The 121,110-nt window shown below is 39.5% G+C and overlaps 5 protein-coding genes across 10 annotated transcripts in view; 3 read left to right on the forward strand and 2 right to left on the reverse strand.

Moving 5' to 3' along the window:
* Positions 1-1,490, forward strand: part of ptges3l.L (prostaglandin E synthase 3 like L homeolog) — a 9,454-nt gene extending 7,964 nt beyond the window's left edge. Inside the window, 1 exon segment of the mRNA NM_001095024.1 lies at positions 783-1,490. The gene's annotated coding sequence lies outside the window, so the exon portion shown is untranslated.
* A 1,963-nt stretch (positions 1,491-3,453) lies between these two features.
* Positions 3,454-10,349, reverse strand: rpl27.L (ribosomal protein L27 L homeolog). 4 transcript variants are annotated; one of them, XM_018235155.2, is made up of 5 exons: positions 10,225-10,349; positions 7,322-7,404; positions 6,686-6,855; positions 5,337-5,447; positions 3,454-3,545 (listed from the first exon to the last, which is right to left on the reverse strand). In XM_018235155.2, the coding sequence occupies exons 2-5, from the start codon at positions 7,400-7,402 to the stop codon at positions 3,497-3,499; spliced, it is 411 nt and encodes a 136-aa protein (XP_018090644.1). In that variant the 5' UTR covers positions 7,403-7,404; positions 10,225-10,349; the 3' UTR covers positions 3,454-3,496. The 4 variants fall into 4 exon arrangements, with proteins under 4 accessions (XP_018090644.1, XP_018090645.1, XP_018090647.1 ...); XM_018235156.2 differs by having other exon boundaries at positions 10,221-10,329; XM_018235158.2 differs by having other exon boundaries at positions 10,278-10,296.
* A 14,936-nt stretch (positions 10,350-25,285) lies between these two features.
* Positions 25,286-34,625, reverse strand: rundc1.L (RUN domain containing 1 L homeolog). 2 transcript variants are annotated; one of them, XM_018235159.2, is made up of 6 exons: positions 34,143-34,625; positions 30,620-30,625; positions 28,918-29,076; positions 28,106-28,304; positions 27,286-27,369; positions 25,286-26,571 (listed from the first exon to the last, which is right to left on the reverse strand). In XM_018235159.2, the coding sequence occupies exons 1-6, from the start codon at positions 34,536-34,538 to the stop codon at positions 25,715-25,717; spliced, it is 1,701 nt and encodes a 566-aa protein (XP_018090648.1). In that variant the 5' UTR covers positions 34,539-34,625; the 3' UTR covers positions 25,286-25,714. The 2 variants fall into 2 exon arrangements, with proteins under 2 accessions (XP_018090648.1, XP_018090649.1); XM_018235160.2 differs by lacking the exon at positions 30,620-30,625 and having other exon boundaries at positions 34,143-34,624.
* A 7,146-nt stretch (positions 34,626-41,771) lies between these two features.
* On the forward strand, positions 41,772-65,865 carry ifi35.L (interferon induced protein 35 L homeolog). Of its 2 annotated transcripts, XM_041576260.1 has the most exons (11): positions 41,772-41,920; positions 47,144-47,172; positions 47,304-47,324; positions 49,254-49,340; positions 53,519-53,677; positions 55,290-55,397; positions 57,086-57,230; positions 57,982-58,088; positions 60,681-60,867; positions 63,052-63,158; positions 64,603-65,865. In XM_041576260.1, the coding sequence occupies exons 2-11, from the start codon at positions 47,161-47,163 to the stop codon at positions 64,795-64,797; spliced, it is 1,128 nt and encodes a 375-aa protein (XP_041432194.1). In that variant the 5' UTR covers positions 41,772-41,920; positions 47,144-47,160; the 3' UTR covers positions 64,798-65,865. The 2 variants fall into 2 exon arrangements, with proteins under 2 accessions (XP_041432194.1, XP_018090650.1); XM_018235161.2 differs by lacking the exon at positions 47,304-47,324 and having other exon boundaries at positions 41,773-41,920.
* A 12,231-nt stretch (positions 65,866-78,096) lies between these two features.
* On the forward strand, positions 78,097-109,971 carry LOC108701030. The gene is made up of 6 exons (XM_018235163.2): positions 78,097-78,241; positions 82,064-82,263; positions 86,055-86,158; positions 96,848-99,496; positions 101,228-101,436; positions 109,372-109,971. Exons 2-6 carry the CDS (start codon positions 82,086-82,088, stop codon positions 109,439-109,441), a joined length of 3,210 nt encoding a protein of 1,069 aa, XP_018090652.1. The 5' UTR covers positions 78,097-78,241; positions 82,064-82,085; the 3' UTR covers positions 109,442-109,971.
* Positions 109,972-121,110: the final 11,139 nt, after the last annotated feature.

The following is a 121,110-nucleotide window of genomic DNA, read 5'->3' on the forward strand; positions in this document are numbered from 1 at the left end:
CCTTGAACTGTAAGATAGTGTCTGTCTTGTTATGAGCTGGGGGGGGCGCTCAACCAAATATTTTTCTGCAAATGAGCCTGAACCCCGAAAGTCTGCTATAACTGATACAGAACAGTGTAAACGGCCCAGGCTTACATTTAGTTTAAACCATACGCAATAATTTATGGGGGCACTTACCGGCAATCTAATCTGTGCTACACGTGGGCTGCGATCCCAAGCAATAATGTCAAGTGCCTTCTCCCAATTTAAGATGGTCAGTTATTCATGGACCGAGTCATGGATGGACCCATACATGGGGTCCTCTGGAAGCCCTGCACAATCAATATTTGGCCAACAGGACAGATATGGATTAGTCAAGTTTGAAAATCGTGGTCAGGTTCACATTGGCTTGTTTATACAGTCCTCTCCAGACAAGATCTCTGTATGTATTTACTATGATCCAAGCATGGACCCAGGACAACTGCATCAAGTTTTTAATAAGGTCCTCTCCTTATTGTGTCTCTGTAAACCTTCGTTGATTGTTGACCCAGGCCAACTACATCAGTTTGTTAATATGGTCCCCTCCTGAGGGACAGGGTCTCTGTAAGCCTCCATTACAATTCAATCATTGGCCCAGGCTGATAATCAGATCATAGTAAGGGGGCGAGGCTACAGAGGGATCCAATTATTATGCATTAGGAGGAAAAATCTAAGATTAACATGTATGCTCAGCTTTAAAATGTTTGCCCTGTATCACGTTAAAATAAAGTGGATTCATTTTCCTATTTAAATATATTTTACAGATCTGCACTAAACAGAGAAGATATGATGGCAGCAGGAATGGCTGGACATCCTACTCGGTTTCATGTTCTGCTCTCTTTTGTTAGACGTATTTGTATGTGATTTTTGTATGGAAACATGATTAATCTTAAGTCGCCTTCAGATCCCTCTTGGGGTCTTGGCACAAGAACCAACTCTGTTGGGAAAAAAAAACCTATACTGTAGAGGGGGGCAATCCATAGGGTATAAAGAATATATTATAAAAAGTGAGGTGACAATAGGCAGATCATTTTCAGTTAGGATATAGGTTTAAGGTGGTCTTAAGACGTAGTAATAATAATAAACCAGAGATATCTCCCAACAATAGACTGAAGGGCTAAGAATACATACAATATTCCAAGAAACATTTTGAACTCAAATGTGTATAATAAAAAGGAAATGGCGGGATGTTTGTGCTGTGCCGAGACATTTTCAACACTCAGATGCCTATTTATAAATCTATGTAAAATATTTTCTGCCTCAAATATAAAATTGTGTTATAGAACTGGTTTATATTTCTTTAGTGCTTGTAGACATATTTTATAAATACTGGCATTAAAAAGAAAATACTGGGAATTTTAAGCTGTGCTCTGCTGGAGCGTAACACTTAGGGGTATGTTTATAAAGCCGTGTAATAAAGTTTTATGCTTAAAAATGTGTTCAATTGCTTTTAAAATAAACATTGAATAAGCTCCAGTTAAGCTTGCATTAATGCAGTGCACTCGGATTGCAGAAAATAAATCTATTGCAGAATTTATAAAGGGGTCTTACCTGTAATTTCCAAGGATTGCCAAATATTAAGCTGTTTTACACCAATACAGACCTGCAGTAACCTTTTGAAATCGATGGGGCAAGTCCAGAACAGAATGAGATTAAAGGAGAACTAAACCTTAAACACAAATAGGGCTAAAAATGGCATATTTTATAAACTGAATTTATTGCACCAGTGAAACGTTTCAGCTTCTCGATAGCAGCAATGATCCAGGACTTCAAACTTGTCACAGGGGGTCACCATCTTGGAAAGTATCTGTGACACTCACATGCTCAGTGGGCTCTGAGCAGCTGTTGAGAAGCTAAGCTTAGGGGTCGTCACAAATCATCGAGCAGAAAATGGTTTGTCCTGTAATAAGCTGATGCTAAAGGGCTGATTATTGAATGGGATATGTAGTAATTATCTGTACTAATCAGACTTATACTGTGACATTTCTATTCTATGTGTACTGTATATTGTGAGTGGGTCCCTAAGCTCAGTAAGTGACAGCAGCACAGAGCATGTGCAGTGAATCAGCAGAAAAGAAGCTGGGGAGCTACTGGGGCATCTTTTGAGACACAGATCTTCCCTGCTAAAGGGTTGTGGTTGCCTTGGGCTGGAACGGAAAGCCAAAACATAATGTACAACATTTCTACCCTACTTTAAAGTAGAACCAAACCCTTGCTAATAACCCCCCCTCCTTGCTTCCTCCCAGCCTAGGTGGTACCTTTGGTAAATGCCCCTAACTCTTTATTTACCCCCTCAGTGCAGATCCATTGCATCGGGAGCTCACGGACGCTATCTGAGTGGCGTGTCGGCACATGCTCAGTTGGAGCAAATTTCTGTTTCGCGACAACTGTGCATTTGCAGAAAGTCACGGAAATAGCCGAAGCGCCAGCAGACCCGAATGTTACCGAAGATGGCGCCCATGAACTCAGATGCCCTGAATCTGCAACGAGGGCTAAGTAAAGCGTTAGGGGCATTTAAGCTTTAGTTCTTTATGGGAGGTATTAAAAAGTAATGCTCCTCAATTGCAGGGCTCTTTTGACATAACATCTATACAGAATTTAACATTCACTCCTATATTATTACGTATATATTACTGGAGTGAGGGCAATATACCCCAAAGTGCATAAAAAGTGGAGTTTTGCTGGTGGTTTCAAAGGTGCAAATGTTAGCATTTCTGGTGTGATGATACACACAGCACCATCAATTACATAAGTGTTCAATTGACTAAACAGGTGCAGCTTTGTACAAGAACCCTGGACCCCTTCCCTTGTTCAACATTCATAAAAGGAGTCCTATGGTATAATGTCTTTACAGACTTAATATTATACCACCATTATGATCTCACTACCAAGCTTCTCTCTGTATGTGGACTATTTAATCCAGTAGGTAAGAAATCACTGGCACTCAAAGGGCAGGTGCAAGCAGGGATATAGGGGTCTGACCCCAAAACGTTGCATTTTCTGCTAATAAACACAAGGGATTGTCCCTGCTTGCGCCTGCCCTTTGAATGCCAGTAATTTCTTACCTACTTGCTGTTGGAGGGTGCCGACCCCATCATCACCGTGCACTGGGCAATCAACACGTAGGCCAGGGAGTGCGAGAGGAGCTTCTATCTGAATCTATTTAATCCAGTGCCATACAATGAGTATTTTAGGTAATTACTTGATTGAGCTTTTCATAGATTTTGGTTTTACAATATTGCATGAATATTGATGAATACCACCAGCTAATTTCTGCCCTGCGGGAATATGAATGGTAACAAGCGGCACCGGTAGAAAGAACACCATTACTAATGCAGATTAAACACTGTTCCATGTGCTTACACAACTGTACCAACCAACTATATAAATATCCCATACCTTATCTAATAAAAAAAAAAAAAAAAAACACAAAACTTATTTTGAGAAACTTTATTTGAGCACTATATTGACATGTTATTTAGAACCGCAGCTTCTGGAAAAACCACTTGTTTTTGCCGGTTTTGTACCTGTAATACAAAAGCAGAATGGTGTCAATGAAGATTTGTTCCTGTAGGAAAAACGTTTAAAACTTTAAAAGACATTTGTGACATTTTGCACACACTTACGATCTACAACTATTTTATGAGCTTTTTTCCCCTTATTTTAGTACAAACAGTAGCTGTGTTGCAGTCCTGCCTGATAGAGGGGACTCACATCAAGAAAACCAATACCATAATCAGTTTTATTAGAGAAGTCCTGATCACTAAAACTACACAGAATTCACTAAAATGGATAATGTGGAATATATACACAATATATAATGGAAATACAAAATTTAGATGTTGGGAAAGGTTATTTAAAGGCAGAGAACATTATGGTAACAATTTGTACCAACCACCATTATTATAATGGAGGTATCTGAAGAAACAAGCAACTGAATGTAAGGTTTTTTGGGCAAGGCCCTCTTGTATGGTTGCAAGTTTTTTGTATGTAAATCTGTAGGTTCAATGTATGCACAGACATTCACTTTACAGCACTGTGGAATGTGTCAGTCATGCAATCATGCTTTACATGTTAATAATAGAACATCTTTCTGCAGCATAAATAAAGCTGCATGGTACACACACACACACTTCTGTGCTCATTATACCTGGACAGAGTGAGAAAGTGATCTACTGCAGTTATAGAAGCCTGGATTTCCATGGCACCACTATAAATGTACTGCATAGAAGGATAAGATACTATGTACCTAAGGTTGTGGAAGCTCAGTCTTCCATCTTGTTAGGTCTGATGGTCACACGTAAAGGAGAAGTAAAGCTTAGCTAAAAAAATAGGCTAGAAATGTTGCATATTATGTTTTGGGCTTCTATACCAGCCCAAGGCAACCACAGCCGTTTAGCAGTAAAGATCTGGGTCTCCAAAGATGCCCCAGTAGCTCCCCAGCTTCTTTTCTGCTGATTCACTGCACATGCTCTGTGCTGCTGTCACTTACTGAGCTTAGGGACCCACTCACAATATACAGTACACATAGAATAGAAATATCACAATATAAGGCTGATTAGTAATTAATACAGATAAATACTACATGGCAGCACATAAACCAGTGCAATTAGCATCAGAATTAAATAATCAGCCCTGTAGCATCAGTTTATAATACAGACAAACCTAATTTGTTTGATAATTTGCGACTGCCCCTAAGCTTAGCTTCTCAACAGCTGCTCAGAGCCCACTGAGCATGTGAGTGTCACAGAGACTTTCCAAGACGGTGACCCCCTGTGACAAGTTTGAAGTCCTGGATCATTGCTGCTATTGACAAGCTGAAACTTTTTGTCTGGTACAAGTGCAGTATATAAAATGGCATTTTTAGCAATATTCATTTTTAGGGTTTCTTTCTTTAAGGCATTGCAGTAAGCAGCAGCCTTTTTTGAAAGGAAAAAATCAGGACAGCCATTAAACCTTAGAAAAGCAACTGAAAATGCTCTTGTGTACAATCTGAAAACTACAGAACTGGGGAAAAAATATTTTTTTTTACGATCAAACCTGTTTAATACAGTCAAAAACACAGGATGCTTAACTACAAATGTCAGTAGCAACTGTTTTCATTTTGCAGCATGTGGTAGAGTTTTAAAACACTGCTCAGTAGTTATGGGCAAATGCACTTATGTAATAAAGGACCTATGTCAATCCCACTGACTTTAAATACACCAATGTAGGGATTTTGTGATTTTAAAACCAGCACAACTTACTGGGTTAATGATAATATATGCAAATTAAACCTTTAATGGACCAGATCACAAGTGATATTGCACTGTACATACCTCTCCTCAAATTTAACCTTTGTTTCGCGTCTGGCTTTACGTTTCAGAGCTGGGTCTCTGAAAACATCCTTGTTCACCACAGCCTTGTCGAGAGGGATATCAACAGAGTATCTAGAAACACAACATAAAAGTAATTTACTTTATATTGGAAAGTTACTTATAATTGCATTTCCTTTAATAGTGTGGAGGACCCATTTATGGAATTGTACAACAATGATAGTCTAATTGTAGAAACAAAACTGACCCTAGTGCAAAGAGAAATGTTAGGCTTTGCTCAGGTAAGAATACAAGATTAGACCTAAATGTGTAATGTTAGAGACCTATAGGATAAATAAAAAAACGCCATTTTTTAGGCAATGATGTATACTACATGGTACTTTTGGCTGTAAATGAATAGTCTTCAAATGAGCTCCATTATTGGAGCTTCTCATAGATGTTCTCTGGTCCCTGTTTTAAATGAAGAGTGGGCGTGTCCTTATGGTCCCCTGCTAGACGCACAGTAGGAGGGAGGCAGTCAATCACAGGTAAATGTTGCAGTCACACAAGCACAGACAGGCTTCAGTTCCCTATCAGCTCCTACTAGCCTATTAGTTACTGTCCTACAGTGCAGTTTGCGGAGTTCTGCCAGCACCCCTGACAATTCAGTGGGCAGGACGTGGAACAGATGGGTGGGGTTAGTAGGATTTATGCAGAAATTTTCAATAAAGTTACCTTTATTAAAAAGGCCCTTATAAAGGCCCTGACAGGCGTTTGAAGCTGCGCTCCGGTTTTATGCGTTCAGCTGCCGGAGAGTGCAGGAGTAGACACGAATTCTTTTCAATGCAGCTGTACTAACACAGACGCAACATGCATTTTTCCTGCATTTGGCTCTTATATGCGTCTGTGTGAGTACAGCTGCATTGAAAAGAATTCATTGTGTCTACTCCTGCGCTCCCCTGCGGCTGAACGCATAAAACAAGAACGCAGAGGAGCGCAGCTTCAAACGCCCGTGAGTAAGGGCCCTTAAGCTTATTCCTTTTATATCTTAATAATTTAATGTACTGGCATATTCTTTCTCATAATAGGTCTCCTTTGCTGATACAAGGACTGATCCAATTGCCCTTTTGGAGTCAGAAAGGAATTTATTTTCCCCATCTAAGGCAAGATAAAGAAGGCTTCAGTTCCTCCTCTTAACAAAAGGTGAAGCAAGTTTTGCTTTCTTTAGTAACTTTTACAATAATGAAAGCAATATACAGCAGAGCATCTGAATTAGCTGTGTTTACAACAAACCAATTTGCTTGCTCAAGTAGCCAACAGCAGCTAACATTATACAACTATTTAAAACATTATAAAAAACATTTAGCATTTACCTGGTTGGCATAAGGTGATTGTAATTGTATACTTTCACGAAAGACTTGATTTTGGACCTCTTGGCAATCCTTTTCTTGCCCATGGTGGCTGTCACCTTACGAGGGTAACGGTCAATGCCAGCAACAAGTGCGTGACTGTACTGACGGTCTGAGGTTCCATCATCAACGTTCTAACGAGAGAAATGTATGTAAAATTGGACACTGGTCACACAACTTTGATAATATATGAAAAATAAATATGCATGTAAAGGAACACAAGCATTAAATATCAAGGGACCTGCACATGGGCCAATAAGCTGCCATAGCACAAACAAAACACTGTCTAACAAACAGGCAAGAGCAGAAAAGTTGTAGTTTTAAAAGTCCATTTAAACACTACAGCAAGGTGCTTGACAGAGACAAAGAAGAAGTTATTGCACCATCTAGCCTAAACATCATATGCTAATCATTCATACAAACATTTACTACTTCCTGAGAGGGATCAAGATCTGATCTAAGGTTCAGTGGATACAACCTTGCCAGCATCTTCATCAATGTCTGTGTGATCAGTTACAAACTGTAAGTGCACTGTGTCATACAGTATAGCATCTTTGTACTAGTATTTAAAAGGTTTTTAAAAGGTTATTTTAAAGGTACCTTCACAATGACAGCTTTGCGGCCTGCGTAACGTCCAGCTAGGACAAGGACAACCTTCCCAGGTTTCATAAACTTGCCCATTTCTGCAAAGAAAAAAAAATATTTTATTCCTCCACAAATGAAAAAAAAAAACTAGCACATTCTTAATTTCTAATTGAAATGACACACATTTCTAATACATCCATCTTCTGCTAAAAAATCACAATTGGTGCGAGGAGAAACTGGCTCACACTTGCTATACAGTCATCCACCTGTGTTAAGCTAGAAGTAAACATGAAAAAAAAAAAAAAAAAGTGTAACAGAACAAACCCAGAGATTGCTCATGCCCCACTGGAAGCTTGCACCTGGTGTGGGAAGTAGTTTTCTAGGAGCATTTTCTGGCCCAAAAGAATCACATGCATTATTAGCCCTTACCTCTGGTAGGAAGAACATATTTTACTATAACAAGTGCCCTTTGAAGACTGCAAGCTCTAAGGTACAGGGACCTTGAAGGAACAGTAGCACCAAAAAATGAAAAGCGGTTTATAGTAATGAAAATATAAAATCTGCAATAGTTTATAAAACAGCTGCTGTGTAGCCATGGGGGCAGCCATTCAAAGCTGAAAAAGGAGAACAGGCACAGGATACACAGGAGATATCAGATAAGCTCTGTAGTATACAATAGGATTCTTCAGAACGTATCTATAATCTAATGTGTACCCTGTGCTTAAATGGCTGTCCCCATGGCTACACATCAGCTTGTTAATATAAACCAGGGGTCCCCAACCTTTTATCCGTGAGCCACATTCAAATGTAAAAAGTTGGGGAGCAACACAAGCATTCCTGGAGATGCTAAAAAAGGGGTATGATTGGTCATTTGATAGTCCGTGTGCACTGGCAGCCCACAGGAGTCTGTTTGGCAGTACACCTGGTTTTTATACAGCCAAAACTTGCCTCTAAAGCTGGCCATAGATGCAAAGATCCGATCGTTCGAATCCTCAAATGATCAGACTTCCCCATCTCCCGAACTGCCACTAACCTTTCAGTTTAAATAAAGTAGTAAAAGAACAGATCAGCCGATGTTCTGCCCATAAACCAATCATACGAAAGTTATGTCCGACAAAAGCCAGTGACAGTCTCCCGCTGATGATCATCAGGTCGGCAATACATGCAGAGAGATTATCGGCAGCAGACAGAAATTTTCCAACCTGTCCGAACATCTGAAAGACCGATCGGCATGGCCCGACAGATTCCGGGACACTCCTCGAGGATTCGTAAGATCAGATCATTGCGTCTATGGCCAGCTTAAAGGGGTTGTTCACCTTTAAACTAACTTTTAATATGTTGTAGAGCGTGATATTCTGAAACAATTTTAATTGGCTCTCATTTTTTTTTTTTTTTTATTAGTGGTTTTTGAGCTATTTAGCTTTTAATCAGCAGCTCTCCAAACTGGTTGCAAGGGTCCAAATTACCCTAGCAACTATGCACGGATATAAATAAGAGACTCAAATATGAATTGGAGAGGACCTGTAAATAAAGATAAGTAATACGTAGCAATAACAATAAATGTGTAGCCTTACAGAGCAATTGTTTTTAGATGGGGTCAGTGACCCCCTTTTGAAAGCTGGAAAGAGTCAGAAGGCGGCAAATAATTAAAAATGAAGACCAGTTGAAATGGTTTTTACAATTTGCCATTCTAGGACATATTAAAAGTTAGGAATTCAAAAACAAGCACCTGCTTTGAGACCACTGGGAGCAACATCCAAGGGGTCGGAGCGCAACATATTACTCAGGAATCACTGATATAAACTATAGATGTGCTTCTATAGCAAACACTCCAGTTTTATAAGTGGAGGGCAACAGTACACTAGTCATTCCTTTAAAACACATTTTTTGGTTTTACGGTTCCTTTAAAGGGGTGGTTCACCTTTCTGTTAACGTTAAGTATGTTATAGAATGGCCCATTCTAAACTTTTCAATTGGTTGTCATTACTTATTTTTTATTGTTTCTTTTAATCACTTGTCTTTTTCTTCTGACGCTTTCCAGCTTTCAAAGGAGGATCACTGACCCCTTCTAATAACAAATGCTCTGCAAGGCTACATATTTAATGTTACTGCTACTTTTAGCTACTTGTCTTTCTACTTAAGCTCCTATTCATTTTCCAGTCTCGTATTCAAATCAGTGCATGGTTGCTAGGATAATTGGCACCCTAGAAACCCAATTGCTGAAAAAGTAAACTGGAGAGCTTCTGGATAAAAAGTGAAACAGCTCAAAAACTACAAATAAAAAATAAAAACCAATTGTCTCAGAATATCACGCTCTATATCATTAAAAGTTAATTTGAAGGTGAACCAACCCTTTTACAAGCAGCACTAAAAGCCACTAATAAGGGGGATCTGTACATTAAATGACAGCTTCAAATGTTTCCCCAATCCAGAAAAAAAACCTCAAGGAAGTAGAAATGATTCCCCTATAATAAATATAGCTGCTGCCAATATAACAGCAATGAATAATACACTGAACAGCCACAATCCCCTTATAAGAGAAGGAAGAAGCATGGGTTATACAGCTCTATGGCATTATGAATATCTGTAGTTAACTTCCCACAATGCAATTCAGAATATTTTATTGATACAGGGGCCCTGAAATCTTAAACACACAACTCTCAGCAAACCCCTAACAGGGAACACTACAGTGGAAGAGTTAACAAGAAAAGCTCCCTGACAAGCTGTAGGTCCTGAGGCCGCAACTAAGAGTTTGAAACGCCTTAAACCCCCTCCAGCTCAACCGCTTTTCTGAAATAACACGACGGATAGAAACATTCACGTCACCATGTGCTGAATTTAGACGTAGCTCTGGGATACATCAAGGCTACACCAAGGATGGATGAAGATGTTAAACAAGAGCACAACTACTCACTCACTCCAACTCAATGGCCGCCCTGACAGGAAAGGAAGTACTTTCGGCTTCTCTCACCTTTCACGCAGCGCTTGCATGTGACGTACTTCCGTTCCGTGGACTAAATCCGCTCTTGCCGTGCTTGCGTTTTTCTCAATGGTTCCTGGAGGCTAGTGTGGGATTGCTAGATTACAGCGTTGTTAAACGTGTCTGCAGTGTAGTAACTCTGTAACAGAAAATATAAACTCTTTTTTTCCCGTTGTTGTCAGACGTGTCTTACTTTTGGCAACAAGGGAGCGAGTCATTTTTATTTAATAAAGGGGTGGTGCACCTTCAGGTTCACTTTTAGTATGTTATAGACTGGCCAGTTCTAATCAACTTTTCTATTGGTCTTCATGATTTATATTTTATAGTTTTTTTAATTATTTGCCTTTTTCTACTGACTTCCCAGCTTTCAAATGGGGGGGGGGGGGGGCACTGACCCCATCGAAAACATGCTCTTTATAGGGGTTGTTCGCCTTTGAGATAACTTTTAGTCTACTAACTTTTAGTCTACTAACTTTTAGTAGGATGTAGAGAGGGATATTCTGAGACAATTTGCAATTGGTTTTCATTTTTTATTATTTGTGGATTTTGAGTTTTTTTAGCTTTTTATTCAGCAGCTCTCCCGTTTGTAGTTTTAGCAATCTGGTTGCTAGGGTCCGAGTTATTTCGCTTTTTATTCAGCAGCTCCTTAATTAGCATTTTAAGCAATCTGGTAACTAGGGCCCAAATTCTCCTAGCAACCATGCATTGATTTAAGACTGGGATATGAATAGGAGAGGCCTGAATAGAAGGATCAGTAATAAAAAGTAACAATAACAATATATTTGTAGCCTTACAGAGCATTTGTTTTTTTAGAAGGGGTCAGCAACGCCCATTTGAAAGCTGCAAAGAGTCAGAAGAAAAACACAAATAACTGTAAAACTATAAAATATAAATAATGAAAACCAATTAAAAAGATGCTTAGAATTGGCCGTTCTATAACATAATAAAGGTTACTTTAAAGGTGAACCTCCCATTTAAGACTACCAGTTTATTGTTACTGCTACTTTTTATTGCTCATCTTTCTATCCAGGCCCTCCCCTATTCGTATTCCAGGCTCTTATTCAAATCAATGCATAGTTGCTAGGGGAATTTGGACCCTAGCAACCAGTTATTGCAATCTCGAGAGCTGCTGAATAAACAACTAAATAACTCAAAAAATACAAATAATAAAAAACGAAGACCAATTGTAAATTGCCTCAGAATATCACTCCCTACATCACACTAAAATTTAACTCAAAGGTGAACAAACCCCTTTAAGTAATATGCTCTAAAGGCCAATGAAAATAAATAAATAAATAAAACAAAGATGCTGTTCACCTTTGCATTAACTTTCAGTATGATGTAGAGAGTGATATTCTGAGACAATTTGCAATTGGTTTTCATTTTTTATTATTTGTGGTTTTTGAGTTTTTTTAGCTTTTTATTCAGCAGCTCTCCAGTTTGTAGTTTTAGCAATCTGGTTGCTAGGGTCCTAATTGAAATTCCCCTAGCAACCATGCACTGATTTGAATAAGAGACTGGAATATAAATAGGAGAGGCCTGAATAGAAAGATGAGTAACAAAAAGTAGCAATAACAATACATTTGTAGCTTTACAGAGCATTTATTTGTAGAAGGGGTCAGTGACCCTCATTTGAAAGCTGAAAAAGGTTAGAAAAAAAGGCAAATAATTAAAAACCTATAAATAATGAAGATCCATTGAAAAGCTGCTTAGAATTGGCCATTCTATAACATAGTAAAAGTTAACTTAAAGGTGAACCACCCCTTTAAGATCACCATTCCCCCACCCGCCATGACCCCCAGTGACCATCACATTCTTGGTGCCCATCTCCTTTAAATAATGAAACACACCAGCGGTACTTTGTTGCCTCCTCATCCTTCATATATTGAATCCACATCCTATCATGGCTAGTTAGCAATTCATTTCTGCTGTGGGGCTGCACACAAGAGCTAAACTCCACAAGCGTTTTCCAGCGGATCGTGTCGGAAAGACAAAACGCAGGCGACAAATCAGAAGTAGTGGCACGCGTCAAAATATAATGGGACTGAACAAAAAATTGCAGGTATAAACTACTTACATGATAAGACTGTTGGATGAAGACGCAGCTTGCTGCATTCACATCCGACAGTCGTGTTGTTCCATGATGGAATGTAGTTCATACCTGCGATTTTTCGTTCAGTCCGCATGCCACTACATCCGATTTGTCACCTGTGTTTTGTTGTTCCTACACGAATCATCGGAAAATGCTTGTGGAGTTCAACGGAGAACTTAACCCCCCCGCGATGTTAAAGGAAAACTATACCCCCAAAAATAAATACTTAAGCAACATGGCTACTTTGACCTTCGACTACGACTACGACTTCGAATCAAAGGATTCGAACTAAAAATCGTTCGACTATTCGACCATTCGATAGTCGAAGTACTGTCTCTTTAAAAAAAACTTTGACCCCCTAGTTCGCCATCTAAAAGCAACCGAAGTCAATGTTAGCCTATGGGGAAGTTCCCCATAGGCTTGCCTAACTTTTTTTGATCGAAGGATATTCCTTCGATCGTTGGATTGAAATCCTTCGAATCGTTCGATTCAAAGGATTTAATCCTTTGATCGAAGGAATAATCCTTCGATCGTACGATAGCAGTATTTGCGCTAAATCCTTCGACTTCGATATTCGAAGTCGAAGGATTTCAATTCCTAGTCGAATATCGAGGGTTAATTAACCCTCGATATTCGACCCTTAGTGAATCAGCCCCTAACTGTAACAGGAAGACGTGTGGGAGCAAAAGACAGAACTCTGTTAATTGGCTCATGTGACCTAACAAGTATGGTTTGTTTGGTATGTTTGTGTGCACTGTGAGTCCTAGGATCCCAGGGGGCGGGCCTTATTTTTTAAAATGGCAATTTTCTATTTATGATTACTACTAAAAAAGTTTATTATTATGAAAATGATTTATTTACATGAAGCAGGGATTTACACATGAGCTGTTTTATGCAATATCTTTATAGCGACCTACATTGATCAGGGGGTATAGTTTTCCTTTAAGTCCCCACTGACCCCCCCCCCCGCAAAGTCTTGTCCCAGAATTCTGTCCCCTCTTGAAATAGTGAAATAGTGACCACACATGCAGAGTGAGCGCAGCAGAGTTTACAGGCGCCATCTTCTCTTAAGTAATCTTTGTGTCTTCTTCCTCCACAATTTCAGTCTGTCGGAGCATGCGCAGTTGTCGCGAACCGGAAGATTGCTTCAACTTTGCATGAGTCATTATGCTGCTCACTTCACGAAGATTACCGAAGAGAAGAAGATGGCGCTCCGCTGCACTCACTCCGCATGTGCGTTCACTATTTCAAGAGGGGACAGAATTCTGGGGTAGGACAGAGGGGAGGCAGGGAGGGGAGCCACGGAAGGCGGCTAGTGGGGACTAAACATCGTTAAATCAGTTCAGTCTGCAGCATGCATCAATATTAATTGTTAATTAGCCATGCAGGATGTGGATTCAATATGTAGCTGGTATGATAGGGGTGATGTGGTAACCCATTGTTGAGTGGGGCCATTTGTCCTGTGGTTTCAGATGTTCTCTTTGCCATGTTGGGTGCAATTTATGTGCAGTGATTTTCGGAAGATATTCTGAACTGTTCATATACCTGCCACCAATCTGCCACAAGAGACACCTATGCGCTCAGGAAAAAACAGTGCTGTCATGTTCTGCAGCAAAGAAACTCGGGTTACTCAGATCAGCTCGTATTGTAATGGAGGTGTACCAGGCCACGAAAAAGGGTTATTGATCATTGGGGGATTTTTAAACTCCTTAAAAATAAAAACTATGCTTTTCATCTCAGTTTCACCTCAGTTTACAGCAACATTTCTGCTCACATTCTTATAGATCAGGGGAGGCAGAGCCTGTTGCTGCACCTACTGCCCGTGTGTTTTCCTCTGCCAGGCCATAGGTAGGACTGCATACTAATTAACTGTGCCCTACGGAGATTAAGGTGCTTTGTTTTTACCTAATAATCTTTTAAACACGTATGGCCATTTTAATGTATTTAAAGAGGTTGTTCACCTATGAGATAACTTTTAGTATGATATAGTGACTGATATTTGAACACAATTTGCAATTTGTTTTCATTTTTTTATTATTGAAAGTTTTTGAGTTATTTAGATTTATAATTCAGCAGCTCTTCAATTTGCAATCTGGTAACTAGGGTCCAAATTCCCCTAGCAACCATGCATTGATTTGAATAAGAGAATGGAATATGAATAGGAGAGGCATGAATATAAGGATCAGTAATAAAAAGTAGCAATAACAATACATGTGTAGCCTTACAGAGCATTTGTTCTTTAGAAGGGAGTCAGTGATGCCCATTTGAAAGCTGCAAAGAGTCAAAAGAAAAAGGCAAGTAACTATAAAACTATACAAAATAAATAATGGAAACCAATTGAAAAGTTGCTTAGAATTGGCCATTCTATAACATAATAAAAGTTACCATAAAGGTGAACCACCCCTTTAAGGCCTATTGTGAATAGGGTGTAATTTCCAAGATATTTCAAATTTTTCAGAGATGCCTGTGGATTTAGTTAAATGGAGTTTCAAGCGGTGACAGGCAGATTCCATTTAACTAAATTACATGCTGTACAGGTCCATTTGGCTGCTTCTCAGTTGGCTGATAAACACTACAGGGGGGTTTACCATTTGCTGATTTCTCAGTATCTCTTGAATTAAAGACCTATTGGCATTAAATAAACTGTTTTTTATAAGAAATTGTTCATATAAAGTTTACTGAAAGCTGAGCTAATTAAAGGAGACATATTGCCTAACTAAAAACTCCTCCAATCTTGTAAGCCAAAAATTAAAATTATCTTTAAAAAGGGGCCCATTATTGGAGCTCCCCATAGATCTGCTACAATCCTGTCCATGTTTCAAATAATCATGGGAGTGTTAATAGGAGTAGGAGGGGGGATAGCCAATCACAGCCCTGCAGTCACACAAGCGTGAAAGGCTTTAGTTCCCTATCAGGTCAGCCTATCTGCTGATTGGTTCCTATCGTACAGTGCAATGTGCTCAGTGCTGCTGACTCTCAGTAAACACATTCCTTCTATATTTAAAAGAGTATAATGCATTGGCACAGTCTTGTTTTTCACACAATATGTCTTCTTTTAAAATGAAATCCATAATCTAAAGACAGGATAAAACAATGCATTTTCAAACCACAGGATAAACAGCAGCACCCCTTACTGGTTTATTAAACTAGTTCTTGTATTATTTGTACCTACAGTCATATTTATGTAATATTTATCTGATTATTCATGTTAGTCATTTATTTTCACTCCAGTCCCTTTATAGGAATAAGTAGCAGCCTTATTTCGTCTGATGAGTTCCACTGCACTAGTATTTTATGGGTAATTTTGATTTATCGAATTAGTTTCTATTAGTGGGAGGTAATTCACTAATTACTTTTTTAATAGATTATTGATTGATATTTTCATTAACCCATGTATTTATTGAGATGTTTTTCATGCACTTATGTTAATTGAGTCATAGGTATAGGTTAACTGATGTCATAGGTATGTACGGCCACTATTTTTATTTGTAAATTCGATTTGGCTATTTAACTTGTTGCTAGTATCAGTTGGTATCGCGTTTTGATGTAAATGGATTTGTGCAGAAAGGAACTGTACCTGACAAACTGCGGAGTTATCCTAAAGTCAGGTGTACCAGCTTTTATTCAGATTTCATATAAAACATATACTAATCGATGGGGTTTATAGTTGGTTAAAAAGGATGTACATATTTACTGACATAGATGTAAAACTACACTACCCTACAACAGTCAATGATTTGCTATTCAATCTATCTAGTACTGATACAGCATGAGTTAAGGGATGAATTGTGTTGTGTTGTTTTATTTACCCCTCTGTAACAAAAATAATGATGGCAGCAGGAAGGGAAGAGTGATTAAAACTATATATATATATAACTATATATATATATATATAAATATAAGTATTTGACAGATGGAAGGAAGCATAATTGCAAATTCCCCAAATAATGTTACCAATAGCAATCGACCAGTCATTTCTGATTATTCATGGATACAGTATATTTTGGGTTCTATTTAGTATCTTACACTCTAGAAGCAGAACAGTAGCTCTTGTTTTAAAACAAACACTGCTTTAAATACATCTTTTTTTTTTCCTAAGGTGTTAATAAAACAAGTCATGGAGCAAATACTCATATAACTGCCCATACAGGAAGTCAATTTGTCATTGATCGCTACTACCAAAAAGGGCAATGGACAGCAATGGCATCATCTGGGGCATGGCTAGACTTAATACACTTGAAAAAGGGCCTTTTGCTGCCCGAAACATGTCGTGTGGACGCACAATAAAGCACTGATTAGCAGGTATTCTGCTGTTTGCCTTTGATTTACATATCCCATGATTGAAGTAGACTTAATACATCCTGCTTTATAGTGTAATTTTCTATACAGGGACATTTATGCCCTTTCGAACTTTGTATTCATGTGGTTCCTGTTAAAACAAAGGTTATAAAAGGGAAAATAATGATTATTAATAGCAAAGAAAACTCCTCTAACGTACTTTGTTGGCCATGCACATCAGTTGCTGAACAAGCACATTTATATGAGGATAATAGCATTTCCATTGACAGACTTTTTCAACTTGGTCTTTCAAAGGGATTGCGATGGGTACAATGAATCATATTTGTATATTTAAATAGTTATAGAGTCAGACTTAAGGTTATTATTTTAAATACAATGTTATTTATCAAATATATGATTTTTCAGATCCCTGGGCAAAGACATACTAATTAATAAAAGCCAAATAGAACATAGAATTGCAGGGTGAATTGAGAAGCTTTTAAATGTAACTTCCAATCAGAAGACACTATCCAGGGTGAAGAAAGAAATGAAGTGGTCAGAGAATAGACTGAAACATCTCTATTCCACCCTTCAAGAGCTGAATGAAACCCTTGAGCTGGTAGAGATTGAGAAGCATCCAGATGAGCTATTTCTGAAACCCCTGTCCTGGTTTATCCAGAACATTGAACATATAGGGAGTCAGAAGCAAAATCATGTTGCAGACTCACTATATTAGATGCAAACAATGCAAATCTCCATGCAGACATTTCATTATGATTTTCCTATATTTTGTGTGCTGTTTCTATTATTCTCTTGGATTATTGCAGCTTCCCTCACAATAGCAGCCTCTAATCCAGTGATCCCCAACCAGTAGCTGGTAAGCAACATGTTGCTCGCTAACCCCTTGGATGTTGCTCCCAGTGGCCTAAGCAGGTGCTTATTTTCGGATTCCAGGCTTGGAGGCAAGTTTTGGTTGTATAAAAACCAGGTGCACTGCCAAACAGAGCCTCAATGTAGGTTAACAATCCACATAGGGGCTACCAAATGGCCAATCACAGCCCTTATTTGACACCCCAAGAACATTTTTCATGCTAGTATTTTTCCCCAACTCTTTTTACTTCTGAATGTTGCTCATGGGTTCAAAAGGTTGGAAATCCCTGCTCTAATCAAACAAGTGATCCTGAAGGTCCTATAGAAGAGGTCACACCAACTAAAGCCAAGCAGAAATCTTAAGATCAGATGGAATTAGTGAAATTAATTAATTGATTCATATAATCTCTCCTTGTTATTCTAAACTCAATTAACATTTCCCCTTTGATTATTTGCAGATTCAGGCACCTTTGTCACCATAACCTGAGGTTGTTATTGTGGAATCAGAAAGTCCATCCAATAGGTAAGTGGGTGTGTGGGGATTCACTCAGTATTATTCTGTCAAGCTAATATCTGGCCAAGCCGTCACAATTTATTCAAACTTGACCCTAGTTAACTTATGCCATTCCAATGAAGTCTACAATGTTTGGTGTTAAAAGGAGTGAACTGCTGGCCATGTTTCCATATGGTGAATGTTGGCACAAAAGGACCCCACTCAATTAATACTATCAGTATCCCTATATAAAAGCAGAGTTATCACAAATTAAGCTATATGGGACATTGCTGCAAGAGGTTGGGTGCCCAATCCCTAGAACACTACATAATTTATTCTAATTTATTATGTGAATAAATAAATGTATTCAAATTAATCACAATAACCATGAATATTGTTACACACTTACACGGAAGTGTGTAAATATGACGGATTGTGAGGAAGAGGAGAATATTGAAGAATAATCTCATTGTTCCACTGGTGGCCCCATTCTCACTGTATCTCCATGAGTGCCAATAAAGCTGCTGCCAATATTACTGAATGTATCATGAGTAATTACAGAGTAATACAGAAGTGTAAATGCAATAAAATCACAGAGATGATAGTTTTGTTTTTAGCGAGATTTGTTTTGTTGCTATTCACACTGGGCGACAGTGTAGAAGAGAGAAACATTTTACTTGTGTAACTGTGTACGCTTGTCAAACTGTGTGCTTCCTACAAGTTTAATAAAGCCACTAATAAGTGGAAAAGTACTGTAAGTGTGTGTCTGTACCATACATCTGAGTCAGGTAGTCAGGGGACAATGGAGAAGTGCAGGAGAAGGATTAGCACTGATAGCAGGGGAGGCTGGAGCTGACTTTTCAGGATATAGTGACATGGTTTCTTTGTGTCTCCTTTTGTCTGCAGCTGCTATCACTCATTATCCCTCAGCAGTAGTGGAGACAAGTGCTCAGACTAGGGGTAAGTGACAAAAGAGTTATGTGCCAGCTTCTGCCTACTAGTGATATGTGGGCCAGTCTGATGCCCACGGCACTCACGGGTTGAGCGGGTTTAGACCGTCCTCACTGCAACTTTTGCAACCTTAGACTGTTTCAGACTTCCGGTTTTATAGGTACACACCTGCCCTGTCACTTTTGCATACCTCCCAACTGTACCGTTTTTCGCAGGACAGTCCTGATTTTGACAGCTCAACCGGCAGTCCTGGATTGTTACTGCAATGTCCCGACTTTTTCTTTGATCTCCTGCACTGAACAGCCGGAAAAAGATACAAAGTTTCTAAAACGTAATTGGCTTTTGGCAGAGAGCCCTGAATATACCTTCATTAGCAAAACTGTAAAACCACAGAAATGTGTTCAAACGTTCATAACCTGCCAAGTTTTGTAAAATAAACATGGTATTTAGGGGTGTGGCCACAAAAACAGGCGTGGTCAAAAACATTTCACCGCGCTTCATGCACCAAATATTTTTGGCCCTCTTTCTGTTTCAAAAATGTTGGGAGGCATGCTTTTGTGATGTCATAGGTGTGGGGGGGGGGGGGGTTGGCTAATGTCCATAAATGGATGGGGAAGCCGGGCAGGTTCGTTATTGAGCTTTTCTCGACTCACACATTACTACTGCCTACCTCTAGTTCCGGCCCTGGTAGAGGTTGACTTAATTCTTTATTGGTCCCCAGACTGAGCCCTGTCACCTCCTCCCCATCCCCCACGCATGACTTACGGCACTTGGCTTTCTTGGAGTTTGAGGTTGGTCTCTGCCAATGGGGACAGAACATGCAGGGGGTGAAGGAATAGCTCTAAAAGCTATGATCTGCAGTTGGTTATTTATATCCACAGATAAAGGGGCTCCATGATATTTAATGGATTAATAAAGTGAAATGTCGGTAACAGTAGAAAATTCTGCACAATAAATTCTAAATCACTCTTTGGGTTGCCAAGCTAATTCCCAGAAGTGGCCCACTGAGGTCTACAAACAAGCTAAACCTGATATTGGGGAAAGGTATCAGATTTTATTTTGTGTGAAAACAATTCTAAGATTCTATTTGCTTTGTACTATATGGTTACTCTTGCGTGCACTGGATCTGCAGTACTAGATTAGGAGTTATTATGTTTCATTGGATGAATTGGTGATGCGATTAGTACATTTGTTTTGGGACACAGTAGGGGTCATTTATGAATTCAGGCACAATACTGTATGTGTAAAGTTCAATTTTGGATGCATTTCACTAGGTTTTTTTACCCATAATCTCTAACGCAGTTGCAACCAATGCATCAAAATTGCTCATAAAACCCCTGGCACCCACCCCACCCACATCTGTGGCCTAACACGCCTTGCCTCCCCCAGTGCAGCAGCAATTCATGTGTGGAGCATTGTATGCTGTATTATTATCCCCAGTTCCTCATTGATCATCTGCTTAGTTTTAAAAACATGGGGGAGAAATCAATACTGGATACTGTAAGTATGTCAAATCAAGAGAAGTGATCTCCACTAGAGGTGCTAAGGAAAAAAATCAAGAAGTGGATAAAATGGAACCATGCAAGTCATATTACAATGTATAATACTATAAGTCAATCTCATATCGGATGGTTTCTTTCAAACAGTAGATCAATTTACCTGACCCATTATTAGTTTTGCACATTACATTGCTATTAGGAAGACTACTTCTAAGAGACAGAAGACAGAAGACTTCTGCCTATAGCAAGCCTCAAGTCTGGCTCTCGGCCACCAGGTCATAGTATTGTTGAGTAAACACATTCAGGAACTAGCATCCATCTGGCAGATGCTTTCTACCAACCAAGAGTCTCTTCTCCTACAGTATTTTAAATGTTGGTTCCTTGGTGATAGGCGTCCTTCAACTCCTAGTACCAGCATACAAGTTGCAGTTGTGCACTCAAAATAAAATTGACACAACCTTTTTATCACTCAAGTTCACTTTATTCCCTGGGCTTTAGTGCCTCCCGTGTGTGTTTTAAAATTACTTCTGCCAACTCCTTAATAAACTAGTACTGTAGTTCAAAGGGGCTCTATATAGTATTCATAGTATCCTGATTTGCAAGTACTGTGCTACAAACATGTGCGGCTAAATTCAATATTCACAAACCATTTTTTGCACTTATCAGCATTTCTGACACTTGGTTTGGGCAAACAAACGAATTAAAGGAATGGATGTGATACTATATATGTGATACTATACAGTTCCAACATAAAGCTAATGCCCTGTGGGGCCAATTTCCCTGCTGCTTGCATCAGCCTCTTCATATGTTTGCATTTTGATGTTGAAATCTGCCTGCACCCAGACCAACACAATGGTTTGGGGTGCAGCCAAATGAGAAGGCTGATGCACAGCCTAAGGAAATTTTAAGATTAACTTTTCTTCTCTAGTACTAGTGTGTAACAAGAGAACTATTAATACACCCGGAGAAAGTCAATATATGTATGGGATACATTATCCAAATAGCTCCGAACGACAGGAAGGCGTCTCCATTTTATCCAAATAATCCAGATTCAAAAAAATGATTTCCTTTTTCTCTGTAATAATGAAACAGTAGCTTGTACTTGATCCCAACTAAGATATAATTAATCCTTATTGGAAGCAAAACCAGCCTATTGGGTTTATTTAATGTTTAAATGATTTTCTAGTAGACTTAAGGTATAAAGATCAAAATTACAGAAAGATCCGCTATCTGGAAACCCCCCAGGTCCCAAGCATTCTGGATAACAGGTCCCATACCCGTATCACCATAGGCTAAGGTAGGGTTTCTTTACTGTAAGAGAAGTAGAAAAGAATTGTTTCAGAGGGGAGGAAATATTTCATTATAATTAGTAATGGAGACAGCAATAGAGAATCCAGGGAGCAGTCCCTGCTTGTCAGATTTAGGAGTGATATTAGGAGTGAACCCCCCACAGAATGAGTGTTGGATCATGTTACTTGCATTTTTCTCACCAGCAGATAAATCCCTTAATCCATTTACTTTCAGAAATAATCAACTAGCAGCATTTTTCTTTCTAAGACATTTTACTTGTGCATCACATATACACACGCATTAGTGGCAAAATTCCATCACAGGAAACAGATTAAAGGAGAAACAAATCTAATATTCTTCTATGTACAGAGAAAACATGACCATTAGTAATCATACAGCTAATGTATTAACCACATATCAAACTGACATTTTTTGGAATTTCCTCAGTCCAAACAAGGAGATAACCTATTATTATTTGCCTGACAAATCACCTGAAGAAGGCTTGAGTGTTAGTGCAAACAAAGTGGTTTTATTCCGACGTTTGGCTCTAACAAAAGTCCTGTGTGTGCGTTTTTTTGTTTTTGGTTTATATCATTATATAACCAGCACCCAGGCAGTCGACATTTTTGTAATGTGAGTGCTTCAGAAACTATGCTCCAACAAACTCAGTTCTGTAACTAATGTATAAACCAGTAGGACATCAGACCAGCCCTACTTCATGGTTGGAAACAGACCAGCATGTGGCGCTGTTGTAACAAAATCCATTCATATTAACAGTGCATGTATCCTTTAATATCTTGGAATTTAAAAAAAAAAAATTAATTAACTTCAAATTTCAAAATTGTTTAGACTAGCGCTCAATTTTACATTCATTTATTTATTTTAAAGGTTTACTTATCCTTTAAGGATTTAATGAAGTTGATTAACATTAAAGGGGTTGCTCACCTTTGAGTTAACTTTTAGTAGGATGAATAGAGTGATAGTCTGAGACGATTTGCAATTGGTTTTCATTATTTATAGTTTTTGAGTTATTTATCTTTTTATTCAGCAGCTCTCTAGTTTGTAATTTCAGCAATCTGATTGCTAGGGACCAAATTACCCTAGCAACCAAACATGGAACATGGATATGAATAAGAGACAGGAATATGAAAGAGGAGTAATACAAAGTAGCAATAACAATACATGTGTAGCCTTACAGAGCTTTGTTTTTTAAGATGGGGTCAGTGACCTCCATTTGAAAGATGAAAAGAGTCAGAAGAAGGCAAATAATTGAAAAACTATATAAAAAAAAATAGTGAAGACCATTGGTAAAGTTGCTTAGAATTGGCCATTCTATAACATACTAATTGTTAACTTAAAGGTGAACCACCCCTTTAATAGACCAGTGCAACATGGGATTACATATTTACTATGTAAAACTATGAATACTGGGTTATTGGTTATTTTATCAAATAAGAATATTGGGGAAGATTCACCAGTGGCATTACCCGGGTTATGTGCTGTTGCATCAAAGAGGATCTTGGTCTACAATATTCTAAAAAATGAAACAACTTTAGAGAGTTGCAAATAAATGTCCAGTGTATGGCTAGAAGCATGTGACCAAATGGGGATTTTTTACTTGGCACAATGTATTCTATAGTCAAAATTGCTGTTGCCTTCCCATTGAATATCAAAGGAATTGCCTCAAGTAGTCACTGCCCACATTCCACATAGAAAGAATAGTGAACCGTTTCACACAACTCCTTGGAAATATACCCTGCAAACGACTGACAAAAGGGAATTTAAGCATATAAGGTGCAGTTTATGTAACTTTCTTATTTAGCAGCTTTTTATACCATCCACATGAGGGACACTAATATACTGGGGATTTTACCTACAACAGGCATTTTACACCCAGTTTATCTTGAAATGATTCACTGATTTATGTTGTATCATACCTTTTATCCCTTTCATTGGCATGGATTCTACATTTCCAGTTGCCTCATTTTGATCTGCCCATCATATGTTCCCATGGGAAGCTGCCGGAACTAAAGAGGGTTAAAAAAAAGTGTCCAGAAATGAAAGTAGCAGTAGCAGCGCGGGTGAACTGCAAACACAACCAAAACCTAGGGAGTAACCTATAATGTATCTGTTCATTTATACAACATAATTCTCTCGCATGTAATGAAATCGCATTAATAAATAATTTACATTAATTTATACATTAAAAATCAAGTAATAATGGTCTTTGGACAATATATGTCAATTAAAGAGATTGTGGGTGGGTGGGTGAAGTGCACGAATATCACTGATGCACAAAGGGTCAAGACTGGCGCTTAGCTCTCCCTGTGATATTTTTTAAATTGGGTCAGCACCACTTAAAGGAAAACTATACCCCTCAAACAATGTAGGTCTCTATAAAAATATATTGCATACAACAGCTCATGTGTAAAACCCTGCTTCATGTAAATAAACCATGTAAATTACATAATAATGTACTTTTTTAGTAGTATGTGCCATTGGGTAATCATAGAAAATAGCCATTTTAAAAAATAAGGGCAGCCCTCTGGGATCGTATAATTCACTGTGCACACAAACATACCAAACAAACTATACTTGTTAGGGCACGTGAGCCAATTAACAGACAGAGTTCTGTCTTTTGCTTCCACACTTCTTCCTGTTACAGTTAGTGTTGAAGTATTTCTGGTCAGGTGATCTCTGAGGCAGCACACAGACCATAACAAAATGGTGGTTCAAGGCAAGAGATGTAAAAGGGTAATATTCACGTAAATATATATTCCAGTTTGATAAGATTCTTTAATATGCCACTAAACCATCTGTTGCTTAAATATTCTTTTTGGGGGTATAGTTTTCCTTTAACACTCTTTCGGCCCTCTGTAAGCATGTACATGCCATCTTCTAGTACAGACACAAAAGTGTTACGTGCTCTGCTGTAAAGAGAAACCTTTGCCACTAATCTACACAGTAGTAGTAGTAGCAGCAGCTGTACTGCATATTTGGGATGAATAGCCTGTGCCCACTTTGTAATTGTGTATAATATTGTGCATACCCCCCACCAATTGCATTCAAGGTAGTACTATCTATATACATTACTTTGTTGTAATTATGTCCCTTTCTTGAAACTCAAATAATAATAGAATTCTATACTCACCTGTATTGTGCCCATGAGCCCAGTAAAAAGAAATGGTGTCAAAACTGCATTCTGCCTACTCTTCTAGTTAAATTTTCTTTTGTTTTATAAAACAAAATGTGATTCCACCACCCTGATCCTTTACAGCAGCTGTGGTACAGCAGCATTCTAGTTAACCACCTAATATAACTAGCTCCTTATCCTCACAGCCAAAACACAGGCAGCAATTGGGGGAATGGATGAGCTCCTTTCACATTGATCATTATCTTTTGTTAAACTAATTCCCCTGATTCCACAGGGTGGAAAGGGTTATAAAAGGAAAAACAAAACAGGAATTTATTAGTACTTTATAATTATAAAATATGTAAATTTTCAATTAAAAGAACAGGCAGAATATATATTAAGACCTATTTATTTGGCTCATGCTGAACATAGGCACACACAGGTACCCTTTAATAAGGTCAGTACATATCTACTTATAATAGCTAATGTTTTGACAATTTACTTTCAATTTTATATCAAAATTAGAATTCATATTTGGTTTGAATCCTGATCATTTATTTTGTGAAAGATTGTAAATTTAGCTGAATCCAAAAACCAACTATTTGCTGCCTTCTTAGTGTCTACACTCTGATCTTTTATCTATTTCATATCCTTAGACGATTTATTGGAGACTAAATCTGAATTAGTGTTAAAAATGAAGGTGTGCTAGTTGTGCTATAAGATCACCCCAAAACTAAACCAGGTTCTGAATCAGCAGCACTTTTAAGAAAAGTACAAGAATTTTACAGTAATGAAAGAAGATACGTTTAGAATGTGGCAGGTTCAAAACGCATCTTTAATGTTCTTGAGCTGACGAACAGCAAGGTCAACCGGGAGACTAAACTTCAAGGTACTGAGACGGCTGAGGATGTTCAGTGCACTTTCAAAGCCACTGCTAGCCATGTAACTCCAGGGTTGGTAATGTGTTTGAATCAACACTCCTGATTTGCACAGAAGATTAAGCCAGGAGACCAATCGTTGCTCGTTTAGCGCCATGCACATCAGTGCCTTGAACTCTGAGTCAGCACCCCGCTTGAAAGGGTCGTGTTCTGTTAGGACTGTGTGAATAGCGGAAAGGAGGCTTTGCTTGGGTGTAACCTTGCGGTTTCCAGATACCGGCAAAGAGAAGGACTGAGAAAGTTTTCTAGCTGGTGACTCCACAAAGGCTTTCCCATTCTGCTCTTTGTAGTATTTCACAAAGAGTTCCCAAGGGTGCATTGTGGGTGGTGAGGTGCTGAAGACTGGGATTAGGCAGGCAATTGGTGCCAACACCAGGCTCATTCCCTGAGATGTAGCATAAAGGCCATGGGATAACAAATCTCTAATAGCAACTGCCAACTCTTTCCTTACTGTTATTGTCAGTTCATCTTTCCCACCCACTGCAAGCTCCTTCACGCTGACGACATGTTCATGAGTTTGATTCCTTTGTGCCAGTTGCCTCACTTTCTCCACTGATTCCTGAAGCTTCTTTATCAGTGGAGAGAAGTCTCTGTTGCTCTCATCTTGTTGCCATAAACTAGTCGGTACAGCACCTGTGCCGCACCCAAACTGACTGACAGCAAACATCTGAAGGACAGCCAATGCACGGCGCAAAAGGTGCAGTCTTGTTTCCCTCATCTTATGCGCTTGCTCTGGTGTCACTGATGGAGAGAAGTAAAAAAAAATCATAAGCAAATGTAAAAAATGCCTAAAGGGTTAAATGAAGTGTAAAAATAAAACTGTTCAAAATAAAAAAAATTCAATATAGTTTGCCAAAGATATTATCTATAAAGGGTGGGGTGAATGGATACTACTAATAGTAGTAGATAGCCAGAATACTACTTCCTCCTCTACAGCTCTCTAACCTGTCAATTAATCAGTGACTTAACGAAGGACTTTGTGGGACATAACTGTTCAGTTAGTTTGCTTTTGATCCTAACTAGCGTTCTCATGATTAAATGCAAATTAACTGAATAGTTACATGCTTACTGCCTACACATTAGGGATCACTGTTCTAGGAGGACTAGCTTGATCTACTACAGCCATAACTATGCACTCATCAGTCAGTATTTGTGATGCCACAGGGATATGGAGCATGTTCCGCAGGTGTGATAGCCACAAACTGATTAGTATGTACTGGGAGTGACTGCAATAGATCAGTCTGCTTGTACTAAGAACAATGCAAATAGGCTACATATTGTACCCAAAACAAACAGGTACACGGGAGATAGAGGCAGGGTGATTGCACCGTTAAATAAATGTAGGTAGGCTGCCATTTTCATAAAGCTTCTGTGGTCTATAATGTGGGGTCCCATTTTCCCCACAGTTAAATGCAGTGTTGCTTCACATAAAAAAAAAAAAAAAAACTTCCATACTTTTATTCCGATGATTAGTCTTGGTATTTGGAGAATATCCTTCTGTTCCACTCGCTGAACAATCCACAGGGCTGCCAACTTCATCTGCAAAGAGCAAATAAATCACATACAGTATATGTTTCCCAAAACCAGCCTTCCAGTAATAGTGCAGGATACAAAATGGGGCAGTGCTAGTGAATGTGCTTTTTATATTAACATTAACATTAATGGGCAAAAGTCACACAGTTATTTTATTGCTACCGGTAGGATCTATAGCTGCATTCAACTATACATCTGGGTGCCAGAACAATCATATGTATCGCAAGCCGTGGACAGACTTCCCCTGCTGATTTAAAAGAATCTTGTGGAAATTATACATTCTGCAAATGGTACAAATAACTATGAACAGAACGCAGTTTAAATAATAATACATACATTGTACAACATTACCCCTATAGCTAGTAAATAAAGCACTATCTCTGACTTTATCTGACCTGTTTTTTAAGATGAGCCAGAAACATCAAAGGATTTGTGGCTATTATAAGGTTATGCAAATGTTTTCCATTAAGGTGGTAGTTTAAATTTGAATCAATTTTTAGTATGAGGTAGACATATTCTAAGACAATTTGCAATTGGTCTTTATGTTTTTATATATTTGTGATATTTTTCCTTTTATTTTTCAACAGCCCCCAAAGATTTTAGGAACTATCTTGCTGTTTTCTTGCAGGATCTGATTCACTTGGCAAAAAAACATTTTTATTTCAGTCCTGCTGAGAGTATCCCTTTAACTGGCTGAACTATAAAAGTATGCGGCCATGATACATATATTAGCTTTTCAAACCTTGAATAAATTGTATAAACATCTCCAAGTCTCGTATCTGAGTTTTAAGCTGTTCCACCAGCTGTTCCTTCACCCGAGCTGGATTAACTATCTGGGCAATAGCAGCGTCCACCCTCTGCCGTAGCTCTTCTGGAGACAGACAGCTAATGTCCTCTTGGAAGTTAACATCCAGTTTCTTAATTAACTCATCTATTATCACCTACAACACCAAACAGACAGAGACACAGGGTCCATTTGTAATAGAAAAACTATTAAAATGAGCTAAATGATAATTTAATTCCTCTTTAAAGGGCAACGATCAACGAAAAATAGTTTCTTATACTGGAGGTGCAGTCTAATAGGGCCCACACTCTGGCTGGGGGAAACAATATGTTTGCAAGAAAATGCCCATTATAAAATGCCATGCCACCCACCATGGTCCACAGAAGCTGCATACATCTAAATTAGATCAGCACTCTGTGTACTACTGTTACCCTTAATTGCCCTAAAGGTTGTTAAAAACTATTCTGTGAGAAACATATTTCCCAAAACTTAAAATATCAACAGAGTAAAGAAAATTCCCTCTTAATGATGTAGAGATTGCCATTTACAACTGAACATTCAAAGATCATAACCAAGCAGGGCTGAGTAACAGTAGTATCCAGAATACTGAAGTAATTTAGATTTAGTCAGCTATTCGGGCCTGCCCTCCACTGCTTTACAGAAAATTTCTTTATTCCTATGGTGTTAGAAATGAATGCTCAGGGTTTAAGATATTTTAAAGTCAATACCAAGGATACCAAACAATATGTCTTTAACAAATGATTTCTTACCCTCTGTTTCTCCATGACCATGGACTGTGGAAGAGAATCATAGTTGCCTTCCTGGTATGCAAATGTCTCCAAATCATCCAGCTGAGTCTTTAACTGCACAATTAGCTCTCGTTGCTTTTGCCTTTGGGCCTCAATTCGTTCTCTCTTCTCCCACTCACTCTGAGATATTAATCATAAAGAAAGGGAAAAAAATAAATTATATATTACAGTTGGCATTTTGGAAAATAAACAATGTTCAGTTAAATATGAAAATTGCACTTTTAGTAGTATAAACTTAACCTTGGCTACTCATAATCAAACTATCCCAGTTTGTACCATGAGTACCATCACTCCCAATCCATAGACAGGGCATGATTCTCTTCAGATGTCTAAACAAGAGATCTGACCATTATAGGACACCCAAACAACCCATAATAATGCAAACAACTGACTTAACTGAACTTAATCCATTTGTTTCTGTTATATTGAGTTTTAATATAAATTACAAACGAGCAGAAACTGTTAGATTTAGTTCATATAGTTCTTTATAAGTTATTTGAAAGAAACACATAATATAATCAGACCTAAATCCAAAGTACCAAAGAAAAACAAACTAAAGGCGTCTTGTTACTCTCTAAGGGTTAGTTCACTCGAGGAGATTCCGGGAGATTTTGTCGCCTGGCGACTAATCGCCTCGTCTTCTGAGCGACAATCTCCCAGCTCAGAAGACAAGGTGATTAGTCGCCAGGTGACAAAATCTCCCGGAATCTCCTCGTGTGAACTGACCCTTATGAGAACTGGTCTGACAGAAAGCAATAAGAAATAACCATGACATATACATTATATTGTATACCTGTGTAATGGCTTGCTGAATTAAGAAGTGTTTACAAGCATCACACCCTAAACACAGGCTCCAGGAAACCCCTCTCAATTGGGCCTACAGACCTCTCCTAACTGGACCCATGTGCTTCCCTAAATACTGAACTTGCAGCTTTAGGTAAGTCCTGGTAAAAAGCTCTAGACAGGATTGAGAATGCCTACTCCAAAAGCAAGCAGGACAACTGGAGAGGAAGAGTAGGGACTTTTAAAGGAACAGTTCAGTGTAAAAAATAAAAACTGTGTAAATAGACAGGCTGTGCAAAGTAAAACATGTTTTCAATATAGTTTGTTTGCCAAAAATGTAATGTATAAAGGCTGGAGTGACTGGATGTGTAACATAATAGCCAGAACACTACTTCCTGCTTTTCAGCTCTCTTGGTTTCCACTGATTGATTACCAGGCAGTAACTAATCAGTGACTTGAGGGGGCCACATGGGCCATAGCTGTTTGCTTTTGAATCTGAGCTGCATGCTGAGTAAAAGCAAACTCACTGAACAGTTACGTCCCATGTGCCCCCCCCCCCTTTAAAATCACTGACTAACTAAGAGTTAGAGAGCTGAAAGCAGGAAGCTGGGTTCTGTTCTGTTATGTTAGACATCTAGTCACTCCAGCCTTTATACATTACTAACTATTTCTAACTATATTAGAAACATTTTTTTTTACACAGCCTATCTATTTACCCAGTTTTTATTTTTACACTGAACTGTTCCTTTAAGTTTTGCCCTGTTTCTGTGCTAGAAGTGACATTAAACCCATGCTGAATATTGAAATGGAGGTAAAAATAATGTATTTTGTCCTATTTGTGTGAAACATAAAAATCCAAGTTAACTAAGGAAATACTCACCAATTTCTGCTAGGGGAAAAAGCATGCAGAGAAGAGAAAGAAAAAACTGTTTAACAAGGGTTTGTCAGTAGTAGTAGTGATAGTACGGACACATTGGCAGTGATTCTATAACAGGTTTTGCAGGTAAATGTTAAAAGATCGGGTGTGTCTGCTGTTTGACTTTCCATGCTGCAGAAAAAAAAAGACCTTTGTAATGCCAGAACTAAGCTTTTCTGCACTCTCACATTTATCTACAAAAAGATGCAAGAACCAATCTATACTGTTAGAATATTAACACATCAAAAACAGCAATATCTCATTTGATAAACTGTATTGAAGGTAACGTTTCATTTAGGATGAACATATTCCTACGTCATTTATCTTCCTAGTGGAGCCCAACTTTGGGTTCTGATCCGTAAGGGCTAAACTCCAAGTGTACTTGTGTCAGATGGAGTCGGATTGACAAAATGCATGCGACAAGTTGGATGCAGTCACATGGTTCAAAATACAGGGGGACTGATACAAAAAACTGATGTGTAAACTACATGGAAAATTTTCCATCCAAGGCATGGGAATGCTGGATAGCTGACCCGAACCCGTCCGACTCTCTGGTAAACCTGCGGCCCCAACATCACTACCATGGTCTCTATGTGAAGTATTTCACACTGGGCCACTCAAATGAAAGCAGAGGGACACATACTTTGGATGCTTTTTTGAGCAGCTGGAAAGTAGTTCAATCATGCTCCCCAACATATCCTTCCCTTTAGTTTGCTACTGTCTCCCACATCCCCCCACTAGCACAGCCTCCTGCTTCTTTCGTCCCTCAGAAACTATTCCCCAAACCACAAGCATTAAGCCAAATGCCACTCTGTGCCAAATACACCCAATCACTAAATCACCCTGATGCATCTCTCATGCCAAAATGCCACAGATATATTCCTCTTCCTGAGAAGCTCTTTGTATTTCACTGCCCACCAAAGCCATGACTTCCCTGCCTTTCTTTGTCTCCAAATACAACTTCTGCTCCATGAAATTTCTCTTGTCCTCAGTATAATCTATACCTCTACATAACCCAAAGATTCATGTCTGCTAATCTGTCCCCAATATATGTGCCTGTGCCCTCATTTTACCTCCAACACAACCTCTCTGCTTTCACTTGGTGCAGATTTTTCTACCAATTACAAACATCTTTTGCCAAAACCTGCACTTTTCCTTTTGTGCAGCTGAATATTTGCCTGTCCCCTGTCCTGTCTGCAAAGCTTCTAAGTACACAATCAATGTCACCTTTCTGTAATATACATTGCACAGATTAGCACTAGCAAATAAGGATTAGTTGGGAGTGTTGATACAATGCCTCTCTTCAATTCTACATGACTTCCAACCCAAATAATAAATAATCCTATCAAGGAATATGATATAGTGAAATGCAGAGCCATATTTATTTTGTGTTTGTTGAAGCCTAGGCAATTGCCATGTATGCACAAATTTACATTACATACATCTGGTTGTCAGCTCTTCTTCATCCATTGTCAGCTCTTTTCCACGCTCTCAGTTATCACTCCTCATCCCTCATCTCTCCTCTATAGGTGCTCAGCCCTCTAAATAATCAATGGAGGATAAAGGAGCACTGACAATAAAATAGTTGTTGACGAAGAAGACAGCAGAGCAGAGAGCGGATTACAGATGTAGTATATGGGGAGATGGTGGAATGAATAATGAGTTATGAGGAGGGCACATGTAAAAGTGTTGGCATTAATGAGAAATGACTATGCAAATAGCACATGCAGGACACTGATTTGTGCCGATTTCTCCTGTTTTAGTGGCCTTTGTGCCATTTGCATAAAGGTGGACTAATTGCAGCAGGCTCTGTGGTTGCCCTGGATCCCATTCTCGCATATTCTCTGGTTTTACGTGCCACCAAAAACAGCAGGAATCAAAATGCCTATTGCTGCTGCTGCTACTTTGTGTGTGAAGCATACAAATTGGTAACAACAGATGGGCTTGCAATATTTTTAAAAAAACAAAACAAAACAGCTTTTGTCTACTGGAAAACAATTCGCTGTTAAAATAACCATGTGCCATAGACCTTAAACGGGTGCCAAATTTTAGATACCCCCAGTGATTATAACCACTTACCCGAGATCCCTGGCTGGTGCTCCTGTTTGCCAAAAACTGCACCAGCCTGGGGTACTTGGGTAGGAGCCTCACTATTTGGCCCAGGGCAGTGTGCATGTGCAGCACAGTGAAAATTGGGCTTTTTGCTTCTAAGTAAGAGAAGAAAGAAATGGGCGACAAATGTGACGACTAATGAGCTAGTACAGAATTGCTCCGAGCCAGTGAATTTTTGAGCAAACTGGAGCATTGGTTAAGAGTCTGAAGTAAGCAATTAATATCACTGGGGGGAGGAATTGACATATTTTGCACCCCCCAAATTATTATTGCTCTCCACAGTGAGGATCTCCACCGCAACTAGGATCAAAATCTATCATCAGCTGCTTTTATTACAATAACTTAATCATGTAAAATCATGGATGAATCTGAATTCTCTTCAACCAATTCTGGGTTACAGGGATTGTGTACCAATGCAAGCAGTTCAGCCCTGATAATTGCATGTATTAGTACTCCCATGCTATTTCAAATGTTCTGGCCACCTTAAATTATAAGTTTCTCTGTCCTTTTAAATAGGGACATTGATGTTGTTCCATCACTGAGCATGCCACATAAGTGACTGCCTTAAAAACACTGCTATACAGGTATAGGATTTGTTATCCGGAAACCCATAATCCAGAAAGCTCTACATTACGGGAAGGCCATCTCCCATAGACTCCCCATTTTAATAAAATAATTCAAAATGTAAAAGATTATTTACTTTCTCAACTACCTGAAACTCAAGCAGAAATTAAATTAAGAAGTAACCAGGAGCTGGAGTGGCTGGGGTGTCCTCAATTATTTACTTTTTCTCTTTATGGGCTCTTACTCACGAGTGGTTGTAGCTGCGCTCTCCTGCGTTCCATTTTTCTGCGTTCAGCCGCAGGGGAGCGCAGGAATAGACGCATTACATTTTTTCCAGTGATTGACATTGTTGCCGGTGGGAAGGCATTTCAAGGAGATTAGTCGCCCGCAGAAGCGAAGATTTCTTGCAGGCGACTAAATAAATCTCCATCACCCTTAGCAGCACTTATTGCTAATTATTTTGCTTTGATGTGTAAAGTACCAAAGTGCCAATGCTGTTTCTAGTACTGAATCCTACAGGTGAATTGTGAAGCGCCACACTCCTCTTGGGCAACACTTAAAGGGTTACACTTGTTTTCCCACACAGGTATTCAGCTAGAGACCCCACCTGGAGAGCTAAGGAGACCCCATCCAGGGAAGCTGTAATTAGCTTTACATTGGGATCTGGTTCCTGTGCAGGGAAGGGATCCATAACATATGGAGTCAGGAAGTAGACCCTGGGAATGCTGGGAGATATGAGGGGCCCTGTGACTAATAAGGCCTGGAGTTCTGCGCTCAATTATCCCCAGTCCTACGTGCAAATGTTACTTACAGAGTCGTCCAGCACCTGCTCCTCCAGCATCCGTGTCCCCAGTACGTGCGGGCTGCCTTTAAAGGCGAAATCCTCCAGCTCCGCCAGCAGCTTCTCCTTCTCCCCTCCCTCAGCGCGAACGATCTGCTTCAGCCTGAACTGCACCTGAGCGAAGTGCGACGTTAGCGCCAGCAGCGACGAATTCAGCAGCTCCTGCTCATCCTCCAGCCTCCTCAGCTTCTCCACCAGCTCCCCCGACACCGAGCCGGAGCGGAGACGGACCGAACAGCTGGCTTGCCCTTCCTCCGTTTGCTTGGAGTCCTTTTCGTTTGTTTCCTCAGCCACTGCCCCCACGGGAGCCCAGCGCTCCCCAGTGAATGGCTCCCCATCAGACAGGGACATTTCGTCGGCAGACATGGCTGATCCCTACAGCACGGCCAGCGCCACCATACTGCAATCCGTAGGCAGCTGATGACGTCAGCAGAAAACCAGGAACTAGTGACAGGTGGCTATTGCCATGACAACAATGCGAGTGCGACATCTTCCGGGGCTACGCCCCTTTTTTCTGGAATATTTTGCTTCATCATTTTGGGAACAAAAACAAGTTATAACTCCAATTCACATATGTGCAAGTGTTACCCTACCACCTTTACTGGTAAAAAAAAAAATAAAAAAATACACGTCAGCAATTGCCACCACCATTTTACTAATATTATTGACGACAATAAAGTGTTTTAGAAGATGATTCTTCATCACTAGCAACAGGACTGCCCTCATTTATGGAAATGTATCAGCAGTAGCATTCCTATGCCTGATATTTGTCTTTCCTATTAAATTTCATTAAGGGCCCGATTCATCAAGCTCGAGTGAAGGATTCGAAGTAAAAAAACTTCGAATTTCGAAGTGTTTTTTGGGCTACTTCGACCATCGAATGGGCTACTTCGACCTTCGACTACGACTTCGAATCGAAGGATTCGAACAAAAAATCGTTCGACTATTCGACCATTCGATAGTCAAAGTACTGCCTCTTTAAAAAAAACTTCGACCCCCTACTTCGGCAGCTAAAAGCTACCGAAGTCAATGTTAGCCTATGGGGAAGGTCCCCATAGGCTTGCCTAAGTTTTTTTGATCGAAGGATATTCCTTCGATCGTTGGATTAAAATCCTTCGAATCGTTCGATTCGAAGGATTTAATCGTTCGATCGAAGGAATAATCCTTCGATCGTTCGATCGCAGCATTTGCGCTAAATCCTTCAACTTCGATTTTCGAAGTCAAAGGATTTTAGTTCCTAGTCGAATATCGAGGGTTAATTAACCCTCGATATTCGACCCTTGATGAATCGGCCCCTAAGGGTTGCCACCTTTTCTAGAAAAAAATACTGGTCTTCCTATATATTTATCTTTTTTCTCTATTAATAACATTGGGATCAATTCTTTTTACTGGGCAGTAAAATACCAGCCAGGTGGCAACCCTACTTTAATACCTTGTCATTTTTTTTATACTATATTTTTTTTCCAGCATTACACTATACACAGGGTCGGACTGGGCCTGCAGGTAGGATTGACACTAGTCGGTATTTTACCGGCCTGGCCGGTAAAAATGATGGCTGATCCCAATGTTATTATTAATGAAAAAAGTTAAATATATAATTTTTTTTCTAAGAAAAGGTGGCAACCCTACCTGCAGGACACCGTGGTCTTGTGGGTAGGGTTGTCACTTGTCTGGTTTTGACCCGGACAGCCCGGTATTTTGAAGGGCTGCCCGGGTCAAAACCAATAATGAAAACCCCATGGTTTACACAGAGATCCAGCAATTGCCGCTTGCCACATCATAGCCCTGCCCCTTGATGTCACAGCCCCGCCCCTTCACATCATGCCCACACCCCTATACGTCACGGCAACACCGCGTCACGGCCCCACCCCCTGCGCAGTCTTTTCTAGGGGAAAAGGTTTAAACACTACTTGTGGGCCCTGCCGGCCCAGATCCTCTTCCTGTGTCTCTGCCTCTCTTCCTGCCAAGAGACCTGCTTATCTTAAATAATTACAATTGTATCCTTGCTTATCTTAAATTGTTACAAATGTATCTAAATGCAGCTGCCACGTTTTCTGGGCTGTTTTTTTTTTTCTTTTTCTGGCTGTTTTTTTTACTCCATTTTTATTTCCCCTTCTTCCACTTTTGTCTTTCTGTTTCTCTTACACTATTTTCCTTTACATTCTACACCTTTTAGTCTACTCGTCTCTTTACTACTCCCTCTATACTCCATCTATATTTTATGCCCTGTTCTCCCCGCACCCCATTCCTCTTCTGCGGTATTTCTGTTCATCGGGCCACTGTTCCCCCATCTTTACTAAGAACTTCTATCATTTGTCGTATACTTCTTTTCCTGTTGTCCCTGCTTTTTCTTGGCAACAGTTGGGAACATTGTTACAAAGGATTGGTCAGAGGAGGGGGGGATACCCCATATGAGTTGCTGGCATGACGTTTACAGTCCCAACATGGTACTCTGCACTTTAGAGAGATTTATCATCAGTCCGTGTTCTGGTGGAGTGTATAGTCTTAAGCTGGTCATGCACCAGAAGAATGTCTGTCAGTGTTTCCAAACAGGCAAATCGTTACCTGATTTTTGCCACTTGTACTGGCCCAAGCTGGGCTGATCTGAAGACTAATGACTGGATCATAATAGGACCCTATGGAGATCCCTCAGAAGGGGACTGTATCAACAGGCCTGTGTAGTACTCATGTGATAGGATTTTTACTCAGCCTGGGGAGGCAGCAGCTAATATTGGCCAGTTTCTAGTTGCAACCATGAGCACACAATTCTATCGATAACCAATTACTCTGCCTGTACGTTTTTGGAGTGTGGGAGAAAGACTACCTGGAGGAAACCCATGCAAGCACAGGGTGGGCATACAAATTCCATGCAGATGTTACTTTGGCAGAAATGTTATCCATTGACCCACCATGCATAGTATCTGCTTTTCTCTTCTTTTTAAAGGGGAAACAAACCCCCCTACTTATAAAAATCGCTACCCCCTACCCTACATAGCCCCCCTCCCTGCTCCCCACCAGCCTAGATGTTAACTCCTGTAATTGCCACTAATTCTTCAATGGCAGACACAATATCTTTGAAGTGTCAGAGAAAACCCAAGGGTGAAGGCAGAATGCAGGTGGGACACAACTAGCGGCATTCTACCTGTGTTTACTATCTGTTTGTACTTTCTGTGCAGACACAAGCACCAAAGTATGGGCTGTTAAATTATGAGCCACGGCATCACCTGTGGATAGGGCAGTTGGGAGATCAGCAAATGCTTCTGCATCTGCTGCAGTTATATTACTTTATATAATCTTATGGTTGATTTTTCTTTTTCTGTCCAGTTTATGTTAGCAATACTTGCCATGCCATGCAACATTAGAACAATTGTTGGAACGTATTAGGTCTAAAGTAAATATAATTTTACTGGAAAAGTAAATATTTGATACTTTTATATAATCTCCCGGAAACAAAACAATTCTTAGTAAAGTTTGTTCACCTTTAAACTAATTTTTAGTATGATGTAGAGAGTGATATTCTGAGACTATTTGCAATTGGTTTTCATTCTTTTATTATTTGTGGTTTTTGAGTTATTTAGCTTTTTATTCAGCAGCTCTCCAGTTTGTAATTACAGCAATCCGGTTGCTAGGGTCTGAATTACCCAAGTAACCATGCATTGATTTGAATAAGAGACTTGAATATGCAAATTAATTTGGGGCAATAAGAGACATATGCTTTCCAAGACGGTATTATTGGCAGGTAAAACACAAAGAGGCCTTGGAGCCCCGTCCATACATGTATCACGATTCAGCACGTTTGTGATGAATAATAACATGGTCTAAGTTTTATACCTTACCATTATGGGCAAGAATAGAGAACTCCTTTATAGCCCCAATACATATGGGAGCCCTCCTTTGGAATCCTGATCCACATTTAACACCCCCTAAGACCATATTGGAAACTACCAAGTCTATTCTCACCATCTGCTACCGAGTGAAAGACGGACTGAATTTAATTTCATCCTTCTCTTTATAGAAATTGGGACGCGAAGGGTCTGTTCAAAATATATGATATACTTACCGACAATGCTTCCCAGATGACAGTGGCATAACTAGATGTTACTGGGCCCCACAGCAAATTTATTTTAGGGCCCCCAACATAACCAGAGGTTGTCCTTTTTTACAAATTTTTGTAAAAATTGCTCATTATTCAGGGCTTCATGGGGCCCCTATACCTCCTGGGCCCCCCCTGCAGCCGCAGGGTCTGCTTCCTCTGTAGTTACACCCCTGCCCGATGATCCAATTCAGAGACTTACAAGCTAAAATACGTGAAATTCCAATAAGGTTCTACGAATATCTCAAAGTAAGACATTTCATTTCACCCTTTATCACACTTAAGTGTAGTGCGATTCTCTCCCCCTTTGATTACATCATGAGGGTCGATTGGCCACAAAAAGCCCTTTTATCAAATATATATAAGATCTTAATTTCTCTACCAGCCAAAAATTTTCCAAAACATAAATACATGCTATACTGGGGACTGGTAGGTCCCTTGGAATTGGAGGACTGGGAAGCTATATTGCGGAATGCCAAACAGGGGTGACTTATGTAAACAGAAAGAAAATGTATATAAGGCATGATGCATTTGTATAGTACCCCTAAAAAACTGGATAAAATAAATTCATCAATTCCAGAAAACTGCTGGAGAGGATGCTCCAATACAGGCCCACTGTACCACTTGCTATGGGTTTGTCCAGTGATCAATGGTTATTGGGAGGAGGTACATAGACTAATAAAAGTTACTTGTAAAGATGTAGAAAAAAAAACAGTAACCCATTTGCTGGGAAAACCCATGGAGCAAATTTCTAGAGCCTCCCAGAAATTAGTGAACCATATCTTAAGGTATAACAATGGTGGACAAATGGAAATCACCAACTATTCAACAAATGGTCCACTCATCACAAACATGTACTTTGAGAGCACTATTGCTCATATCCAAAACAGAACTCCCAAATTTTTGGCTATATGGGCCCCATACAAACTTTTGTTACATGTGTAGCCTTACATTTGTTTTTTTAGATGGGGCCAGTGACCCTCATTTGAAAGCTGGAAAGAGTTTTAAGCAGAATGCAAATCATTTAAAAACGATAAATAAATAATGAATGCCAATTTAAAAGTTGCTTAGAATAAGATATTCTACACACTAAGGGGCAGATTTACAAAATTCGAGTGAAGAATTCGAATGTAAAAAACTTCGAATTTCGAAGTATTTTTTGGGTACTTCGACCATCGAATTGGTTAAATTCGTTCGAATTCGAACGATTCGAAGTAAAAATCGTTCGACTATTCGACCATTCGATAATCGAAGTACTGTCTCTTTAAAAAATACTTCGACCACCTACTTCGGTAGATAAAACCTACCGAAGTCAATGTTAGCCTATGGGGAAGGTCCCCATAGGCTTGCCTGTGATTTTTTGATCGAAGGATTTTCCTTCGATCGTTGGATTAAAATCCTATTGATGAATCGGCCCCTAAAAGTTAACCTTAAGGTGAACCACCCCTTTAAAGGACCAGTCTTAAATTGAAATTGATATTTGTTACATTTAAAGTTTATATCTAGTATCTACAAATGAACTATTTCTTGACAACAAATATCCTATATTATATGACTCTATCTATAGTTACGTAGAGTCAGTTGATCTTCATTTGTATTTTTTACAGTTTTTAAATTGTATCTTCTTACTCTTTACAGCTTTTAAATGGGGTCACTGACCCCATCTAAAAAGCAAATGCACATTTATTTCTAATGCTACTTTTTATTACTCATCTTTCTATTCAGACCTTCTTACATTCATATTACAGTATGTTTCAACGACTGCAACGTGAGGCTACAATTTTATTGTTATTGAAAAAAAAGTTAAATGATTCAAACACCACAATTAATCATAAATGAAGACCAATTGCAAATTGTCTCAAGATATAATTCTCTACATCATACACAAGTACCCCAGGCCAATGCGTATTTTTAAAGAAGAGGAGGACTGACCCAGTGTAGAAAGAAAACAATCTTAGTCACTGGGGATGCCTGACAAAGTTTGCATTTCTAACTATTATTTACAAATGTCAATTGTCAGAGGTGCTCTCATATAACTGAAATAGGGTTCGCTGAAACAATGCAAAATCATGGAGCTTGATAATGGCAGATAACTAGGGTGCAGTAGTATGGGATGTTCACAACTGATCCTTGACTTTATGGGTATTAAAGGAAAGGTGATGCCCGGAGTCAAGACAAAAGGAATTGGTGCCCAAGGCACCACTCCACTACCACCTGCCTGCAATGCCCCCTGCTCTCTCCAAGTGATCTGACCTCCCACCAATAGTGTCGCCCAACCTAACCCCTAGTTCCAGCCCTGGTGGTGGCAAGTTGTTAAGCACCACCCAATTATTCTAGTCAATTTCCTCTTACCAAAGGCTGGTGCTCCTGTTGTTTAAAAAATGCAGTTGGCCGTGGTACTTTACCTGCAAGACCAGCCATTTTGTTCTGTGCAAGTGACACACAGATTTCAACTAGAAGTTCTCTATTGTGCGTGCCCTTGCACAGGGTGATACTGGTCCAGGAGATGCCTGGGACATGGAACAAAATGGCACCACAGTGCTTGCAAGTACCACAGGACGGTGCATTTTTTGATGAAGAGAAGCACTGGCCCAGAGAGTAAGCACAATACACTTAGGGGGTATTTACTTAACCTCAAATTTATCTGGTTGAGCTTTTTGGGGCAAAAACTCATTTTTTTTGTTTCTGGGCGATTTGTATTTTCTCTTGATTTTATCAGATTTTTTCCCAATCTGATTAGGTCAACTTTTTTTATTAATAAATAAGGTCAATTCAGGCACGGAAGTTTGGTCATAGTTTTTTTTAATAAAATAATGAGCTAAATTCGGAGTCGAGTAAGTAACCCCCTTTATCATACACCACCAGGGTTGGACTCGGCCGTCGGGACACTGGGAAAAAACCAGGTGGGCCCCGGCTCTTTTGGGCCCACCAGGTTTTTTCCCGGTGTCCCGCCGGCCGAGTCCAACCCTGGTGGTGTATGATAAAGGGGGTTCTGCACTACACGTTTAGTGCAGAACGCTGTATACTGCAAATCTGGTGCTTAAACGAACAGTAACATCAAAAAATTTAATGGTTCTAAAGTAATAAAAATATAATGCAATGTTGCCCTGCACTGGTAAAACTGATGTGTTTGCTTCAGAAACACTATTATTGTTTATATAAATAAGCTGCTGTGTAGCAATGGTGGCAGCCGTTCAAAGGAGAAAAGGCTAAAGTTACACAGCAGATAACTGATGAACTCCGTAAAACATAATGTTATCTGTTATCCACTATTTATCCTGTGCCATATAGCCTTTTTTCAATTTCCACCATTGATATTCAGCAGCTTTTTTTATATGACCTATAGTAGTGTTTCTGAAGCAAACAGATAATTTTTTACCAGTGTAGGGCAACATTACATGACCTTTTCATTACTTTAAAACGCTTTCATTTTTTTGTGTTACTGTTCCTTTAAGGCTTTAAAAATGGGAGTGGCACTTGGCAGTAGTGAGTCAGTAAGCTGTGCACAATATTTGCTCCAGCAGCTCCTCTAGCTGTAACCTGAACTCTAGCATGACTGTCACTTTACAAGCATTTCCTAACTCAGAAATGAAAGTGAAAGCTGGGGCTGTGAAGGGAGGTGCACAGAAGGCACTGAAAACAGCTTGCGAGAAAGGTAAGACAATTATTTGAATGCTTATTTAATGGACATATGCCCCCCTTTGTAATGCTCATGGTGTATAATTCCTCCTCTTGTCATGTTCATGGGTTATCAGTTGTGTGGGCTGCTTCGTCCCACCGCCCTTTGAGCTCAGTGTTTGTATAGACAGACAAGCAAATACAATGTTTCTTTTTCCGAATTGCCACTATTGCATCTATACAGCCCATCTGGGTGAAAAGCAGTAGTCAGTTGGATTATTTTGATCACATTAAGAGAGAGACAAACTTAATTGCCCTCCTTCAGCCCCTTTCGCTGCTCCCTTCTTGTACAGTCTACTACATAGAAAAGTGTCCCTGTTTGTATACCTCAGATAAAAATGGAGAGCAGTGCTCCATGGGGCAGATTCCCTAGGGCAAAGTGATTAACGCTAGCAAAAATTTGACAGCGTGACGTCATTTTGGAACTTTCCCGATTCCCATACAGGTGCGGGCGTGACTTCGCTAGCAAAGGAGATAGGTGATAGCGTTGCTTCGCACTCTAACGCCAGGTGAATGGAGGGCTCCCCCATACATTTTCTAACATATGGAACATAAACTATACACTGGGCTCATGTGTAGGGCATTAGAACAACTCTATTTTATTTATTTTTATACATTTATATATTTATTATTCCCTGGACTTGTGTAATGTAATGTATTTGCTGCAACATATACGTCCATGTAACTTTATCATTTCCCACCGAATGCAAATTAGGCAACGCTAGCGCATTTTCACTTTGATTGCCGAAGTAAAATTCACTAGCGTTCGGCACCCTGGATGCAACTTTGCACTTTAGGGAATTAGCGTTGTCCTAGTGAATTTACGCCTGGCGAAGTGTTGCGATGGCTGCAAAGCCGTTGCTGGCGAATTTTCGCCTCTTAGGGAATTTGCCCCCCTGTCTTTGCCGACTTAGGGGTATATTTATCAAAGCAGTTAGAGGTCGCCACAGTCCTCTAGGGGCAGATTTGCTAAAGGGCGAATTGTCGCCAGCGACTGCTTCACACACATCGCACCACTTTGCCAGTCACAAATTTGCTACCACTGCGCTAATTCACTAATATGCGAAGTTGCGCCCTGGGCGCCGAACGCTGGCGACTTTTCGCTAGCGTTACTTTGGCAGTGCGAGCATTTCATATCCAAGATGCGCTACCGTTCATTTGTGCCTAGCTAAAATTCACAAGTAATCTTGCACATAGGTCAATTTGCATACGGCGGGTAATTTAAAGTTTTATGGAGGTCTTTATTATAAATGTTACCATTTTTTATTACAAATGTCCAGGGAACCTTAATAAAGACAAAATAATTTATATAATCCCCAACACTTGAGCCCACTGTAAAGTGAATGTTCCATATCCCGATTAAAAAAAGGAAAAGACGCCAGCGTTTTTTGAACTTTAATGCATTTTCGGCTCACAGGATATGATGTAAGTGACAGAAGATTGAGGAAGATCTAGCTGCTTTATAGTACTTCGCCTGGTCTGAGCTGGCAAAGGCAACTCTGGCAAAAGAGGTAATGTTATGTTAAATCCACATTTTAGTGAATTTGCTGAGTAGTGTCCTTTCGCCACAGCAAAAAGTCGCCTGATGATAGAATGACCGATATCGACGGTCCCGTTCTCTAGCGAATTGGCGCCTGCACCTGTTAGTAAATTGGCAATGTCCCTGCGGGTGTCAACGCTGGCGAAAAGTGGCTAGCGTTTGCCACTTCGCTCTTTAGTAAATCTGCCCCCTAGAGTGAAATTCCGCCACTCTCCATTCATTTCTATGGGATTGTGGGATATGAAAGTGAAAGTTCATCCTTTGATAAAAACGTCTTTCAAAATCCCATAGAAATGAATGTAGAGTGGCGGAATTTCACTCTAGCGGATGTGGCCAACTCTAACTTCACTCTTTAATAAATATACCCCATGGAGCCTACTGAAGTAAGCGCAGTCAAAGCTTAACTAGGATGAGCCTCAACTGCACATGCTCTCGAAGGCTCTGTGTAAAGGACTGTGCAGGAAGGGGGCAGTAGGGGACTTTTGTATGTTGGGGGGGGTTAGTTTTCCTTTAAGCAGAAGTCCAATCTGTTCCTGGGCAGCAAATCAGAGCTGCGCAATATGTTGGCGCTCTATAAATACCTGTTAATAAAATAAGCTCTCACCCTCCCTTAGTTCATAACAAGGTTACAAATATACAGTATAGCATCTTTGTTGTAATAATTAACCTTCTATAGTTTCAAGGGCAGCAAATAAGCCCTCTCCATACCTCCCAACTGTTCCGTTTTTCACGGCAGTCCCAATTTTGACAGCTCGTCCCGGATTTGTTACTGAAATGTCCCGACTTTCTCTTTGATCTCCTGCACTGAACAGCCAGAAAAAGATACAACGTTTCTAAAACTTAATTTGCTTTTGTCATATAGGTCAGAATAGGTGGCAGGCGCACTTGGATACGTTTGAAACAATTTAAGATAAGCAAAGAAACATTTGTAACTATAAAGATAAGCAGGTCTCTTGGGGAAACTGTAGCTTGCAGCTTAAAGGGCAATTCACCATAGTTAGCAAAACTGTAATAACACATAAAACTAGGGATACACCAAATCCACTATTTTGGATTCGGCCGAACCCCCGAATCCTTCGCGAAAGATTTGGCCGAATACCGAACAGAATTACATGGTAATTATGGGGTATGGTGAACATCAATATGTTCACTGAGGAAGGGCCATGCGGTCCCGAAACGTTTGATCGTTTGTTAAGTGTTATGAAGCACCATTGAATAAATTTGGGAGCACCCCGTTTTCTGCAAGCACAGGTATTGCCAATTTTTTCATTTGGATTTACTACTGGCGAGTGGCTAGGCCAGTGCCATATATACCTGTATCCCCTGCATTGACTTTGCATGAATATTTCACACCTGACAAATGGCTGCTGCACAAACAAATGTATTAAGATCTACTGTATATTAGGAGCATTTTTGAACATATTGATGGCCACCTGTAAAGCAATAAATCATTTGGGCAATAAAACACTCAGAACTCCTATGAGGGTCATTGGCTTTAAGGCAATTATTCTAAACCGGTGATCTTCATCAGCCTGTCAGCAGGATTTCAGAGCAAAATGTATATTTCCATCTTCACAGCAAAGTCTCACCCATGTGTATGCTGACAGGCTGATTCTGTGCCTGGGAATGACAGGTGCATTTTGTCTTATTCTCCTCTGACATATCTATGCCGGCAGATAAAACTCCAGGGGGTATATTTATAAAAGCGTGAAATTAGAGATCACCACAGTCCGCTAGAATGAAATACCGCCTCTCTCCATTAATTTCGATGGGATTTTTAAAGGCATATTTATCAAAGGGTGAAAGTCAAAGTTCAATATTTGATAAACACGCCGTTAAAAATGAAAAGAGAGAGGCGGTATTTCATTCTAGCGGACTGTGGTGATCTCTAACTTCACTCTTTGATAAAAATACCCCCAGGTGTGACACTGACTTAAAAGTCAAGGAGGGTTTGGAACCTCCAGTGAATTCACTCGGTGCTCCTTTTAGCCTGGGGAAAAGTAGTGCAGTGCTGCCATCATATTTACTTTTCCCGGGCATCCAGCGTCAGACTTAGACTCACCTATGCAGTTGAGTGAAATTTTCAGATTTTACTCTACTGGGAGAGATTTAGAGCCACATTTTTAATTTTTCAAGTGCAGTACTGAGCACATACATAGTAGTAACATAGTAAGTTAGGTTGAAAAAAGACACACGTCCTTCAAGTTTAACCTTTTAACTTTTTTTTTTAACCTGGATCAACTTGTACTATGAGCTATCTCCCATAACCCTGTATTCCCTCACTTGCTAAAAAGTCATCAACCCCTTCTTAAAACTCTCTGATGTATCAGCCAGTACCACTGATTCAGGGAGAGAATTCCACATCTTCACAGCTCTCACTGTAAAAAAAACCCCTTCCGAATATTTATTTTGTTTTTTTAAAATTGACCCATGGTACTTAAATCATCTAACACGGAGGTTGCACCTAGAAAGCTTGTGTTGGCACACAGAAGGCATAGCGTGCAATATTTTCTCTGGCCAATTCCCATTACTGTCAGCAAGTGCAAGCTGATCTTCTGTAAAGCTTCATGTAAAAGCATATGTTGCCTCTGAAATGAAAGTGAAAGCTGAAACTTGAAGGGAGAAGCACATTTTTAGTGCCACACAGAAAACAACAAGCAAGTACGGTAGGACAATTTTGTTATCTATATATTCTTATTTTAAGAAAATATGTTCACCTTTATAAGGTTAAGATATCATCCAAGCCCCTCAACGCCATTTATTGAATCTGCCATAACAACCTCACTGTGAAGAACCACCTATGTTGCTTTAAATGAAAGTTCTGTTGCTCTAGTCTAAAGGGAAGGCCTCTGGTGTGGTGATGCTTTATATACCCAGCTATCTGTCTGAAATAGAGTCGTGCACGGGTCCATTTTTTGGAACCCGTACCCGACCCATACCCGCAATCCGCAACCCGCAACCCGCGGGTTTACCCGCTTGGACACGACCCGCAAGTACTTTATCCACAACCCGCGACCCGCTGACCATCAAAAATCAGGAAGTGCTATCATTGTAAACCGGAAGTGACATCATCGGAAGTAGGTGTGACCAGAAATAAAGGAGTAAAACAGGAAGCGCTGTCATTGTAAACCGGAAGTGACATCATCGGAAGTAGGCGTGATCAGAAAAAAGGAGTAAAAATCGCTAATGAGAAGATCCGCAGCCCGACCCACAAACCCGCAGAACCGCGTCTATACCCGGAACATCTACCTGCAACCCGTAGAGTCCTGCAGGTTTTTGCGGGTAACATGCGGGTACCAGACCCGCTGCAGGACTCTAGTCTGAAATGCTCTCTTAATCTACTTGTAAAGTGTAATCACGCAACTTGTGTAACACAAATGCACGCAAGCTTTTTCTTTCTATTTTAAAAATGCAATTTAAACATTAAAAAATGACTGTGGGGGAAAAAAGCAATTGATGCAAGAAAAATGAAGCAAGATTAAGATCTATATTGTATTTTTGAACATCGATATTCCTAGACAAGAGCAGAGCTATGACTGATAATAAAGCTGCCCTTTAATATATGTTACGATCATTTGCATTGTTTCATCATCATTCTTAAAGTTAATCATATTATTACAAATTTGTGCTAATTCTCTTTTTTTTTTTGCTTGCTTACAGATTTCTAGACCAAAAAAATGGAGGGTGAGGTAGGTAAAATGTGATATTCTTTTATATTTTTTAGCTATACAAACATCTTCTTTCATGATCACCTTCATCACATAGGCCATAATAAATTATATAGTGGCTGATTTCATTTTTTTTTTTTTTAAATTTCTAGACCAAAAAAATGGAGGGTGAGGTAGGTAAAATGTGATATGCTTTTATATTTTTTAGCTATACAAACATCTTCTTTCATGATCACCGTCATCACATAGGCCATAATAAATTATATAGTGGCTGATTTAAATTTGGGCTAAAAAGGGCTTTCATGTCTCAAAAATACAAGTAAAAATAACAAATGAATGATGAGTTTATCCCCCTAGAAGCACAGTAGAATGCTGTTAGCCAATCACAACTCTGCCCTCACAGAGCAAAAGACAATACTACAGTTTCCTCTCAGGTCTGTGCAGGATACCCAACATGAAAACAACTGTACCGTTCACTTTCAGTCTACAATATTTCAAATTCGTCTCAAATACGAATTGGAAAATAGCTTGGAAACTTGAAAAGACAGCAACCATTGATGTCAACATGAACTCTCCAGCTGCTGAATTTATGTATTTAAAAATACCAAATACTTAATGATTTCAGAATATCCAAGTTTTTTTAAGCTCTATTTGCAGTTGGTGAACTCAAATCATGTTACAAATTTGAATTCAAAAGTTCAGAAATGTGTAAGGGATACTGACTGTGCTGTATTTAGGTCCATTGCCACCCTAGGGCAACACACTACAATGTGACTTGTACCCCTCCAGCTCTGACGCTGAATTTACACATATTGGGGGTTATTTATTAAAGTCCCAATGCCAAAAACATTTAGTTTTTTTTTTTACTATGAATCCGGATTTTTAGTGGAAAAAAACCCTAAATTTTTTTCGAGATTTATTATACCCAGAGGATGGAAAAAGTCTGAATCCAAAAATCCAGCATCTCAGACCTGCCGAGGTTGTATATAAGTCTTTGGGGGAGGTCCCTATCCTATTTCAAAGTTTCTGTGGATTTCCCTTGGAATTAGCCCGAAAATCCGACTATTTTGCACTTTTTGGGCAAAAATATGGAAAATTCGTGCTTTCAGGAAAAAGCCCCAAAAAAACATACAATTCTGGAAAAAGCTCTGAAAAAATTGTACAATTTGTGTTTCTGCTCGATTATTGAGATTATCCCTGGTCCAATTAAATTGTATTTTTTTAATAATAAATAATGTCACGTGTATTCTGGTCGGACTTTTTATTTGAAAAAATTGGAAAAATCGGATTTTCATAAATAACACCTAGCAGCAGCTTGGGAGATTTCTAATTTTTATTAAAAAAAAATCTATTATAAATGCATCCAAGGGCCACCCCCTTAAAACTGCTGCCCTTGGGTACACATATATATATACAAATATAGCCCTGGATTTTTACATCTGTTTAAACATGATTTTGAATGAAGTATCTAAAAGCTATCATGCACCTGTGTATGATAACTAAGCAATGTCCTTAACTAATCACTATTAGGCTGGATTCCTTCAAGAATATTCAGGGGTGCAATAAATAAGACTTACCCACCATCGTTGTATGGTATGGCATACATTGTACATTACTGCTTATGAATGAAAGTAGTTTTTCTATTTTAGCAAGTTGGTATGTTATACTATTATAATATAACTATATAGGTTAATTATTATATAGGTATTTATTATTATTATTATTATTATTATTATTATTATTATTATTATTATTATTATTATATTGGTATATTATATTAACTATATAGGTATAGTATAATTATTATAGGTATATTTACCAAGACAAGAGTGGGTAGTCACTTGTCCATGATCCTTTCTATTCTGTTTACTTTTTGCCGTTTAAAACATAGGGCCCTAGGCAAGGACTCTAAGGGAAAACTGGGAGATGTAATACAAGTAAAGGTGCTTTTACAGTGTTATATAGTGAGGTGCATTTATGTTGAAGAAGTTAGTGAATATTACAGTCGTGCTAATGTCCTGGGAATATTGATTTGTTCAAAACTGTAAGCTCCATACATTTACTTTTCATTCAACTTCATTCATTGTTAACTTTTCCTACAGGCAAGTTTTGTGCATGTTCCGGACACCGAAAACATACTAATGGACAGTAATGAAGATCATCTAAGGACTGAGATAAAGAAGATGAAGGTATGACTCAATGGGCACCCATGTTTGTACCTAGTCTAGAAGCCATCCTGGGTAATGATGATGATGACTCGCCTTTAGTAGATGCACATCTGTTTAGCTCTGTGGAGAGATAGACATAGCTCTATGTGGAATTTACTTACTCTGACTACTTGCCATTACATTTGGTTGCAGAATTGACAGAGAAGGGGGGTACCAGCAATCCCAGCAATTGGTCCATGAGCAGGACAAATGTCGCAGCCATGGGAGAAGGGGGCAGGCAGAGTTCTGGTTCCTAGGGCAGCACCATGCTGTGTAGCTTTAGTTTTAGTGAGGGAAAAAATGTGCACAGACTTTTGCAGAATAGAACAACAAGGCAGCAAAACAAGCCCAGATACAGGCCAAAAGTCAAGGGCAGGCAGCAAACAAACAGATGAGGGACAGGCCAAAGGTCGGGACGGGCAGTGTGCATGTAAGGTCAAAATCCAAAGATGAGAGGGAGCAGATAAGAACAGAGCAGGAAACATGACAAGATTGCAGGAACAGGAGAAGAAACAGGAGCAGGAACAGGGACAGGAACCAAATCAAGATCATGAGGTCACGAGGCTTGGAGTTAGCAGGAAAGCCACTAATCCAGCACAGGGGTGTCTGGGAATCAAATGGGCAATTGCGCTCAGCTGGATAGAGGGCATGTACTTGTGGAAACTGACACAGAGGCAGCAAAGCATAAAGCTCCCATCAGAGCCAGGCTGCCACCACACTGCCTCCTGCGGCTCAAGTACGAGGAGCAGTGCCTGGAATGTAACAGGTCCCTGGTTTGAAACCAGGGAATTCCTAACAATAAGTGGCAAATTTGCACTTGAGCAGACATCCAGTTGTCTGCCTGGTTCTTCAAAATAAAATCACAAAAAAAAAGTACAGTATGAACATATTATATATAAAGGTGTCTTGTACAAGTGTGCTAGGTGTGTCATTTCCTTGTCTGTCTTTCCCTTTCTCTTTTTTTAGGCACCGTTAAAGCTTTTTTTTTTGTTATTGTTCTATATATAAACTGTGATCATTTGCTTAACAAACAAACCAAGATATGGTATTTTGTAACATTTGTATTTGACTCTGTGTCTCTAACTTTTATTTCTGGCCAGAAATACTCAAAGAGCAATCCTCCAGGCAATTGCAGTTAAAAAAGTATTTATTGAAGTACAAGCATGGATTACACGTTTCATGTTCTCACAATCACAGGCTGATTAATAGAGACTGTTCATCCTTCACATTATTCTCTGTGCCAGTGAAGCTTACAGTCTAATGTCCCTATCCCTTTCACACAGATAAGGTAATTTTCCTAAAGGGGTGGTTCACCTTTAAATTAACTTTTACTATGTTGAAATATGGCCTATTCCTAGCAACTTTGTAATTGGTCTTCATTTATTATTTCGATTGCTCTGTGAGCTTACAATTTTAATATTGTTGTTACTTTTTATACCTTATCGTTCTATTCAAGCCCTCTTCAATTTATATTACAGTCTCTCTTATAGACCACTGCCTGGTTGCTAAGGTAAACAAGACCCTAGCAACCGGATAGCTGTTGAAATTCCAAACTGGAGAGCTGCTGAATAAAAAGCTAAATAACTGACAAACCACAAATAATTAAATGTTAAAAACCAGTTGCAAATTGTCTCAGTATGTCTACGTCATACTAAAAGTTAATTTAAAGGTGAAAAACCCCTTTAAAAGGGGCGGTTCGCCTTTAAATTAACTTTTAGTATCTTGTAGAAAGGCCAATTCAAAGCAACTTTTCAATTAGTTTTCATTATTTTATTTTTTTTATAGTTTTTGAATTATTTCCCTTTTTTTTCTGAATCTTTGCAGCTGACCTCCTTCTAAAAAGCAAAAGCTCCGTAAGGCTACAAATGTATTGTTATTGCTAAATTTTTAATGCTCATCTTTCTATTCAGGCCTCTCCTATTTATATTCCAGTCACTTATTCAGATCAGTGCATAGTTGCTAGGGTAATCTGGGCCCTAGCAACCAGATTACTTAAAATGCAAATGGAAGAGCTGCTGAATAAAAAGTGAAATAACTTAAAAACCTTAAATAATAAAAAAATGAAAACCAATTGCAAATTGTCTCAGAATATCACTCTCTACATCATACTAAAAGTTATCTCAAAGGGGAACAACCCCTTTAATATTTCTGTATGTTTTTGGAGGAATGTTTGGGAGGAAACAGACTCATAAACTGGGAAAACTCTGAATAACCAGTGCTAATCTCTGCCACCCAGTGGAACAGGAAAAGGTAAACAACCTAACATATACAATCACATTGGAAAAACCTGTTCTGCCGCATTACTGTGCCATATAGTGTTCTGCCCTTTAGGAAATATTTCAGGGTAATATGATATTTCACTGAAGAGCTGTGAAAGCAAAACAAAAAATGTAATATGTTTTGGGGTTGGGAAACACGGGGTTATTTATAAACACTGAGCAAATTTGCACCTGGTCAGTAACCCATGGCAACCAATCAGATGATTGCTTTCAGTTCAACCTACAGCGGCTGAAAAAAGCTAATCACTGATTGGTTGCTATGGGTTAATGCCCAGGTGCAAATTTGCCCAGTGTTTATAAATAACCCACAGAGTGCTGAGGTCACAATCTTTTGCTTTAGAAGCCTACTTAGGGTAAGGGAAGGGGCACACAGACAGATTCGGGAAGATTTAGTCAATTGGTGACTAATCGCCGCTTCTGCGGGGCGACAATCTCCCCGAACTGCCTTACGGCTGCTATAATGAGAAAACGCCTGCGCCAATGCACTCAGACTTCGGAAAACGAAGCGCTGCGAGTGCATTGGCCCCTGATTCTGCCCATGTGGCCCTGCCCTAAGGGCACACCTGGAGATTCGGGGAGATTTAGTCTCCCGGCGCTTCGATTTCCGAAGTCGCCCGAAGTTTACTCGTGAGGAAACTTCGGATGACTTCGGAAATCGAAGCGCCGCGAGTGCATTGGCGCAGGCATTTTTTCCTTGAAGCAGGCGGAAGATACGGGGAAGCAGTTCGGGGAGATTAGTCACCCCAAAGAAGAGCCGATTAGTCGACAGGCGACTAAATCTCCCCGAATCTCCAGGTGTGCCCTTACCCTTATATTCTAAATGATCTGCAAAAAAAATCAGATCATTGGTGTGGTCTATTTTGACAACCATTTTGTTCCCTTTTGGATCCCATTTTACTTAGCTGGGAGTACCCATCCCTCAGCAGAGCAGACAGGCAGTGGGACACAAATCCAGGCTGAAGTCCCTGCTAACTTATTAGCATGGGGTCCAATGAATTGTGAAGGTGGGCCTGAATCCTATCCTTAGGGTAGTCTATAGCTAGCTTATTCCCTTGATGAATTTAATTTCTTATGATTTATGAATAATATAATGATAAATACAATCCTGTATTAATCAAATTGGTCTAGGAAAAAAAAAAATATTAAGCATCTATACACTTTATATTCTCCTAGTACCTAATATCGCCATACTAACATTAAACCTATTGTTATATATGGTTAAATATATATGTGTGTGTGTGTTTGCAGCAGTTTAATGAACAGACAAACATTACTTTCCCTTGGGCAAATGTGTTTAATTTAAACACATTTAATAAACTAGTGTTATTGGCAAGTCCTGTCAACTGCAGTACAGGTATGGGACCTGTTTTCCAGAATGCTCGGGACCTGAGGTTTTCCAGATAATGGATCTTTCCGTAATTTGGATCTTCATACCTTACGTCTACTAGAACGTCATGTAAACATTTAATAAACCCAATAAGATGATTTTGCTTCCAAAAAGGATTAATTATATGTTAGTTTGGATCAAGTACAAGCTACTGTTTTTATTATTACAGAGAAAAAGGAAATCTGGATTTTTAAAAATGTGGATTATTTGGATAAAATAAATGGCCTTTCCAGAATTCGCAGCTTTCTGGATACGGGTTTCCAGATAACGGATCCCATACCTGTACTTTCTACACAAACATATATATATATATATATATATATATATATATATATATATATATATATATATAAATATGTATTTGTTTTAACTATACAGAACAATACAAGGTTTTATTGGATGGTTTTGGTCAGTACTTGTTCTTTGAACACCTTGTGCACATTTTCGTGTCTGTCAGAAAGGATATAACACATAGTATTCTATTCCTTTGGTAGGACCAGTGCACATCCCTTAACCATGATGCAGATAAATATGAAAAAGAAAAGAATGATTCATTGGCGTTTGCAAAGAAACTGCAAGACAAGGTGGACAAACTGCAGAGATCAATCACAGAAGAGGAAGCACATTTCAAAGACAAGGATGATTCATACGAGGTCTGATTCTAAAAGCCCCAAAATGAAGCAATGTCTTATTATTATATTATTATATACGTTTTTACTATATTAAATCAATGGGTGCTTTTGTAAACTAGCTTGTCTTCTGTTTTCTTAACCTAGCACACAACTCTCCTAACATGCTACTGTATGCTACTCTACCACAGGTCACCATACATTTAAGGGCTTGATGCAGAGCAAATACTGTATAAAAATTACCATTTTGGGTAACATTTTATTGTAGATACTACTAGGACCATTGCAACTAACAGATTACTAAAGGTGGCCATAGACGTTACAATAAGATATTTAGATATGAAAAAGATATTTCCAGGAAAGATCGTTCATTTCAATATACGTGTAGAGCTGAATCGTCAGATATACAGATAGAAACAATAGAATTCCACTGATTCAGCACTAACAATGGCTGATGTTCAAGAGCCCTTCAAAGACGCCCGATCAAAATTTTGTGGCCAGCCCAATTGACAAGCCGACCGATATCCAAGTCTTCTGCCGATATTGGTCGGCTCATCCCCCACCATACACGCACTAAATATCTTATGAAAATTTGTTTCGTACAATATTATCGGTGAGCCTATGACCACTGTAAGGGTCACTATATAAACTGTTTATAAAACAGAACTAATGTGATGACCTGAAACCCCTTATCTTTGCTAGTGAGCCACTGATACTGTTACACAAAACACATGGAGGCACTTGGGTATTATCCTAACCAAATACAAGAAAGGAACCATTTGAACTGTCTCCTGAATATTTACAGAAGGGACATTTTCTGAAAAAATGTACAATACAAAATAACACTCCAACTAGTTACTAACTAATAAATGTGTAATAAACTGTCTTGTCCCCAAAGGATGACATTAAAGGGGTTGTTCACCTTTGAGTTAACTTTTAGTATGATGTAGAGTGTGATATTAGTTTTCATTTTGTATTATTTGTGGTTTTTGAGTTATTTAGCTTTTTATCCAGCAGCTCTCCAGTTTACCCTAGCAACATGCCAGAGAACTAAAATATGAATAGAAAGACGAGTAATAAAAAGTAGCAAGAACAATACATGTGTAGCCGTACAGAGCATTTTGTTTTTAGATCGGGACAGTGACCCCCATTTGACAGCTGGAGAGTCAGAAGAAGGCCAATATTTTAAAAACTATAAAAAATAAATTATGAAGTCCAATTTAAATATTGCTTAGAATTGGCTGTTAATTCACCCCTTTAAATAAGGTCTGTCCTTTGCAGACATTTAAGTGAACCAAAGCTGTTGTGAGAGGGTTAACACTTCTCTAATAAGGATTTCTAGTTGTTGTTTTTTTTTAATTTTCTCATCAGTGTCTAGCAGCCAGCACAACTAACCATTTTCCTCACACGTGTTAATCACAGTATTCTAGGTACACGTGAAAACTGAATTAATGAGCATATTATTTCTAGACACTCCATTCCTTATATATTTTATTATTTATATGTTTTTTATGGAACCTTTACCTACCTTTGTCAATATGCAGTTTTGAAATCTTTTTCTAGAATAACAGTCAGACACATACATTGATTGGAATAGACAAGTTTCTTAAACGCTTACATTCTTGTGCCTTTGCAGAAAAACATTAAAGCCATATGGGAAGAGAACCAGGGTCTGAAAAAGCAAAAAGAAGAATTAGAACAGACAATAGACAAGGTTAAAGAAAACATTGAAAAGTTGGAAAAGGTGAGTATCCTGTTACTGTATAGCCTGTCAAATGGAAATGTGGAAATGTCAGTGTGATACTCTGCTGCATGGGCATTTTGCTGGCACATTTGTAGACTTATATGTGACTAATCACACACTGGGGCATCAGGAGTGGGCTAGAAACAGTGATACCTGGACTGCACTGCTATTGAATACTCCATTTCATTAAAAAGGTAGACATTGTGAATGCTTCCATGCTTGAATGGGCAACTGATGGGAGACAAGGAAACCCACAGATCCCTTTATTGTGTCCACATTGCAAGTAGAAATTTGCAGCCCACTTCTGCATGGAACAAAACAAGTTTCTTAAAATAGATTTAACTTGTCTATTTCAAAGGCCAAAAGCCAGATTAATTATTATATCATTTATTATGCCATTAGTGGGGGACCTTACTTAATATTTATTTAGATAAACTATATAACATATTGAATTACTTGGTAATCTATCTATCTACTTTATACTGTATCTGTCTGTCTAGCCAGGGTCAGACTGGGCTGGCAGGACACCGGGAAAAAACCTGGTGGGCCTTGCCAGCCCAGACCCTCTCCCCACAGCTGCCTGAGATTGTACGTCACCATAAGAAGGTACTCGCTGGCGGGGGAGGGGCTGTGTGGGCCCCTAATGCAGCAGCCCTGGTGGGCCCCCTCCAGTCCAACACTGTGTCTAGCTATGATCTTTTTATCCATCTATCATCTGTCTATCTGTCATAACATAAAGGAAAAGGCTTGACAAAGGGCCCAGTGGGGTCTGAAACGTTGCCCTTACCTTGTATGTATGTGGGCTAAATAAACAATTTATCACTTATCACACCATAATCAGTGTGCTACTGGAATATTCTCTACATTGTATGCTGGACCTGTTGGGCAGGAAAGGGTCAACCAAATCAAGCACCTGATACCCTGAAGGGTTGAGCACTCCGAACATTGTAAATATAACATAAAGGAAAATCCCTTGTATGTAACCAAGAACAGTTCCTATTATCCGAAGTGACCTATGGAAAGATTTCTGGGAATTTATGTCAACTTATCCCTGAACTGACAAGACCTAAATTAATATTTATTTCATTTATTCCAGATTTTACTATGCATTTATATTAAGGCTAATTTGCTTTACTCAAGTAAAAAATCCACCGACCCTCTGGTTGCCCTATTTATTGGTCACGATCAAAATACATATATTTATATAAACTCCCTAAACTTTTATATATCAACTTACCAGGGTGCTGGTAAATAAAGTAACATAGAATATTTGTGAAAAATCCAGATTTTTTTCAATAAAAAAATGAACATTTTTTTTCAATAAATCTTGATTTTTCACAAGTATACCCGTTGAATATAATTAATATAATAACATAACTAATCATTATTGGAAGTAAAACAGTCCTATTGGGTTTATTTAACATGTAAATGATTTTGTAGTAGACTTAAGGTAGGGAGATCCAAATTACGGAAAGATCCCTTATCTGGAATACCCCAGGTTCTGAGCAAGGAACTTATATATGGATAATGATCAAGGTAACATTTGACTGCAATCTGAGAAATAGGGATACAAAATTCAATTACATTGCCGTGATGGGGAGTATGATACAGGGATGTTTTTTTTTATTTGGTTTAAAAAATCAGTCAGTTTCATTATACCTATTTTCTATGATTTCTATTTCCTTTAGGTCTCTTCCGCTGGTACAGAGAGGAAAATGGTTTTTAAGGGCAAATCTCTTAACAAGATACCAGAAAACGGGTTGGTGGTCAAACACCGGATTGTCTATCCTGTACGAGGGGGAACCGCACTCATTACCTTTGAGAAACCAGAAGGTGAGAAACTAGAAGGTGGACGTGGAACTGTTTAAAGGACAAGGAAGCTATAATTCACATGTGGCCAAGGGAATATAATCATTAACTTTTGACTCAGGGCCACTGCTTCCCTTGGCTGAAACTGTTTTAAAGAGGGGTGAGGCAGCTGTTTCACACAAATATCCCTACATTCTTTGCTATATATACTATAATCTTTGAATAATTTCCTAGATGGTAAATGTTTATCAGTAGATAGATGTGGTGTCTGGTATATACTGGTGAATATTTGCATGTAAGTATCCTTCCACCAGAGCAAACATTGTTCCAATGCAGGTATGGGATCAGTTATACCGAAAGCTCTGAATTTACCGGAAGGCCATCTCCTATGGACTACATTTTAATCAAATTAATGATTTTCTTTTTTGCTGTAATAAAACAGTACCTTGTACTTGATACAAGCTAAGATATAGTTGATCCCTACTGGAGACAAAACAATCCTAATAGGTTTAATTAATATTTTAATAGTTTTTTAGTACTTGAGAAGGAAAGTCGTCTTGCACTTGGGGGTGCCAAATGTTAGGCCCCCAAGTGATTGTATTTACTTACCTCAAACCTGATCGGGTAGGTAAATGACCCCATAGGAGTACTATTAGACTTGAGAGCCAGAATACCCCCATGGCCTATCTTTGAAAACTGAATAAAATAAAGTACTCAAACTTTTAATGTTTTTAGCTGATTTTCTAACCTTAAAAAATCATATGTTTCTCATCAGATGCCAGCAATATAATTCAGAAGGAACGAATTGAGGTGACAATTGAGGAATGTCGGGTGTTTGTGCAAGCTAAGCCTGTGGAACTTATGTTACTGGATAGCCTCAATGTAAGTTATGGCAGAGTCCTCGAGGATAAGGTTCCCAGTCTCTTTGCCAAAGTGCGGAATCTGCCATTTTTGTTTTTTTCACCAAATTGCCTTTATAACATTAAAGAAATTGTTCAGTGTAAAAATAAAAGCTGGGTAAATAGATAGGCTGTGCAAAATAAAAAATGTTTGTAGTATAGTAAGTTAGCCAAAAATGTAATGTATAAAGGCTGGAGTGACTGGATGTCTAACATCCAGAACACTACTTCCTGCTTAGCAGCTCTCTTGGTTTCCACTGATTGGTTACCAGTCAGTAACCAATCAGTGAACGGGGGGGGCACATGGGTCTTAATTGTTGCTTTTGAATCTGAGCTGCATGGTAGCACAAGGATCAATTGCAAACGCACTGAAAAGTTATGTCCCATGTGCACCCCCTTATAGTTGCTGACTAACTCAGAGTTAGAGAGCTGAAAATCAGGAATATGTATTTTGTTCAATTATGTTAAACAACCAGTCACTCCAGCCTTTATACATTACATTTTTGGCTAACCAACTATACTAGAAACATTTTTTATTTTGCACATGCTATCTATTTACCCAGTTTTACAGTGAACGTTTTTTTTTAAATCTGTTAATCCGTTAATCTCTTAATGTGAATTAATAAGTATTTCTACATCTCACTCACAATATGTGCATATATTAGATATGTAGGGCCACAAACAAGCCAACGGGAAAAGGTCCAGGATCTGTGTGTTATTTAGTTTAGTTAGGAGCCTATTGTGACGCATTGAATCCAGGATGAGGATTCAGGTTTTAGTTTGGTGGCTTGGTTAATGGATTCAGGTCCGGACTGAGACTTAAAATAGGCCCTGGCATTTCAAGTACACAGAGGCCCAATCAGCCCCCACCAGTCCACTAAATACTGACTTTCTATGGCACCTTATAGCAGCCCCTCTGGCATTTGCCAGAACCAACAGATTGCCAGTCCGGGCCTGAATGGATTTACAAAACTACAAGGCTCTTTTACAAATGCGTTGCAAAGCACTCAAATGGAAACTAGAGTGTGCACTGATGCTATTCACAAAAGTACTTGTGTCCATAGAAACCACTTAGCAATTATGGTGAGCACCAAGGTGTCTGCCAAAAATGCCATGGTTCTCTTGAGAACATCCGAGAAATCTAAACAATCTGCTGGTAATACCAGAGTTCCCTTAGTATCCTGTGTCCATTGATGCCGCTGACAATGGCAAGTGATTGTCTGAATGTATTTTTAAATTTAGTAATTTAACTGCTCCTCATTGGAATTGCAGATGTGCAGCATAAAGGGAGGAAGAGAAGAACAATAAGGGAGTATATTAGGCTATTTTCCTCCCTGGGCCCAGACCTGCACCTCTCGCACACTTTTGGGACATTGTGTCTCAGAAACGTTTTTTGCAGGTGGTCCAAGTTACTCTCTTGCTTAAACAAACATAACCCCAGTATGTTTAGAGCTGTATCTAAAGGACCTGCTTGGCTTTTTCCATTCAGATGCATAGAGTCTAGGGTTGCATATATATATAAATATAGCCTATATCTGCTAAAATAGAATAAGGCTAGAAATGCTGTATTTTGTATACTAAACATAAACATGAACTTACTGCACCAGAAGCCTAATCAAACAAATGATTTATGCTTTCAAAGTTGGCCACAGGGGGTCACCATCTTGTAACTTTGTTAAACATCTTTGCAAGACCAAGACTGTGCACATGCTTAGTGTGGTCTGGGCTGCTTAGGGATCGTCATAAATGATCAAAACAGCACAAGTCAAATAATATCTGCCAGAAACCAATACAACAAGACTGATTAATAAACAGAATATGCAGACTGCACTGGGTCCTGTGTTGTCATGTAATCTAATGTGGATTTTATTTTTTGTATTGTTTAATACAAACTTTCTCCAATTCTGCAGAACCAGTGGCTGCAGCAAAATAATCCTCCAAATAGAATCTCCGTTTATCTGTTTAAATCTGGCCCCATAATCTTTGTCCCTGCAGCTGGAGTTGAAAACAGTAAAGGGGAAAATAAAATCCAATACAAATCGCCGACTCCACTAGAGAAAAACAAACAAAGCTGCTTGAGTTCTGCATGGCTGGGAAGGTGGGGCTCACCCTGCTGTTCATAAGTATGATTGTTTCCCTGCAGAGCATTTAGGGGCGTCTGCCAATTCCTATCCACAGCAGTAAATGAAGGGAGAATTTCACTGCATAAGTCAAGTTTATTATAAAAACGGTCCACCTTTTTTAATTAAAGTATATTGGTTTTTTTAATTAAATAAAGTAAAAATGGGATTTTGTTTGTTTGCCTTTACATGCCCTTTAATATTCACATAATCTACTGTTTCACTCCTTAAAGCTACTATCCTAGTCCCGCTTGGACAGCTAAGAGTCAATAACGCTAAAATGGCTCTTTTAAATCCACAGTGCTACTTAGGAAGAATTACATTGTATTAAACGTACCCGTTTTTTCGGGGTCGAGAGGTATGTAAGCACAGAACCCCACTGACATCAATTGTAGCCTCTTTTTATTAGGCTATTAACTTTTTTTGTTGATACTCCCCCTATCATATCTTTTCAGGTGGATATGAGCCTTAGCAGGAAGAAAATTCTGATATCTAATCTTCCACCTTCCTTATCTGAAGACATCCTATTGGACAAATTGGAAATCTTCTTCTGTAAATCCAAGAATGATGGTGGGGAAGTGGAAAATAGAGAGTTTCTGCCCGACTCCAGGAATGTAATCCTGACATTTTGCAATGAGAAAGGTACAGCTGTCTAAAGCTATGTGTCACTATAAAGCGGAAAGCGTGTGCCCTGATCTATAATGATATGCTGGGAACCCTACCTTAGAAGGTTATCTTATTTGCTCACATAAATGTAATTAAATTGTCAAAACAGGATTAGCTACACTGCCCTTAGCATTCCTGACCCTTTGAAACTGCTGCCTTATTGCTACATTATTTCTATTTTCACATCCCTATCTGTGAATATGAAGGGGATGAAAGTGGACATTTCATATTAAGCCCTCTTGGGAGCGCAACATTTACTATTCCATTAGTATTCCATTACCTTTAATGTTACAGATATAAGAGGAGATTGTTCGTTTTCTATCATCTGAATATAAGGCACAGCCGCCTGGCCGGTATTTTACTGGCCTGGCCGGTAAAAATGATGGCTGATCCCAATGTTATTAATAGGGAAAAAAGATAAATATATAGGAAGGCTGGTATTTTTTTTCAAAAAAGTTGGCAACCCTAGGCACAGCAAATGAGCTGAAGCCAATCTGATCCTAAAAGGCCTTATTATAGAACATATAATAATCCTCACCAATTTTATTTTCACTTCTTGGACTCAGAACCACTGCTTTGAGATCCAAAGTGGGGAACAGTTTGTAAAACCTCTGGCCCTAAATGTTCCTTCGTTAGGAATAGGTCGAGAAGAATATTTTGGTCACCCTAAAGCAATCCCTTGCTTAGTAAGGCATGTCTTAAACTGTGCTCTTTTGTCTCTGAGAAGGGGCTCAGAAATAGACAAAAGCATGTAGAGAAGGGTAAATAAAAGTGGCACTGCGCTGTTGTGCTCACAAAGTTTAATCTTCAGGATCTATTAAAAAGAAATGAGTCAGCGGATGAAACGCTGTACAAGATAGCAACAAAGCACAGAGAAAACATGAACATTAGAATATCCTGACAATAGCAGAAATATAACCTGCATGTCATAGAGGTTTCATCACAGAGTTCTGTAGAGTAGAACTTCAAGAAAAGGTAAACTTAAAGGAACAGCAACAATCGAACGATTCGAAGGATTTTAATCCATGGATTGAACGATTTTCCTTTCGATCAGAAATTGCCTAGAAAGCTTATGAGGAAGGTCCCCATAGGCTAACATTGGTGAAAAAATTCGAATTTCAAGCTATTTTTGTGTACTTCAACTAGGGAATAGTCCAAATTCGATTTGAATTTTAAAAAAAATGCGAATATTGAAATTTATCATGAACGGTCTCTTTAAAAATTCGACTTCGACCATCTAAAACTGAATTGCTGTTTTAGCCTATGGGGGAACCTTCTAGAACCTTCTAGAATTTGGAGATGGTTAGGAGTTCAAAAAAACTCCCATTACTTCGAAATTCTGCCCTTGATAAATCTGCCCCCTAGAGTCAATAAAAAAGAATTTTTGAAACATACCATTAACCTATTTAGAAAGATATAAGCATGCTTAAAGCTACCATAGACGCACCCATAATATCGTACAAAAATTAATGTTTGTATTAGGGATGCACTGAATCCACTTTTTTGGATTCGGCCGATCCTTTGTGAAAGATTAGGCCGAATACCAAACCGAATCTGAACCCTAATTTGCATAGGCAAATTAGGGGTGGGAAGGGGAAACTTTTTTTTTCTTCCTTATTTTGTGAAAAGAACCAACGTGATTTCCCTCCCTGACCCTAATTTACATATGCAGGTTCGGTTCGGCCAGGCAGAAGGATTTGTCCGAATCCGAATCCTGCTTAAAAAGGCCGAATCCTGACCGAATCCTGGATTCGGTGCATCCCTAGTTTGTATGATATTTGGTGCGTGCATGCATGGTGGGAGGCGAGCCGACAGATATCGGCAGAAGAAATCGATCGGTTTGTCGATCGGGCTGGCCGGAAAATTTTGAACGGCCACCTATGAAAGCGCCTGAACATCGGCCATTGTTAGTGCTGAATCGTCAGATACAAGTAGAATTCTATTGTTTCTACCTTTATATCTGACCATTCAGCTCTACACGTGTGTATTGAAGCGAACAATCTTTTGCAGGAAAGATCGTTATTGTAACGTCTTTGGCCACCTTTACTTATGCTTAAATAGCAATGTCTATCATTTACAGAACAGTGAAAGATTACTTCTATGTAGTAGTATTAAGGGGTTATAATCAGTTCTATTAATGTGTGCATTATGTCACTACAGTTGTTCCACAGCTGCTAGAGAAAAAGAAATTCAAGGTACATTTTGGGAATTCTACCCAAGAAGTCCATGTCACTCCTTCTCTTGACGGCGACATCAAACAGTTTCAGGTGAGATCTGCTGTCAACTGTTAATGTCAGATCAAAGAATACTAACCTCATGTAGTATAGCGTCTCTTTGCCTGTTGCTGCTCTTGCGGGAATCAGGCAACCTCGGTCCGGAACTCACTACAATCTCAGAATTACCCACAATTCGGCACTGACAAAGGCATCCATGGACTCGCTGCTGTATTGGTTGAACGGCTTTTATTACACAACACTCTGGACATTGGCAGTGGGTGAGTGATAGAACTAACACGTTTCATGCCTACAGAGCACGTTTCGTGCCTACAGAACCAGCACTTCTTCTAAAGGAGTGCCGGTTCTGTAGGCACGAAACCCGTTAGTTCTATCACTCACCCACTACCAATGTCACAGAGTGTTGCTTAATAAAAGCCGTTCAACCAATACAGCAGCAACTCCGTGGATGCCTTTGTCAGTGCCGAATTGCGGTTAATTCTGAGATTGACCTGAATTCCAATGCCAAGGGTAGCAGCTGCAGAGTGCATATATAGAATATATTTTTGTTTACATTTTGCACTTTTGTAACTCACAGCCTGCTACTGGAGCTGAGGGTACAGGGAGCACCCCTCTCTAACCCAATCAGTACTTCCACATTAACTCTATAGCACACTCACACACGCTCGGTAGGGGATGTAATCCACTATGACTCATTTGCAAATTCGGGACTAAAGTTCTCTTGCCAGAACCTTCCTTATCTACTTCCAAAGACTTCCTTTAGTGGGGAAGGGGGTCTCTCCAATTACTAAGCTTTATCCACCAGGCTTGACCAGTCATTGGGTATGTTAGTTGGTACAAGTTAGTACAAGTTGATCCAGGGACTAGTCCGATTGCCATTTTGGAGTCAGGAAGGAATTTTCCCCCTCTGAGGCAAATTGGAGAGGCTTCAGATGGGTTTTTTTTGCCTTCCTCTGGATCAACTGGCAGATAGGTAGTTAATAAAAAGAAAGAAAAAAAAGGTTGAACTCGATGGACATGTGTCTTTTTTCAACCTTACTTACTATGTTACTATGTAGAGTACAGGCAAAAGGTTCACAAAATTTGCAGTACTGTTGGGGGAATATAATATGTTTCGTTAGCTCACAAATTTGCGAATGTTAGCAACCATGTTTGCAGCCTTTTTGACCGATTCCAGACCTCAACGACTTCCTCCCTGAGTTTGCGACCAAATGGTTTTCGTGTATTTTTTGTAGTCACAAAGCGTTGTGACAAAATATTTAACGAAACTCCACAGTAGGTGTTAACCCTAACCTCTGCTTAGCGATGTAATATTCGCCAGTGAATGATTTTTTTCCAGCAGGTGAAATCTAGATCTTTATCCAGTTTATATTATGTTGGGGCTTAGGAACTCAAGATGTGCATTCCTAATCTAGACTATAAATTCATATCACCAGAAGAACTCATTCTCTCCCTCTTGCTAACCTGTCTTTTACAGATGAAGTATGTGGAGTGTAACAGAACTGTCCTGATCACAGGGATCCCAGACATAAAGGATACGGATGACCTCCGAGATCTGCTAGAGATCTACTTTCAGAAACCAAGCAACGGAGGTGGCGAAGTGGAGGCCCTAATTTATTGTCCAGAAGGACAGCAAGCTCTGGCTATATTTGAAGATGATAATGAAGAATAGAAATGGAGATGTTTAGCAAAATCCAAGGAACTTTCCTCTATTCCTACAGAAGAAATTATAAGAAAAAGAAATTCTAAACCAAAGCGTACATTATTCACATTTATTATAATTATACTGTATCTTGTGCCAGTTGTCTCTGAAATTGTTGTTTAACATTTCTATAGGCTTCTGCATGTTCCTACTAACCCAGCTTAAGAATTATTGTTTAGTGATATAATCTTCCATAAAAGAGATAATGACAGTAACGGAACTAGGTGGGGGCGGGCCCTGGTGTGGGCTGTGCAGCTGGGCCCCGCCCACCCGGGCCCTGCCCACCCCCCTCCATAATGATTGTTTTCTGTGGCTGCAGCAGAGTGCAGCCGAAATCAGTGGTGCACGATCTGCCGGGGGGGGGGGGGTGCGGGCCCTGGTCCAATTGCACCCCCTGCTCCCCCTGTAGTTACAGCAAAGGAATTCCAACAGCACACAGGACTGTGAGAAATCTTCAAAAATGTATTTCAATGCGGAGTGCCCCTGTAGTTACGCCACTGGATAATGACGTGCCTTATTAGATCGAATTTTGAGTTAGACCACTGATATAATTTTTCCATAAATTAGCATTCCTACAGAAATTAATGTTATTTTGGGACTTCTTCATTTTCAGCTATGGCTCATTAAATAAATTTTACTATAAATAATGAATAAATGCAGTTAACTAAGCTTATGTATAATAATAATGAAGGTGTTAGAATAAAAAGACCACTGAATAAATGTGCCTGCAAATCTTCAGAGAAAATATATTTAACTGGTAGATGAATCAAACTTTTATTGATAATGACTTTGTAGTTTATAAATCATACTCATACATATACCATAGTCTTACAAATATATTGTAGCTCTTCCAGTGAAGAAATAAATAATAAAAAGTTATTGCCTATTTATAAAGCTTCAAATATGTTAAAATGTCCAGGAAGTGAATGAATTGTGAAGCAGTTTCAGATCAGACAGTAAATAGTCATTGAAATCCTATTTTTTTGACATGCCATTCCAACTTACAGTTTGGGAATAAAATACAAAAGGCTTCTTTGCTCAGTTTGTCAAACAGAAGTTATTGTTTTATATAAAAAAATCAATGAAAACTACAAACCTTTTTAAGATTTCTCCATATTATAAATGAGGCCCAGTAATGTAACTTGGGAACTGCAGCCCCCCCATCACCAGCAGCAGATGTAAGTGCAGAGAAGTCAGGAACAAGAGGGTCATGGGATGTGAATGTGAGGGGGTCATGGGTGGTTGTGGGGTTTACTGCTCCCTAGTTTTGCCCCTTATGTGTATAAAAAGTAAAATGCAATGAAATGATACAAACCCATATGTGATTATTTAAGCAGTGGATTGAAAGAGTCATTGCAGGTGGAATGCTTATGAGATGGATGAGCACAAGGGAGGTTTTCAGAAAGAAATGAAGTGACAATTGCCACATGGGAGCCCTAACCAGAAGTGTACAATTAGGCTATGGTCCCACTGACCATACAATTTGCATGTGCTTATAGTGCGTGTTTATACATCCCACCAAGCGGCAAAACAAATATTCACTTTCATTCTGCCCTGCAGGGCTGTACCAATAAGAATGGGCACCAAAATTAGCATAGAAAAAGCCTAATGTAAACCTTTAGCTTAATAGGCTAGAATGAAACACTAACACGAGCATTATGATGGTATATACATAAATGTGAGATGATAAGAGGTCCGAGTATGAACACATTTAGAAAAGGCCATAAACCTGGGCTCAGGCCTGGACTGGCAATGTATGGATTCTGGCAAATGCCAGATGGGCTGCTGTAAGATGCCATAGACAGTCACTATTGATTGGGCCGGTGGGGGCTGTTCAGGCCTCTGTGTACTTGAAATGCCATGGCCTATTTTTAATCTTAGTCCAGACATGCCAGGGCTTTTGTACATTGGGTCTATGTTGACCGTTGTTTACCAGGGCCTATTTTCTTTCACAGTCACGTCATTACAGCTTGCTGGGAATACCCGCATAACAGTTTTCTAAATGTGCGTGTAATGTGCACATTAAATTGTGTTCCACACGGTAATTGCAGGAAAAGCAGGCAGGCATACAATTCTTTAGCTCCTCCCTGTGTTTCCCATGTCACTCCCTTGTGTACATCACCCCAATACATTAATATCTCCATTATGTACCCCATATCAATCCATCAGCATCTTTTTATTTACTCCACCATAATTCATCATCCCTATATGCTCCACTGAGTTCATCAGCATCTCCCAATATACCCCACCCAAATTCAAAAGCTTTGCCCCTGTGCACCCACACCAAACCATCAACATTTCCCCTAGATACTCCACCACAATCCATCACAATCTCTTTATTTATTCACCACAGTCCACCACCTTGTGCACCCTCACCTCAATCAGTGAGCATCTCCCATGTGCACCCCACCCCAATACGTCATCTCACACTGCCACTGACTTCATGCTACTCTTTAGTCCCACCCAAATTCAGCAACAACTCCCCCACCCTTCACAAGAACCCTGGTAGCTGACGCACGTGTGTAGTAGGGATACCACAGCCCTGCTCACTGACAAGCCATAGCGATATTTGCTCCTTCCCATTATATTAAACATTCACCCTTTGCTTCTCCCATTTTCTGGATATGTCAGCCTGTTCCCTTTTTTGAGCATGATAACACCTGGGTTGGTATTGGGACGCGGGGGACAGAGTGGAGGTGGGCGAAGATTTTGATGAATCCGGGGAAGGGATAGAACAGAGTTGCTAGTGGAGTTGAGTTGTGAAGGAATATAGAAATGAGGAAGATAGGGGTGGGGTAAAGAAGGGAGATGCTGGAGCCGGTTTGGAAAAGGGGATGGCAGGGTGTTTACGGGTTGATGTGTGGGGGCAGAAGGAATATGGAGAGATACAGCAGATGGATGCTTAGAGTGCACTAAAGAGACATTTATACACAATAATAGTTCAGTTAAAGTGGTGGGTTGTTCTGTTACTCAAGATATGAAAATGACATTTAAAAACTCTATTTGTTATCGACCTGCATCCGTTAGGTTGGCCAATTCAGAAAACTATCAGTTCATGTTCAGATATGATAATGTGGCAGCTGTTTTCACAGAATAATCACCCGGCCAGTCTGCTCACCCTTATCCCCACACACCCATACCCCACACATTTCTGCCTTCCAAGAAGTCTGCAATGGTTTAAATAAAATCTTCCTGATTGAAATCTGTGGCTGCATGCATTTATTGAATATTTTCACTAGTTACGGTATTTATAAATATAATTGCTGTTGGCAGCAGAAACAAACCAGCAGCTCTCTGAAGATCATGCTGAAGGGTGATTTGTTTATTACTAATACATTTTCCAAGAAAGAGCATTGAGTGAAAGGGTGTCACACACGTTCATTAGAGGGCCCAGGTGCATTGCCACGAGTCTACAGCATTGGGAGGCAGATTAATCAAGAAGGATTTTGCAGGCCCTCAAGGGAACGCTCCAAAAACAGGCATGTAAAAATAAAAAACATTGTAAGTGTTTAGAGCTGTACTTCGCACTTAATAATAGCCCTATGATTATATGCTAAGTGAAGCATAAAAATGCGTAAGGCTGAACTTTTCAGTAAAAATACTTGCCTCAATTTTTACAGGCCTGTTTTGGTGTGTCCCCTTGGGTGCCTGCCATATCCTTCATGATTCATTTCCAACTTTTTGATGTAAAAAACATTTTGGAGTACAGTAAAAAAAAAAAAAAACTGGCATTCAGAGGATTGTGAATTTGTTGTTTAACAATTTTATGGCATAAAATATATAATTTTACACAAAATCTGTCTTAATCAGGGGCGTAACTATAGAGGAAGCAGACCCTGCGGCTGCAGGGGGCCCAGGAGGTATAGGGGCCCCATGATACCCTAACTCATATACAATTTCATTAAATATTGATAAAACAAGCCAACTTCTAGAAATTTTGGGGGCCTGAAAAATGATTTGCTGTGGGGCCCAGTAATATCTAGTTAAGCCACTGGTCTTAATGCCTCTTTTGTGCATTGCGCCCTCATTTTGATTTCTGATACAATGAAGCAGAAGTCAGCTGATCATACTATGTGTACGTATTTGAGTAGTGTTTTAGAGAAGGGCTAAACCCTGATAACAAATATGCAGACGTGTCAGTGCAGACGTTGTGGGTATTGTTATCATTAACTGTTGACTCTTGGCCCCTCGTACTGCCTATATGGTCTGGCTCCACCTTTTCCCCTCAGTTCTTTGCCCTGCCTCAGGAGGTTAAGGACAGTCTTCTTTTATCAGTAAAATTTGTATTTTTTCTTTCAGATCCCTTTAGGAATATACCATCAGCTATAGGACACACAGAGCTGTCCATCAGGTGCAACAATGCCAAACTAAGCTTAAAGGGCTGTGGTGAGTGCACACTGTGTGACGAAGTTGCAGAGGTGGCACACACAGAGGATCCAGGACTTACTTTGGTTTTCAAGCTCTGACTGTGGGTTACCTGATAGTAGAGCAGAAACCTCCACTAGCGATATCACCCAGTTACCTAGCAACCAGGCCCGGACTGGCAATCTGTGGGTTCTGGCAAATGCCAGAGGGGCTGCTATAAGGTCCCATAGAAAGTCACTATTTAGTGGGCTGGTAGGGGCTGTGTTGGGCCTCTGTGTGGGCTTATTGGGCCTCTGTGTACCTGAAATGCCAGGGCCTATTTTAATACTTTTTTGCCCCTTCTCATACGGTGCACTGACATCATGCACTAGATCACAGGCAAAGTAAACGGTGCCAGTTATAGTCATGGCTGCAAGTTTCTGAAGGCTCTCCCGGGAATTTTAAACATATCGGAGCTCCAGGGGAACCACAGACAGTTATACAGCACGGCAACTTTAGAGAGACTCTTTATTCTAATTCCCAGGCTGGGGGTGAGTGCACAACGCTGTTTATTACTGACACTATCCATCTAGATTTGGAAAAATCAGACTCTCTCACTGATCTGAGGGCAGATATTCAGGCCACAAAGAAAGTCAAGAAACCTGACAAATTGCCAAAGTGTAAAAACTGCAAACATTCATTGAAAAAATCTGAGAGAAATTATTGCTCAGACTGTAAGGTCAGCACAAAAAAAGCAGAGGTACAAGGGCCAATTATATTGTCTCCACAATATACCTTATCACATCCATCAGCAGAGCCAATCTCAACTCCCAATACCAAGGACTGGAGGCAGGGCCGGACTGGGAGTAAAAAGCAGCCCAGGCAAAAAAATTAAAGCAGCCCACATGTAAATGCATGCTGGTGTTTTACACATACACACATATATTTTATATATGTATATATAAAATATGGAGATAATTTATTGATTGTGCACCCAGGCAAATGAACACTTTATTCGAGAGTGCCGGCTCTACGTTGGTTGAATATATATATATATATATATATATATATATATATATCCTTATTTACAGTAGGGGGTTCATGATCCCTTATAATACATAAGTGTATTTTTGTACCCTTGCCCAAATGCTTTATATTTCCTTATATATTGTTGCTTGTTCTGCTAAGATCTTAATCTCCACCCCAACCCTACCAAGCCCACAGAGCAATACAGCAGGTAAGAAGACAAGTAGAAGGCAGCACCAGTGGTTTGCCAGCTTGAAATGATTGTTTCCTAAGTCAGCACCTCACAGTCAATAAGGAAGGTTTTTTGCCTTCCTCTGGGTCAACTAGCAGTTAGGTAGGTTAGGCTACTGTTCAGCAATACTAATGAAAGAAAACATATAAATACTCACTAGGTCAAATACCATTCTTCGTTTAATCTCTGCATTTGTCATTATTCTTGATTTGCCTCCCACTCACCTCCCTTTTTTTCGTCCCTTCTCACCTGTCTGCCCCACATTGATTACGTTTATGATTTCCCTGCTCTGTCTGTAAACTAAACACTGCATTCTGTTTGGCAGCCTCTCCTATTTTCCTTTTCAATCTCTTTTATTTCTATTATTTTGCTTGCAAATGGTTAAAAGCTATTTTAAAAAAAATCATTTTTAAAACTGATATTTATTAGCACTGGCACCTTAATTGTTTGATGATCTAAAATGAATTCATAGTTAATTGATTGTATATTGATGCACAGGCACTTTAATTAATGAACTACAAATTGATTAAATGAATTCATAAATTAATTGAAGGTTTTTATCGATAAATTAATTGGTCGCTAAGTTAGTATTGAATCGATTACACTAAACACGAAACACTGATTGATGCACCTCAAGGGTACTGTATAATTTTAAATTCATTTTAGAATAAAAGAATCCGATAATGTGGGGTTACTACTGTTTGCTCTTTGTTAGCCTCTACTTTTCTGTAAATATAATTCCAAAATCATAAACTCCCCCTCATCATAAACATAAAGTTTACAGCCGGCTCTTACAATAATTTATAACTCAGCTTCAGTGCAGCATGGATGTTCAGTCAGTGGGGGGCTTCAAATTCTTCTGTCACCGCTGATCACTTCCTCCTAGGTCACGGGGTCAGACTTCTGCTGCGTGCCTGCTTGCGTCTATCTTTCACATGATAACAGAAGTCAGCAGCATGAATAGATCAGCAATGACAGGGAGTTCCTAAACGTTCACAGGCACTGGTAGGACTGCAAACGGGAGGGGGGGAAGAAAGTAAAAGCTCCTACCGTCCGTGGTGCGGGGCTGAAAGATAAGTTAATTAGCTGGTCCCACCGTGCCGTGTACGTTGGTGTGAGTGATTACTAGCTGACAAGTGCAGCGAGCACCGCATCTAATTAGGCAGCGGGCAGCCCACTAGAATGGAGGGTAGAGCGGCCCCTCGGGCATTTGCCCGAACTGATACATTATCAGTCCGGGCCTGACTGGAGGTCATCTCCTGGGCCCATCCTACCAGCATCACCTACACCAGCCACTCCACAGCAGGGCACAGGGGAAGCTTCCACAATTGCACCCTGGAATCAGCCATCAACAAACTCCTCAAATCAGGTGCCACCACAGTTTGGGGACTTCCTAAAATGGATAATGAAATCTGTTCAACCTTTTACCGCAACAAAGGTGGAAAATGTGCAGTCAGGTAGACAAACAAAGAAGCGTAAAGTCGCACTAACATTAGACTCCCACATTCAGACTCAGAGCAGGAAGACTTTCCCTGCCTGCGTAGAGACACATCTGATCAGTTACAATCCACTACTGATACAGATTCAGAGGACGAACAAATACTAACTACTAATCCAGAAGTGTCTAAGAGACTACTTAGGGAAATGATGCAAACACTAGAAATAAAGGATGAGACAGTTGCGCTCTCTAAAGCTGACATTCCCGGTATTCAATTCGGTCACACAAGCCATTGAAACAGAATGGAACCAACAAGAGAGGCTTATCGCTCTCACCCAAAGATTTTTTTTTAAGACATACCCATACCAGAGGAACACTAAAAAAAAAAGTGGGACAAAGCCCCTAAAGTGGACTCGGCAGTTGCCCGCCTGTCCGGACATACTGCTTTACCAGCCGAAGAAGCAGAATTTGAGGACCCATTAGACCGTCGCATGGAATCCACCTTAAAGGGGAAGGAAACCTAGTTGGCGCAAAAACCCTCCCCCCCTCCCGTGTGTTGCCCACCCTCCCTCCTCCCCCCCTGGCCTACCCGTCCCGCTGGGCAAATGCCTCTAACTTGTTACTTACCCTTCTGCGCAGGTCCAGTCCGGGGAGTTCACAGACGACAACTTCTTCCACGCGATCTTCTTCCTGCTTTGACCGGCGCATGTGCAGTAGGAGCATTTCGCCGGTACGATCTACTGCGCATGCGCCAAAAGTACTTTGTGACTTTTGGCGCATGCGCAGTAGATGCGTACCGGCGTAATGCTCCTACTGCGCATGCGCCAAAAGCAGGAAGAAGATCGCGTGGAAGAAGTTGTCGTCTGTGAACTCCCTGGACTGGACCTGCGCAGAAGGGTAAGTAACAAGTTAGGGGCATTTGCCCAGCAGGACGGGTAGGCCAGGGGGGAGGAGGGAGGGTGGGCAACACACGGGAGGGGGGAGGGTTTTTGCGCCAACTAGGTTTCCTTCCCCTTTAAAGAGATCCTATGTACAGGTGGCGGCAATACTACGAGCAGCAGTGGCCTCAGCTGGCTTAGCCCGTACAGCAATGCATTGGGCACAAGAACTAGCTACACATCCACAGTCAACAAGACAGGAGTTATAGACAAAAGTAGACAAACTTGTAACCCCTCGCAGAGGCGGCCATGGAAATTACCAGACTAGCGGCCAAGGCAAGAGCAAATACAGTGGTTACAAGATTATGGCTCAAACACTGGTCAGGAGACACTGCTTCAAAATTGAGACTGTTAACACTACGTTTTACGGGCGACGCCCTCTTCAGCCCAGACCTTAAACAGATAATTTCAGAAGCAAGTGGAAGAAAAAGCACTTTTCTTCTCACTGGAAAAAAACTGATTTGAAAATTCAAATAGATTTTCCAATAAAAAGAGTTGGGTATCCCAATCCAGACCCTTTTGTCCCTTTTGGTCAAATTTCAGGGCTACTTTATCCAACCAGGCAAATAAGTCTTGGCACCAACAGACTCAGCCCAACATCAAGAAAACTGCCCCCAATAGAACCACATCAGCCTGACTCTGCCCTACAAGAGTTTGGTGGGGGGGGACAGATTACAAAGGTACCTAGGGGAATGGCAAACTCACGTGACAGACACACAGGTGTTAACGATAATTCAACAATGCTACAGAATTCCTTTCTCACCTCATCTACCAACCACAAAGTTCCGTATATCGTCAACTACTCCAAACAAGGCGTACCTGTTACAACAAGCAGTCCAATCACTTTTGCAAGCAGAAGTTATACAGGAAGTTCCACAGTCCCAGAGGTTTCAAGGTTTTTATTCCAATCTCTTTCTTGTCAAATCTTTCAACACATTGGTCTCCAATCAGTAATTCAGAATGGAATCCGTACGATCAGTAATAGGGAATATGGAACCAAACAACTTCATGACATCCATAGACCTACAGGACGCCTACCTACACATACCCATTTACCCCGAGTCCTGCCGATATCTACACTTCACCATAGGCGACCACCATTACCAATTTATGGCCTTGCCTTTTGGACTCTGTACTGCGCCACATGTTTTTACCAAGGTATTAACACTATTAATAGCCTCTCAGAGCTCTGGGGATAAAAATTCTACCTTACAATCTGCTCATCACAGCACCCTCTGTGGCCTAAGCAACCACAGACACTCACACCTGCCTACAAGTATTAATGCAGCATGGATGGCTGATAAACTTCCGAAAAAGTGCACTTCATCCAACCTAGACCATCCAGTTTTTGGGTCTCGACTTCAATTCGCAGTTACAGAGAGTATTCTTGCCTCAGGACAAGATAGACAGACTAATTCAGGCAACCAAAGTTTTCCAAAGGTCACAGACAATCTCAGCAGAGGACTGTCTTCGACTATTGGGGTTTATGGTGTCAGCTCTAGAAGCAATTCCATTCTCCAGATTCCATTTGCGACCACTTCAAAACACATTTCTGAGCCAGTGGAACAAGAACCACAAGGATTTACAACAACTCATCACCATTTCTCACACAACCAATCAGAACCTGAGTTGGTGAATGGACTCGACAAGGGCAGAAGCTGGGCACCCTCCCACTGGGAGATCGTAACCACAGATGCCAGCCTCAAGGGCTGGGAAGCAGTCTATCGAACCATACCCTACAGGGCACATGGGCACCAGGAGAAAAAGAGTTGCCCATCAATGTCTTGGAACTCAGGGTGATTGCTCTAGCAATGGGGGCTGGACGACTCTTATATGGTCACAAGCAGTGATTACAAAGGATCCAGGATCATGGACGCCTTAGTCACCCCCTGGAACTTTCAAATGGTGTACGCATTATTCTTCCCAAGGTAATCATGAGGATAAAGCAAAGCAACACCACCACTATCCTGATAGCACCCGACTGGCCAAACAGGGTGTGTACCAGGATTTAATCCAACTGTCTATATCCAAACCATGGCGATTGCTGGACCGTCCCGACTTGTTCACTCAGGGACCGATCAATCTTCCCAACTTGCCACTACTTCGTTTAACGGCGTGGCTCTTGAGACCAACTGGTGGACCCAACAGAGGTACTCACAGACTGCCATAGACATTTCACTACAAGCACGCAGGCAACAGTCAACAACAAAGGCATACCATAGAGTGTGGAGAACTTTCCTAGCATGGTGCCATCAACGAGGTTTTCACTGGGACAATAGTTCCCCATTTGTTATAGTTGAGTTTCTCATAGACGTTTTCTGAAAAAGTTTAGTGTTACGTACACTTAAGATACAAGTGTCAGCCTTGCCAGTCTTAACCCATACCCGTTGGGCTGAACAGAAATTCAACAATTCCTTAGGGGAGTAGCAAGAACACACCCTCCAATCAAACAACCGCTTTCAACCTGGGATTTGCCACTGGTGCTGAGTGCATTACAAAAACCTCTTTTCGAACCACTTGCATCATGAGAACTTAAGTGGTTATCCCTTAAAGTTGTTTTTCTAGTTGCCATTACATAAGCAAAAGTGGTGTCAAAACTAGCTGCCCTTTCCAGCTGAGATTTTTAAATGTGCTTACAATAGCTATGAACTCTTTAATAAAAAAATAGAAATTGGATTTCATGTTTAATTTGAAAAGGACTTTTATTATACAGATTTTTGTGTCTGGATGACAGGTCCACTTTAAGAGGTCATCAGCTTACTTATGTTCTGACAGTCTGTTTTGTCTTCTATGCAGTATCACATAAAGGACTAGCTATATCAAAGAGGACAATTGCCCATTGGTTAGTAGAGACCATAAACATAGCCCATTACTACCAAAACAAGCCCAGACCATTTGCAATGAAGGCTCACTCCACTAGGGCACAGAGCACATCTTGGGCACTTCAGAATATGGCAACAGCAGAACAGATCTGCAAAGCAGCCACTTGGGCTTCACCAAATACTTTCATAAAGTTTTACAAGTTAAATGTTTAGGCTGTGTTTGGCCAAAAAGTTCTTCAAGCTGCAGTAGCACAATGAGTAGGCAAAATAAGCTACTCAGTTCACAGTTATACCCACCCTGATAGAGGGACAGCTTTTGGACATCCCACAATGTCTGCACTGACAGGAGGGCCGACTAGAAAAAAAGGGGATTTTATACTTACCATAAATCCCTTTCTAGGAGGCCCGAACTGGCAGTAGTAAGTCCCATCCAGGCTGATTTTAGTATGGGTACTGGACATCTTTTGTCGCTATCTTCTCTATATGTTGTCTCTTGCTCTTCTTTCTATCTACAATGTCTCCACCAGCTGAGCTTTTCAAAAACTGAGGGCTGAAAAGCGTAGCCAGCCCATATAGGCAGTAGGAGGGGCCAAGAGTCAACAGTTTCTGTCCTGCCTCCAGAGGTGAAGAATAACATAACCCACAACGTCTGCACCGACAGTTTGGGCCTACTAGAAAGTATAGTATAAAATCCCCTTATGTCCTGGTTGGCACCCTAAATCTAGAACCGATGCCAAGCACCCTGGTCTCGGCTCGTGCTTCTGCCTGTAACAGCCGCCTTTGGCCTGGGGAGGAGCACTCAGTTACTCAGAGGCCGCCAGGTCAAATAACGAGAGGTGCAAGGCTAGGGGTTCTGGACAAGCAGAGGGGCACAACTGCAAAGCAAAGTCTTTGGGGCAGAAGGTCGTGGTATAAGGCTTAGGCAATAGAGTAGTCAGATCAGGCCGGGTCGAGGCAGACAGAGAATAATCGTAGTCAGGCAGGCAAGGGTCAAATCCAGGAATCAATCACCAGAAGGATTAAGCAGAATCGAAGTCGCTTATCAGGCAGGGGTCAGGATATAGAATTCAGAATCGTCAGTAAGAGGCAAGGGTCAAACCAGGAATCAGAATCAGATAATCAGAAGCTCAAAAGCACAAACGCACCAGGAAACAAGATCCTATAACAGGCAAGGTGCTGTAGCCTGAATGGGCCTTTTATTATTTTCAAATTTCGCGCCATTGCGCACTGGCATCATTACGCCAGCGCGACTGTGCCTATAATATTCGTATGCGTCCCCGCCGCACCACTGGACCACCAGGGTGAGTTGAATTTGTTACACCTTATAATGAACCTACTGCACCAACCTAATCCCTATAATACTTATGATTCAGACTTCAGTGACTCAGACCTCAGTGAGCTCTGGGCAGTTGAGAAACTAAGATTAGGGATTATCTCTAATAATCAAGCACAAAATAAAGTTATCCCCTCATAGAAGCTGATGCTACAGGGCTGATTATTAAATTCTGATGCTAATTGCACTGGTTTCTGTGCTGCCATGTAGTAATTATCTGTATTAATTGCTAATCAGCCTGATATTGCGACATTTCTATTCTATGTGTACTATATATTGTGAGTGGGTCCCTAAACTCAGTAAGTGACAACAGCACAGAGCATGTGCAGTGAATCAGCAGAAAAGAAGATGGGGAGCTACTGGGGCATCTTTGGTGGCACAGATCTTTATGCTAAAGAGCTGTGGTTGCCTTAGGCTGGTATAGAACCCCAAAACACAACGTGCAACATTTCTTCCCTACTTCTTTGTGAAACTTTAGTTCACTAAGGGGGTTATTTATCAAAGGTCGAGTGTTAAGAGTTTTTGTGTACCTCAAATTCTCGAACAAATTAGAATGACCTCGAAACTTGAATGGTATCTTATTTAAGAAAAAACTTGAATGGCAAAAACCAATTTCTGCAAGTTCGAGTCCTGCAACCCAAAAACTCGAATTTTCGGACAAAACCTTCCGAAAAAACCTCAAACATCAAGCAGGCTGTTAACCTCTTCATATGGTTCAAGTGACCTCTGCCATTGACTCCTACAGTACCTCACCAGGTTTTAGTTTTTTTTTTCACATTCAATCTATTTCCAGGGTTGGGGTATAATAAATCTTGAATAGTCAAGTTTTTTTTTTTAACCCGAAAATGTTTTTGACCCCCCCCAAAAAACTTGAATATTAGAATTTTTGTGCAAAAAAAACAATGCGAGCTTTAATAAATATGCCCCATTGTCTAAACAAAATTTCTGTAATCATAGCGCATTATGCTTCTTTCTCTTGTAAATACAACTTAAACCTGTTTATTCTGATCACAGAGTTTTCATACTAAAGCTGAAAGTCAGGTCTCACTAATCTCAGTAACAGAGCTGAATGGCAGTGGGTAATCGGTGGGAAGGCTGAGTTCACAGCACCATCACATGGCAGGAAAAGGAACAAAACATGCTAAATCCTTTCACTTTCATTTCTTCATTATAGTTCCTTCGTTCTTCCTCTTGAAAAACAGACCAGGCAGAGATGGCAGCGACCAGTCCTAACATCTAGAAGGCCACAACCTGGGGTCCATAGCATTGGCCTATTGAGAAGTAAGCATGGGGACTGCCTTTTACTTGCTCCTACTTTATTATTTCCACTCTATGTCACTGGGCTGGGGTCTTGCTGTTTTTTTGCTTGTCTCTTCCTGTTCCTGAAAGCTCATCTTTTCCCAGCTACTGTATGTACTGGGGTATAGGAAATATGAATTGTGTGAGCACTATGGGAACAAACATATACTGCTCTGCTGTGTCTGCAAGCTCTGTTTTCATTAGCACTTTAATGATTTGCTCAATAATAACCCAGATCTGCATATATAAGCTCCATGACATTTGTTTTTCATGGCCTAAGGCAGACTTGAATCTCCTACTGCCAACAAATGCTGGGAGTTGTTGTTCTCCAACCTCAGTAAAGATTTGACAGTTATATTTGTGTGTCATGATCATGTAGTCTAATGTAATATATACTCGTGCGACTTACAACAGCACAGAAAAAAGGGCCGATTTATAAACAGCAGAAATGCCACAGTCAATAACAACCAATCAGCAAGTTGTTTTGTACAGCCTACAGCAAATCAGAAAATGAAAGTATGCACACAATTGTTTGCTGCTGCCATTGACAATTATTGTTTGTTGTTTAGCACTTACTGTATGTTGTTTAGCACCCAGATGCTTGCCGTTAGGGTTGCCACCTGGCCGGTATTTTACCGGCCTGGCGGTAAAAATGATGGCTGATCCCAATGTTATTAATAGGGAAAAAAGATAAATATAAGTATTTTTTTTCAGAAAGGGTGGCAACCCTACTTGCTGGTTCTCATTTAATGTCCTCCCCCAGTTCTTTATTTTAATTGGGTTTCAGAAGAGATGAAAATATGAATTCACCAAGTAAGAATTTCATTATAATGAGAACAGAGAGGGAGGAGGCCTGGTGCTTAGCTGTGACTGTGAAATGAGGGAAAACATAATATTAAAATTAAAGGGGTTGTTCGCATTTAAGTTAACTTTTAGTATGATGTAGAGAGGGATATTCTGAGACAATTTGCGATTGGATTTCATTTTGTATTATTTGTGGTTTTTGAGTTATTTAGCTTTTTATTCAGCAGCTCTCCAGTTCGCAATTTCAGCAACCTGGTTGCTAGGGTCCAAATTACCCTTGCAACCATGCATTGAGTTGGATGAGAGATTGAAATATGAATAGGAGAGGCCCGAATAGAAAGATGAGTAATAAAAAGTAGCAATAACAATACATTTGTATCCTTAAAGAGCATTTGTTGTTTAGATGGAGTCAGTGACCCCCATTTGAAAGCTGGAAAGACTCAGAAGAAAAAGGCAAATAATCCAAAAAGTATAACATATAAACAATGAAGACCAATTGCAAAGTTGCTAGACATTGGACATTCTATAACATACTAAAAGTGACCTCAAAGGTGATAGAACCCTCTAAGGTTTCACTTTATAACGCTCTGCAGTAGAGTAGGAGTTTAAAGTAAAGGTGGAATCAAAAGGCAATATATATATATATATATATATATATATATATATATATATATAATATAGAAATCACCACAATGCTATATAGTCTTTATTTAGTCTCTTAAAGGTGTTGTTATAGTGATATTCTGACAATTTGCAATTGGTTTTCTTTTTTTATTATTTGTGTGTGGAATCGTTTGTGTAGTCCTACCTTAAATAGGCTTTTGCATATGCCCCCTTTACTGGGCCCCTTACATAGGCAGAGTATAATGAACAACTACCATATCTGTATAGAACTCACGGCAATCAAATATTATAGATGCCAAAGCATATTGGGCTGAAATATTATTGCTGGTAGACGTTTACTGTATGTTAATAATATTTACCACTCCGTAAAACTTTACTGAACCTTTTAGATTTAAAGGGCTCCTCTGCCCCAAAAACTATTTTTAGTATAGTCAGAGATAAATCAATACACCATTTTCAATGGTATTAAAGTTATTTGTAAATGTATTTGCAATTAAAGCAGCATCTGTCTGACCTTTACCTTCTTTGCAAGCCAGGTTATAAAGACCTGATAGAGACCTGACTCCTACTTCACAGTTTTTCAGGGTCAGACCCAGAGAATAGAAAATTATAAACAAAAACTGCTTTGTCATTGAAGGCCTTCAGGATTTTCAAGTTTGATATTTCATAAATCATCCCCCGTATACCTCTCCCGACATTCTCCTGATTTGCTCTTCAGCAACTAATTCTTAGGACAGATTTTCTGTTTATTCGTCAATTTTTCCAGGAACCCGGGTACCTGAGCTCAGTGAAATATATGCACTAAACACCATGAATCACTTTCACTAGTAACCAGCCTCAACTGGTTAGACAAAGCACAATATGTTGCCATACAGTTCTGCTTTGTGTTGACTATAGAAACTATCACTTGGCAAGCTTATGAAGTACATGCTATGCATACAAACTGTTTGCTGTTCTTTTATACTGTTTCCCTTCCTTAAAGGAAATGTATACCTCCCAAACAATGTAGGTCTCTATTAAAAGATACTGAGTAAAACAGCTCATATGTAAAATCCTGCTTCGTGTAAATAAACCATTTTCATAATAATATACTTTTCAAGTAGTATGTGCCATTGGGTAATCATAAATAGAAAATTGCCATTTTAAAAAATAAGGGCCACCCTCTGGGATCGTATGATTCACTGTGCACACAAACACACCAAACAAACCATACTTGTTAGGTCACATGAGCCAATTAACAGACAGAGTTCTGTCTTTTGCTTCCACACTTCTTCCTGTTACAGTTAGGGGCACATTTACTATTGGCCGAATATCGAGGGTTAATTAACCCTCGATATTCAACCCTCGAAGTAAAATACTTCGAATATCGAAGTCGAAGGATTTACCGCAAATTCTTCGATCGAACGATTAGAAGGATTTTAATCCATAGATCGAAGGATTTTCCTTCGATCAAAAAAAGCTTAGAAAACTTATGGGGAAGGTCCCCATAGGCTAACATTGGTGCTCGGTAGGTTTTAGGTGGCGAAGTAGGTAGTCAAAGTTTTTTTTAAAGAGACAGTACTTCGACTATCGAATGGTCAAATAGTCGAACGATTTTTAGTTCGAATCGTTCGATTCAAAGTCGTAGTCGATGGTCGAAGTAGCCCAAAAAAAACCTACGAAATTCGAAGTATTTTTCATTCTAATCCTTCACTCGAGCTAAGTAAATGTGCCCCTTAGAGTTGTAGTATTTCTGGTCAGGTGATCTCTGAGACAGCACAGAGACCATCACGAAATGGGGGTTCAAGGCAAGAGATGTAAAAGGACAAGATTTACTTAAATATATATTCCAGTTTGGTAAGATTCTTTAATATACCACTTAATATGAAATTAATTATCTGTTGCTTAAGTATTCATTTTGGGGGTATAGTTTTCCTTTAATGGCAAATTACTGGACTTTGCTCACTTCTCTGACTGCAAATTTTTGGATGTGTAGTGTAATATTTTTGCTGCACACTGCCGATATGTTCACTACACCACAATCATAAGGTGAACTGCCTCTTTAATTCATATTACATTATTTATCGTACTGTATGCTATGGGGTCATGATACATGGAATAGTACTGCATTTATTCTGCTGTATTATAGGAGGTATTATAAATAAAATAGGTACTGTATTCTATGGTTTCTTCTGGAGTATTATATATGGAATTAATTCTGGGATACCATGAAGGAATTCATATAGAAAATGCAAATTAACCTCCTTAAACACCAGAATTTGCCTCTGTCTATGTTCCTAGGGACTTAGACATTTGTATAGCAATTATATAATATCATCGTCATGGTACTATTTAGATTTACAAATCAGTTCAATTAACATCCAATTCCTTCTGCAGTTGAGTTCAAGGATCTACACAAATGGAGAAAAAGAAGGTGCGTGTGGATGGAATTCCATCTGATATTCCACCTGAACGTGCCAAGGACAAACTCTTCATCCACTTCCTGAGAGCCCGTAATGGAGGAGGAGAGATAGAACAGCTTGAGTTCCTACCCGGCCCTCCTGCATATGCCCTCATTACTTTTGAAGAAAACAAAGGTACAAATAAAAGTGGGCTCACATAGCTTTGTAGTAGGTATACTAGCTACTCCTGGGCAAAGAGAGTGTTAGACGCATCAGGGTATAGAGCAGAATTAACACCTGGTGTTAACAAAATAACTGCTAAGTCTGCAGTTTTTTTTAGACTTCCAACATAGTAATGGCTCCTTCAGTAGTTTTGTCATCAGGATAGAATACTTAATAGTTCTTATTTGTTTTTTTAATTTGCCCCATTAAAAAAAATGGGTTTCATGGCAAGGGGAAGTTTGAAAGAGTTTAGTCTTTAGAACCACTATGCAGTTTACTTACTGGTATGGAATCAGGAAGACCTGAGCCGATCTGATTCCACACCAATTCCATAACAGTAAGTATTTCTCATTTGTGGAGCAGTGTTGTGTATATGCCCCAGTTATAGGCAGCATTTCCACCAACCCCCAGGGGCCAGTAAGGTATTTTCCATCCATGACTTTGTACTTCACCTAAAGAAAAAAGAAATACATGGCAACACAATGTTCTCTACTCTACTCACTGTCAGTGTCTTTCTCTCTCTCTCTTTCTCTCAACACATGCCCAGACGGGGGAAAGAAGCATTAAGTATATCTATGAAACACTGAGCAATGAATTAGGTTTGCTTGTACTGCTGCCATTTGTGCTGGTATTTTACCATTGTCTACCTTACCTGGAACCTTAATCAAGAGGTACACCTTACTACACAACAAAAAAGAAAATGATCTTGCCAGACATCCCGCTGAGCAACATGTCAGACATGCCAAGCTTTCCATTGTATTTCTACTTTTGCAGTGAACGTGACAGTCTGTGTGGATAATACACGCACACAGTACTTCTGAGAGCTCAAGGAAAAAAATATATACATATTTTTGTTTAGCCTGAAAATAACAAGTTAACTTTAAAGATACACTACATGGGTCAATTTTTATCTCTGGAAGATCTCAGTATGCATACAAATGATGGCTCACCAAGTGCCATAGGGGTTGCATCCATGTTTTGAAAAAAAAGAACAATAGCCTTAAAATGGCCATACACATGGAGATTCCCCTCGTTTGGCGATGTCGGCAAACGATTTGATATCTCCCCCAGATATGCCCACTGAACATTCGGATCAGACAATACTACATGCATACAAACTACAACACCCCACTTGTCTAATAACGACGGACGCTGAAAAAGCATTTGATAGAATTTCATGGTCCTTCCTAGACAGGACATTAATAAATCTCGGGATGAAAGATAAAATGTTGGCAAGGATACTCGCGCTGTATGCCATACCTACGGCGAAAATTAAAATGAATGGCACAATCTCACAAAGCTTTCAGATATTTAACGGGACGAGACAGGGCTGCCCACTGTCCCCAACATTATTCCTGTTAGTTATGGAAGTATTACTCTCACACATAAGAAATAACCCGGATATAAATGGGGTAAAGATAATGGGTAATGAATATAAATGCGCAGCTTTTGCTGATGATATTTTAATGTATGTAACAAACCCATTAATTACGCTCCCAAACCTGATGAAACTATTGGAAATATTTGGGGAATTTTCTAACTTTAAGATAAACTATACTAAATCGGAAATACTTAATATCAATTTAGATGAAAAAACAATACAACATATCAAACAAAATTTCCCATTTAAATGGGCTAGATCAACAATTAAATATCTGGGAGTCAATCTAAGTGGCGAATTATACAGAACATATGCAGATAATTATATACCTTTAATAGCTACTCTACAAAAAACAATAGATAATTGGAAAAAAACTAAAATCTCCTGGTTAGGCAGAATACAAGCAATAAAAATGGTGCTAATGCCGAAGGCTTTATACCTGCTTCAGGTATTACCGGTAGAAATCCCAACTTCTTTCTTTATATCAATTAAGTCAATGTTCTCTAAGTTTATATGGAATGGTAAGAATCCTAAAATTTAACTCACTTACGGCTCCTAAAGAAAAAGGAGGGCTGAGAGTACCGGACCCATATTTGTATTATGTAGCGATACATCTGGTGAGGATACTATGCTGGGTAAGGAGGGGGGAAAAAAAAAGATTGGTGTGGCCTAGAAGAGGGATGGGGCAAGTACCCACTAGAAAGTGCAGGGACAAGGAAGAAGAAAGAACAAGATTCACATATATTAATTACCCCCACTCTTAAAATATGGCACAAAAATAAACATCTTATGAAGATGATAGAAACACCATACGTCTTACAACCACTCTTATATAACCAGAACTTCCCTCCTAGTATGGAAAAAGGAGCCTTTCAGAGGTGGGGTAGACGAGATGACAAAATGACTAGAATGAGGGAATTTATTATTTCGGGTAAAATGATCCCTCTGTTAGAGATTTCGCTCTGATACTATTTAATTTTAACAAAGATAAACAAACTATGCTTGAAGATCCCCTTACCTTTCAGTTAATACAGACCGCGAAATCCTTAATTCCGAGGAACTGGAAATCTGAAAAGCCTCCGACTTATAGGGAATGGATTAAGGCTGTGAAGGAAATAAGTTTATTAGAAGAGCTAACTCATTTATATCATAATACTAGCAATAAGTATTGGAGAACTTGGCTTCCTTGGCATAAATTTTTGGAGGACCTTTTAAGGAAAGATTAAAAGGCAAATAAAAGGAGGGGAATAAGTCCCGGCAGTCTATATATTATATGCGTTGATATATGTAAATTATTTCACCCTTGTACTTCCCCTTTTTGTTTTGTACCCTTGTTGAAAAATTGAAAATAAAGAAATTTAAAAAAAAAACCATTCGGATCAGAATGGAGGGCATACAGGCAGTCGGATTGTGGGACCTCATCCAACGAAAAGATGCGGCCACGATCCAACGGGATTTTTTAACCTGCCTGATCCACATCTGGCCGTATTTCTGCCAGATATCGGTCAGGGACACCCATCAGATGGCCCCACACACGAGCCAATAAGCTGCCGACTCGGTCTGTCGGCAGATTTTATTGGCCTGTGTATGGGGGCCATTACTGTCTTGGTATATTTCTTCCTTGGTAATAACATTGGCCTCAAGTATCAGTTTTAATATACTGACTGGGTGGCAACCCTATCCATAGACAAATAAGCATTTAGTCTGTCTGTCCACCAATGTCTCTGATAAACCTTATGACTTCCAGTGCTGTACTTTAGGGTAGAGTGACCTCAAGAAGAATCACAGTAATGGGGATGAGATTGACTATTGGTGTATTTCACCAAACAAATATATATGAACTTGGGACAACACAAGTTAGGAAGGTGCAAGGCTAATAGCCAGATTTATTGCAAAAAAAAAAGTACAGTGCACAACGTTTCGCTGTGAAAACCCTTCCTCAGGTGAAAAAAGGCACCGTTTGTTGCATCATGTTCCTATATGCTTGTTTGGCTAAATACTCCAGATTCCACTGGGATTGGGAGCACCAGTGAAAGTAGATGGAAGGGAAGTCTAATCAAAGGTGTGCTTTTTCTATTTGTTATGATGACATGTACTGAACCTTTTATATAATGTCTTCATCATCACTTTAGGTAGGATGAGGGTAGCAATGCCACTAATTTACATGGGGGCTGTTTGTGCCCAAGCATTGTCAAAACATCTGCCTAATAGCAGCTGCTACTCATCACCACAGCACCAAAATACTTTATTTTAGTAGAAACAGATATAACACTTTAAATAATATTGTGCCACCAAGCTGGTAGATTTGGCTCCTCAGTTAAGTAAGATGGAAGAGAAGTCCTTCATCAGATTATGTCCTAACAGTTTTTTTTTTTATTTGTAGTGGCGGAAAGGATCCTGGAAACCAGAGATCATAACTTAACAGTAAACGGAAAGATTTACGTTCTGGCTGTTAGTGAGGTCTGTGACAAGCTGGAACCAGACAAGGTAATATATCCAACCTTCCTGTCAGAAGATAGGTCACTCTTCTTAATGTAATTATTAATGTGGGATTGGACAGTGGTTGCTCAAATGGTAGTAAAAGGACCACATTAATGATAAACAAATTAGGAGAAAAAAATGTATTCTCTATTCATCGGTATAGCATCAGATGATGAAAAAATGGGGGATGCTTCTAAAATATGCAGATCAAAAACCATGTGGAAAATGGGGGATGCAACTAGAAAATCCATCCTAAAACCATGCAAAAACTGGGTGATGTGTCTAGAACCCCCATTTGACCCCCATTTGAAAGCTTGAAAGAATCAACAGAAGAAGGGGATTAATTCAAAAACTATAATCAAACAAAAAATAAAGGCCAAATGAAAGGTTGCTTAGAAATAGCCATTCTATAGCATACTAAATGTTAATTTAAAGGTCAACCACCCCCTTTAACAACAATTTGACCTGGAAAACCATATATTTTTTGGAAAGCACACATTCTATTGAATTCACGAGTTAATGCCGTACAACTCCAAACTACAAAACCCAAAATCTTTGCTAAACGTAGTCGTTTTCTGGAAAGCTTATATTTTACAGCATCTTAATTTCTATGTCCATATATATACAGTATGAATATGTAAGAATGTCAATAGTCTTTTGAACGGTTTAATACCCACTATGAATTGGATACCAAAGTATGTGCCATGTAGAGACCCCAAAATTAAATGTCATTTTTTGGGTTTGCGATTTGGTCCCAGAAGCAATTTTTGCTTGTTTACTAGGGTAATGAGTTATAATGTTCTTAAGTGGCAGCTAGAGCCTGCAAGGCACTTCCAGAATTTGCTCACCATCATTTATTAGATGTGTCTCTGTTTCAGTTGATTTTTTAACTTTTCTTTACCACCAATATCAAAACAGGCATGGTTGTTCCATATAGTGCTGTAAGTGAATCATAACCATACCTGATCTGGTCAGTTCCTGTGCTCCTTTACATTTCATTCATTCATGCTGTGTGCTAAGCTTTTCCACAAAGGGGCAAAGTTTACCTGCAACAAACGTCATACATGTTACAAACTTCACAAGTCACCACTGGGAAAACCTACATTTGAGAAAGTGGAAAGACAAATAAGAGCTGGGTTCTGCCCCCCATACATTTATATCAAATTGGCAAATTGTGTATTTTCTGCAATTTTGTGCACCATCTAAAGGCAACGGCATACTCTAGGACAGTGGTTCCCAACCAGTAGTAACATGTTACTCTCCAACCCCTTGGATGTTGCTCTCAGTGTCATCAAAGCAGGTGCTTATTTTTGAAATTCCAGGCTTGGAGGCAAGTTTTAATAGCATGAAAACTAAGTATAGTGCCAAGTAGAGCCTCCTGTAAGTTGCCAGTTCACATAAAGGCTACCAAATAGCCAATCACATCCATTATTTGGCACCCACGGGACTTTTTCATGCTTGTGTTGCTCCCCAACTCTGTTTACCTTTGAATGTGGCTCACGGGTAAAAAAGGTTGGGGACCCCTGCTCTAGGGAATATGGTCTTGGTCACTGTAATTTTTTTTTTTTTTTAGTATCTTGAACGCATGTGGGAACCTAGAGTATTTCCTATGGCCTTTTCCTCTAATTCATCTAATCTGCTAGGAAAACAGGATCTGGTAAAAGAAAAGAGAAGGGAGATAAGAAAGTCATCAGTGATGCACACTTACAGGAAACAGGAGATTCTCTTGCTTCCGTGCTACAACATAGAATGAAGAAGGAATTTCATTATCAGACTGGAACAGCTGGTTCTGATTAGTAAAAAAGGGGAAATGTAATTACCCTGTTATTAGGACATGATATATTTCCATGTTTGCAGATGTATAGTTTGCTTTTAAACTGGATTTGCAACTAAAAATGTGAATAAGAACCGCAGGTTCCTTTTAGCTTGGCATGAACCAAAGTAGAATCCCGATTTATTATTTTGTGATAGATAGCAGAAAAGTATAGTTAAGGGTTGTGGCACCCACATTGTCTAGAAACCAGTTCCATCACACTCTGGCAACATTTTAAATCATACTTTTAAACCCCGTCCCCAATTAAATTATCTTATGCTTTATACATTTATTAAAAAATAAAACAAAACAGGACATTATAAAGAATGTAAATGAAAGTAGACTCAAAAGTTGAAAGAATGAAAGTAGAATCACTGAGGATATAAATGTCTAGGACCAATATTGATTCATTCTCAGGCAGTTTCAAGCAAACTTGTGGTTGATTCACTTGCTACTTGTAAGAAGGGGATCTGCTCAAAGTCTCTGTATAGATATATATATATATTTCTTGATAATGGTCTTAGGAGGAGACTGAAAGGTCTGCATGTTTTAAAATGTTTTCTAAATAAAATACTATGTGATTTTTTTTAAGAAGGTTCCCGGTGTGCACTCGCTTTACATGGACTCTTATATATATATATATACTGTCCTCTCACTGGGGGTCAAGTTTGCAGAGTGCATATTTATTCACAAATGGTAGTACAGGTATAGGATCTCTTATCCGGAAACCGATATCCAGAAAGCTCTGAATAGTCTCCTATAGACTCCATTTTATCCAAATAATTAGGGATGCACCGAATCCAGGATTCGGTTCGGGATTCGGGCAGGATTCGGCCTTTTTCAGCAGGATTTGGATTCGGCCGAATCCTTCTGCCTGGCCGAACCGAATCCTAATTTGCATATGCAAATTAAGGGCGGGGTGGAAATTGCGTGACTTTTTGTCAGAAAACAAGGAAGTAAATGTTTTCCCCTTCCCACTTCCTAATTTGCATATGCAAATTAGGGTTTGGATTTGGTTCGGTATTCGGCCAAATCTTTCGCACAGGATTCAGGGGTTCGGCCGAATCCAAAAAAGTGGATTCGGTGCATCCATAGAAATAATACAAATTTTTAAAAATTATTTCCTTTTTCTCGGTAATAATAAAACAGTAGCTTGTACTTGATCCCAACTAAGACATAATTTTTTTTAAAGGTAAGTTTTATTTCTCATTTTTAAACACATACAACAATCATACGTACAACAATAAGTACACTCGCAGACTAGACTGTACAATTTAGGCAGGAAGAAAATATGGCACATGCTATCACCAAGCATAACACAATACAGTTATTGAGCAGTTGAGATGGACACTATCAAACTCAGGGGAACTATACATCTGACGGTTAGGTTGGGACCCTCGAGGATACGAAGGATAGCAAACCATGCGGGGTGTCACAGTAGGAGATGGACTCGGCTATGACCTACTATAGAGGGGTCGGGGCAATGTCATTCCACAAGCCCCAAATTTTATCGAATTTTGTTGGTGTTCCCCTAATTTCGTAGGTGAGCTTATATAGGGGTACTGCTTTGTTAATCAGTCGTATCCACGCATTGAGAGAGGGTGAGAGGTTACCCATCCAGTGAAGGGCTACAGTTTTTTTTGCATAAAAGAGTAGGATACGGAAAGAGATTCGAGTATATTTAGCTGGGACTATCTCTTCTAGAACCCCCAAAAGGCAAACTGCAGGTGAAATTATTCTTGGGAAGTCAAGATTATCTGATAGATAGTTTACAACTTGTGTCCAAAAGCTCAGTATGTAATGGCATTCCCAGATTAGATGGAAGAAATCCGCAGCTTGTTGGTGACACCTGGGACAGGAGTCGCAAGGGATCTGGCCCATCAGTTTGAGTCGTGTGTGAGTTATGTAAATATGGTGCATAATTTTATATTGTATTAGTTTGTCTTTCAACGATATCAGGCCAGTGTATATGTGTTCCGTCGCCTCGTCCCAGTTATCTTGGTCAAGGCCTATAATTTTAGTATTCCACCAGTCTTGTGCTGCTTGAAAAGGTTTGGGGCCGGATAAAAGGAGCTGCTGGTAGAGCCGGGACACCAGCTTTGCTGGGTTGGGATCATGAAGAATTTCTTCTATGACTAGGCAGGATTGCTGGGGGGTAAGACTGTTAAATTGGGAGTAGAAGGTATGACGTAATCAACTAAGACATAATTAATCCTTATTTGAAGGAAAACCAGCCTATTGGGTTTATTTAATGTTTAAATGAATTTCTAGTAGACTTAAGGCATGGAGACCCAAATTACGGAAAAAATATCCGTTATCCGGAAAACCCCAGGTCCTGAGCATTCTGGATAACAGGTCCCATACCTGTACTGCCCTTGTTTTTCCCTAAATGCTTAAAATTTTGCACTGCTGTGCCCGTCTCTCCTTATTTGTGCAAATTGTTTTTCTCACAAATGGCTTGCAAATGAGATGGCTGTTTGTGCAAGGCTATGCACTAATATAGCTTTGAAATTACAATTAGCAAAAGCTGCTGTATTTTTTCTACCGTGAAAGTTGTAGCGCAACTTGAAGCAGAGTGTCCGCATAAACATTCACAGGGTGGGATTATGCCATATTTAAAAAGCTCCTAATGGCATTTGCAATGCAAATAAAAAAAAATCACAATTATGTTTGCACATTAAACACACCAATCTTACTCGGCTTTATAAATATGAACATGCGCAGGGCAAATATATTCACTGTGAGAATCATTCTTCTCTCCATAAAGTTTATAAATGAGCCCCACTGTCTTTTACTACTAAGAGGGTTATTTATTAAAGTCCAAATTTATCTCAATATTTTCTGCTACAAACTCCGATCAAATCCGCTCGTTTTTTTGTGATTATTCATAATTACATTTTCCTGAAATTTGCTTTGCGGGGAAAAAAAAAACAGATTTTTTTTTTTTGATTTTTCATCCAATTTTCACAATTTTTTCAGATTTTCATCCGATTTTCACGATTTTTTCGGATTTTTCCCAAAAATTCAGAAAACTTCAGGGTATTGCACAAAATCCACCTCACATCAAAAAATCATTGGGACTTATCCCATTGACTTATATGCAACCTCGAAAGGTCTGAGATGCCGGAATTTTAGATTCAGACTTTTGGGGTTTAAAGGACCAGTAACATCAAAAAATGAAATTATTTTAAGTAATTTAAGTAATAAAAATATAATGCAGTGTTGCCCTGCACTAGTAAAACTGCCGCGTTTGCTTCAGAAACACTACTATTTTTTATATAAACAAGATTACTGTGTAGCCATGGAGGCAGCTATTCAAAGAAGAAAGGCTCAAGTTACACAGCAGATAGCAGATAAGCTCTGTAGAACATAATGTTATCTATTATCCACTAATAATCCTGTGCCATATAGACTTTTTTCAATTTCCACCATTGCTACTAAGCAGCTTGTTTGTATCAACTATAGTAGTGTTTCTGGAGCAAAACAGATCAGTTTTACTAGTGCAGGGCAACAGTACATGATATTTTCATAACTTTAAAACACTATAATTTTTTTGCGTTACTGTTCTGAAAAATTTGTGATTTTTTAAAATTTTGATTTTATAAAAAAATAGAAATAAATCACAAATTTTTCGTGATTTTTGCATTCAGAGTTTAGTAAATAACCCCCTAAGTCCTACCTCCAACTCAGGATCTCCAGCATACTGCCTCCTTCAGCTAGTGGGGACTAATGGAAAAAACTTTTTTAAAGACTAGGGAAGCTTGACACCCCTGGACAGTTACTGAACTGCCTAAAAAAAGCTTTAGCACAGTGCTGTCCAACTTCTGTGGTACTGAGGGCTGACATTTTTCCTGCCTACATAGTGGAGGGCCGATACTGGAAGACAGTGTTGACCACTCCCTGTTTTTAAACCACACCCACTTTAAACCACACCCATGTTACCACAAGATCATGTCCACATTAATTGTGTTAGCATACCAAAAAACCAAATGGTTGGTGCTCATTGAAGGGATATCACTAATCACTCATATGTGTAAAAAATTGTCATATTAAGACATACCCTTAAATCCATATAGCTCCTTTTCCCCTTCAATAACACAGCACCCCCAGCACATGATTAAACACCTTAGGGGCCCCTAACAATAATTTATTTTCAAATGCTAACAAACCCCCAGAACAAATACCAAGCTTATGATCCACAGGCAGAGCAGGGCACATACAGGCAGAGTAGGGTACACACAGGCAGAGTATGGAAAACACAGGCAGAGTAGGGCACACACAAGCAGAGCAGGGCACACACTGGCAGAACAGGGCACACACAGACAGAGTAGGGCACACACTGGCGGAACAGGGCACACACTGGCAGAACAGGGCACAGACAGACAAAGTAGGGCACACACAGGCAGAGCAGGGCACACACAGGCAGAGCAGGGCACACAAAGGGAGCATAGGGAAGTCAGAACAGAGCAAGAGACAGGGAAACCTATAAGGACCACTCTAAGATGTACTACATACACAGTGCTGGTGCCCCATTAGCATTTTGTATAAAGTGTTAACAATGTAGTCAGTTTGAGTCTGGGTCTCAGGTGGGAACAGTACAGGGCTTTAGTTGGACAGCCCTGCTTTAGGGGATAGGGAAACAATTCCCCCTTCCAGTTGTAAAACAGAACCAGCCCATGGCTGTCTAAAAACCTTAATGGGGCTGCCTTAATAAAGGTCTAATCTAATTTTTCTAATTCCCAGCAAATATCATTTCAGCATTAGACAGACATACTTATAGATATCTGACAGCATGGAAAGATTATCTTTGGAACCTGACCCTGCCCAATGTGCCATTTATTCCTATATACTTGTGCAGTATGGCCAAAATCTGATTTACTGAATCTGTGAAATTGTTTCCATTCATTTCTGATTGTGGACAAGTGTATTGGCCACAGTCTTAGTGAAATCTTAAATGCACTGCATGGGCATAACTACATGGCCTAGGGATCCCCAGCAAAAATGTCAAATTCTGGGCCCCCCTCCCTATCACTGTGCCCCCTTCTCCCCACTCCAAACAACTGTATGTAAATCCATGACAATGATTGCAGTATGAAATCAGAACTTCAGAAGTCTCTGGGGCTCATTTATAAACACTCTGTAAATTTGCACCTGGACATTAAATCATGGCAATCAATCACATTGGTGCAGCTGGCTCAAGAAAACTTATCACTAATCGGTTGCTATAGGTTACTGTCCTGAAGCGTATTTGTACAGTGTATAGATGACCCCCAGTGTATACAGAATAATAAAGATTCCTGGAGGACCCATCTATTTCAAAGGCAAGGGCTGATATGTCACTTTAAATATTGCCTTGATTAAACCAGCGAATAATAATAAGTGAATTATCCGTGCACAGAATCTCATCACAGCATCTCCCTGTTCCAGCACCTTGATGTTTCCTACTATGAATGGGGTTTCCCAGGCAACCAGATCCACAGAAAAAAAATCATAATGAAATTGAATTTTAATTTTGCACTGCTTCATTCATGGGCAGTAACCGAGTACCAATACTGAGCTATAAAAATAAATCATGGGCTAAAAAAGGGAACTGTATTTATAAACGTTAAAAACCATACATTTGTTTGAATGTCAGAATAAAGGATGAATAAAATAGAGAAAAAAGGAATGATAAATAATAATAAAAATATATTGTGTAATTATTTACGTTGTTTGTGCAGCGGCTCTCAGGCTTGAATCTTAAACTGTTATCTGGTTGCTAAAAGTTAATTACTCTAGCCCAGGGAGCAGTCTTGAAATCGAAAAGGATGATGAAAAGTAGAATATAAATATACAATTAAAAATGAGAATAACAGTAAAACGACAGCCTGTAAATATATTGTTTGGTTGCAGTTGCCGAGATCATTGGCATGGACAGGCAGGCTGTATCTTTAAGCTTTAGATTGAAAAAAAACTAGAATAGATGACGCGCAAAAAGAATAATAAAGAGCAGTTAAAAAATTGCTTAGAATAGGTTCTTTTCTGGCATACTATAAGTTATAGCAAAGGTGAACTTGCCTTTTAAAAACATTTTAATGTTTCCAAGAATAATAGGGTACAACTGCGCTCAGTCCAAGTGTGACACGGTGAAATACGGAGAGAAGAGCTGCACCTATATTCAGTAAATGGATCCACTTATCCACGTGTCAAAAAAGTTCAAAAGGGGGATGAAGGTGCGCTGGAAATACAATGGAGGTTCCTATAGGAAAAATAGACAAAGCCTCTATGGTGTAATATCCTTTGTACACGGAGCTACTATCGTACATCACATCTACTCACACTTAGGAAGAGATCGTGTCGCAAAAAGGAAGGCTGGTCGGGTCTGTTACCAGTCGGTCATGCGCCTGTTGGATAAGAGTGCAGGATGGTGTAGTACCTTCACTTTTCGTTTAGGAGATTAGCCGAAAATGCGCTTACCTGATGTCACTGTAAGGCTGACGTACAGGTCAGTGTCAATGCACTCGCCGCAAGCAGCAGTTCCTTTCAAGCCGACCTCTTCAAAGCTGATTCACTTCGCTTCCGACTGCACTGACAGGAATGCGGTTTTCTCTTTCAGACAGCGGTCAGACGTTTCTTCAAGTTCTCAATGTCGGCGTTCTCTCCCTCGTGGTTTGGAATCGGGTTTGGGTACGATTCGGCGATGTCCTCAGTTTCTCTACAGGATTGTTTAACTCAAACGATACTTGGGAAAGGATATTCAGGGCACGTATTTGCCTTAATAGAAATTCAATTTATTCACATAAAATACTTTAATTACACAGTTAAAGGCCCAACGCGTTTCGTATCCAATGATACTTCCTCAGGGGCTAATTTCCCATACCGCTTCACGGAAGGTTTTTTATCCCCTCTGTGGGTGGTTCCCTCAATTAAAAATGGAAATCAAATTCGTTTAGTTAAATTGTGCATTAAATAAAACATAGTATAAACAGTCAAATTAAAACAATCAATCTTTTAAAAAACATTTTATATCAATATCGATGTTGAGACCGTTAGGGGTCAGCGTCTTCAATTTGTGTATCCAGAATGTTTCTTCTTGTGATATTGTTTTAATCATATCACTCCCACACCAATGGTTCTTTTTTAGGGATATTCCCATAAAAGTAAGTAGTTGTAAGTAATCTGAATTGTGGTGGGTTTTAAAATGCGCTGGAACGCTATGGGTGGTCATCCCTTTGTGTATATTATTTACATGTTCTCGTATTCTAGTCTTTAATTTAGTTCTCCCTACAAATTGTAACTTACAGGGACATTGTAACAAATATATGACATTTTTACTGTTACAGGTAATTGTATCTTTTTTATCAAGTTCTTCATTTGTCACATTGGACTTAAATTTAAACAATTTTCTCACATTATTTTTACAGGTATTGCATGCTTTGCAATTTCCACATGAATAAAATCAATTTTTCCCAGTACTAAGAAATGTATTATTTTTTCTTTCATTAAAGGGTAAACAACTTGGTACCAGCATTTGTTTTATAGTTTGCGGTCTTTTTTGTATATTACCTTAGGTTTTTCAGTTAAAAATCCAGATAAATCTTTATCGTTTTTTAAAATAGGCCAATGTTTCTTTATTATTTGTTCCAGATTTTTATTAGAATTATTAAATGTTGTAATAAATGGAATAGACTTGTCTTGTGTGGTTTCTTGTTTTTTATAATTCTGTTTTAACATTTCGTTTCGATCTTTCATGTCGCATATCTTCTTGGCTTTATCCACAGTTTCTTTTCTATATCCTTTTTCTTTGAATTGATTATATAGTGTGTTACATTCTTTTTCATAATCACTTATTTTACTACAATTTCTTTTGACTCTATTAAATTGGCTGAGGGGGATGTTTTCCAACTATTTCTTATGATGACAACTGGAATTGAGGATAAAGCCGTTGCAGTCAGTAGGCTTACGGTAAAGACTAATCACGAACTTGCTATTATCTATTGATATTGTCAGATCGAGAAAATTTACACTCTGTGTGCTATATTCGCTAGTGAAATTTAACTTAAATTCATTTTGATTTATATTACTAAGAAAAGTTTTTAGAGACTGTTCTGGACCTTTCCAGATAAATAAGCAATCATCTATATAGCGTTTCCACGCTATTAATCCAATATTTGGATTAAGTAAGGGAGTAATATTATATTTTTCCCAATATCCCATGAATAAATTTGCCTAACTAGGAGCGAATCTAGTTCCCATTGTTGTCCCCTTGATTAGTAGGAAATAATTCCCTTTGAACCAGAAATAATTTTTATCCAAAATAAAATTGATACCTTTGAGTAAAAATTCTTTTTGTTCAATTTTGATAGTCAAATCTTCCTCTAAAAAATGTCGTATTGCTTTTAATCCCTGGTTATGATCTATAACAGTATACAGAGAGGTCACATCACAAGTTCCTATAATGTTTCCAGCTGCAGCATGCGAAAAGTTTATTTAAAGTACCCTCTTTATTCTGCTTTTTAGGAATCGGACATATTTAAAGGACAAAGAAAGCTTCATTCAGTGGGGTTGACAATATATCAGGCACCTTCCAGTGAATTCATCTTCTTTTTTATTTGAGCCAATGTACCGGCCCAGGGAAAAAGTAATGCAGCACCTTGTCATCGTGTTTCCCTGGCGTCCCTTAGCGCAAACATAAAACACCAAGATTTTACTCTACTGCACACGTGTCTGCTGGGGGACACAAAAAACATGGCGACACTACTTATTTCTTATATTTATTTACAGGCTGGTGCATTCCTTTCCTAAAAGTGACTAGCAGCCCCTGTGAATTGGGCTTTCCTTGTCCTTTAATTGGAATAAAAAAAAATCTGCGTATGTGCTAATCCCAACGTTTTCTTTTCCAGATATTTGAGAATTTATCACTGACTGTCAACTACAAACGACTTCCAGAACACTGTAAAAACATTATGAGGAATTTGAGCACATCCCATGCAGATCTCCAGTGCAGGTTGGATGAAAACAAGAAAACATGTATTGTCAGTGGAGCCTACACAAAGGTTCAATCCCTAAGTATGGAAATCTTGAGCATGCTGGGCACTGGGGATATAAATACAGAGAGGGAGCCAAAGCAAATTGAAAGCAAAACTAAGAGTGACCTAGAGAAGATCATCTCCTCTGCACCTCTAGAGCTCAGGGATACATCACAAACTACAGCTGAAAAATATTTTCAAGACTCGCCTTATTTAGAAGAGGATCAGAAATTATATTCAGGGGCTGAAGCACCAGAGCAAGGAGAAGAACCTTTAGTGTGGGACACTGACATCTACAAGTACATACAAAGATTGCTCAGGGAGGAATATCAACATATATTAAAAAAGCACAACGTTAAGGTAGTGGATACAAGCTTTGATGAGATCACCTCTTTATACCTCCAGAGTGTAACTGAGGATGACAGAAAAAGGGGAGACTTATTTAATGCTCGCTGTGAGCTTTTGAGTCTCTACCAGGAATTAGAATTTAGGCTTCGCAAAGAGCAGATTGGCAAAATATTGTTAAAGCTTGATAAGGATTCCATGAGGGAAGTTTTCCGAGACATCCACACACAATGGCCTGGGGTCTTTTGCCAAGAAGATAAGAAAAACATCTATTTTATTGGAGATGGGAGTGATGTTGCACATGCCAAAAACCATGTTATAAAACGTTATATGTTTAAATCTTTACCTGACCTAGAAATGGATCTTAAACAGAGTCACCAAAAGAAAGATGAGTTGGCTGGGTTAAAAACCCAATCAAATACATATAAAACTCCTCAATCAGAAGACAGACTAGAAGCAATATCTAATCAGCCTAGCAGCCACACTGCTTCCTCATTAAGTAGTTACCCCTACAGCCAATATAAGGAGCTCCCTCTAAGTAAGAAAATGCTGCTGCAGGAACCAGAAAAGGGTAAATACCAAAGACCAGGTCTTCACGTTGACTTACTAAAGAGCCACAAAAATGGACGTTATGGGTTTAGGGAGAACGAAAGTCTGCAAACAGATAAAAACCCTGGAGAAAGAAGCCTTAAGCGGTCGGATGTTGCCACAACACTGAAAACAAATGAAACAAAGGATGTCAGAAAAGCTGGTCCAGTGAAACCTGTCCCACTGCAGTACTCAAGCCTTGTGGACATGGACTTTTCAACCTCAAAGTTGCTGGAAACTGGAACTAACAAAACTGGAATCCGTAGATCCAATAGCTTCTCACATTTATATTCAAAAGAGAAATGTGCATCTGACAAACAGGGCAGCTCACCTCAAACTCTTCCTAAAGCTGAAATCTATGTGGATAACAGACTCTGGACATATCTAAAGGATGCCTACAGATCTGATATTGACCGTCTGTGCAGTGGAATAATACTAACTGAAGAAGAAAAGAAAAAGATTGTTATCCTGACCTTACAGGCAGATAGCAGATCTACTTTGTTCACCGCAAAAGAAAATATCCAGTCATTCTATGAGAAGAAGAGTAACAGTATTGTTTATAAGAATTTAACCTACTCGGCGCTTCAGGCGAAAGGTCCAGACGACAAAGCACTAGAGGACTTGCGCACTGCATTTGAGCACTGCTCTGACAAGATTCGTATTCATGCGGACAAAGACATGGTACAACTCACATATCCAGAAGAGATACAATCAAAAGCTATTGAAGTCTACAATCTGTTTATAGAAAGCAGAAATACACCTCCGGCACCTTTATCTCTATCTATGGTCTCTTTGGGAAGTAATGAACAGAATTATGAATCAAACCTTGGAATAGGTCAATTTACAACAAATTATACTTTTTCAAACATTGTTCCCAGAACAGGACTGGAGAGTCAGAAGAACACATCTCTGGGGGACTTTGACTTATTTTCACCTAAAAGTAATGGAAGTGTTCCATATTATATGACTCAGAAATCACTTGAAGGCAATATTCCATCAGATGCACAGATGCCTTCATACACAAGAACTCTTCCAGACTGCTCAAATATCGGTGGGTTTTTTGAGGAACCAGACCCTTACAAGGTAAAAAGTTCTCTTCCAAGTACATTTCAGCTGGACAGAGGGAGAACAATGGAAGACAAAATGGAACAAATATTTGATGATTTCAGAACTTCCTTGGTAATTAATGAACAGTTCAACTCCGAGGAGCAGGAGAAGGAAAGAGAAGAGCTTAGTAAAAAGGAAGCTGAGAAAGACAACACAACGAAGAATCTGATTCAAAAGGAAGACATAACATTACAAGAGGAAAAAAGGATCCCTGCAAACGGACAAGAGTCAATAAAGAAAGGAAAAGTTTGTGATTTGTGTAAAGTCAGCATGACACTTGTTCCATGTGGCCATTACCAATGCAATAATTGTGAATCACCAGTACAGGACAAATGCCACATTTGCAGTTCAGCTGTTCCCGCACAGGACAGTTCTGGGCTGAAAGCCACAATGGTTTATACTCAAATGAGCTTGAGCCTGCAAGGGTATGAGAGAAACCCTACTTTGAAAATAATATATGATGTACCTGATGGAATACAGGGGGTAAGTACATAGTGAGATGTTCATGCATACTGTATATCAATGTCAGACTTTGCTTCAATAACTGCTACTTCTTAATGTCCAGCTGATCCAAATCTGAGTTCCATTTGTTCCTTCCTGACTAAATGACTAAATAGTCCAACACTACTGGGTTGGGCCAAAAAACGAAACATTACAAGGAACACAAACTGGTTTAATAACATGTTACTTTTGCCACTTTTTGTGGTCAATGAACTCCTTGGTAACCTAATAATTTCTTCCCTATATGAACCCAACTTCCTTTAATACAATGGGCAGGCAACTAAAATTGACAAAACACCCAGATCTAGATCTATTTGCAGACACTGAAAATTATTTACAGTGCACAATTAACCCCCTCATTTTACATACACCAATATAGCACATTGATTAAGAAATAAAAGAAATGGTCAATGGGTCAGTTGGCGTTAACTGAAGAACATTTTAGTATGAAAAAATAAATTTCTTGCAGTTTAAAATATTTAACATTCGATATACAGTCTACTGAGACTGTTGAATCTTTACAAGGCTGCACTCACTTATCCATTTAACTTTGAACACTTTGGTGTAAAAAGCAAGTGCAAAAGTCAGTGCCTGATACACCTTATAAGGCACATTTTGATTAGTACAATAAATTGTGCATTTATTGGAATGCCCAGCCTTTAGGCTACTTAGAATGAGATTTTGGGATAATCTCTGTTTGATCTTCTACCCTGAAAGCCAAGCAAGGGTAATATTTGGAGCTGAACACTTTCTGCTCCTAAAGATATTATTGGAACTACACCTATGGGATCCATTATCCGGAAGGCTGTTATCGAGAAAGCTCTGAATTATGGGAAGGTCATCTCACATAGACTCCATTATAATAAAATAATTCAATTCATTAATATTACAGTAATATTCTCTTTAATAATAAAACAGTACCTGTACTTGATCCCACTAAGGTGTAATCCTTATTGGAGGCAAAACAATCCTACTGGGCTTATTTAATGTTTAAATAATTTTTAGCAGACAAAGGGCCAGATTCAATTCAGTGAGAAAAAGTCTTATCACACGAAAACTCATGGATGAGATTCAATTTGAAATGCAATTCAGTTCAGAAATAGTTATTTCACAGTTTATTGCGTGAAAAGTCCACTGAAGTCTATGGGAAAAGCTGTAGCTGAATTAGGAGACTTTTTTCTCCCTGAATTGAATCTTGTCCATAGTTTTCATGTGATAAACCATATCTTTTTCTCACTTAATTGAAACTGTCCCAAAGTATAGAGACCAATTTTTTTTGGAAAACTCAGCATTCTGGATAATAAGTCCCATGCCTGTATTGGTGAATAGTTGATACACCAGTGTGCACCTATATCTATAAACTTGAGCTAAGAGCCCCCTGAACAATAGGGGTTTAAACCAAAAAAGTCTCACAATCCCTGCTCTAAAGAGTTAGCTAGCAGCCAACCAGGTTTTTCAGATGATGGATTTTCTTATTCCATTAAAAGGAATAAATACATAAATCTATAAATATTATGCAAAAATAAACATACCATATTAGCAACTAGGTGCCTTTTTAATCTTGTTTTATTTTACTGCCCTAACCAGTAGATGACATGGAGCCCATTGTAAAAAGCTGAATTGATTGGAGTTGTCCTTTGGGAGCCCCATACTGATTAGATCAAATTCATTTATGCTAAACCATCAGTTTACTTTTTGGTTTCTCTTTGATAGGCCGGACATCCTCACCCAGGAAGCCCATATAAAGGGGGGCGATTTGAAGCATATGTTCCTGATAACCATGAAGGGAAAAAACTTCTTGTTTTATTGGAAAAGGCTCTCAGCCAAGGCTTAACATTCCAAATAAGGAACTTTGAGTCGTGCGATAAAGTGACATGGAATTATATTCCACATAAAACGTCCCCAGATGGAGGCAAAGCAAAGTAAGTATTATTTGTAAATTACAGAGGATACTAAAGTTGAAAGCGATCATTTGAATGTGCGGTTGGGTATGGTGGCCTATCTGTGTGTCTTATGTTGTTATGCAGTGCTGCATGATTTGGCCATTAATGGTAGTAAGGGTCATAAAATGGGGTGATATTGCCTGGGGATCACTTGCAGACTTACTACCAAGTTTATAAAGTTCTTCCCCATTGACTTAAGTTGGACATACACTTGCTGATCCTGTACGGTGTCCAACTGATTTTCCTGCAGGTCAAACAGACTGTACGATGGTCCATACATGGTATAGTCTACTACCATTGTTCCTTGCTGGCAACAGGAAGGGAAGAAGAGCTATGGTGCCTCTTTTAAAGCTCAACAGCTGATGGCCATGCACTCGTTGGTGCAGTAGCAGATGAAATGCCAACAGCCACTCAATGTACGATATGATAGTCTGTCTGTGATGCAGAGACCATATCCCCACCCGCACCTTGTGCCCAGGGTTGGACTGGGCCGTTGGGATACTGGGGAAAAAACCCGGTGGGCCTCGGCCCTCACAGGCCCCCGTCAGTCCAGACCCACTCCTCGATCAGCTGACCCCTGCAATAAAATGAAATGTGGGCTGTTGCACCGCCATTTGCGAATATGGGTCCCGGGAAGTTTGGAACCCGATGGGTCCCCAAGTGTCCAGTCTGACCCTGCTTGTACCATTGGTAAGTGATGGAATCTGGGACTTTAAGTCCCTCTGCTTTCCATGGTGGGCAGTGCACAGATTTTTGGAATCTATCACTTTACACTTACATATGCCAAATTGACCAAGCTTATATCAGAATGGGGGTGGTATATTTTCCCTTAATTTCCAAAAAATCTATTTAGGCTGCTTTTGGTAAGTTATTAATGTGCATATAGTGTGACAAACCGTCTGGCTGTGCACAAAGTTTACAAGGGAATAAGATATAGTAGGCAGGTAAGCGTAGCACCTGTAGCATAAAGACAGGGACACCAGATCTTCAGGCAAAACAGAGATTCATTTTGGGCAAACTCTTCCCATCATAAAAGTCACAGAAACAAGTTTCAACCCTCTCTGAGTTCTTTCCATTTAGGTTGGATTCCACACTCTGGAACATCCTGGACTTCTCACTAAGCCCTGTTAACTCTCCCCTCCAGGGATACCAGCTCATCAGCCTCTGGCCTGGCTCACTTTCTGGCAGCACCACAAGATGATGTCCCGTGAGCACTGATGTGTAATTCCAGCACTGATGTGTAATTCCCGCACTGATGTGTAATTCCAGCACTGATGTGTAATTCCATACATCTTTTATGTGCTGCTCAGCCACAGCCTAATCAGGCAGCTACCTATAGCTGGACAATTTCAAACATAAAATGAAGTTTTAACACAGGTGAAAAATACACCTTAAAATGACCTTGTCCTGTGCATCTCTTACATACCCTCCCCCCTTTGTAATAAGAAGTGTTTAACTGACTTTGCCCCACATTCACTCCATCTGGGTTACAACCATTTACAGCCATATTACCATTCACACTGGAACACTCTTCTGATCCCACTTAATACACGACAATCAGTGAGATCAATAAATACACCAGTCTCAAAGAGCTCACTATCAGTGGACTACAATATCCATCTCTCTCAACTTGCTCAAACAACAGCTGTTTACTTTTTAAGGACCGGTCATGGGCCTCCATCAGCTGGGCAAATGCAGAGGCAGACAAGTGTCAGCAGTGTGACCTGAGACAAAGCAACAGATGCAGTTTATAGGTTCTGTTTTGCCCACAGCCTCATACAAGTGATACATGGTGCAGGTTTCACCTCACCTTTAAGACACTCCCAGGTAGGGTTGCCACCTGGCCGGTATTTTAACAGCCTGGCCGGTAAAAATGATGGTTGATCCCAATGTTATTAATAGGGAAAAAGGATACATATATAGGAAGGCTGGAATTTTTTTCCAGGAAAGGTGGCAACCCTACTCCCAGGTTGAATCACAGTCATGCAACATACAATTTGCTTTAACCCCTCAGATAGAACAACAATGCAGTTTTCACTCAAGACATTTTCTTTCAGACACTCCTCTGTTTTGAGATGTTCCCCACTGTGAATTACCTCTTTTATGCACTCTAGGGAAACATGTACACGGGGGTCACCCCTACATTTTTACTATGAGAGTTACCTCACAACCCACAGACACACTCATACTTCACATCTGGACATTTCACAGCAAACATTTTGCATAGAAGGAACTTTGTTCTCCCCTCCAACTCCCAGAATAGGGGAAAATCTGTTCCCAGAATCATTTCGTCATTAATGTCACTGGCAAACACAAGGGATTGGACAACGGTCTGTTTAGTTGCTTCAGAAGTCACACAGACAGTTGCTTTGTGTCCTCCTGCCGTGGTACAACTTACAGCAGCAGTTCATAGCACACCACAGACACAGTTAACTCACCATCCAGTCCGACTGTCCGACCCATGATGAGATGCCATTCACTTTTACTTCTGCTGAATTTTCAACAGTCCCTTTAAGAGGCAGTCGGGCCGGGCACTTAACTGTTTCATTTCTTGCCTTACATTGGCTCCCAGGACCTTGCCTTTAATTACAGAGTCCCAGTCTGTTACCCCACCAGCCTGCTGTTCCCTTTCCACCAGCCCTTTTAGAACAGTCTTACCATTCCTGTAGGGAATCTCTGGAATTGCTGGAGGTGACCTCTGACTGCAGCATAGTCTCTTTCTGTGGCATGCTGCACTCGTGCCAATCACTGGGGCTCCAACCTCTTTAGCCTTTTGCATAACCACCATTTTCCTGACTTGACTCCAGATGTAGCATCGCTTCCTTTGCCATCCGTTGCAAATCAACAGGCCGCTGTACCTTTATGGTAACCTGCATCCGGGGTGTATGTCTGTAACAAAGCTCCTATCTGCCCACATCACGACATTATATGTAACAAACCATATTGCTGTACACACAGTGTTTAGGGGAAATGAGCTATGATAGGCAGGTAAGTGTAGGAGAAGGAGCATAAAGACAGGGACAGAAAGTCCTCAGAGAAACTCTTCCCAACATAAATGTAACAGGAACACAGTTCAACAGTGTTTTAACTCTCTCTGGGCTCTCACAATGCAGAATGGATCCCACACTCTGCAACATTCTAAGCTACTCACAAAGCCCTACTGACTCTCCCCTCCAGGAATACCAGTTCAGTAGACTCACATTCTAGTAGCACAAACATAAGGAGCTGCAAGGTATAATCCCACACCTCTTATTTGCTGCTCACCTGCAGCCTAATCAGGCAGCTACTTATAGCTGCGCAAAAACACAGGCGTCATATCGGATATGACGGAAATAAGGTAAGAGATGGAAATGTTGGATGGTGTCGCATCACGTGACACGACGGTCAGATGCAGATGCAGCGTGTAGCCGCTCATCCAGCAGTAATGTTGCGTCGGATCTACGATGCAACACCATCCGACAATGCCATTACTTACATTATTTCTGTTGCATCCGACGTGACGCCTGCATCACGACCCTTAGGGCTGAACTCCACAGTTGATGTCCGGTTCGTTTCCATGCGATGACACGCATGCGACGTGTCAGATGTGCAGGAGTTAATGGAACTGAACGTGAAATCGCAGGTACAAACTACATGTATACGACTGTCTTAATGAAGATGCAGCGTGTGGCGTTCACATCTGACAGTCGTATACATGTAGTTTGTACCTGAGATTTCACGTTCAGTTCCATTAACTTCTGCACATCCAACACGTCGCATGCGTATACGAATCGAACATCAATGCACTGTGGAGTTCAGCCCTTAAAAGAGAAGGAAAGCTACAGAGGGATTTTATAGCCAATAGATTAGCTACAATAGTGCAAGCTAGAATGCTATATTTATTCTGTAGAATGTTTTACCATACCGGAGTAAAAAGCTCTAGAAGCTCTGTTTGTTTAGGATAGGAGCTGCAGTATTAGCTTGGCATGACATCACTTCCTGCCTGAGTCTCTCCCTGCTCACTTACAGCTCTGAGCTCAGATTATAGCAGAGAAGGGGGGGGAAGAGGAACAAACTGAGCATGCTCACGCCCAGGGCAAGGAGGTTTAAGCTGAAAACAGGAAGTCTGATACAGAAGCCCATGTGTACACAATAGAAGAAAAGTAATGCAAAGTCAAAGTGTTACTTTTGTTTGTTTGTGTTACTGTGTTGAGGACTCAGAGCAGCATTACTTTGAGGATTTACTGGTGTATTTAGGTGGACTTTTCTGATAAGGCTTACTTAGTTTTAACCTTTCCTTCTCCTTTAATGGAGTTTAACACTGGTGAAAATTGCACTTTAAAAATGACCTTGTCTCTTACAATAGTTATATGTTTTGTTTTTTCCCCCAAATTATTTTGGGAACTCTTAATCTGTTATTATACTTATGTGTGGTTCATGACACTGTCTCCAAGTTTGGCACTGGAGCTGTGTATCTGTATGTGTCTATCTTCTTGTGTCATTGCATATATCAATGTGTGTGCCATTGTCCTTCTTTGTGTATCAATAGCCCAATGCTCTGCACTTTGTCCCAGTGCCATTAATTATGTCCTATGGGTAGATGTTGTGTGAATGGATTGTGCATGAAACCAATGAGCAGTGACGTGAATAGATGTTACTGGGCCCCACAGCAAATTCAATTTAGGGCTCCAAAACATTGGAACGTTGACCTGTTCTAACAAAAAAAAAATTGAAATTGCTCATTAATTAGGGCCCTCTGCACTCCTGGGCCCCTTTGCAACTACAGGGTCTGCTTCCTCTGTAGTTACGCCTGTCAATGCGTGAAGAGAGCATGCACTATTGATGTATATAGTGTGCGAGTGGTGTTCTGTGCCATTTCATATTATTGTTGATAATAAAATATGTCTTTGGGATATTGTTATAACTGTGGCGATTGTGTCTGTTCCTTTAATTGGATTTCTACCATATTTTGTGAGTAATTATACTACTTAGCCCATTTTTCTTTATATCTTGTTTGTTTATGCTATTCTAGGAGCATGGCACTTTTTTATCTTGTATAATGCAGCCAAATATGACCCGTTTGTTGTATGGAGAGTACATTCATGAAATATTAACTAGCTGATTTACCAAAGGTCAGAATGGGGACTCCTGGCATTTACCATGTATTGATCTCATGATTATTATTAGTAATAACGTGCAGAACAATGAACATTAGTTATTCCTTCTGTGTTCTTCATAGGTCTATATTTTGGTGTGGACTTGTTTCTGGGTTTGGGTCTTCCTCAAATATGCATCACATAAATATAATAATCATCTAACAATTTATAATATTGTAATGAACTCTCATAAAGCTGGGAGTCATGTGATGGCAAATATCAGATGTCCCTGAATGTATCTTCTGAAGTGACAGTAGAAATATATAGGGACATACCCATGCAGGGCAATGACTAGGGATGCACTAAATCCATAAATTTGGGTTTGCCTTAATTAAGAACCAAATCAAAGCCCTTATTTCCATATCTATATTGGAACAAATTGAAAACAGCTGCAGCTGTAAACCAAGTTTTCCAGCATTTTAGGACCACATGACATGATGGTCATGGTCATGATAATGGTTCCATATTCCGTTCTGCTAAATCAGTGTGATCCCCAACCAGTGACTCATGAGCAACATGTTGCTCCCAGGTGCTTATTTTTCAATGTCTGGCTTGAAGGTATACTTTAGGAGCATAAAAATAATGTGTTGCCAAACAGAGCCTCCTGTTGGCTTTTAGTCCACATTGGAACTACCAGTAGCCAGTCAGAGCATGCTTAGGTGGCTCACCAACTTTTATTTAAATTTGAATGTGGCTCACTGGTAAAAAAAAAAAAAAAAAAAAAAAAGTTTGGTGATCCCAAAGCTAAATCTAAAGGATTTTATCAAAGCCTAAACTTGCAAAAAGGGTTGCATTGAGATCCCAACCCTGATTTTAGATTTGGTGCTTGGGTCTACAATGGATATCTATATGTACTGTATGTCTGAATGAGTGGCTCTGTTTTTTATAGTTTATAGATCCATCGTTTCTTGTCATTTAAAGCTTAAAGAGGTAGTTCACCTTAGCATTCATTATGGTGAGTTTTTTGGAGCCAGCACATGGCCAGGGCCCTTATTAAGTCAAAACAAGGTGGCAGCCATATGAATAAACTGCTATATCAACCATACAGCCATAAGTTCTGGCAATATTTGGCACACATTGTATGTGTTAACCCTAGTTATGACCCTGGTCTTAATAGTCATTAGGTGTTGTCACCTTTTGACGACTGCACAGCTTTGCCACTCAACAACAATTAACTCCTCAATCAGTGAGGATCCGATAATGAAGCTAATTGATGCCTACAAAACAGGGAAGGCTATGAAAAGATTGCAAAATATTTTCAGCTCACAATATAGTCTGTAATAGCGTCCTGCAGCGGGTACCTGCGGGTTACCCGCAAAAAAAAGGGCACCCTGCGGAATGAGGGGAGGATTTTCTTATGTAATATTGTCTGTATTTGACTCCTTTTAAAGTTTTACAAAACTTGTTTCTGTCCCGCCCACTTTTGATGATATCATCATGTATTTTTCATTTTTTAAATGCAGACTTTGTAAAATACATGTCTTTTTCTCTCTTTCCCTTTGCTTACCAACTAAGTTTGTGTGGCTAATTAGATACACCCTCCCCTGGTTTTGTGTTATTTGGCTTAAAAGTGCGCATGAGCTGCTGAACTGGTTAGAAACAGTAAACTGAGTGCTGCATGGGAAACAAAAGGTTGCACTTAAAGGAAAACTATACCCCCAAAATGAATACTTAAGCAACAGATAGTTTATATCAAATTGAATGACATATTAAACAATCTTACCAAACTGTAATATATATTTACATAAATATTACCCTTTTACATCTCTTGCCTTGAACCACCATTTGTGTGACTCTATCTGTGCTGCCTCGGAGATCACCTGACCAGAAATACTACAACACTAACTGTAACAGGAAGAAGTGAGGAAGCAAAAGGCAGATCTCTGTCTGTTAATTGGCTCATGTGACCTTACATGTGGTTTGTATGTGTGCACAGTGAATCGTACGATCTCAGGGGGCGGCCCTTATTTTTTAAAATGGCAATTTTCTATTTATGATTACCCAATGGCACATACTACTAAAAAAGTATATTATTATGATAATGGTTCATTTACATGAAGCAGGGTTTTACACATGAGCTGTTTTACTCAGTATCTTTTAATAGAGACCTACATTGTTTGGGGGGGGTATAGTTTTCCTTTAATATATAAATGTGAAGTAGGTGTTAGGGCTCTTACTCTCGAGCGGTTGTAGCTGCGCTCCCCTGCGTTCCGTTTTTCTGCGTTCAGCCGCAGGGGAGCGCAGGAATAGACGCATTACATGTTTTCCAATGGGGCTGTACTCACACAGGCGCGTGTAGGCGCCGAACGCAGGAAAAATGCAGCATGCTGCGTCTCAACCTGAGTACAGCCCCATTGGAAAACATGTAATGCGTCTTTTCCTGCGCTCCCCTGCGGCTGAACGCAGAAAAACGGAACGCAGGGGAACGCAGCTACAACCGCTCGTGAGTAAGAGCCCTTAAAATGGGTGTAAAGAGGATTCAAACAAGATGCAAACTGAAGGTGATATACTGTACGGCAGCAAGCAACTGATTTCAAGATGTGTATTAGTGGGTTTGTTGGTGTCACATGGAGCAACGTATCTCGGAGCAGACTTTCCAGGGAGCATACATTTGTGTTAAATGCAGGTGGGTGCAAATGAGCAGAATGGATGGTCCAGTATAAGTTGAGCTCTGTAATAGGGATTTCATGGGTATTGTGTATGTACTGTATGTGAGTATTTGTATTAATGAGGGTGTTTAATGCTAAAATGCACTGAAATATTTCTCTTTTTTCTACAGAAATGGATATCCCGATTCATCCTACATTAAAACCCTGATGAAACTGTTGCAGTCTTATGGCATTGAGTGAACATCAGTTCCCCAGGGACAGTGGAGAGATTCCTTATGTAAGACTTATAAGAGATTTGCCTATGGGCCAATGGAAATGTTCTTTAAAATACATATATAAATCCTGGTGACTTTGTATCTTAAAGACCAGCCTTGTTGTACAGATATAAAGGAGTGTGACTTTGTATATACACACACACACACAAACTCTACACAGTTACACAGGAAAAACTAATCAAATCAATAACCATGGATGATTTTTAAGATACGATGATAAGTTTTCAAAAAAAAATAATTATTTTTCTTTACTTTTTTGGGTAATTAATTACAGGCATGATAATATTAAGCATTTTTGTGCCCAAGAAGCAAAGCACTTGAAATCAATCCGCATTGAGTGAACGGGAACCGCTGGCCCTGTCAAGTGTGTATTGCTCAAATACTTGGAGGAGATTGCAGTTCACTTTGAATTGGGGGCGATTTTTAAAGGGGTAGTTCACCTTCAAACAACTATTTGTTTTCAGATAGACGACTTTTTCAAATTACTTTCTATTTTCTATGTGTCACCGTTTTTCTAATACTGAAGTGTAAAGTGTCATTTTTCACCTTCTGAAGCAGCTGTTGGAGGAGGGGGTCGCCGACCCTGTAAACTGTTTTAAATTGATACATTTAGTTGATACATTTATTATGTTTGTCCCTGCTAAGCAGAATCTCTGGGTTTCATTAAAGGTAGATGTTAGAATTGATACAATAGTTGCTTATACTCCACTGAGAAATGTATCAACTAAATGTTGCAAAATTATAATAGTTTAGAATCTGCACCTGAATTACTGAGCTGCCAGACTGAGACACGAACATTCAACTTTAAGCCTAGATTTTGAAAAACAGTAAAAAATAAACAAGTAATTTAAAAAAGTCTTTATTTCTGGGGAACAATCTGAAAACAACTGAAAAAAGTGTTTAGAAGGTGAACAACCGCTTTAAGCATTTGTCCATCTCCCATGGAGTTAAGGAACAACATGGTAACAAGATGCTATTATTATTTGCCCTGGTTTATTTTGTCCGACACTTCTTCATTTACATGTCCTATCATTATTTTGAGTGCACTGCATAGCTTTTTTTTTTTTTTTTAAAAAACAAAAACATTGTACAAACAGCTGTATTAACCTTCAACACAACAATAAACCTTCTTAGCTGCATTGTGTTTTCTTGTCACATATATGTTAATACCTTCAGAAGTCATCATTTCTTTTTTTCTTTTTTTTTTTAATATCTGTACCCAGAACTGCTCCATACACTCTAGGAGACTGACATATTAGATATAGGTAGAAACATGGCATACCTTGAGTGAAACACCCTTATGTAGGGATCTTTGAGTACTTACCTGTACCCCCAGGACATATCTAACTCACTTTACACAAACTTCATCAGACAGATGGGCTGTAGAAGAAAACATCACTAAGAGGCAAATATATGAGTCTTGTTGGCCATAAAGTACAAGTCTTGGCTTGGAGTTCACCTCTGAGTTGAGGCCTGAAACTCCAAATCAAGTCATAGGCACTGACCTATAGCCGAGAGCTATTGCCATAAGAGACCCAAAATGTGTCCCTGCTCCAATTAGGGTAGGTCTCCATGATCCCATTGAATAAAATATAATTTATTCCTTCAAGTGTAATGATGGCAAAGTACATAATGTTTTCATGACCCTGACTGTGCACTTCAACTGCTATCAGAGTTCATTGCACACAATCAACATTTTTTCACTGAATTCCTGCACATTTCCGATGCAAATATCAATGAGGCAGAAATACAGACACCGAACTGTTGCAGGTTTATAAATATTGTACAAGTTACACACATCACTATGGGTGTCATATGGAATTGTGTATATTTATACACCATCAATTGTGCAGGCACAATGCACAAAGGGAGAGCTGTGTTCATTCTCTAATCAAAGACTGGTATAAATACAGTGCGTCTTTGTGATTCTACTTACTGTGCCTTCAGTTACATTAATTGGCGCAACGTCACAGCAATGTCAATGCGTAATTGGCACTAGGTGCAAGAAAGAAATAGGCATGGGAGCTTTATGTATGGTGCCTTGCACAACATGTTATTAAATAATAGCCTGAATTATTTTAATATAAAAAAAACTTGCATTAAGAAAGGTACCCAGAAAGACTTCCCATTGTTTGTCCACATACAAACCTCCCAAGGTTTGTCTAATGGGCCCTATTTTAACATGGTACTGCACGCTCATTTTCTAGGTTGCCCATTATCTCCCATCACCGTAACTGAAGTGCAAGCCTTAATAATAGTACTAGCAAAGTGGTGATGGCAGTGGCCATTTTGAAATTCCATTTCAGAACATTGGTGGCATTTGAAGAAAGCATTTGTGAATGAAACTTAGAAGACGAGATCCCCCTCTATGAAATAAACTGGTTCCTGTAGAATTTAGTGTTTGATAGCGCAAAGGAGAGAGACTAAGTGGAGTTTCCTGGATATTGATACTTAGACATATGTTTATAAAAGACATGTAGAGGATTTCAGACCAGTTTATTTAAAAAATGGGGCTTAGACACATCTACGTGGAAACGGTGTGGTTTGCTTAGCGAGAATTCATAACTGCTTGCTGTCAAACCACCACAACCTAACAATTGTCCAATGTGTAATCATGAACACTTTATGTAAAATATGATCAGGAAAAGGAACAAGTCCAAGTTGCCCTTATTAAAAAAGCACCTGGCTTATCTTCCAGCGGGTTTCATTGATCAAGTAGAAAGCTTCTTCCAGGCATATGGGCATATTACTTAATATTCTGGTGTCTATATTTTCAATCAAGTATTTCATGTTTAAAAAAAAAAAAAGGGATATAACCCTCTCAATAAATAAATACTGAAAAAGGCTAGTCACCTTCAAATTTAACCTAAAACTAGCAGTCATTCGCACTCTATTGCCCGGTGACTTTTCGCTCTGGTGAATGGATGCTACTCGTCAAATTCACTAAAATACGGATTTTACTGAACGGTACCTTTTTCGCCAGAGTTACCTTCGCCACCTCATATCAGGCGAAGTACATTAAAGAAGCTAGATCTTCCTCAGTCTTCTGTACATTATATTCTGTGAGCTGAAAATGCATCAAAGTCCAAAAAATGCTGGCGTCTTTTCCTTTTTTCAGCCTGATTGCCTGCAAAAGACCTAACAAACTTTTTTGGGGCAACCGCTTTTCCCCATACATTTGCAAACATATGGAACATTCATTTTACAGTGGGCACATTAGAATAACTCTATTGTCTTTATTAAGGTTCCCTGGACATGTGTTTTTAAAAGTGTAATTTGTAAGTATATGCACCAACATTTAACACAAAGACATTCAAACAACTTTAAATTTCCCGCCCTATGCAAATTGACCTGAGCGAAAGACAGTGGCGTAACTACCGGGGGAGCAGGGGGTGCGATTGGGCCAGGGCCCACACCCCGTCAAGGCCCCCTGGCAGCTCGCATGCCACTCTCTCCTTAGGGAAATGCGACTGTTTCCGGCCGTACGGAGGGGGGGGCCCGGCTGCACGTCCCGCGCCAGGGCCCGCCCCCCTCTAGTTACGTCTCTGGCGAAAGATCCCTAACGAAATTTTGATAGGAAGAAATGAGCGCTAGCGCATCTTAAATATCAAATGTTTGAAAAGTCGCCAGCCTTCAGCGCCCATGACGAAACTCTGCATTTAACTGAATTTTAGCGTAGTCTGAGCGAATTTGCACCTGCCGAATTGTATTGATGCAAAGAAGTTGTTGGCGACAATTCGCCCTTTAGTAAATCTGCCCCAAAGTTTTGATTCTGCATTACTGGTTTATGCCAGTTTTGCAGGACAATAGAAAACAGAGAACTTGGCCCTAACTCTTCAGGACTATGGCATGATCATTCACCTACAAGCATGTACTCACTATAAGGTTTTCTCTGTATTACTTGACCACATTTGGACAACATATTTTTTTATACACAAATTGGTCAGCTTTAAAAAGAAGAAGTGTATAGTCATCCAGTGCCAGGCTAAAGGACACTAGCGCCCCTACACTCCAGTGCCCTCACTTACCCGAGGAGTTCTGAGAAGGTTCCTGAGTTGCCTCGGGAGGTAGAGAAGGCCCAGAACTAGAGGTAGGAAAGAGGCACGTGTCTAATGTCCCTTATTCTTCTTCTGCTGCTTACCCTTAGTTCCTGTAGTTATCTGTAGCCCGCAAACATCAGAATATGTAATTCATATGTAATTCATATCATGGCTTTGAGGGAAAAAAATAATCAGATGTAGGCAGATCTCTTTTGTTATGCTTTTAATTAACATTTGAAACATGTAAGGCATACGGCAACATTAGGCGTAAAAGCTTTACACTTAAGGGTCATGTAAACAGCATTGGCACAAAACATTTTTCCCCCCCAGTCTTCCCACACACACAAAGCAAGGAATTTTTCAAAGACAAATCTGATCATTCATTTATAAGGAAGAATGACAAAATTGTGTTTTCTATTTGGTTAAAAGAGGCCTTCAAAGCAGACTAAGGGGGTCTGGCTTACTTACGGTGCAGTCGATGCTTATAAAACAAACAAAAAAATAAACATACCCTTGACATATTCACATTTTTAAAATGCTGGTTTATGCATGAAAAATTGTGTTGGAAAAAGAAAAAAAAGTGAACTACTCTATCAATCCGCAAAGTTATAGAAGGCTGTTACCTATTCGGATCACAGTCTGAAAAGGAGCCTTTATCATCAATACTAATACAGTTGGTGGGGAGACTCCAAACTTTCAGAGACTTGGATGTCACCAAAAAAATTTTCTACGTAATTCGATGTATTGGAACAAGTGTAGCTGAAAAATGTAGAGATGTAAAAATGCTATCATCCAAGAACTGACTCCTGTACAAGAACATTCTCTCTCCAAAACCAATATTATAATTTCAAAACTACTTCACATTTCGGCATGCAAAAGCAGACCGCTTGCGACTCTGAAGGCAACTGCTGCAGTTTTTATACAGTTGCATCAGGACCACTGTCATTTCAATCTCTTGACACAAGGTTTAGCCGCAGATTTTTGCACGTTGGACCGAGGCCCGGCGGGTTTAGTGCAAATAAATGAATAGCTGTTTGGCACATTTGTTCATGTGCAGAGAAAATGTTGGCAGCCCTTGAGGAACAAGAGCACATTGTATAAAAGCAGATCATTAAATTGTGCACAGACGTTCACATAAGCTGTGTTTGCGTGTGGATCATGTCCCAACCCTGATCGCCTTCAGAAATTGCCTCAATGTTTTAATACATAGAAAATATCAAGGATAAATAGAAAACATTTCCACATTGTACTGCCCAGAAGAATTTCAGCCTTTTACTATGGTATCTTAGTAGATGGCAGGGAGGGGGAAAGGAGAAGGAAAGTTGTTTACCACTTGGGGTGCCAAATGTTAGGCACCTCCAAGTGAATGAATTGACTTACCTGAAATTCCGGCCCGGTGCTCCTATTGGCAGAAAACTGCACCAGCCGGGGGATATTCCAGTGAGCACCACGGAGCGATCCTCTTCTGGCTTTTTCTTCAAATTTCCCAGGGCAGATGCATGCGCAGTTGAACGCAATAGCCCACTTTTTAGTTAATGCACAGCCCAGAGAAGAAAGAAGAAGCCGAAAGAAGTTCACTCCATGGTGCTCGCTGGAATAACCCCGGGCCTGTGCAGTTGCCTGGCAATAGGAGCACCGGTCCGGTGTTTTCAGGTAAGTAAATACATTCACTTGGGGGTGCCTAAGTGGTAAACGACTTTCTTTCTCCTTTAAAGGAGAACTAAAACTTAAAGAAATAGGCTAAAAAATGTTGTACATTATGTTTTGGGTTTCTGTACCAGCCCAAGGAAACCACAGCCCTTTAGCAGTACAGATCTGTGCCTTCAAAGATGCCCCAGTAGCTCCCCATCTATTTACTGCACATGCTCTGTGCTGCTGTCACTTACTGAGCTATACAATATAAATGTCACAATACAAGGCTGATTAGTGATTCATTTAGCTTCTTATTACACTGCAGCTGAGAAACCAATGCAATTGGCATCATAATTAGCCCTGTAGCATCAGCTTCTATGACAGACGCACCTCAACAACCCCTAAGCTTAGCTTCTCAACAGTTGCTCAGAGCTCACTGACAAAATCCTAGTTGGTGAGCTTCTGTGTGGCCTGGATCATTATTGTTCTAGAGATGCAGAACCTTTAGATTGGTGCTGTAAATTCAGTATATAAAATATGGCATTTCTAGTCATATTCATTTTTAAGGTTTAGTGCCTTTTTGTGATTTACTTTAATTGTGCAGCTCTGCTTTTTTTCGAGGAATAACAGGTTTTTCTAGAGCACATAGTTAAACCAAACTCTGGTTCCCCTGATTTAATGCTAGATAAAGCATAATTTCCAGCAACCAGACTGTTTTGGGCACATTTGCCAAATTAAAGCCTAACATGGCAGTGCTCCATATTGTGATTAAAATAACATTCAAGGAAACACATGAACCTTGACATGACTAAACTGATATAAACAGGCAGGCGATCCATAGTAGTTGACTATTAATTGAAACCCAATTAGACTCCCAAAGGGCTACACTCGGTAGACCGTTAAAAAAAACTGGATTCTTACCAGCGTAATACTGTATTTGGTTAGGCAAGATATAACGTAAACAGCTAAGGATCCATGATGTCGGAGGTGTATACAAGCCTAGGTCTTTATTTCCATATTCACACAAAGGTCAAATGGAAAAGGCATAGATGCTCACAAAACTTGAAACACACAAAAGGGAATGTAAAGAGGTCTGCCAAGTAATTAGTGTGCAAATATTCACTTTTGCTGGGTGAGTCTCGGCAAACAACAGAGCTGTAAGGCAGAGACTGCACACGTTTATCCTTCTATTGACTTGTGGCAGTCAGGCAAGGCCGCTTGCTAGTAGAAGTAGTCACATACTTCTGTTCTGAGGCCAGTTTTGTAGTTTTACACAACCCCCCAGCCTTTACTGGAATTGCACTTTTGTCTATTGGTTTGTTTCATCTGGACTAAAATGCAGTACTTTAAAGAGGTGACGAGCCAAACATATTTCTACTGAAAAACACTCTACTTATCCATCAATTAAAATGTTTTTTTTCTATTATTAAAAGGACTACTCATGATAGTGTTTTACTACCTCCCTTTCCCCCCTGCAACTGTACTAAATTAAAGAGATATTGTAAGTTCTATATATGGAGACTCCCATTAAGGAAGAATTAATCCTATGGGTCCAGAGAGTATGAGGATATACCTTCTAGAACTATAAAGGTATATCGGGAACCCTTTAAAATACAACAATGTAACGATAAATGATTAAATGCAGGAAAAAAGAGAGTTTCACCCTAATAGGGGATTATAAAGTGAAGATGAAGACACACACTTCAGTCACTGTACAGTAGCTTAGCAACACATAGCATTTTTTTTTTTTTTAATTCATTTGCTTCTCTATATTTTCAGTGATGGAAAACAGTACAATGCTCATTTGGTTTTGATAGATGGAATTAAGCTTAGGGGTGGAACATAAGGTGCATTAATAATTAGATCTTTAAGTCAACATATTAGGGTAATAAGTCTGAACACAAAAAAAAATAATAGAATGTAGAGCAACCTTTGGAGTGTAATGCAACCTACAAAAAGTATTTAATAAAGACAGGTTAAGGCATATAAAAAGAAATAAAAAGATAGAATTTATCTTTGGATCACTAGGTGGCACATAGGAAAGCAGACCATACACAACTAGATCTGCTGGCTCTAAAGCTGGTGGCACATTGAGCTTCTCAGCCTGCTTAAAAGCTCAATAGTATTGTCTTGGATAGGAGAAAGCTTAGGTTCAGTCTCCCAACCATAAATATTGTAGTGACTTATTTTTTCTCCATTTTGAATGTTGTGTGCCGTAACATTTAGCAGGTAATTTATCAAAGTCTGAATGTATCTCAATATTTTCTGAAAAAAACGGACCAGATCTGCACGTATTGCGGGAAAAAAAAAATCTAATTTTTTGTGATTTTTGCATTCAGAATTTAGTAAATAACCCCCTTGTAGTAGGTACTATTCCCATAGAACATATCATTATGGTCAACAATTAGGTTCTATTTATACAAAGTCATGGTCCATTCTATATAAAATCACTGGTAGATCAAAAGGATCCATGAAGGTGGCTGCACCTTTTAGCTTTGGGAAATTGCCTCGGGTTTGGTTTTTAATAAGCCTTAACCTTTCTGCATTTAATACATTTTGTCTTTGCATTATACTTAGCCTTACTTGCCATGTTATTAAACAAAATTCCCTAAGGCTACTTTTTTTTGCTTTTCTAGATGAAATTTCTAACAAATGACAAAGCGGGGAACCTGGTTACATTTTCACTGACTTTTCATACTTATATTAGTTTATGGGCAATATAAAGATCATATATGCTGAAAGAACCCACCATGCAATTGGGGTCACCAGACTGTTGCTGAAGTAGTCACTGTAGTTGCTACTCCAAGTGTACCCCAAGAATATGATGTCCTGGATATTAAAGTCAGGACAGTTGTGCGAATATAGGGTGCCCTGTTGGACCCATAATGCCGCTGAAGGCAGTCCTGATAGGGCTACATTACTTTATAGCCATGATTTACAAAAATGGTATATGGCACAGCGGACTCATTTGGCAGAATGAATTAGGCAGTGAGAGTCTTGGAACAAGGCACATGTTGTGTGTCTCCCAGAGTGGTGATACTCTTATTCACAGGTTAAAAACATAAGCCAATGAATGCTTCTTATGAATTCTTGCAATCTACATTTCTATCCAATCACAAACATCAAGCTCAGTTTCTCAAAAGTAGTCTGAACTGGTTTTGTACTACATGTTACAACCATGTTTAAACCCGTACACCTATTGTCCTTATTTTATCCTGTTACCATGAATGCTGTGCTAAGACAATGCAGAAGGCCTATCGGATATATTACAACCTGATCAACCTTCATGAAAAGTTCTAAGGAACCTAAGAGCAAGTAATGATGCTTATTGATTAGAGTGGAGCAACACTACTAGACTGTTTAATTTATCAACAAGAAGGGGATTATGTCTTAGGCAGCCATATTTAAATTCAAATGTATGCTGTAAATCCACATGAAAAAAGGCAGATGAGACATCAAACCTAGTGTAGCAATACATAAATGATAAGACCTTACTAAAAGCCCTCAAGTTGAAGTCTTGCTTGTATTTGATTCAAAAAGTGCATATGTTATGTGCAAGCCATTTATGTACAGAGAAGGGGAATTTGCTGTACCAATTGCTGAGAAGAACTACCACATATGTTTACGGTTGTGTCACCATGTTACCATTGTCTAGATGCCTAGACAAATACTGAAATTTCATTTTAAGTTCCCGTTTTAAACAGTGATGATTATAACAAAACAGATAAGGTAGATGCTATTTATTCTATCTAGACCTTATGGGAATGGCACTCAAGCTGGCAGCCAATGCAGTCATTTATCATGTTTAACTGATGCCTCTGGGTCTGATTAAGGAATTCAGGATGAGAGATCGGTTGCAGTTGCAGAATTTGCCAAGGGGGTTTAATAATTGGCTTCTGAGAAACAGAATGCATCATCTACTGTAACGGACTGAAGAATATCATCCAAGATTGACCTATATATTAATGTTGATTTGAAGATAAAATGTTCAATTTAAGATTAAGGCTTGTGAATGTTGTTTTTTGGCCTGTGAAGTAGCTGCACAAATAGTCTGTTTGTTGTTGTTTGTTGAAAACCATTAACTGCTCTGATGCAGAGGGAGATCAGCTACGACCTTTAATTGGCAACTTCCAGAGATGTTGAGAGTTGTGCATCAATAAAGATGGCTCAGGCCGGTGTATACTATATGCTGTAGCCACACCGGGCCTTCTACCTGTGCAACAATTATGTGTATGTTGGGTGTCCAAAAGTCTAACTGCTTGGTTAGCATAACAGGAGCTGGGAGAGAGCTGTATCAACTTTTTATTACATGTTGGCCAATAATCTTTCCCAAATTCTTGCATTATCCAAGGTTTTCTCTCTCTCAATCTCATCAGTGCCCTTGTGTCAACAATGCTGTTTTGTATAGGCTGACACTAATGCTGTTAAAGGGACTACTGTTTTGCAAGTTTTGTAATTCTTTTAAACCCCACAAAGGTTCTTTGATATCTTGGTCAGAAGAGATACAGAATGGAACCATCAATGAAATGCACAATGCCTAAAGAGGATACGGTGGTAAGTTGTCCTCTTGCCATGTTTTAGGCTAAAGAATTGTTAACATGTGGAAAGGGGAATTCTGACAACTGTTTTCCATTTTATTCCAGCAGCACTCAGACCCCTCAGTGTGTCTTAGGCCTTATTTGAAGAAAACCGTTTGAGTAGAAGACCTGATCCTTAGTATTTTTTTTAGGTAGTGGACGTACTATTTGCAAACACTTCTGTGATATTTTGAGATGTCTAATGCCTCTATTGTGTACTAGCTTGGCCACTTAATGCATTGGCTTAAAGCAAAGGCTATCCCAACAAAAAAAATGGTGGCAAAAACCCTTTTTATCCATCTGAAGAGTTTGAAAATCCTGCCGGCTGAGGAACACAGATGATGTGGTCTTCTCCAGTTTTGTATAGGCCCATATTATGGTCATTGTGTGTAATGACCAAAATAACACTCCTTTCTCAAAGCAGCTACATGAGTTTGAATAGTCTGATGTGTTTTGGAAGAAGATGCGTGAGCTTGATGGATTGAAGGAAACGGTGGTATTGAAAACCCCCTTTTTCTACATAAACCCTTGCTAAACATTTCACTCTTTATATAACCAGTGTGGCAACAAGCCAAGTCAGATTAATTCTCAGAGGCAGTTTATGGTATCAACAAATAATAAAAAAAAAAAGGCACAGCATCAAATGTCTTCTTTAGGTACCTTTCTATTGTGGCTACAATTGTATTATGTTTAACTTTGTGCTTTTGTAAAAATGCAACGTATAAAATATTGGTCTTCTTTATCCCCAATTCCTACAGTGTTCAACCCAGAAACATGGAATAGTGGCATTTGTTATGGTTTCATTACAGTTCATAAGATCTGTGTTTTATTTTTGGAAAATGAAACTAGTCAACCCAAAGCTGCTTTAAGGTGCAATCAGGCCCCCAACAAAGCCCCCAGCAGTGGGTTATCAGGCATCTGCTCCTCCCCCAACAAATACTGTCCCATATCTATTAAATACTAGGACACTAGTCATGCTTAAGCTGGAGTAGGTTTTATATAGCTTGCATATTTCTTTAAGGAGAAACAACCCCTTTTTCACGGGCGCCATCTTCAGCCACTTTGGCAATCTTCGGAATGAGACTGGCACTTCTGCAATTTTCGTGAATTTGTCACAAGAGAGAAAATTGCTCCAACTGCGTATGCGCCGCTTCGCCGGTCTCATTCTGAAGATTACCGAAGAGAAGAAGATGGCACCTGTGAACTCTGCTGGACAGAATCTGTCCTACCCTACTACCGAAAAAGATATAGATCTCTTTCAGCTGATTACAATGAGGCTACAGTTCAAAGGGAGAGACCCACGGTAGATACCCCATTTCCCAGTTTCTAAAGTGGCCTTAACTCACCAAGTAGATTAATCTAACCAAAAGACAGCAGTTGAGTGG

This window comes from Xenopus laevis, chromosome 9_10L (assembly GCF_017654675.1).
Source record: "Xenopus laevis strain J_2021 chromosome 9_10L, Xenopus_laevis_v10.1, whole genome shotgun sequence".
Classification (NCBI taxonomy): Eukaryota; Metazoa; Chordata; class Amphibia; order Anura; family Pipidae; genus Xenopus; species Xenopus laevis.

What these genes read in the sequence shown, in the direction of transcription:
- rpl27.L (XM_018235155.2), bottom strand. Translation starts at nt 7,402, where the DNA reads ATGGGCAAGTTTATGAAACCTGGGAAGGTTGTCCTTGTCCTAGCTGGA. An exon ending in GCAAAGCTGTCATTGTGAAG is followed by an intron (nt 6,856 to 7,321) that starts GTACCTTTAAAA and finishes TTCTCTCGTTAG; the next exon opens with AACGTTGATGATGGAACCTC. An exon ending in AAGGTTAAATTTGAGGAGAG is followed by an intron (nt 3,546 to 5,336) that starts GTATGTACAGTG and finishes TTTGTATTACAG; the next exon opens with GTACAAAACCGGCAAAAACA.
- rundc1.L (XM_018235159.2), bottom strand. Translation starts at nt 34,538, where the DNA reads ATGTCTGCCGACGAAATGTCCCTGTCTGATGGGGAGCCATTCACTGGG. An exon ending in TGGTCATGGAGAAACAGAGG is followed by an intron (nt 28,305 to 28,917) that starts GTAAGAAATCAT and finishes TTGGTGTTGTAG; the next exon opens with GTGATAATAGATGAGTTAAT. An exon ending in GACTAATCATCGGAATAAAA is followed by an intron (nt 26,572 to 27,285) that starts GTATGGAAGTTT and finishes TCTCTCCATCAG; the next exon opens with TGACACCAGAGCAAGCGCAT.
- ifi35.L (XM_041576260.1), top strand. An exon ending in CTGAGATAAAGAAGATGAAG is followed by an intron (nt 49,341 to 53,518) that starts GTATGACTCAAT and finishes TTCCTTTGGTAG; the next exon opens with GACCAGTGCACATCCCTTAA. An exon ending in ACATTGAAAAGTTGGAAAAG is followed by an intron (nt 55,398 to 57,085) that starts GTGAGTATCCTG and finishes TATTTCCTTTAG; the next exon opens with GTCTCTTCCGCTGGTACAGA.
- LOC108701030 (XM_018235163.2), top strand. Translation starts at nt 82,086, where the DNA reads ATGGAGAAAAAGAAGGTGCGTGTGGATGGAATTCCATCTGATATTCCA. An exon ending in ACAAGCTGGAACCAGACAAG is followed by an intron (nt 86,159 to 96,847) that starts GTAATATATCCA and finishes TTTCTTTTCCAG; the next exon opens with ATATTTGAGAATTTATCACT. An exon ending in TACCTGATGGAATACAGGGG is followed by an intron (nt 99,497 to 101,227) that starts GTAAGTACATAG and finishes TCTCTTTGATAG; the next exon opens with GCCGGACATCCTCACCCAGG.